This window comes from Podarcis muralis, chromosome 10 (genome assembly GCF_964188315.1).
Source record: "Podarcis muralis chromosome 10, rPodMur119.hap1.1, whole genome shotgun sequence".
NCBI classification, from domain to species: Eukaryota; Metazoa; Chordata; class Lepidosauria; order Squamata; family Lacertidae; genus Podarcis; species Podarcis muralis.
The window spans coordinates 65,293,111-65,414,080 of record NC_135664.1 but is presented as its reverse complement, the minus strand read 5'-3'; the positions used below and the strand labels follow the sequence as shown (position 1 = coordinate 65,414,080).

General features: G+C 46.7%; 2 protein-coding genes and 1 long non-coding RNA gene across 8 annotated transcripts; 1 reads left to right on the top strand and 2 right to left on the bottom strand.

Moving 5' to 3' along the window:
• Window positions 1-57,935: 57,935 nt before the first annotated feature.
• On the top strand, window positions 57,936-114,050 carry KRAS (KRAS proto-oncogene, GTPase). Of its 5 annotated transcripts, XM_028746196.2 has the most exons (7): window positions 57,936-58,059; window positions 70,726-70,847; window positions 92,627-92,805; window positions 98,013-98,172; window positions 107,427-107,542; window position 107,925; window positions 111,254-114,050. In XM_028746196.2, exons 1-7 carry the CDS (start codon window positions 58,008-58,010, stop codon window positions 111,368-111,370), a joined length of 747 nt encoding a protein of 248 aa, XP_028602029.1. In that variant the 5' UTR covers window positions 57,936-58,007; the 3' UTR covers window positions 111,371-114,050. The 5 variants fall into 5 exon arrangements, with proteins under 5 accessions (XP_028602029.1, XP_028602026.1, XP_028602023.1 ...); XM_028746193.2 differs by lacking the exon at window position 107,925 and having other exon boundaries at window positions 57,937-58,059; window positions 107,427-107,512; XM_028746190.2 differs by lacking the exon at window position 107,925 and having other exon boundaries at window positions 57,937-58,059; window positions 107,427-107,550.
• Window positions 74,077-82,335, bottom strand: LOC114605216 (uncharacterized). Of its 2 annotated transcripts, none has more exons than XR_003708530.2 (3): window positions 82,194-82,335; window positions 74,815-74,894; window positions 74,077-74,693 (listed from the first exon to the last, which is right to left on the bottom strand). It is a non-coding gene; the product is annotated as an uncharacterized LOC114605216 (long non-coding RNA). The 2 variants fall into 2 exon arrangements; XR_003708531.2 differs by lacking the exon at window positions 82,194-82,335 and adding an exon at window positions 81,350-81,600.
• On the bottom strand, window positions 114,049-120,125 carry ETFRF1 (electron transfer flavoprotein regulatory factor 1). The gene is made up of 3 exons (XM_028747476.2): window positions 120,036-120,125; window positions 116,531-116,615; window positions 114,049-116,423 (listed from the first exon to the last, which is right to left on the bottom strand). The coding sequence occupies exons 2-3, from the start codon at window positions 116,573-116,575 to the stop codon at window positions 116,208-116,210; spliced, it is 261 nt and encodes an 86-aa protein (XP_028603309.1). The 5' UTR covers window positions 116,576-116,615; window positions 120,036-120,125; the 3' UTR covers window positions 114,049-116,207.
• Window positions 120,126-120,970: the final 845 nt, after the last annotated feature.

Here is a 120,970-nt window from a genome sequence, read left to right as displayed (position 1 = left end):
CTGCTGTATTTAAAATGCATCTCTGGGTTATTTGTGGGGCCTGCCTGGTGTTTTTACATGAGTACAATGTGTGCTTTTATTTAAAATGCATCTCTGGGTTATTTGTGGGGCATAAGAATTTGTTCCTTTCCCTCCTCCCCCCAATATAGTCCCCCCCCACAAGGTCTGAGGGACAGTGGACCAGCCCCCTGCTGAAAAAGTTTGCTGACCCCTGACTTGGAAGCTGCAAAAGGTCCAAGGTCCAGGCTTCCTCTCTCACACTCAGGAGTCGTCAGCCATTTGAACCGCACCATGCTCAGCTTCCCCTGCCCCTTCTACAGCAAATATTGAGGGGGGCAAAGACTCGTCCGCCCCGTGGCGTGCAGCGATTTTTTTCATAGGGGAACAATGTTAGGGTAAGAGGCATTTGGGGGCATAGCTGTCAACGTTTCCCTTTTTTTAAGGGAAATTCCCTTATTCCGAATAGGATTCCTCGCAAGAAAAGGGAAAAGTTGACAGCTATGTTTAGGGGGGTGCACGCATGGGCATTGTGCTTCCCTCCCAAAGCCAGGCAGAAGCTTCCCCCTGCCAGGGGAACATTTAGGGGACTAGTCTAGTCCTCCTAGTCCACTGGGCACAAGCCACTGCCTCTGTCCCTAGAAGCTGGCACACCCATGTAGCAATAGGTAGTCAAACTATTGGTGCACTGAGCTGTGTAATGCCTGTTGCTGCTGGTAATAATAATAATAATAATAATAATAATAATAATAATAATAATAATTTTATTTATACCCCGCCCGTCTGGCAGGGCTTCCCCAGCCACTCTGGGCGGCTTTCAACAAAATATTAAAATACAGTAATGCATCAAACATTAAAAGCTTCCCTAAACAGGGCTGCCTTCAGATGTCTTCTAAAAGTCTGGTAGTTGTTGTTCTCTTTGACATCTGGTGGGAGGGCGTTCCACAAGGTGGGTGCCACTACCGAGAAGGCCCTCTGCCTGGTTCCCTGCACCTTAGCTTCTCAAAGTGAGGGAACCGCCAGAAGGCCCTCGGCATTGGATCTCAGTGTCCGGGTAAGCTACCCAGACACCACTGCACCCAGAGGAAAGGAGATGGGCACTGTGTCTTTTTTGGCCTTGGCATAAGGTGGCACACCCTGGTGCAACAGCTAGATCCAGCTTTGCCAGGAGCACCACGCTTCACCCACTGTCTAGACAGTAGAAGAGGAAGAAGAAAAATATATAGCTCCCATTGTGGGGTGTTGCATTAAGCTTCGTAGCATTTTAAAGACCTCATTCTTGCGGGAAATTAAGGGCTTGGGTGCCTCTAATCAGCGCTGTTGTTGTCCTACAATAAGCACAACAATGCATATATTATTTTCGTGTGGAGGAAGAAGAGAAGCGAGTCACAGTAATGAGAAAAGCACAAGTTCAATTTGTGACCGGGCAGACAGGGATGCAGACAGAGGCCATTAAGACAGAAACAACAGTGTTCAGTCTTCCCAACATATTAGCGCAACAGCTGTGGTTGCCTGATGACCAGGGCAAAAACCCTGACCTGGACTGCTGTTGTGTCCCCAGCAGCTGCGTGATATGCAGAAATCGGCAGGTGAAACTTGTCAGCGCAGGAGCAATGGTGAGCCGAAAAGCTGGCGACCCTACAGAATTTACTCCAGACACAGAAGTGCCTTATATAGTTGCATAAACCATTTTGAAAAAAAGAGATGAGAAGCATTTTGTGACATCATTTTGTGCTGTTGCGCATGTGCGAGCACCGAAACCCGGAAGTAACCCGTTCCGGTGCAGTGGTACCTCAGGTTACATACGCTTCAGGTTACAGACGCTTCAGGTTACAGACTCCGCTAACCCAGAAATATTACATCGGGTTAAGAACTTTGCTTCAGGACGAGAACAGAAATTGTGCTCCAGCGGTGCGGCAGCAGCGGGAGGCCCCATTAGCTAAAGCGGTGCTTCAGGTTAAGAACAGTTTCAGGTTAAGAATGGACCTCCAAAACAAATTAAGTTCTTAACCCGAGGTACCACTGTACTTCCGGGTTTGGCGCGGTCCGTAACCTGAAAACGTGCATCCCACAGCGTTCGCAACCCGAGGTATGGCTGTATTAAGAACTTTCTGCTGCAGTAACTCACTGCTGCACACAGCCAAACCAGTTCAAGGCCAGTTTCAAGCAAGTTCTTCAAAAAGAGGACAACGAGGAAGAAAGCAAGGAGGAACCATCCCCATTGGCTGCCCTGGGCTCCTTTAGGAGGAAGGGCAGGATATAAAATCAACAAATAAACAAGCAAGAAGGGATGTTTGTCATTGCAGCTGAAAGACCAGCAACATTTGGTGCCACCTTTCCTTGAACTTTCCCATCCCAGCTGATCATTCGAACAACTTGTGGCTAAGAACTTGTAACCTCCTCCCTCCTCATCCATTTTCCTTTTCTGCCATGACTTTTTATAGATGGAGAATTGTAGAGTTGGAAGGACCCTCAAAGGCCATCTAGTTCAGTGTCTTGCAATGTAGGAATCTCAACTAAAGCATCCATGACAGATGGCCGTCCAACCTCTGCTTCTAAACCTCCAGAGATGGAGAGCCCACCACCTTCCAAGGGAGTCCGTTCCACTGTCAAACAGCTCTTGCTGCTTGAAAGTTCTTCCCAGGTCTCAGCTGGAATCTCCTTTCTTCTCTTTTGAATTCAGGGTTCGGGTCCAACCCATAGCAGGAGGAGAAATCAAGGCTCGCTCCATCTCCGACATGACAACCTGTATTTGAAGATGGTTATTCTATCACCTCTCAGTCTGCTCTTCTAGGAACCTCGTACCTACGGGACCGCCTCTCCTGGTATGTCCAACGGTCCGCAAATAATAACATCTTGGAGGTCCCGGGCCTCAGGGAGATTAGATTGGCCTTGACCAGAGCCAAGGCCTTTTTGGCCGTGGCCCCAACCTGGTGGAACGCTCTGTCACAAGAGACCAGGGCCCTGCGGATCGGAGATTTTTCTGCAGGGCCTGCAAAATGGAGCTGTTCTGCCAGGCCTTTGGCCAGGGTCCAGTCTGACTCCCCCTCTCTCCTTATAAGAACTTGCATGAAAGTGGCCGCCCAACTTTTCTCACAGGCTCATATAAGATCAGCACAAACAGTTAGGCTGGTGAGCATTTAAGGTCCCCATCCCTAATTTGCGGGTTGCCATCTGATTGGATTTCACTTTGATTCTGATTTGATTTTAGGATGTATTTTAATTGATTGCCTGATTTTATATTAATTTGTTATATACATTGGTACCTCGGGTTAAGTACATAATTCGTTCTGGAGGTCCGTTCTTAACCTGAAACTGTTCTTAACCTTAGCTACTGGGGCCTCCCGCTGCCGCCGCATGATTTCTGTTCTCATCCTGAAGCAAAGTTCTTAACCCGAGGTACTATTTCTGGGTTACCGGAGTCTGTAACCTGAAGTGTCTGTAACCTGAAGCGTATGTAACCAGAGGTACCACTGTATTTGATGTTAGCCGCTCTGAGCCCGGTTTTGGCCAGGGAGGGCAGGGTATAAATAAAATTTATTTATTTTATTATTATTATTATTATTATTATTATTATTATTATTATCATCATCCAAGCTAAACATACCCAACCCAACTCCCTCAACCGTTCCTCATAAGGCTTGGTTTCCAAACCCTTGATCATCTTGGTCACCCTCCTCTACACACATTCAATATCCTTCTTAAACTGTGGCACCCAGAATTGGACGCAGCACTCCAGGTGTGTTCTGTCCAAGGCAGAATAGAGTGGTACTATTACTTCCCTTGATCTGAACGCTGTACTTCTGTTGATGCAGCCTAGAATTGCATCGTAATGCGGACTCAGTTTTGGATGGTAAACCTGAGGGCAGGGCATGTCTCCTTCCACCTTTTCTTTAAACGATTTGACTGCTGCCCTGAAAGTCTTTTTGGGCTAAAAAGTGGAAATAGTAAAAGTTCACCAAACACATGAATATTCACAGACCTAGAATTCCAGAATTCTGTGCAGGATAAGAGGACTCTGACTGGTTATACAAAAAGCCAACGATAGTAATGTGGACAGTATTCCCAGTGAAAGCAGAGCCCACTCTCTCGAGATTTGTCTTGGGGCTGTTTAACTTATTCAGGAATGATCTGGAGCCAAGGGTGAGGAGCGAGGCAGCTCAGTTTGCAGATGATGCCAGTATTTAGGATGGCAAATCCCCAAAGCCTGCAGGCCAACTTGCACATTACAATAATAAACACACTCCTTTAAAAGAAGTCTGCTCAAATTGGCCTCTTTTTTATATCGAAGAGAAAGTAGCTAGAGGACCCAAATTATAATGTGCACCCAGTGAGCGCCACACCTCTATTTCTTCCCAAATTTCCAGCAAAAAAATGCCACCAAAAGTGCTGTTTGCTGAAAAATGCACCTTTTGGGGGCAAATTAACCAAAATTGCCTCATTTCTGGTTTCCAAACTGCAAAAACAAAGACAGGTTTATATGAGGGTAGTTCTAGCTGCAACTGAAAAGGCCTTGGGGGAAGTGAGTGGGATACACCTGTTGAACTTCTGCCTTCACAACACATTGCCATGGTGAGGAGCACTGTGCCTTCTATGAATTTATCAGGCTGGAATTTATTAGATCTGGATGCAAATTGGATTGTTGCACCTGTGCCAGTGTGGTGTGGTTAAGAGCGGTAGTCTCGTAATCTGGTGAACTGTGTTCGCTTCCCTTCTCCTCCACATGCAGCTGCTGGGTGACCTTGGGCCAGTCACACTTCCCTGAAGTCTCTCAGCCCCACTCACCTCACAGAGTGTTTGTTGTGGGGGACGAAGGGAAAGGAGAATGTTAGCCGCTTTGAGACTCCTTAAAGGGAGTGAAAGGCGGGATATCAAATCCAAACTCTTCTTCTTCTGTTGGGTCTCAGACTGATCCCATCCCTCCACCGCCACCCCTGTCCAATATTCAGCCCAAAGCTCAAGTGAGCTGTAAAGACTTACGCAGTCTTGTATATTGTAGACTTTAGAATTGTAGAGTTGTAAGGGGACCCTGAGGATCATCTAGTTCCACCCCCTGCAATGCAGGAATCTGCAGCTGTCCCTTACAGGGATTGAACCTGCAACCTTGGCGTTGCCAGCACCGCACTAGCCAACTGAGCTAAACGATATAAGCCAGCAAGTGATAGACTATGATTTATTTATCATATTTATATGCCACTTTCCGCTCCAAGATGGAATCTTGACACATATAAAAAACATTGTGAAGGTGCTTTAAAAACACATTGAATTTGCCATAGCTTGGCATCGCCATCTAGTGTCCCATTTGTATAATGCACTTTACAAAACACTCATTTGCAGCTGTAACAGTCAAGGGTACCTTTTTTAGCTGAGTCGCAAGGAGCTCAAGGTGGCGTTGGTGGTTCTCCGCCTCCTCATTTAATCCTCCCAACAACCCTGTGAGGTAGGGTAGGCTGGCCCAAGGTCACCCAGGGAGCTTCATGGCTGAGTGGGGATTCGAACCCTGGTCTCCCAGGTCATAATTCAACACTCTAACCCCTGCACCACACTGGATTATACGTAAATAATAATAAAAGCCCTTCAGTTTAACATGGGTATTCACAATTTTCAAACGTGCTTCAAAAAGAATGGAAATTAATGCCAGACTTATACTGTCTTTTATATTATGCTTAGATTGTATGCATCTAATTTCTAAGCAAGCATAATAGCTGCATGTCCCTGCATTGAAGGGGGTTGGGCTAGATGATCCTCGGGGTCCCTTACAATTCTATAAGTCTATAATATACAAGACTGTGTATACAATTCTGTGATTCAGCTAGCCAGTACTTTATTGGCCCTTTGGCCCTCCAGGGTGACTGGATCCCTCAACACAGGTGACCAAGTCCCCATTTCAAGGAAAGTGCTCCTGACAGCCCACCTGGACGAGACTGGGCTTGGGCCCGGAAAAGCGGAGCAGATGGGATGAATGAAGGGGAAAAGTGGAGTAAGCTGTTAAAGAGATTACTCTGGGATCGCCTGCTCTGTCTGGCTCTCTAATCTCCCGTAATCGCGTTCAGTACACATGTCTCACATCTGCTAGAAAGTTCAGCGACATGCTCTCCGAAAGATTAGAGTAATGAAAAACCCAAGGTAATCAAGCAATCAATGAGACACAAAGTGTCTTGTATTTACTGGAGCAAAGGCTTTGGTGCATGTGTTCGCGTTCTAAGGGCTTTGTTAATATTATCCAGCTCAAAAATGGCAACCGATGCCAATAAAATCAGCACGAAGAGTCGACAGTTGCATCAATGCAGCCGTAGTCAACCTGGAGCCTTCCAGTTGCTGATGGACATGCAGCTCCTATCTCCTTGACCTTCGACCATGCCAGCTGGGGCTGATGGGATTTGTTGTCCAACAATATTCAGGGGACACCCCATTCGCCGCCCCGCATCAACGTAATGCTCGCAATAGCTAGCATTTGTTAATAATAAAATTCAGCATTTGTACAGCGCTTTTTTTAGCCGAAAGGACGCGGATTTGCTGCGGAAGACAAGGGTCACAGTGGCCACCTTCCATCCCTGGTGATGATGAGTGGTCAGAAGGAGAAGGCATTGGAAGCTGAAGAGGCAACAGGGTTTCGTGAGCAGGAAGAGGCTGTGGCAGAGAGCAGTTCAGACTCAGAGATAGAAGCAGATGGGGATCAAGAGGCAGAGTGCAGGCATGTTGTTTGAAGAAGCCTGGGAGTCTCTCCCTCCTGCTGCAACCAGCTCTCCTCTCCCTGGTCTCCCAGAACGCAAAGGGGAACGAAAAGCGGGGAGCAAAGAGAGGCAAGGCAAAGCAGCCTCAGATTGCTGGGGAAGGAGCCAGGAGAGGAGCCTTAGAGAGCCTTGGGAAGGCAGGGACCTTCAGTCCTTGCAACTGCCTCATTGGGGCAAGACCTACTTAGAAGAGTTGCTGGGACCACTAGACCTGTTTTGGTCTCTTTGAATAAAGCGTTAACTTCATTACTGTAATGAAATTCCCTCTATACAAGATTGGATTCGAAAGCTGACAGAATATGCAGAATTAGATGCCTATCAGAAAAAAATAAAGAATAAATCAAAACAGGAATTTGCTTCAAAATGGGAGGTTTTCAAAGAATATTTGAAAAATAAATATAGTAGTTAAAACTCGGTTGCAGCATTCGAGGAACTTCAGTAATAGTTGCAAGGCAGATATAAGAATTAAGATATATTAAGAAAAAAAATAATTATGTGTATTGGCAATAAGTTATATGAAATCGAAATATGGAATAGACGGGAGGTTGGGTCTTTAGTGTTAAGACCAATTTATGTCTTATTGTTTGTTAAGAAAATTCTGTGTCTATTGTTATTCCTGTGTGTAACTTGGTATTTGTGTTTTCTCTTTTCTTGCTGTATCAATAATAATAATAAAAGAATAAAGAGTTAACTTCATTGACACCAGTGACACCTGACTCCAGCTCCTTACAGCTGCCTTCCACTAGTGGAACAAAATGGTTGAATCTGGCCCACAGGGTGGGATCCAGCACTCATCTTGTTAAGTTGTGGGTGAACATATCAGACGACACAGCGATTCTTCAAACAGCTCTTGTTTATTCACAGGCCCAGAACAGAACTGGGCTGAAGGGTTCAGCCAGCCTGCTTATATAGAGCTCAACTACAAAGCAACAGTAACAACTTTCTGTAACTATCCAATCACTGAACGTCACTTTCAATTCCTTATTTGCATATGTGGACCTGAGTGAAAACTATCTACAGCATCCCCCTGCTGGCCCAGGGTAAGAACTTCAGTACATAACGCATCTACTGAGAGTAGACTCGTGGAAGTTACTGGATGTGACTTATGTTCATTAATTTCCATGCTCTGAGTAGTAGAACGCTACCCATAAAGTTTCGAAGAAGGTCAAAGCAGGATAAAGCTGGGCGTTATTCCGCCGGCGAGCTCTTTTTCTTTTTACGAGGCTGCAATGTTCCCTGCCTTTATGTGAAGTGGTACAGGAAAGGTCAGTGCGAAATCCAGACCTTTGGCCTATGTGGTTCTGTGTTCCAAATGTTACTAGTTCGTTTTGTGCTCTTGTCTCTTTGACAAATGGAGTTGTGGGGGGAGAGTTATAACAAACAGAGCGCACCTGGGTATCTGCAGATGCTTCCCTCTTCAAAATGAAGAACTGCAACACTTTGACTTGTGCTCCCTTTTGAATAAACCATTTCAGGGTCTTAGCAGTGACAGTTTGGAAATGTTGTGTCTCTTAGCCCCTGACGCAACTGGCTACCATGCACAGGAGTCAGCTTTCAGCACACAATGGGAAAAGGCACCCATGTTCTCCAAGGCTTTTGGAAAAAGCCAGATAACTATCTCTGCACATGTTAGCTTTCGGAAAGTTTGTCTCTCCAGTTTCCAGATCCTGGTGCAATAGCCTCTATGAACGGGAGCTGGCTTTCAGGATTAACTGGGAAGTACTGGTGAGGACACGGGTGGCGCTGTGGTCTAAACCACAGAGCCTAGGGCTTGCCGATCAGAAGGTCGGCAGTTCGAATCCCCGCAACGGGGTGAGCTCCTGTTGTTCGGTCCCAGCTCCTGCCCACCTAGCAGTTCAAAAGCACGTCAAACTGCAAGTAGATAAATAGGAACCACTCCAGCAGGAAGGTAAATGGCATTTCTGTGTGCTGCTCTGGTTCACCAGAAGCGGCTTAGTCATGCTGGCCACATGACCCGGAAGCCTAATAAAGCGAGATGAGCGCCGCAACCCCAGAGTCATCTGCGACAGGACCTTAAGGTCAGGGGTACCTTTACCTTTTTTACTGGTGGGGTACAGAACCCCAAGATAACTTAGCATCTAATTCCTAGTATTAAATCACTAGTTGATATTATTATTTATTACAATCATACATGCATCCATCAACAGCTTCTCTGGATCGCTGACCAAAAAAAGGATTACAAATACACAATATAGGATAACTGAATTCAACAACAAAAGAGAGAAACTTTTTTATTGCAACAGAGACAAGATTAAAGTGTTTAGATGAAAGAGCAGCAAGTCCACTACCATTTCACAACCTGAATTTCAGACCTTCAAAGTTTCCCCATTTTCCAGGGACAGTCCCAGATTTATAGAAGCCATCTGGATTGATCCTGGAATGTCCCACTTTTCCTTAGGATGTCCCTATTTTAATCAGAGAATGTTGGAGGGTATGGAGTTATGTGACCCTCGAGCCATGGAGGTAAGTAACTATACAACCTTTGGAAGACATCTGAAGGCAGCCCTGTATAGTTTTATTATGTTTTTATGTGTGTTGGAAGCTGCCCAGAGTGGCTGGGGTAACTCAGCTGAATGGGAAGGGTGTAAATAATAAAATTGTTGTTTTTATGAAATAGGACGTCCCTATTTTCACCAGAGAACTGTTGTAGGGTATGCAATTTGCCAATATATTTGAACGGATTCTACCTGCAAGATAGCAAAAGTCTGTAAGTGGCCTAAGCTTTTTGCTTCAAAACTTCTGCTTTTAACCCATATTTTTCTTCATAAAATTTATGTACCACTTGACTGTAAAACCAACCAACCAACCCTCAGAACAGTTTGCAAAAAGAATAAAACAGTGAAAACAATAAAATAATGATTTTTTTTCTGTAAAACCAGTTAAAAACGATTTGAAACATTAAAAAAAAATCTTCGCTAAGCTAAAAACTTGATTAAAACACAACAAAAATGTTTTAGAGCTCAATAGGGAGGGGGTTCCAAAGTGTGGACTCTGCCATCCTGAAAGATCAATTTCTTATCCTTATGCAAATGTATCCAATGAATGAACTGATTAATAAACTCAAAGAGCTACTAAGTTAAAATGCTATATATAATAGGATCTCAGCTCCGTGATGGAGATGATATGACAAGGGTGAACTCAAACATGCGACCGATACTTTGGGGCACATCTGCAGTGGAACATCTGCATTGTTGGCAGCGGGAGCGCCAACCTGAATAAAATATTGGGGGGGGGCAGGTAAACCCTGCCCCATATAATCAGTCACAAGCTGCGGCACACCCACCATTTGAATGGCAATGCCCATCAACTTGGGGGCCCCTCAAACATTTATAGGGGGGCTGAAGGGACCTGGGCTCCCAGAAGTCAACTCCTATGGTTGGCAGACCCTGTGAATTGCAGACTTGGGCCAGCCCCTTCTCAGCCAAAGAGAGAGGATAAAATGAGAGAGCACACACAGAGAGATGTATAGATTTTAAAACTGGAGGGAGACATAACCCTGTTCACTGCCCCTCAGTTCTGTGGAGGAAGAGAGGTGAAAAATGAAATAAACCACTATGAAGCATCCAGACTCTTGAGTGTTTTTATAGCAGCTGTGGGCGAGGAATTCTACTCTCTGCAAAGCTCTCTCTTTGCTGGATTGGCATTGCTCTCCCTAGGACCAGGCCTCCGCCCTTTTCGCTATTTGTCCCTTGTTAATTGGCTAGCAAAGTGTATATTTATATATATAAAACGCGTGTCCCTCAACAAAGCAGTCTTTCATTCAGGTTTTTTTTAAGAGTGAAGCATTCTATGAGAAAATATTTCTTTTTAAAAGATTTTCAGGATCCCTTTTTGGCCAGGAAGTAGGGACTACACCCAAAAGCAAATATTGGGGGGGAAAGTCTTAGAACAAGTTCTGCTTTCTTCTTCAATACATAAAATGCCAGTAACAAATTCATCCTGCCTTCCACATTTCTAAAATTTAGCGTTTTGCACCATTTCCAAGATGCATGACCAAGGGGCCCCAAAACATTCACATGTCTTTATGGGCCGTTAATGATCCCACAGCTCAAAACTCAGACCTCTTGGAGCACATTTCACCAACCTAGTGCCCTACAGATGTTTTAGAATCGGACTGCAACTCCCATCAGCCCCAACAGGAGGCTGATGGGAATTGTAGTCCAAAACATCAAGAGAGCACCATGTTAGCGAAGGCTGTCGTGGAGAGCTCGCTCTGTGAAAGTTAAAAGCTTCTCGAAAGATGAGCAGTCAGTTGCCACATCTGGAATTGTGAGATGTGCACTTCAACATAAACGAGAAAAGGATCTCATTCTTGACAACATACATTTTTAAAGTCTTAGAAAACGGGGTGCAGCAAGCAAATAATTGAGCGTTAGACTGCTGAGCATGGGTCAGGAAGTCCTTTGGCTGCCCTGCAAACAGATGTGCATAGTCTGAGTGTTAAGCCCGCAGTGGGTCTGCTAAATTCACTCCAGCTGTTTCACATTGCTTTCTTCCTTTGAAGTCTCTTTGTTCCAGAATGACCGCCTTAAAAGTCCATTACAGAGCGTCCTGAAATGTTTCCCCACCGGTTTATAGATGTTGCTATTTCTGATGTCAGATATGTGTCTGGTCGGCCACTGTGAGAGGAGGATAGATGCTGGAGAAGATGGACTCTTCTGATGCTCTGATGTGACAACAATATGTATCAGGTAGAGGGGAAGCTTTGAGGGCCAGCAGCCCTCACCCCCTTCTTTCGAATCCGGGGGTGATTTATGGGCACAGCAGGCAAGGGCAACAAGGGAGACTGCATACTCCCATAACAGCCTCTTAATTACCTCGTGTGGGCTGGAGAGATGTTATTGTCGGCCATCTTCCAATGCGCCCCTATTGGCCCCCCCAAGTTGTTGAACTTTTTAAAGGGAGGGACCCCAAAGTTGTTGACCTTTTGAAGGAAAGGCTGCTCCCGCCCTTGCACTGATGCCCCATGCTGTTACCGCGCAGCCGGGCATCGGCTCCCGCTCTAGGATATAAAATTCCTGAATATTTCCCCCCAAAAAACATTGGTGACCCCTAGCTACCCACCTAGCTGGGAGTAAGCCCCATTGGACTCTGGGATGTACTTCTGAGTAGGCAGGCATAGGACTGAGCAGGACTTGAAAGAAAGGAAGGAAAATAATAGCCACGGTCCTTGGTGTGTATGTGTGTGTATTTTGCTAATTGCTGCTTATTGAATTGAAACTAAGAAGGTGCAGATCAGATTATGCTTAATCAAATTGCAGGTGATTAGGTCTGGCTTGGAGAGGGAAACAGTTGGGGGGAGGGTATCGGTTTTGTTTCGATTTGTTTGTATTTTCTTTTGTTTTAGTCCTTTAGAAGCAATGCGGTACAGTCATACCTTGGTTCTCAAATTTAATCCGTTCAGCTCCTGAAAAGGAGTTGCAGGAGCTTCCAACAGCCAATCGGAAGCCATGGGAGCCGTGTCGGACGTTCGGCTTCTAAAAAACGTTCACAAACTGGAACACTCACTTCCGGGTGTGCGGCGTTTGGGAGCTGATTTGTTTGACAACTAAGGCATTCAACTACCAAGGTACCACTGTATATCCATTGTCCCCTACTTTTTTAAAAAAAAGAAGGCAGCAAACAGAACACCTTTCAATCAGGTTATTTATAAATTTTAATGATGATGATGATGATGATGATAATAATAATAATAATAATAATAATAATAATAATAATAATTCTCTGAGGTTTGAGGACATGCATAACAAACTGTGAAGTAAATTAGCAGGTGTTAATTTCCACCAGCCTTCATGGAGCTGGACATATAAGATTTGACTCAAGGCATCCAGTCTCAGATATTGCATGAGAGGCTGAGTGAGAAACTATAGAACGGCACAAGGTCTTGAACACTCGCCACTCTCTACACCCCAGAGATGATGTCTGAGTGCATGGCGATGCCATATGGTTAATAAAGGCATAGCTCCCAGATCATGCGAAACAGGCCTTGTTATGTACTGAGCTTGGATCTCAGAACAATAGGCAGGTAGGATTCTAGAAGGCAGCAACTTGATTGGTCTGCAGGAGCCGCCCAATCCAGCTCCAGGAGGAAGTGAATCAGCAACCTGATTGGCCTGCAGGAGCAGCCCAATCAGGCTCCAGGAGGGGAGTTGAATCAGCCAATCATGCGGGACCCATTGTGTAAATAATGTAAATATAGCCGGAGGTTTTTTGGGGGAAACTCACTCACTGTTGACCATGAGCTGAAATAAAGAGCATGAAATCAACACTCAACTCCGAGTATATTTCAGGCCTGCTGATTGGGGGGCTGGAAAGGTGGAGAAAAGGGCCACATTCACACCATATATTTGAGTTGCTCGCATGCCACCTTAACCGTCATGGCTCCCCAAGCCCGCCAAGGATTCCTGGGAACTATAGTTCACAAAGGTTGCTGAGAGTCGTATCTCTGTGTGGAGTCTCCCAATAACTTTCTACACCCTTAACTCATGGAACTTTGGAGTGTCAGGCATAGCCCTACTGGCTTTAGCCCAAACGTAGCAGAGTTTTCCTGCACAGCGAAGAAGCTAGTTGCGGCAGTAATGACAAGTCAGCTAGACTCAGAATAACTATTTACAGGATTTATTAAAAGGAGAAAATAAAACCAGCAGAGTTTCTGCATACAAATCAAAGCAAAATAAATCCTCTCTTTCTCTCTCTCAAAACCATACACAGCACTTCTACTCCTAACAACACCTCACCTCAAACTGAGCTAGCAATCCCTTGATAACAGAGCAGAGTGCTGGTCGTTAACCAATCAGAGTGAGTAGTTTCTAGGTCAAGCAGACCTGGGCTTTCTGCCAAGAGTAAATTGACACCACCTTGAGTTAATTGTGAGAAGCCAGAATCTGCAAGTTTCCCACGAGAACCAATTAACAGAAACTGAAACTGAAACTGAACACCCCCTCACAGATTCTGCTGAACAATTAACATCAAATACACCTATGTAGGAGATCATTTTTCCAGCAAACCTAAACCCTTGCACATTCGCTTGTTCTTTATCTTTGCCAATGGTTTAGTTAACACATCTGCTACATTTTCTTCACTTGGTACATAAGTACAGGTGATTACATTGTCTTGTACACAGCAACGTACATTTTGGTATTTTACAGAGATATGTTTGGAACGCGATTTGAAACCCTCTGTTTTACTTAAGGTTATACAAGCTTGATTATCAATGTAAACTTGTACTGGTTCTCCACAATTTACATTTAAATCTGCTAACAAATGCTTGAAATAAATCACCTCGTTGCACAATTCACTCAATGCGGCGTACTCTGATTCCGTTGATGACACACTTACAACGTCTTGCTTGCGAGACCGCCAGCTGATTAAAGCTCCACCGACCATTATGACTAGTCCTGTGACAGATTTTCTATCCGGCAAATTTCCCCAGTCACTATCACAGTAGCAACTCAACATTTCATCCTCTGAAGAATTTAATTGTAACATATAGCCAATTGTCTGTTTGAGATACCTCAGAACTTGTTTTACCCCTTTCCAGGCATTTAGCGTGGGTTTTGAGACCAATCTACTTAATATGCCTACTGCATAGCTAATATCAGGTCTGGACCACTGTGCTAGATACAATAAACTTCCAATTACAGAGTGATATACATCAGGATGTTCAAATTCCGGACTCTCATCTATATGAAGTGTTTTTATGAAACCTGGATCCATAGGCACCACTGCCCCTTTGCAATCCTGCATCCTGTATGTAGTCAGTAGTTGTTTAACTTTGTTCTGCTGACTAATTAGGCAGCTGCCATCTTGGGCCCAGCACACTTCCAACCCTAGATATGTCCTAACCGGGCCTAGGTCTTTCACTTTGAACTTACTGGACAATTGCTTGGCAAACCTTTTAGTTTGTTTATCTGTTTTGCAGGCATACAACACATCATCTACATAAATCAGACAAAACTCTTGATCACTGCCTGTACCACGTACATAAACACAATTGTCAGCTGTACTCTGCTTGAAACCAAATGACACTAAGGCCTCATGGAAACATTTGTTCCAAGATCTTGCAGCCTGTTTGAGACCATATAGAGCTTTGTTTAATTTCAACACTCTATTGGAACCTGTCTCATAACCAGGCGGTTCAGCTAGATACAGGTCTTCTGATATTGATGCATGTAAATATGCAGTCTGGATGTCAAAATGGTTTAACAGGAGTTTTCTCTTTGCTCCAAGCGTTAAAATAAGCCTTACACTGTCCCCCTTAGCAGTAGGGGAAAAAGTCTCGTCATAATCTTTTCCAGGCCTCTGAGAGTATCCTTGAGCCACTAAACGAGCTTTGTATTTGTACTCTCCTGTCACCAGAGGTTTAAGTTTGTACACCCACCTGCAGCCTACAATCTTTGCCCCCTCAGGCGCTGCTACTGGTGTAAAAACCTTGTGCTCATTCAGAGAGGACATCTCTTCCTCCATTGCCTGTTTCCAGAGCTCTGCCTCCTCTTTTGGTAAATTTAACACATCCTGAAAACTCTTAGGTTCTGCAATTACACTAAACACATTTGCAGTATCTGGGGAAAAACGCACCGGAGGCACTCCTTTGTTTTGTCTTTTAGATCTTCTGGGAGAAAATTTTTCTTCTGACCCACTTTCCTCCTCAGAACTACGACCTCTCTTTTGTTGCTTAGCAACTGGTCTTTGGCTAACTCCACTTTCTTGAGAGCTCTTATCTGAACTTTCCTCCCCCTCAGACTCTGATTCTCTTTGTTTACCTTCAGAGTCATGAAGCTCCTGGGAAGGTTCAAACCAAACCTCAGTATTGGCATGTAGTCTCTCCCAGCCACTATGTTCACAAAAACTGGCATTCCTGGAGATCACAATGCCATTTGTCCCTTCAGCAAAACGGAAACCTTTTCCCAGCTCCTGGTAACCCACAAACACTAACTGTTTGGTCTTAGGATCTCCCTTCTTCCTCATTTGTTTCGGAATTAATACCCAGGCTTTTGATCCAAACACATGCAAATGGTCAATTTTGGGTTTTTTCTGAAACAATTTAAAGTACGGGGTTGTACCTATTGTTTGATGAAAGAGCCTGTTTTGGAGATAACACGCGGTGAGCATGCTCTCCCCCCAATAAGACATGGGCAAATCAGCATCATCAAGCATGGCAAACATCATGTCTTGTAAAGATCTGTTTTTCCGCTCTGCAACGCCATTCTCCTCTGGGGGAAAAACGTTCGTTTTTCTATGCCCAATGCCACGCTTTTGTAACCAATCTTTAAAGGCATTTGACATAAATTCGCCACCTCTGTCCGTCTGAATCCTTTTGAGTTTAATGGACAGAAATCTTTCCACAGATGCCACCCAGCCTTTAAACTTAGTGAACACATCACCCTTATTTTTCATGGGAAAAACCCAGGAGTAACGCGTGGCGTCATCCACAATTGTTAGTGAAAAGCGTGATCCACCCCTGCTTACAGCAAATGGACCAATTACGTCCATGTGAACCAGCTGTAGCGGTGACTCACTAACTCTGTCACTTCTGGGGTAAGAGACTCTGTGGGTTTTAACCTTTTTACACACATTACAATCAAGGTACTTGCTACAACTCTTTAAATTACCCCCATCAGCCAATTCAGACATTTTTAGTACACTTTTCCAGCAAGCATGCCCCATTTTCCTATGCAATAAGTGCACACAGTTGTCATGTATAGCTTTGTTATTCACTGCAGGCTGAGATTTACTGACTACTGCTGCAACTTGAGATCCTGCTTTAAGCCAAAACAAGCCTCCCTCTGACTTAGCAGTGCCTAAAATCTCACCAGCCTTCTTAATAATGCAACTGTCTCCTTCAAAATACACTTTAAACCCAGCTTTTAGCAAACAATCTACAGACATCAGATTGCTCCTTAATGACGGCACACAAAGTACATTTTGCAGGCATTCACGAAGACAAGGAACAAAAACTGCACCCCCCGAAATCACTTCGGAAGTACTTCCGTCTGCTAGAGCCACCTGGCTGCGCTGTGCTGAGTTCTTGGAAACAAACAATTCATCTGTATTTACGATGTGGCGAGATGCTCCCGAATCGACCACCCAGATCGCTTGTTTCTCATCAGCACTCTTGACCTCGCCGGTCACCAGCTGAGCCGACTGTTTTTGTTTGAAGAAATTCTTTTTACGCTGCTGCTGATCTCGTCTCTGCTCCTGCACCGGCAACTGAGACTTGACCAACTCCGGACATTGTCGTTTTAGATGCGCTGAGGACCCACATCGGAAACAACGCCTAACAGCAAACGCTGACTCCTCACCGGTACGCTGCTCTTGCTTCACCTCTGGCACGGCATGAGAACTCCTTCCAAACCGCCCGCCTGTAGAAGCCTCTGCAGCCAACGACCTTTCTTGCCGCTTCTGCCATTCTTCAATCAAACGCCCAGTAACGTAACTGACTGATAAATCATGCTCCTGCATGCCTTCTAGAGACAAAACTAAATTATCCCAGCTTTCCGGGAGAGAACTCAAAATAATAGCCACCTTCTCCTGCTGGTCTAACGCACAGTCTCTTTCCTGTAGCGCAGTAAACTTTAACTGTAAACTGTGTAGGTGTTCCTGCATTGTAACCCCAGGCTGTAACATTGCCTTGTACAATGCCTTGCGAATGAACAGCTTGGAAACCGCTGTCTCACGCACATGGAGTTCTTTAAGTGCTTGCCACACGCCTCTAGCTGTCTTGATTCCCCTCACATACGGCAACTGGGAATCTTCCAGCCCCAAGACAATTGTGGCCCTTGCTCTTTGGTCTTTATCGAGGTCTTCATCATCAGGCTTCGCAGGAAACTTACTCACCACTTGCCAGAGACGATCCCTCTGCAGCACTGCCTGCATGCGTTCCGACCACAGCAAGTAATTGGAGTCATTCAGACGCTCAAAAGCCATCTGAACTGGTTGTGAGGCCATCTTGAGAGCGATGTCCCTGGAACCCGGAACCAGCTACTCACGACCACCGAGAGAGAAAACAGGAACCACAGCACCCAGCACTCACACGCTGCAGCTGTTGTCCTTGTGTCCACTGCGTCACCAGCTCACCACGGTCAGGAACCAGCCAGAGTCCATCTGCTGCACCAGCAGGAACAACAACTTCTGGAACTACTGGAACCAACGCCGTTGATGCTGACACCACCGCAACTCAGGCTGGCAGCACAATGCCCATAACCTCATGGAACTTTGGAGTGTCAGGCATAGCCCTACTGGCTTTAGCCCAAACGTAGCAGAGTTTTCCTGCACAGCGAAGAAGCTAGTTGCGGCAGTAATGACAAGTCAGCTAGACTCAGAATAACTATTTACAGGATTTATTAAAAGGAGAAAATAAAACCAGCAGAGTTTCTGCATACAAATCAAAGCAAAATAAATCCTCTCTTTCTCTCTCTCAAAACCATACACAGCACTTCTACTCCTAACAACACCTCACCTCAAACTGAGCTAGCAATCCCTTGATAACAGAGCAGAGTGCTGGTCGTTAACCAATCAGAGTGAGTAGTTTCTAGGTCAAGCAGACCTGGGCTTTCTGCCAAGAGTAAATTGACACCACCTTGAGTTAATTGTGAGAAGCCAGAATCTGCAAGTTTCCCACGAGAACCAATTAACAGAAACTGAAACTGAAACTGAACATTAACAAACTACGGTACCCACCCAGGATTCTTTGGGAGGAACCCATGATTGCGAAAGTAGCCTTTTGCTGGCCTATGTAGGACCAGCACGGATAGTTGGCCCCAGTGAATATTTGACGTTTTCTCCCCTTATGAGCTTTGATCTATGGGCTACCACTAAAACGAGGCTGCATTAAAAGCTGCATTTTAAACTGTATTCTAATTTATATTTCAATCAACTGTTTGTTTGGTGTTGTTGCTTGGGGGGGGGGGTTGTTTTTAAAATGTTTTTACTGTATTTATATTCGGGTTAGCCTCCCTGAACCCGGTCTTGGCTGGGGAGGGCGGGGTATAAATAAAAAATTGTTATTATTTAAATATGCGTTGCGGACATGAATTCAGTGGACGCATACACTGCATGTCATTAACCTCTGTAAGAATTGCTGAAGCCTGACTAGAAACTTTTCGGCTTTTTGAAAGGCCTGCGCTTGCATGCTAATCAGCTCGCCTCCTGCCTTCTATCTGTCTTGGAGCAAACCGCTTCCTCGTAGTTTCATGAATTTAGCCTGCGGCTACATTTTAATGATGGCCGCAGCCTGACTTTGCCATTTAGAGGGGCAGCATTACCATAACGTATTACGAGCTAAATCAATCACCATTCAATTACGGAGCCAGGGCTATTGATCGCTGGTGGAACAGTGGCAATCCTTTCTGGTAAATTACAAAGCTCTCCTCTGAAATATGACACGCTCCGCCACTGTGCAACATATATTTACAATGGAAACACAGATAATTTGATTAGTTATTGGACATCAGGCTTTTTGCTCTTTCAAGAGCTTTTGTCTTAAACTTGGATCTATATTAAGGAGGACTGAGAAGAATCTGATCATTGTGTTTCCCCTCCATATCCCAGCGATGTCATATAATCATAGAACTGCAGAGTCGGAAGGGACCCTGAGGGTCATCTAGTCCAACCCGCTGCGATGCAGGAATCTCAGCTACAGCATCCATGACAGATGGACATCCAGCCTCTGCTTAAAAACCTCCAAGGAAGGAGAGTCCATCAGCTGTCGAGGGAGACTGTTCCACTGCCAAACAGCTCTTACTGTAATAATAATAATAATTATAATAATTATAATAATTTATTATTTCTAACCCACCCATCTGCTGGGTTTCCCCAGCCGCTCTGGGCAGCTTCCAACAGAACACCAAAATACAGTAACCTATTAAACATTAAAAGCTTCCCTAAACAGGGCTGCCTTCAGATGTCTTCTAAAAGTCTGGTAGTTGTTTTTCTCTTTGACATCTAGTGGAAGGGCGTTCCACAGGGCGGGTGCCACTACCGAGAAGGCCCTCTGCCTGGTTCCCTGTAACCTCACTTCTCGCAGTGAGGGAACCGCCAGAAGGCCCTCGGAGCTGGACCTCAGTGTCTGGGCAGAACGATGGTGGTGGAGACGCTCCTTCAGGTATACTGGACCGAGGCCGTCCAGTATCCCTGAAGTATACCTGACAATTACTGTCAGAAAGTTTTCCCGAATGTTTAGTCAGAATCTTCTTTCTTGTAACTTGAAGCCATTGGTTTAAGTCCTACCCTCCAGAGCAGGAGAGAACCAGCCTGCTCCATTCTCCACGTGACAGCTCTTCAGATATTTGAAGATGGCTCCTCTTTTCCAGCTCCTTCAACCATTCCTCATAAGGCATGGTTTCCAGACCCTTGATCATCTTAGTTGCCCTCCTCTGCACACATTCCAGCTTGTCAGCATCCTTCTTAAATAGTGACACCCAGAAATGGGCACAGTATTCCAGGTGTGGTCTGACCAAGGCAGAATAAAGCGGTACTATTACTTCCCTTGACCTGGACACTAGACTGTTGGGTTTTTTTGACTACGTGCCATTCTGTGCAGCTTCACACAGAGTCAATTAAGAGTTGGCCAACAGCCAAGGATGACTGAGCAGAGAGGAGTTATCTGCCTGGAGATATGGGACCCTGGATACAGCTTTACCATTGGTTGAAGCCTCACACAGGCATGGTGACTTATGACCTTACTGACTGGGTAGTTTGTTGGTCAGTGTGGTGTTCTGAGAGTCGTTTGGAGTTTGTTAAGAGAGAGCTAGTTAAGATCCGTGTATCTGTTCTTGTATATAGTAACTTGTAGAGTCTGCTGTAAATAATAAACACATCTAAGAAACCAAGTTACTAGTAGCAGTGTTTTCTTCCTGCTTCGTCCATCCTGCCTGCAACTGATTGCTTTCTGGAACTCTGTGTATGCTCTGCTAAGGTCTGGCTAAGGTCCTGCAACAGGTCAAAGTTGCAAAACACCAACACAGACATCTGTTGATGCAGCGTAGGACTTGCATTAGCCCTTTTTGCTGCTACGTCGCACTGTTGGCTCATGTAACGCTTAGCAATCTTAACTATTGTTGTGAGCATTTCCCAGACTGCTGTCTGATTTCCCGGACTGCTGCACTTGGAAGCAAACCCCAAATAACTCGATAGGCCTTGCCTGTCATTAATCGCACTTGTGGAACTGAGTCAGATCTTAGAGCTTTGCAGCCAAAAGACTGGAGAGAAAATAGGTCGTATGGTATCTGCACGGCAGTGTGATGCTGAAAAGATATAGGCAACCCTGGATAATTGCTTGCAATGGTGGAGTGTACGTAAGCCCCTTTTCCCGGCCACTTCCAGGTCACTGCGATGCACGCTGTTGCTGTCGCACATCAATTGGATGCGCATTGTTGCCTGTATCTTTAAAGATGGGGCTGGGGAGCCTGCAGCTGCCCAGATATTGCTGAATTTCAACTCCCATCATCCCTGACCATTGGTCATCCTGGCTGGGGCTGATGGGAGTTGGAGTCCATCAACATCAGGAGGGTCTTGAGTTCAGATGCCTCCCTGCATCTTAAGGTGTAACCACCACACCTTAAGGACCTGCCTGGTTTAACAATTATTCTCTCTCACCAGAGAATCCTGGCCCTTGAGTGTGTTGCATGCAGGGTGGGAGCACCTTTGAATCCGCTAGCTTGGCAGGGTTTTTTTGGCTGTGCTGTCCTATAGCTGTTTTGATTACTGATTGATTTCATAGCATTCTATTGTACCCTTCTGTGTATTTTTGTACATGCCATTCCCTGTTCAGCGGGTGGGCTTTGGTTGGCAAAGCCAACACCCGACATGTGTGCAGCACCTTTTTCTCCTGAGGGCCACATTCGCTTCTGAGCAAATTTCTGGGGGCCACATGCAATGGTAAGATTTATCTTCGTAAAGTGGGAGTTTTGACACATCATCCATCACACATTCATCTCCATCCTCCACCCAGGGAACAAAAAACATTTATCAGAGTTCCTGGACACATTCTAGCCAGGCAGAAACATTCAAGGAAGATGTAAAGCACACTTGTTGAGGAGTGTGGCTTAGGAGGATAATCCGGCCCTGGGGAGGCTCCCGAGGGCCAGATAAAGAGGTACAGGAGTTTATCCTGTCATATTTTGGGTTTGATTTGTGGCACATTGGCTCAGCCTGTTACTTGTTGGCTGCCTCCTCCAGGTAGCAAAGTTGCGCAAAAACCATGGGAAAGAAGTCATTATATGGGATTCTAACGGGCAGGAGGATGGAAATGTGTAGAATGGTGTAGAAAAAGTTACTTTAATTTAATTTACTGGGGTGGGGGATGTAGAGTTCTTGGCGTGGCAAACCCAGCCAGCGGTGACCCCGCCCTCAAAACCTTCCAGAATACACTCTTCATTCAAACACTCTTTAGGTTTCGTTGCTTAATCTGTGAAGGTGCATTAATTCTGAGGTGACTGTGGTTTCTCCATGAGGCCTAACCCTGGAGGCATAGTCCCTAATCGTTTTTTAAAATCTGTTCTTATAGAGCCAGCGCACTTGGTGTACAATAACGTCATTCACAAATGGCCCAGGCTGTGTGCTTACAATCTGCATTTCATTTCGGAACGAGGGCATAGGTCTCTAGGTGTTTCAGAACAGAGCTGAGCTTGGTTTGATTCCTGAGGTGGAGATTCAGTGAAGCTGCTGAGCTCTCTCCCCCAAAACAGGAGATAACCGTTGAGGAGTGGCAAGGGAAGTTTCCCAACCTGCAGCCGCACAGATTCCCTTCCAGGCAGCTTTCCAGGGGCTGAGGGCCAGGAACAAAAATTGGTGGAGGAGCAACTGTGGATGGCTGAACTTGACCATTTTGGCTTCTCGTCTCTCCAGTCTGAACTTCAGTTCTGCAGTTTGAATTCCACCCCCCCCCCCAAAGTCCTCATTGGTGTTTTAGTGAGAATTTCTTCCAACAGACCTTTTCTTCTTATTATTATTATTTGGCCTTGCCAAATATCCACATTTTTGCAGACTGGTTTTCTCTCATACAATTCCTTTTTTCTCCCCCTATGCTGTTTCCACATGTCTGCACTTCTCTACACACTTTTAATGCATTTTTGCAAAATTCAGGGGAAACTGCATTGCAAAATTCAGGGAAGCGCAAGTTTTGAAAGGTGGCCGGGTTTCAGCTTGCATGTTGCTTCCAAAAGTGCAGATTAGGAAGGCTCAACTTTAAATGTGAACTTAATCAAAACTCCCCCCCCCCCAAATCTCTAGCCGAATAATGACACATCCTTCTCTATCCCCCATGCAGGTAAGCCCAAATTGCTGACATTATTTGTAGCCTTATTCCACCCTAGAATTTGTGACTTGCGAACAGAGTGCCTCCTTTGCTCTTAAATCATATTCTTCCTCTCCTACAAGTATCCAGCCAGCCCCTAACAAGGCTGCCCTCCCCTCAAAACCCATGCAATGCAAAACAGCTTGGGGGGGGGCTTCAGGTTGAGTGGAGGGCTGTTGGAAAAGGAGGGGCTTTTAAGTTCCGTAGGAAATTGCCATGTAGAATTGTCTACTCTGACTGACAGCAGCTCTCCAGGTTCCAGGGGTCCAGCATCTCCACGTATGGCTGGGAAAGGCTCCCTCATCCAAAACCCTGGAGAGTTGCTGCCAGCCAGTTTAGACAGTACTGAGCTAGATGGACTAAAATAAAATAAAATAATGCAATTCCTATGCTCCGAATGGGACACAGGTGGTGCTGTGGTCTAAACCACTGAGGCTCTTGGGCTTGCCGATCAGAAGGTCGGTGGTTCGAATCCCCGCAACGGGGTGAGCTCCCATTGCTTTGTTCCAGCTCCTGCCAACCTAGCAGTTCGAAAGCACACCAGTGCAAGTAGATAAATAGGTACTGCTCTGGCAGGAAGGTAAACGGCATTTCCGTGCACTACTCTGGTTTTGCCTGAAGCGGCTTAGTCATGCTGGCCACATGACCCGGAAAAACTGTGTGCGGACAAACGTCAGCTCCCTCGGCCTGTAAAGCGAGATGAGCACCACAACTCCAGAGTCATCTGCGACTGGACTTAACTGCCAGGGGTCCTTTACCTTTACCTTCTTTTTGCTCCGAACAACTAGGAATTTTGTGCCACTCTTCATTAACATAATGGAGGGAAGCAGCGCTGACTCTGAGCCAGCCCCTCCTGAAACGGCACTTCGTTTAGCCGCTTAATTGCTTTTATTGTCCATCTCGTTAAATAATAACCTAATAGTTATTTACATTTTTGAAGCTTGCCTGGAGCCATCCGTCAAGAATCGCTAGTCAGCCGCTAATTATTTACAAGGCTATTAAATGTCTATCTATCGATTAACTTCCACAGGAACAAGGCTTCGATGTGCAGGCCGGTTTGCAAAAGGAGAGGAACAATAATAAAAATGGTCCAGCCCACATCTTTTGCAGCTCAGTACTAGACAGTAGAGGGACGCGGGTGGTGCTGTGGGTTAAACCACAGAGCCTAGGACTTGCAGATCAGAAGGTCAGCCTTCTTTATGGTCCAGCTCTCACTTCCATACATCACTACTGGGAAAACCATAGCTTTAACTATATGGACCTTTGCTGGCAAGGTGATGTCTCTGTTTTTTAAGATGCTGTCTAGGTTTGTCATCGCTTTTCTCCCACGAAGCAAGCATCTTTTAATTTCGTGACTGTTTGTTAAGAGTGCTGGAAATGGCAGCCCTATGAGGAGTAATCTACAGTTCCCTGGATTATTTTGGGGGTGGGGTGGGGTGTGCTTTGTGTACATAGTTTGTGAAAAGAATAATTTTCTTTAACTGGAGATAGAGTGGTAGGTTATGTAATAATAATATTTAGTGTTTCTATGGTTCTTAACACAGTCTTCAAAGCAGTACGTGCATATGATCTTGTCTTAATCCTTACAATAGCCTTGTAAGGGAAGACAATATTGCAGCCAAATCTTGAGGGGTTCATATGAGCACAATCGCCATTGCCCCCCCAGGCTGCTTCCTGGGGGGCAGAGCCTCCCCGAGCTGTCAAAAGGAAGAGGGAAGGGAGGAAGGCTGCTGGCAAAGCGGTGTGGCTGCCTCCTCACCCTGCCCAGGAAGCAGCCTACCGTGGGGGGGCTCACTCCACCCCCCCATGGGTGGCTCGCTTCGCCCCCCCCCCCCGGGCATCTTGTGCCCTGGGATGCTCGCCGCGGGCGGAGCCCCCCTGAGACGCTCACCCTGCTCCCCTGGGACACTCACCCCACCCCCAGGTGCACAGCATGTGTGCCGCTCTGGGTGCCGGAGCAACTAGCTCAGCCTCTGCCTACCCTTACCCTGGCCAGGGCCAGGGCCTTCTCAGTGATGGCTCCGACCTGGTGGAATGCTCTGTCCCATGAGACTAGGGTCCTTCAGGATTTAACCTCCTTCCGTCGGGCCTGTAAGACAGAGCTATTCCTCCTGGCCTTTAATTTGAATTCAGCCTGATCTTTTATTTCCCTTCTCTTCCCTCCCCCTCCCCTTTTATGAAGATCACCCTCTCTGAGACCCCACAGCTAATTCTCCCCTGTCCTCCTCGCTGGCCCAAGTAAGACCAATTCAGCCAGCTAGCCCTGGGGATTATCTAATGCTTATTTCCCCTAAATTGATTTCTGAACTTTGAATTTTATTGTTATTCATGTTTTTATACTGTATTTTATGCTGCTTTTACAATTAAGTGTTTTAAATTTGTTGTTAGCCGCCCTGAGCCTGGCTTTTGAACCGGGAAGGGCAGGGTATAAATAAAAAATTATTATATTATTATTATCTCTCCTTAAACACGAGGTACTCTGCAAACAAGGCCTCTGGGAGAAAGGGGTGAGGGAACACGCACCTTTAGAAGTATTTGATAACTGGCGCTACTGTGATTTCACACACACAAAGGCACCTGAACCCGACAATGCCTGGGGAAAATAAATCCAGAAACAAGGACAAAAGGTGGCCCAGCAGAGCAAAGATATCAAAAGCGTGGCTTTCCAGGCGCAGGAAATTTAACAGAGGGAACAATTGGGGGTGAAACTGGCAAACTCCAGACAGATCCCCTTGCAGATTTCTGTATCAAACACAGAGTACAGCAGCGCCACCTGGTGGGCATTTAAACTCTCGCGGCTACGTTTGATCAGCAGATTAGCATAATAACCACCAGGTGTTTCCTTAATTTAATCTTAAATTTGTTTATTTGTGGCATTTTTTATCTCACCTTTCCTCCGAGGTGCTCAAGTTGGCACAAATGGTTCTCTCCCTCCTCATTGGTGTTGGTGCTGACCTTTAAAGCCCAAAACGGCCTCGGTCCTGTATACCTGAAGGAGCATCTCCACCCCCATCGTTCAGCCCGGACAGTGAGGTCCAGCGCTGAGGGCCTTCTGGCGGTTCCCTCCCTCCTTCTCGGTAGTGGCGCCTGCCCTGTGAAATGTCCTCCCAGCAGTTGTCAAGGCAATAAACAACTATTTTACTTTTAAAAGACAACTGAAGGTGGCCCTGTTTAGGGAAGTTTTTAATTTCTGATGCTGTATTGTTTTTAATATTCAGTGGAAGCCGCCCAGAGTAGCTGGGGAAACCCAGCCAGATGGGTGGGGTATAAATAATAAATTAATATTATTAGAAAGCATCTTAAAAAGCAGAGACATCACCTTGCTGACAAAGGTCCGTTATAGTTAAAGCTATGGTTTTCCCAGTAGTGATGTATGGAAGTGAGAGCTGGACCATAAAGAAGGCTGATTGCCGAAGAATTGATGCTTTTGAATTATGGTGCTGGAGGAGACACTTGAGAGTCCCATGGACTGCGAGAAGATCAAACCTCTCCATTCTGAAGGAAATCAGCCCTGAGTGCTCACTGGAAGGACAGATCCTGAAGCTGAGGCTCCAATACTTTGGCTACCTAATGAGAAGAGAAGACTCCCTGGAAAAGACCCTGATTTTGGGAAAGATGGAGGGCACAAGGGAAAGATGGAGGGGACAACAGAGGACGAGATGGTTGGATAGTGTTCTCGAAGCTGCCAGCATGAGTTTGACCAAACTGCGGGAGGCAGTGGAAGACAGAAGTGCCTGGCGTGCTCTGGTCCATGGGGTCACGAAGAGTCGGACACAACTAAACAACAACAACAACAACAATTATTTAATCGGCACCACACCCCTGCGAGGTAAGCCAGCTGAGAGCCTTTGACTGGGCCACAATGGCACCCAGTGAGCTTTGCGGCCCAGTGGGGATTTGAACCCAGCGCTCTGATCACCACTTTAGGCTGGGTCCTAAAGTGTGATTGACAATGCAGTCAGGCTGTTTCTCCCATGCTGCGTTTCAAGTCCTATTGTTATGGTGCTGCATAAACCAGAGGGGAAGAGAGGTCTCCCCCCCAAGCCCATTTCTTTATTTGCTTACCTGTGCCTCCAATTATACCCCCTTTTCAGAACTCCTAATCCATGAAGCTGTCAACTGCACAGGTGCAACATATGTCACTCCCACTGCCCTGGAAAGCATTTTCTCCTGGCTATAAATTTAACTACCTGCACTACTACTCAAGAGAGCTTCAGCAGCCCAGCGCAGTCTTGCTGTATAGTTCTAATGTATAAAAAAAAATTTTTTTAATTGTCCAGTAGCACCTTAAAGACCAACTAAGTCTGTTCTTGGTATAAGCTTTCATGTGCATGCACACTTCTTCAGGTATAGTCCTAATATTAAGGTCCCACATTGCATACCTAAAAATGCAAATATTTTACTGTGGCTGCTGCCTTTTACTGATTTTATTGTTGCATTCTTTCCATAAACCGCTTTGTTTTCTTTCTTCTTTTTTCAATCGAGCGTTGCAACAATTTGATGAAATAAATAAATTGTGAAATAAAAATGGCTTCCAACACCGGTTTCAAGTTGAAGGCCTGTTATCTAGATCCTTGAAGATTAAATTAGGTTTTGAGAACAATGCCTTGGTCTCACTTTCTCTTTCCTGAGATATCTGCCCAGTGGTTACATCAGCAGAAGATGGGATAATTAGAGTGGCTGGGGAAACCCAGCCAGATGGGCGGGGTATAATTATTATTATTATTATTATTATTATTATTATTATTATTATTATCATTATTATTATTATTATTCTGCAGCTCCTTGGCAGCTGGTTGAATCCAGGTTTACAATCTGAGCACGGAAGTTTGCACCTTTCACATGAGTTTCATAAGGTTCTGCTCAGTGGTTGCAATGAAATGAGTAAGTCCAAGCAACCCTTGCAGAATTGCCTCCTGCTAATGATTAACGGGAGTGATCTCATCTCTTAAACACGCAGCAAGGTCTACCACCTTTTGGAATACAGAGTGAAAGCACTTAGGTAAAGGTAAAGGGGATGTGGGTGGCGCTGTGGTCTAAACGACTGAGCCTCTTGGGCTTGCCAATCAGAAGGTTGTCGGTTCAAATCCCCGCGATGGGGTAAGTTCCCATTGCTCTGTCCCAGCTCCTGCCCACCTAGCAGTTCAAAAGCATGCCAGTGCAAGTAGATAAATAGGTACCACTCCGGCGGGAAGATAAATGGCATTTCCATGTGCTCTGGTTTCCGTCACTGAAATATACTCGGAGTCCTGCAGTGATTTCATGCTCTTTCTTGCAGCTTGTAAAACGGTGATTGAATTGCCCCCCAAACCTCAGGCTTTTATATACATTATTTACACAATGAGTCCCATCTGATTGGCTGATTCTGCTTCCCTCCTGGAGCCTGATTGGTCTTTTCCTGCAGGCCAATCAGTTGTTGCATTCTACGATCCTACCAGCCTAACAGGCTGATTAACTTCTTCCTGGAGCCTGATTGGTCTTCTCCTGCAAGCCAATCAGTTGTTGCATTCTAGGATCCTACTTGCCTATTGTTCTAGGATCCAAGGTTAGTACATAACAGTCACAGTGTCCTGTTGCGCCAGTAGCAGTTTAATCATGCTGGCCACATGACCCGGAAAGCTGTCTGTGGACAAACGCCGCCTCCCTCGGCCTGAAAGCGAGATGAGCGCTGCATCCCAGAGTCGCCTTTGAGTGGACTTAATGGTCCAGGGGTCCTTTACCTTTTTACCTGCAAGCTCTTACTAGGCATGTTCCCGATTCACCACTGAAAAAGTGCAACGGGCAAACATGTGTTCCTATTGTCTCAATTCAGGTCTTGTGTTCCCAATCAGATAGGCAGAATGTTGCAGCAGCAAAAGCCTAGAGGATCAGGGTTCAAATCCCTACTCAGCCGTGAAGCTCTGTGGGTGACCTTGGACTTGTCACAGTATCTCAGCCTGCTCTACCTCGCAGGGTTGTTGGGCGGATGGCATGAGGAGTGAGAGAACCATTTACGCCAATTTGAGGTCCTTGGAGAAAAGGTGGAACATAAATGTAATGATGATAAGGTAAAGGTAAAGGGACCCCTGACCATTAGGTCCAGTCGTGACCGACTCTGGGGTTGCGGCGCTCATCTCGCTTTATTGGCCGAGGGAGCCGACGTACAGCTTCCGGGTCATGTAGCCAGCATGACTAAGCTGCTTCTGGCGAACCAGAGCAGCGCACGGAAACGCCCTTTACCTTCCCACTGGAGTGGTACCTATTTATCTACTTGCACTTTGACGAGCTTTCAAACTGCTAGGTTGGCAGGAGCAGGGACCGAGCAACGGGAGCTCACCCTGTCGTGGGGATTCGAACCACCAACCTTCTGATTGGCAAGTCCTAGGCTCCGTGGTTTAACCCACAGCGCCACCTGCGTCCCAGAGTAATGATGATATTCTCCTCTAAATTTGGGGGGGGGGGCGGCAATGGAGCTTTTGCAGTCAGGTCCTTTTTGCAGGCTTTCCATAGCCATTTGGCTAGTGAAGTTCTTAAGTTTGTAGCGGGAAGTAAGTGAACTCAATGAAATATTATTTCTGAGTACTGTACACACTTGTTCTTTCGTGGGGTTAGGGAAAGGTGGCATTTGGGACTTTATAATTTAGAAAAAAATAAGATGAAATGATAGGTTTAAAAATTGTGAGTGGCAATGGAAAGAGTGAATATATATATATATATTTAATCTCCTGTAATACCTGTGTCACCACAAATAAGAGGATTAATGCCTTCTTTTTTTAAAATGAAAGCTGGATATTCAGGGTGAGGAGGCTGGAAACTTTTGCAGGGAAACTTTTGGAACTTTATGACACATCTGGTCCAGAGTTAAATGCATGCCTAGCAGAACACTTCAAAAGTCATTTTCAGCCAGCAAAAAATAGAGTGAAGGACTCCAAGGAGGTGAGAGGCAAACTCTTTTGACTGTGATGTCAGTGGTGACGTGGTTTTAGGCTCAAGGTTTTATTTGCTGGTCTGTTTGCTGGTTTTACGGGAATTGGTTTTACGCTCAAGGGAATTTGCTGTATTTATTTTTTAAAAATACAAAAAATAAGAATAGCCATTCCAACAACTAAGAAAGAGCAAAGCAAATGCACAGACTGGGGGGTGAGGAAACTGCAAAGTGGGCAGAATATGAGAGCGGAAAATCAAACAGAAAACCATCAGGATGCTTCCCTAAACAGAATCTCTTCAGGGCAGAGTGAATCCCTCATGGGAAAAATCCTGACAAAAAAAGCAGTTTATGTACGTGGAATAAAATACAGCACCTATTATAAAGAAGATAAAAACCAGCACCGAATTATTTTATTCCCCCCCCCCCCGCCCTTTCAAAACACATTACTCTGAAATTCATGTTTGCCATCCCTGTTTGTTTTAGCTGATGTTTCAAATTTGAACCAGTATAGATACTCATAGAAGTTTCCCCAGGAGGGGGCGCTCTCTTACAAAAAATTCAAAACACGGTCTCTAGATACTGTATTAAGAAAGTTCACTTTACTAAATCATCTACTTACAGGTTATGTCTTTTAACATCCGGTTCCAAGGGTTAAACCCATCCTAAATTATAGATTTTTTTTAAAGGTTGTTTTGATAATGCAAAATTTGCTGCTGGTGGCTTGCAGGTCCTATTCAAGGCAGGACAGGAACCGGGTGTTGAGAGTTGTTAGGACGCTATAATTCCCAGAGTTCCCCACAAAGAGGTATTGATTGTTATAATACTCTGGGAATTGTAGGGTCTCTTAACTCCCAGCACTCATTACAAAATACAGCTCCCATAATTATTTGGGGGAAAGCCACGGCTGCATAAGCTGGTATCATAGCATTTTCAATATATAGTATGACTGTGGCCTGAGAAGGGCTGAGGGGAGGGGAGCTTTCGGTTGTTGCCACAGACTTTTAAACCCAGGGAACTTCCTCTACGGATCCGAATCTGGACGCCTTATGCCCGCCAGGGGCACACCCAGTCACAGGGCGATGATTGTGGCTGTTCTGATCTTTGAACTCACAGCTGGTAGCCATCCAGCAAACAAAGGCAGGAGAAAAACTGGTGCCATTTAAGGGAGCAAAGGGTTTGTGAGACATTTGACCTCTGAATATTAACTTTTAAGCAGCCTTGTCCAAGCTGGTACCTTCCAGAAGTTCAGACCCTCCAAGCATCCCTGTTTTCCAAGGACAGTCCTGGGTTTACAGAAGCTGTCCTGGTTTCTGATTTGATCCTGGAATGTCCCACTTTCCCTTAAAGTAAAGGTAAAGGGACCCCTGACCATTAGGTCTAGTCGTGGCTGACTCTGGGGTTGCGGCGCTCATCTCGCTTTATTGGCCGAGGGAGCCGGCGTACAGCTTCCGGGTCATGTGGCCAGCATGACTAAGCCGCTTCTGGCGAACCAGAGCAGCGCACGGAAACACCGTTTCCCTTCCCGCCAGAGTGGTACCTATTGATCTACTTGCACTTTGTTGTGCTTTCGAACTGCTAGGTTGCCATGAGCAGGGACCGAACAACGGGAGCTCACCCCTCCTGTCATAGGGGCCAACTCCCTGACCACAAGAGCCCTCTCCCCTCCTGTCATAGGGACCAACTCCCTGGGGTCGTGGGAGCCTAAGCCCCCACAAAATTCCCCATGAAGGAGCTGGGCACCCATAAATTTTGGTGCCAGCGACATGCACACTGCATGGCACCCAAGGCATTGGGCACCCACAGTCGTGGGGCCACGTTGGCACTCCTGTGGTTTCCATTCCTGCCTCTAACTGTGGAGGCAGAGCACACCCACCATGCCCCATAACCCTCTCCTCCATGAGCCTGTCAAATCCTCTTTTAAAACCCAGCCAAGTCGGCAACAGTTCCTCAGAGCGTGTGCAGAGTGCCTTCCCTTTGCCAGACTAGAAACCCCAAACGGGTCTGGAAAGAAGTGTTTCCGCGATCAGAAACGGTTTCCATCTCAGTCGGTAGAGTACGAAACTCTTAATCTCAGGCTCGTGGGTTCGAGAGACACCTTGGGCAAAAGATCCCTCCATCGTAGGGGGTTGGACTAGATGACCCTCGTGGTCCCTTCCAAGTCTACAATTCTGTGATCTGGGCTCGGGCGATTTACGCACTGCAAGCTAAGCGGAGCTGGTCCCCCTTGGCAACGGCGACTGTGCGCCATTGCGCTTTGGAGAGCTGGCGCCGCCGCCTGGAGCCTCCAGGCGCGAGGGAGGGCAGCGCTCTCTCCCCGCCCCATTGGCTGACGTCCGTATGCAAATGAGCTGCGGAGTAGCGGCCAATTGGGAGCCAGCCTTGCCCGTCGTATTTATAGATCCTATTTAAAGAGCCCTTGGGAGCTTTTCCTCTCTCTCTCTCGCATTGCTTCTCTGGGTGGTGCTTTTCCTCGCGCTTGCAAAACACACGCGCGCACGTGCGCCCCGGGTGCGGGGCGCTCCGAGGGAGCTTCTCTTGCGCCTCTACTTGCAAGGAGACGCCTGAGATTTGCAAATTTAGGGCGTTCATTTAATACGATGTCTTGCAGTCGGCATGCGGGCGGCTTTTGATGGCACAACGTTTTAACACGCGTGTAGGGAAGGCGGAGATATTCCACCCACCCCTCCCCGCTCCAAACGCTTCAGATTATAGCGGCTTCTTCCTCCTCGCACGTCTCGGGGTGGCAAGTCTGAGAAACAATAGCCCGTCGCCGCCTCTAAAACAAGCAAAAGGAATCTATTGTGTAGGGAGCGGGGAGGTAATGCAGCTGTTCCGTTTCTCAACACAGTACCCGCCCCCCCAATACATACGCACATGCAGACACGTGTCAATTGGAGGCTTAGATCGGCAGGCTCGTGCCTGTTTTAAAGTGCCAGGGATTATGATTATGATTTTATATGCCACGCATCTGTGTTATTCCAGCCACTCTCTGCGGCTTCCATCAAATTAAACACATTAAGCACAGTAAAACATCACACATTAAAAACTTCCCGACTCAGGGCTGCCTTCAGATGTCTTCTAAAGGTCAGATGGTTGTTTATTTTCTTCTTATTCGACTTGGTAAGGCGAACTTGAAGAGATGGCTAAGCCGCTATGAATGCCATACGCAGCGCTGCAGATTCTAATGGTACCGAATCCCTTGGTGGAGATGGCTAGATTCCTACCTTGCTTATCTTGTGGCAGGGAGTTCCAAAGTTCAGCAAGCAACAGGCACTGACTCGGGAAGAGTGCTAGAAACATGGGACTCTGCTTTACCTGGACTGCTTTACTCAAAACAGTGAGTTCATCTAGCACAGTGTTGTATACTCTGGCTGGCAGCAGTTCTCCAGGGTTTCAGGCAGGGAGACGTGACGGGGGCTTTCTGCATGCGACACAGATGTGCTGCCCATCGCCTAAGTCTTCCAAGTCTCTGTTTCCTCCTTTGTTCTCTTTCTCTTCTCCCCTCTGGCTTTGAGCACTACAGCTGTACTCTGTAACCATCTCCCGCTCCCAGATGCACCCGTAACACTGCAGATGTGGGGAGCCGCTAAAGCTGGCAAAGTTGGCAGTGGGCCATGGCATCAAGGAGGCACTGGGCACCGTGATGCTGAGATCATAAGAAGGTAAGAAAAACGTGGAGTGGTGGGAACATACAGTCATATGTGGTGGTTATGTCCGTTAGTTAATGAATTTTGGAAACAGATTGGTATAGAAATATTGGGAATTGTGGGAAGGAACATGGAAATAACTAAATTAATAGTTCTTATTACCCTGAGTAGTACCAAGTTAAAAACAAAAGAGGAAAGCAAATGAGTAAAATTGATGGTAATTGCAGCCAGACAGGTTATAGTGAGCACTGTAATTGGAAAAATGCAGAAGAGCTAGGGGTGAACCAATGGAGGAAAAAACTGAATAATATTATAATTTTAGAATACCTAATTGTGAAGATACATAGAATGAAAGGGTTTAAGGTCAGTGAGAAAGAGGAGGATTGGTTTGAGAAGATACTGAATTATTTGAGTAGGTTTGAACAATTTTGGACAATTAAAATGTTAAAAGTTAAATAAACCTTGTGGAGGGAGGAGTGTTAAGGTATATAGAAGTGTACATATGGTTAATTTGAATATGTTCTTATTGAATATTATTGAATATTAATATTACTGAATATGTATATTATTGGATATTGTATACCCAATGTATCAGCTGCCTGGGGGGTTTCACTGTTTGTGTTTTGGTGGTTGGTAAGAAATTTTATATATATATATATATATATATATATATATATATATATATATGAAGGTAAGAAGAGGCAGCTGGATCAGACCAATGGCCCGTCTAATCTGGCATCCCATTCTCACAGAGGCTCACCTGCGGGAAGCTGGCAAGCAGGACCTGAACACAAGAGCCCTCTCCCTTCCTGTTATTTTCAGCAACTGTTATCTAGAAGCACACCTACCAAGTAGGCAGAGCGTAGCCTAAGAATAATAGTAATTTATTTCCATGCTGCCCATCTGATTGGGTTGCCCCAGCCATTCTGGGCGGCTTCCAGCAGATTATAAAAGCACAGTACAGTGGTGCCTTGCAAGACGAAAGTAATTCGTTCCGCGAGTTTTGTCATCTTGCGATTTTTTTCGTTTTGCGAAGCACGGTGTCGGGAAAGTTTTGGAAAAGCTTCAAAAATCACCAAAGTCTTTAAAAACCTCAAAAAAGGCTACCACACCGCGTTCTATGAGTTGCTCCTCGAAGTCAAGTCGCAACTGTATTAACGGTGTTAAGAAAAAGGAAACAAACTTGCAAGACGTTTTCGTCTTGCGAAGCAAGCACATAGGGAAAATCGTCTTGCGAAGCAGCTCAAAAAACAAAAAGCCCTTTCGTCTTGCGAGTTTTTTTGTCTTGCGAGGCATTCGTCTTGCGAGGTACCACTGTAAAACACCAGACATTAAAAAGTTCCCTATTACAGGGCTGCCTTCAGATGCCTTCTAAAAATCCAATCATTGTTGATTTCCTTGACATCTGACAGGAGGGCGTTCCAAAGCACAGCCAAGTCGGTGGCCATCAACTGCCTCTCGTGGGAGTGAGTTTAATGATGCATTGCGTGAACTTTGGGATATGTCTTTTATCCAACCTGAATCTGACAACATTCAGCATCATGGGACGTTCCCCGAGTCCTAGTTTTGTGAGAGACGGGGTGGGGACATCTCTCCAGCGACCTTCCATGCCACCTTTTCTCCAGAGTCCCAAACCTCGCGGCCTTTCCACATCGGGGAGTTGCTCCACCCCCTTGAACATGTTGAACCTTAAAGAAAACAAAAGAGATTATTGTGAACTTTAGGAAATGTAAACTGAATATTCAGCCACTCGTGATTGAGGGGAAGTGCGTGGAACAGGTCTCGGTGTTTCGATTTCTGGGAATGGAGTTGAGAGATGACCTAACCTGGGGAGAAAACAGCACAGACCTGATGAAGAGAGCACAGCAGAGGTTATATTTTCTGAGAATCCTCCGGAAAAATAATCTCTCAAAGGACCTGTTGATGGCATTTTACCATTGTACTGTTGACAGTGTATTAACTTATGGTCTCTGTGTGTGGTTTGGGAGCTGCACAGTCAGGGAAAAAGCAATGGTGTCCAGAGTTGTAAAGACTGCGGAGAGAATAATTGGGTGCACTCTTCCCCCCTTGGATCAAATCTATGCTTCCAGGTGTCATAAGAAAGCTGCAGAGATAGTGCAGGACAGTGCGCACCCCGGAAATGATCTCTTTCAGCTTCTGCCTTCTGGAAGAAGGTACAGGGTTATAAAACTAGGACTAGCTGCCTGAGAAAGAGTTTCTATCCAAATGCGATTTTGGTTTTAAATGCAGTGTAAGGTAGTCTCCATGGGAGTACATTGTATCTAATTATGGGGTATCAGAGTTTTTAGGGGGCCAACCAGGCTGGGATAGCAGGCTTGTTGGTTTTTGAATGTCTGATGTAGATTTTTTCAATTTCGTTGTTCTGTATGGGACAATGACAATAAAGATTATCGTATTGTAACCCTTGCTCAGAAGGCAGGCTGAGAAACACTTCATTGGAGCAATTTCCCCAAGTATATGGGCAGTTCCTGCTCTGTGTAAACCAACTCCTTTGTGACCTGTTCGAAATAAACACTGCAAACACCTTTCACCGTTTCTGTCAATGAAAGCAAACAGCTTACCAAACAGGGCACCGTTTATTTTATCTAAGGACATACAGTTAAAGAAAACCTGTTGGGCACGTCTTAGGAAATGCTTCCACTCAGGGAATTAACATGATAGGTATTGGCAATTTTCTTTTCAAAGCTCAGATCTTTGCTGTCGGTCACAAGGCCGCCAATCGTTCTGAGATTCTTTCAACGATACTGGCTGTTCTTGAGCTATGTTGGCAGAAGCAAACATTTAGCTCTGCCCTGTGTTTACACTCAGTGCTCTACCCTGGGCCCCACCCACCACTGACTTCTGGCCCCCAGAAGGTTGCACAGAAGGGAGGGAATGAGAGCCAGTGTGGTGTAGTGGTTAAGAGCAGTGGACTCGTAATCTGGTGAACCGGGTTCGCTTCCCCGCTCCTCCACATGCAGCTGCTGGGTGACCTTGGGCCAGTCACACTTCTCTGAAGTCTCTCAGCCTCACTCACCTCACAGAGTGTTTGTTGTGGGGGAGGAGGGGAAAGGAGATTGTTAGTCGCTTTGAGACTCCTTCGCGTAGTGATAAAGGGGGATATCAAATCCAAACTCTTCTTCTTCGGCTGAAAAAATGTTCCCTGTGGCCTTTTTATGGCACTGGTAACAGAATGAATATCCTGAAGGTCCAGCCAGGAATGAGTTAACCTGGGAGGTGGGAGCGAAATTAATAAATTTCTGCATATCCGCTCTCATCTTCCCAAGTTGTAGGCTGCAGATGGTATCTGCTTAATGTGCCAAGATGTTGTTCAGCTTAATTAAGCAGTCTCTGCAAAATATTTTGAGCTCCTGGAAAGAAAGACCCCACACACAGAAGCTCGTTGTGGATAATGAGAAGAATATGGGCAGCTGCCTGTTCTTAGGCCCACCTAATAACTAGCATTATTTCTTAATTATGGATTGCCACAAATATTCTGCCTTGCTGCCCACCAAGCGACAAAAGCATAACCCTTAATATTTTGGCCATGCCCCTCGATGCAGTAATTAAGGTTGCAGTCCTGCGACAACTCTGACCGGGACATAAGCTCTGTTTGAGCACTGTAGGTGCTGGGAACTGCAGTTCTGGGAAAGGTATACAGTGGTACCTCGGTTTAAGTACTTAATTCATTCCGGAGGTCCGTTCTTAACCTGAAACTGTTCTTAACCTGAGGTACCACTTTAGCTAATGGGGCCTCCTGCTGCTGCTGCGCCGCCGGAGCACGATTTCTGTTCTCATCCTGAAGCAAAGTTGTTAACCCGAGGTACTATTTCTGGGTTAGCGGAGTCTGTAACCTGAAGCGTATGTAACCTGAGGTACCACTGTACTACAGTTTCTAGGCTTCTTGGGATGGAGGATGTACTTTAAATGTATGCAATGTGAGTAAACCTGCATAGGGCTGTGTTACCAGTAAATGTGCACAACTTTTAATTTCCCAGGAATTTGTACAGGAATTTGCCAGAGAGATAGGCAACGTGTGTGCGATGCCTATGGAATCTGGGTGTTTTTGAATTCCTAGTCTTTCTTTTAAACAAGCAAAGATTCCTTGTTTTATGTGCTGAGTTGAATAGGATCCAAATGCAGCAGTCTGAAAAAGGGATACAAGAACGGGGGGCGTGAGGAAGTCGGGAAAATAAGTTACTTGAAAATGAGAAACTAAGAAAGAGGGAATTTTTGTTTTTTGTTATGTTTTGTATTTTTGTATTGTATTGTTGTTTGTGATTTTGTTTTTTTTTTTTGTCTATGTAAGTCTGTGTATTGTGAAAACTTAATAAAAATTTTTTATAAAAAAAACCAAATGCAGCAGTCTGATTGGTCCTAGAACAATAGAAATCAGAATGCAGCAGTCCGATTGGTCCTAGAACAATAGGACCCAGAATGCAGCAGTCTGATTGGTCCACAGGAGCCACCCAATCCAGCTCCAGGTGGAAGTGAATCCGCAACCTGATTGGCCTACAGGAGAATCCCGGAATTAGCCAATCACGTGGGGCCCATTGTTCTCTCCTCTCGACTCCGAGTGTATTTCACCTTGCCCTATGGTTGCAAATAAAGGGTTGGCAGTTAACGTTTCCTAAAGACCAAAAGGCATTGGGAAGTTTCCTGCATTGCAGAGGCTTCGACTAGACAATCCTCACGGTCCCTTCCAACTCTGCAATTCTATGAAAACAAAGCGAGGTTGACCCACTGACTCCCAGTTGCACTTCGAGTTGTACTGTATGTTGCTGCACACAACATTACCTGATATGTTTCCCCATAGCCTGCAATCCTGTCAAACACCCATGAAGCTGCAATCTGGTTCTCTAGGCCAAAGGAGCCGGCGTTTGTCTACAGACAGCTTCCGGGTCATGTGGCCAGCATGACTAAGCCGCTTCTGGCGAACCAGAGCAGCGCACGGAAACATCGTTTATCTTCCTGCCAGAGTGGTACCTATTTATCTACTTGCACTTTGACGTGCTTTCAAACTGCTAGGTGGGCAGGAGCAGAGACTGAACAACGGGAGCTCACCCCGTCACGGGGATTCGAACCTTCTGATGGGCAAGCCCAAGGCTCAGTGGTTTACACCCCAGCGCCACATTGCATGCATGATGTCACGTGGCATGATACGGCCCCTTCATATGACATCACAATGTGCAATGGGCCCCATTGGACCCCCCAGAGATGGTGCCTATTCAAAGGCCTGATGAAAAAGGAATGAATCTGCAATGTGGTGGTTCCTCAATACAGAACAACAAACCCCTGTGTTGCAAACTTAACACAACAAACAACACAAGCAACATGGGTAACATGGGTTGTGCTGAAGAAGATTCCAGCGAAACAGTCAGATTATCCGGGATCACTTTCCTACGTTGTTATTCACTTACTACTTCGGCACCATGAACGCCTAAAAAGTTTTACTGCTCAGCCCACAGGATAGCATCTATTACTTTGTTTCAACCATAGACTTATTATACTTTTACGGACTTTCAAAGATTGACAGACGTGTGTTCATTTGTTTTCAAATATATTTGAGAATTTACAAGTGTACATATTTTGTTTTTGTTGTACTAAATCATGTATATTACGCAATAAGAACTACAGTGCTATCTAGTATACTGGTCTTCGTGTTGCTTGTGTTGTTTGATGTGGTGGTTCCTCAGCAGGAAATGAGTCAGTGTGGTGTAGTGGTTAAGAGCGGTAGACTCGTAATCTGGTGAACCGGGTTCGTGTCTCCGCTCCTCCACATGCAGCTGCTGGGTGACCTTGGGCCAGTCACACTTCTTTGAAGTCTCTCAGCCCCACTCACCTCACAGAGTGTTTGTTGTGGGGGAGGAAGGGAAAGGAGAATGTTAGCCGCTTTGAGACTCCTTCGGGTAGTGATAAAGCGGGATATCAAATCCAAACTCTTCCTCTTCTTCTTCGATGGAAAGGTTTCCTTGAAGGAAGAAAAGTTGAAGTCTAGGAAATGGGTGGCGCTGTGGTCTAAACCACTGAGCCTCTTGGGCTTGCAGATCAGAAGGTCGGTGGTTCAAATCCCTGCGACGGGGTGAGCTCCCGTTGCTTGGTCTCACCTCCTGCCAACCTAGCAGTTCGAAAGCACGCCAAAAAGTGCAAGTAGATAAATAGGTACCGCTCTGGTGGGAAGGTAAACGGCGTTTCTGTGCGCTGCTCTGGTTCGGCAGAAAGAGGCTTAGTCATGCTGGCCACGTGACCCGGAAAAACTGTCTGCGGACAGTTGATGATGAGCGCCGCAACCCCAGAGTCATCTGTGACTGGACTTAACTGTCAGGGGTCCTATACCTTTTTTTTTTTTAAGATGTACTTAGGCAGGGTCACTCTGCCTGGTTTGCTTTCAGTCTGTAGGATTTGCCATGGTGTCTGCAGTTCAGGTGTAACATGTCTGTGTGGGTAGGAGCAGGGAGACGCCATCAATTTGAAAGTGTTGTAGCAGCAGGAACAGAAATGTCACTACAGACATGAAATCCTCGTCAACATTAGGCTCTCTCGGCAGACCCACAAAAGTAATGCTACATTTGCATTTCAGCATCCAGCAGAGGGAAAGAATAAGATCAATGCAGTAATGACTCAGTCATCACGGAGAGAGTCCTCAGATATTTGGGGAGGGAAGAGGAAGGGCAAATGAGTTTTCCTTCCTCTTCCCATGTTTGCAACGGTTGAAGCTGAGTCAACATATTTGCCCTCTTACTCCAGTGTGGTGGGTGAACCCTAAAGAGGAGGCCTTGGACTGCAACAGCAATATAAGCAGCTTCTGTTTATGTGTGTGTACGTATACTAGCAGCCTCACGCCCAAGGTTGCTTGGGAAGTCAAAAAAGCCAAGAAAACCAGTGCAGTTTTGAAACTGGTGTGATTCCAAAAGGCTGAGTCCGTCACCTTGAGTGAGAACGGCCTCCAAATTTAGCACTCGATCTCAGGACCCATCGGGCAAAATTGGCTCACATCTCGAGGCACCCAAATGCACGGGGAACAAACAACTTTCCGAAACACATAGCAGCTGAACAGCAGCTGAAATGCAACATGAATATAAAATACTAGGTAAGGTGAAATGAAAGCAGTATTAAAACCCTGGCCTGGTTCTCAGGTCGCAAGGAGTTGGGGGCCTTGGTTACATATTATGGTCAAGTAGAGAGTTTAACCGTGATCCCATATTTGAACCCAGGTTAAGCCCAGACGCGGTTTAAGGGTTAAGGGACGCGGGTGGCGCTGTGGGTAAAAGCCTCAGCGCCTAGGGCTTGCCGATCGAAAGGTCGGCAGTTTGAATCCCTGCGGCGGGGTGCGCTCCCATTGTTCGGTCCCAGCGCCTGCCAACCTAGCAGTTCGAAAGCACCCCCGGGTGCAAGTAGATAAATAGGGACCGCTTACTAGCAGGAAGGTAAACGGCGTTTCCGTGTGCGGCTCTGGCTCGCCAGATGCAGCTTTGTCACGCTGGCCACGTGACCCGGAAGTGTCTCCGGACAGCGCTGGCCCCCGGCCTCTTGAGTGAGATGGGCGCACAACCCTAGAGTCTGTCAAGACTGGCCCGTACGGGCAGGGGTACCTTTACCTTTTTAAGCCCAGACAGAGAGCCTCGGAGGGCCTCATTCAGCCCTCGGTCCTGAGCTTCTCTGCCTTTGTTATATATTCTGACTCCAACAGAAATGCAGACATAGTCGGAGGCTGCAGAGGCACCAGCCAGAGAGGCAGATCAGGTCCAGGGCTCTGGGGGAAGCTGCTGGAGATCATAGGACCACCACAACTGATGCTGTTGGATGGGAACCCTGAGAAGAACCCACTGGACCCCAAGGCCTCTAGGGCCAGAGCCCAGGTGCTTCACAGTCCCCCTTCCCCTGAGGAACCAGATGTCTGTTATGTGGGGTTTGGTTCCAAGGGCTTCATGTTTATGCAAAAAAGTATACTCAAACCGCCCCCATGGAACTGCCCCTGTTCTAGCATCCTTATTCTTCTGGAGCCTGCACACTGCGCAGGCCTTGCCCGGTAAGGAAGGCAGAGAGCTTAAAAGTATGCTTGGGTTCATAACATCTGGAGCATTGCTCTGTCAGAACGCCTCATATACCACCGGCGACTAATCAAAGGCATCTCCAAAAAAGGTACCTTTGACATGATCTGGTTTCCCCTTTTCTTTATTGAAGAAGAACAGGGGTTTGGATTTGATATCCCGCTTTATCACTACCCTAAGGAGTCTCAAAGCGGCTCACAATCTCCTTTCCCTTCCTCCCCCACAACAAACACTCTGTGAGGTGAGTGAGTCCAAGAGACTTCAGAAAAGTATGAGTCACCCAAGGTCACCCAGCAGCTGCATGTGGAGGAGCGGGGAAGCGAACCCAGTTCACCAGATTACGAGTACACCGCTCTTAACCACTACATCATGCTGGCTCCCAGGTATTTTAATGCCACCATCATCACAGAGGTGTCTGTGGAAGGGTTACATTGATTGAAAACGTATTGTGTTGTAACTGTATTGTATTGTAACTTTGAATAAATGTTTTGTTTTGTTTTTAATGCTTTTTCGCCCGGAAAACGTTGTGTGCATTTAATGCGTGTGAGTTAAAACCATCTGGCCTTCAACCGTGCAAGGTTGAAATCTCACAAGTTAAGTGTGCACAAGATGCAATCATAATATAGCTTCTGGCCAGCCTTGGTGTGGCTTCCCTGTGGTGTCACTGGGTCAAGACACAGCAATGTTGTCCTTTTATTAAAATAAAAAAAACTGCCTAGATTGCATCAGGAGAGAGAGAAACAGCATAGTAGTGCAGCAAATAAATAAAAGATTGGTCCAGACGTTTCCAGTCAACAAGCCTCTGACATTTTTTGTCCCTTTTAATCAAATGTTCGTAAAGACTCTGTAACCTTCCAACAGGTTGACTTCACCCCCAAAGGCACATTCTTCCATTGTCTCCCGGAGACAGATGGATGCCAACAATAACATGTATATCGATGGAATGGTTTTTCTGAAAAGAAATTTGAAGAGTTAAACTTTTTTTTAAAAAAGTCTCCCTACTTTTGTGTGGGAAGTGAGACTTCCAATACGGCAGGGAAGCGTGTAGGCAGAGTAGCATTTGATCAGATAAATTGATGGGGGGGGGGGGTTTTCCTCCAGAAGAACCCTTTGATCATCTTCCCATTTACAACTTAATTTTAATTGTTAGAAGCCCACAGGATTCCCACCATCAGAAAGAACAACATATGGGAGAAATGTGGTGCTGATTACAAGATCGGAAGAGAATTAATTAGTTCTTCCACCCCCACCTCTAACCCGCTGTATGCAGCACATCTGCAGGTGTGTGGGGGCTTCATAGGGGATCATCTGTTATGTACTGAGCTTGGATCCTAGAACAATAGGCAGGGAGGATCCTAGAAGGCAGCAACCTGGTTGGTCTGCAGGAGCCGCCCAATCCGGCTCCAGGAGGAAGTGAACCAGCAACCTGATTGGCCTGCAGGAACAGTCCAATCAGGCTCCAGGAGGGGAGTTGAATCAGCCAATCATACGGGACCCATTGTGTAAATAATGTATATACAGTGGTACCTGAGGTTAAAGACGCTTCAGGTTACATACGCTTCAGGTTACAGACTCTACTAACCCAGAAATAGTACCTTGGGTTAAGAACTTTGCTTCAGGATGAGAACAGAAATCGTGCGGTGGCAGTGGCAGCAGGAGGCCCCGTTAGCTAAAGTGGTACCTCAGGTTAAGAACAGTTTCAGGTTAAGAATGGACCTCCAGAATGAATTAAGTTTTTAACCTGAGGTACCACTGTATAGCCAGAGGTTTTGGGGGAAAGCACTCACGCACTGTTTACCATGAGCTGAAATAAAGAGCATGGAATCAACACTCAACTCCGAGTATATTTCATCATCATAGAATCACAGAATTGCAGGGTTGGAAGGGATACTGAGGGTCATCTGGTCCAACCCCCTGCAATGCAGCAATCTCAACTAAAGCGTCCATGACAGATGGCCATCCAACCTCTGCTTAAAGACCTCCACGGAAGGAGAGTCCATCACCTCCCAAGGGAGTCCGTTCCACTATTGAACAGCTCTTGCTGTCAGAAAGTTCCTCCTGATGCTTAGTTGGACCTCCTTTCTTATAACTTGAATCCCCTGGAAAAGAGGACCCTGAGAGGAGGTAGGACAGCCATCTGCAGATATCTCAAGGGCTGTCCCATGGAAGATGGAGCAAGCTTGTTTTCTGCTGCTCCGGATTGTAAGTTCACAGGTAGGTAAAGTCTTGCTTTTATTGCATGTGACTTCCTCCACCACCCGGCAACTGGTAACCAGAGACGTAACACTTCTGAAAGTGGAGGTAGAACATAGCCTAGTGCTGTGTCCAGGGCAGCTGTCTACCAGCTCCACCTGAGACCCTACCTGTCCGCAGACTGTCTCGCCAGAGTGGTGCATACTCTATCTCCCGCTTGGACTACTGCAATGTGCTCTTCGTAGGGCTACCTTTGAAGGTGACCCAGAAACTACAACTAATCCAGAATGCAGCAGCCAGACTGGTGACTGGGAGTGGCCACCGGGACCATATAACACCGGTCCTAAAGGATCCCAGTGAGTTTCCAAGCAGAATTCAAAGTGTTGGTGCTAAAGCCCTAAATGGCCTCGGCCCAGTATACTTCAGCCCCATTGTTCAGTCCGGACACTGAGTGTTGGCTATTTGCAGTATGGTAGCGCTGCAGAGAGCTTGCTGGGGAGACCATGCATTAAAAAGGGACTCAAAAATAACTTACACAAAGTTTTAATTACAAAAACAAAAACTCCTTATACACTAAATACATCAACAACAAACCAGACCCAACCACCAACCCATCCCCCAGGGTAATGGGAGAGCTAGGTGCTGCTCCTTATATACTACACCCAATTGCTGACACAGCTTGATTAACACAACTCAGCAGCACCTGCTATGTTTCACAGCTGTAAAGCTGGGTCGCATTATTTTGCTCTGGCCCTTGCTCTGGCCCCTTAAAGACATACACATCAGGTGGAACAATGATGAACCTTTACATTTAAAGAAACCATTCAACACTGAGGTCCAGCTCCGAGAGCCTTCTGGCATTCCCCTCTCTGCGAGAAGTGAAGCTACAGGGAACCAGGCAGAGGGCCTTCTCGGTAGTGGCCCATAGGCGCCGACTCCATGGGGCCTGAGGGGGCCTGAGCCCCCTCAAAAATTTTATTGGGGGGCTCCGCCCCCCCAATAATTTAAGAAAATTATTGGGCGCGCGCAGCGGAAACGTCCTCCGCCGGTGACGTCACCCGGGCCTTGCGGGAAAGGCGCTGCGGGAGTCGCCGCCGCCGCTGCGGGGCCGCTGCAGAAGGATGAGTGGCGAGGGCGGGACGGGGCCGCGCGCTCCTTTCCTCGGCTGCCCTCGTCACGCGCCTTGGCTCCCGCGGCCGGCGAGGGGAGCCCGGGCCGCACGCGGCTGCTGCTGCCGCCGCCGCCTCTCCTGGGGGCGCCGCCTCCCCGGGCGGGAACGCTGCGGGTGCACGAGGGAGGAGGGCGGCCCCCGGGGGCTGGGAGAGCCGGGCTGCCGTGGCCGAGAGGGCTGCTCTGCCGGGCGCCGCTGACATTGGAACTTAGAAAACGTCCCGGGGCAGGACCCCGGTATGGGCCCCCCCAATATTTTTTATAAGTCGGCGCCCCTGAGTGGCACCCACCCTGTGGAACGCCCTCCCTTCAGATGTCAAGGAGATAAAGAACTACACAACTGAAGGCAGCCCTGTACAGTGGTACCTCGGGTTTAGAACTTTATTTGTTCTGGAGGTCTGTTCTTAACCTGAAACTGTTCTTAACCTGAAGCACCACTTTAGCTAATGGGGCCTCCTGCTGCTGCTGTGCCGCCCTCGCACGATTTCTGTTCTCATCCTGAAGCAAAGTTCTTAACCCGAGGTACTATTTCTGGGTTAGTGGAGTCTGTAACCTGAAGTGTCTGTAACCTAAAGCGTATGTAACCCAAGGTACCACTGTATTGGGACGTTTTAAATGTTTGATGTTTTATTATGTTTTTATATTTGTTGGGAGCTGCCCAGAGCGGCGGGGCAAGCCAGCCAGATGGTCAGGATATAACAACAACAACAACAACAACAACAACAGTGTGAATTTGATCTGAGTTTTCCAACAAGTTCTAGCATTATATGTGAGAGGGGAGGAGAGTGTGGGGGACTTTTCCTTATCCATTTTTTTCCAATATGGAGAGGAGAGGAGGCTGTGTTTTGCAGGTGGAAAGCGAAAAACACACACAACTGCCCAAGGTTCAAAAGTGTTGCTCTGGAGGAAGCGGGCAGATCCAGTTTTAGGGGTACAAAGACGTAAGCAAGCAGCTTACTCACGGCAGGCTTAGCGGCGGAGATGAGCGATGTGGAGGATTTGCCCTTAACCGAGGAGAGATTTATTGACAGTTCTCAGCTAAAGTGCTTTTCAAAGGAAGGGAAGAGGAAATGAATCATTTCACAGAGAGGAAAACCTTCCATTTGGTATTTATTAAAGGAGGTGCAGGAGAGTAAAGAAAACCGCCATAACATCTCTGGATAAATATGTATGTGTGTGTGTATTCATTTTTTTAAAACTTGATTTCATTTACAAAGAGCTTTCCATAACATATCTCAAAGCAATTCCGCAGTAAAAACACCAGCACGAAAAACGATTAAAAACAATTCCATAGACAAAAGAAAAAAGAACAATTCAAATCCAAGGTTGAACATTTCTCTTTTTTCATTAAACCAGCCTTGTACATTTCAACCCTTTGCTTCTTTCCATTTTCTGGCTTTCAATATTCTTGCAGCCATTAGTAAGTAATCAGGTAAATGTTTATATAATAACCCTTTGTTGTCTCTGCTGAATAGAACTAAGAATGCTATTTCAGGTGCTTTTTTCCCTTTTCCCTTTCACAGGTTTTCCCAGTGTTTATGTTACTTCTGAAAATATCTCATCCCAGAACTGGACAACTTTGGTGCAGAGTCCCCACATATGTGTGAAGGAACCGCGAACTGTGCCATTTTTGTATTATTTTCAGATAATTTTTTCTTGGTCTAGCTGAAGCGGATAGGCCGGCATCAGATGATAAGAGCTGTTTGAAAGTGAAACGGGCTGCCTGTGAAGGTGCTGGACTCTCCTTAATTCAAGGATTTTAGGCAAAGAATAGATGGGCACATATGACGGATGCTGTAGCGGAAGTTTTCCTGTACAGTGGTACCTTGGGTTAAGTATTTAATTCGTTCCGGAGGTCCGTTCTTAACCTGAAACTGTTCTTAACCTGAAGCACCACTTTAGCTAATGGGGCCTTCTGCTGCTGCCGTGCCGCTGGAGCATGATTTCTGTTCTCATCCTGAAGCAACGTTCTTAACCCAAGGTACTATTTCTGGGTTAGCGGAGTTTGTAACCTGAAGCGTATGTAACCCGAGGTATCACTGTATTGGCAAGGATCAGCCTAGAGGATCTCTGTGATCTTAACTGCAAGAGCAGACTGTCTCATATGGTAGCCTAGCAGAGACATCACCTTGCCAACAAAGGTCCGTATAGTTAAAGCCATGGTTTTCCCAGTAGTGATGTATGGAAGTGAGAGCTGGACCACAAAGAAGGCTGATCACTGAAGAATGGATGCTTTTGAATTATGGTGCTGGAGGAGACTCTTGAGAGTCCCATGGACTGCAAGAAGATCAAACCTCTCCATTCTGAAGGAAATCAGCTCTGAGTGCTCACTGGAAGGACAGATCCTGAAGCTGAGGCTCCAATACTTTGGCCACCTCATGAGAAGAGAAGACTCCCTGGAAAAGACCCTGATGTTGGGAAAGATGGAGGGCACAAGGAGAAGGGAACGACAGAGGACGAGATGGTCGGACAGTGTTCTCGAAGCTACTAACATGAGTTTGACCAAAGTGCGGGAAGCAGTGGAAGACAGGAGTGCCTGGCGTGCTCTGGTCCATGGGGTCATGAACAGCCGGACACGACTAAATGACTAAACAACAACAACACAAGTCCCGAGGTGCTTCCAGGTGAAAATTCACCATGGGATCGATGTTCCTTGTGTATGCAGGTTTTTTTTTGCAGCGTCCACACAATATTGCTGGCACCAAAGTGTCGGCCTATATTCCCACCCCCATTAAAATCTGGATTCATGCTTTCCCGTTAAAAATACTTATTCCCAATGAGCTGCTTGTTATATCTTAGTGATCTGTTTGTCATATTAAGTCCCCATCTGGAAGCACTGTAAATCATGTTAAGCCCTAAAATCAGCAGCTTACACTGATCCCAGAAACAGATAGGCGACCAGTGCAGATGTTGAAGGATCAGAGTAATATGTTTTTTATTCTTTGGGCCCCGGATAACAATCTGGCCACCATATTTCGGATCAACTGAAATACCCTGACCTTTTTTAAACAGCCCCATGTATGGAAGAGCAATGTGGAAACACAAAGCAATATTTCTGCACAGCATAAAGTAAATTTTGTTTTTAATCAAAATAACAAAACTGACAACTAGTCAACCCTCCAAATTAGTTTTGGGTTTTTTTGCGGCAGCTTTGCTTTGGGATGAAATATTGCAGTAAGCAAGACAAGGACGTGTCAAAAGATCGTGTGTTTGTGGAACAAAAAAAAGGGGGAAAAGCATTCCTGAAATGTCATGCAAAATAATACAAGCCATTCATGAGAACAAGCCCTTGATCTCTGCTCAAAGGAAGAACCGTTCTTTCCCAGCCGGACACAACAAAAACTCTGCTCTCCTAAGCTAATCCTTGCACTCATGTGGTCTGAAGCAAGGGGTGATCTACGCATTTCGAAAAATCATGTGGCACAGCTCTTTAGGGACTGTACCACCACCTCCAAATATAGACAGTGGGTGGGAACTCTGGAGTGGAAAGGGACCCCCCTGCACTTAATCGTACAGTGGTGCCTCGCAAGACGAAAATAATCCGTTCCATGAGTCTCTTCGTCTAGCGGTTTTTTCGTCTTGCGAAGCAACCCTATTAGCGGCTTAGCGGATTAGCACTATTAGCGGTTTAGCGGCTATTAAAGGCTTAGCGGCTTAGCGGCTAAAAGGCTATTAGCGGCTTAGAGGCTTAGAAAAAGAGGGGGGAGCGAAAAAAATCGCAAGACTCGCAAGATGTTTTCGTCTTGCGAAGCAAGCCCATAGGGAAAATCGTCTTGCGAAGCAACTCAAAAACGGAAAACCCTTTCGTCTAGCGGGTTTTTCGTCCTGTGAGGCATTCGTCTTGCGGGGCACCACTGTATAAGCAGATGGTTCACAAGAGATCTATGTACTGTATTTTTCGCTCTATAAGACACACCAGACCACAAGACGCACCTAGTTTTTGGAGGAGGAAAATAAGAAAAAATATATTCTGAATCTCAGAAGCCAGAACAGCAAGAGGGATCGCTGCGCAGTGAAAGCAGCAATCCCTCTTGCTGTTCTGGCTTCTGGGATAGCTGCGCAGCCTGCATTCGCTCCATAAGACGCACACACATTTCCCCTTACTTTTTAGGAGGGAAAAAGTGAGTCTTATAGAGCAAAAAATACGGTACCTAAACTTTTTAAAAAGTTAAAAATAGCCCGTGGAGAGGGGAATTGTTGAACGGGATTGGTGGTGGTGCGCTAGGGTTGGGGCCAAGATTAACCCTTCCTGCCGAATCATTTCCCTGATTGTCCTGATCATTCCCCCCCCCCCCAGCCTAAGGGTGCAATCCTATCTTCATGTTCCACTAGCGGAGAGGCTATAGATATCGGTGGAAGTCCTGACATGTTGGTGGAACTTGATGCACACCTTTAAATATCGCCTCTAAGTACAGTTCTTAATCTACATGCATCAGAAACTATGCTTCTCTCCCTATTGGGCAAAAGTAGCAGCAGGAACCATCAAGACAGGGGTTCTCAAACTTTCAAAACATTTTATTGGTAAGAAATATATCGGAAAAGGAAAATAAAACAACTTGCAGCAGTGCTTCATTTATAACATAGAACACAGCTACTTTATGATATGACCATGGGACATCGAGAAAGTATAAAACAATGCAGCTACATAAGAACACAAACCATTCCCCAAACATATTATTGATTGTCCTTGAATCTTCCCGCCAAACTTGCCATCCTTTCCTGCCCCACCCTTTGAGAACTGCTACATTAAGAGGTCAGTTTTCACTAGTCTCCAATTTATGAGAATTTATAGAAGCCAATTGAGGCTTCGTCCTTTGTTTTGCCTCCGTTAAAGAAAGAAGAGCACTTATGCCAACTGGAATAATTGAGCGCCAGCCCTGCTCAGATGCCAAGTAGTGGCTGTTAGAATTCCTGCTCCATGATTGCAGTCATGGGATTGTTGTCTGTCACATGACGGTGTATGTTTTGACTCCACAGAGTGGGAAGTGACAGAGACAGGAAGTTTGCGTTACTGTGTTCCGTGAAGTGGGACTATTGTCCTTTGTTCTTTTTCTCTTTGCTGTCTGATGCTAGAGAGAGAGGGAGCCATGTTGCAGTGCTCCGTGTGTGTTTATATGTAAATAAAGTAGATTAGCCAAAATGCTGAGTTGCTGAGGTCTGTTACGCAAACTGCACAGACTCTGCGGATCCCTAAGTGTGCCGGTGTCTGTTGGCATCAGTCGCTGTGATGTGATGTTTGGGCAGAAGAAAGCTTTTGAAGCTCCCGAACGAAAGACCAGGAGGGAGAGAACATGCCAGTTGGGCATGTGTCTCTGCCAGGGTCCTACTCGAGTGTAGGATGAGCTCCTGACAGTGGTATCACTGAAACTTGCCTGGGGCAGCTGTGCACAGGTAATTAGCCGGGGAAAATGATGACCAGCACCCAGCATATATTTATCTTAAGTATAGCAGCTAACCCAGTGACCTAGAAAACCCAAGTTATAAGCAATGAATGACTGTCAATATGGATGGGGCCAAGGCAAGGGACTGACATGGGAGAAGTGGGCCTGCAACAAAAAACTGCAGTGTGTGTTCTTTCCATTTTTACTTTTCCCTCTCAGCAAACACCCAGTGTTATTTGACCACTGAGCACACCCAGTCTGTACTGAGCTATTATGGTGGGTGTCCGCTCCCTTACACTTCCCTACCCAGAAATATTTTGTTCTTCTGCAGATCTTGGGGCTGGAGTCTCCAGGAAGGACCAGGGCAGACCTCAGTCTCAAACCCTGTCCGCTACTGCTGGTTGCTGTAGACAATACAGTGGTACCTCGGGTTAAGAACTTAATTCTTTCTGGAGGTCCCTTCTTAACCTGAAACTGTTCTTAACCTGAGGTACCACTTTAGCTAATGGGGCCTCCTACTGCAACTGTTCTCATCTTGAAGCAAAGTTCTTAACCCGAGGTACTACAGTGGTACCTCAGGTTACATATGCTTCAGGTTACAGACTCCGCTAACCCAGAAATATTACCTCGAGTTAAGAACTTTGCTTCAGGATGAGAACAGAAATTGTGCAGTGGCAGTACTGAGGCAGTGGGAGACCCCATTAGCTAAAGTGGTGCTTCAGGTTAAGAAGAGTTTCAGGTTAAGAACAGACCTCTGGAATGAATTAAGTACTTAACCCGAGGTACCACTGTATTTCTTGGTTAGCGGAGTCTGTAACCTGAAGCGTCCGTAACCTGAGGTTCCACTGTACTGACCTAGATAGACCAATAGGCTATCTCAGTGTAAGGTTGCTTTCAGACCCTCCAAGTGCCCCTATTTTCCAGGGACAGTCTTGGATTTGCAGAAGCCGTCCAGTTTCTGGTTTGATCCCTGACTGTCCTGCTTTTCCTTAAAGGTAAAGGTAAAGGTACCCCTGCCCATACGCGCCAGTCTTGACAGACTCTAGGGTTGTGCGCTCATTTCACTCTAGAGGCCGGGAGCCAGCGCTGTCCGCAGACACTTCCAGGTCACGTGGCCAGCGTGACAAAGCTGCTCCGGCGAACCGGCACCAGAGCAGCACACGGAAACGCCGTTTACCTTCCCGCTGTAAAGCGGTACCTATTTATCTACTTGCACTTAAGGGTGCTTTCGAACTGCTAGGTGGGCAGGAGCTGGGACCGAACGGCGTGAGCTCACCCCGCTGCGGGGATTCGAACCGCCCACCATGCGATCGGCAAGTCCTAGGTGCTGAGGTTTTACCCACAGCGCCACCCGCATCCCACTGCTTTCCCTTAGGATGTTCCTATCTTCATCCGAGAAATGTTGGAGGGTATGGACTTATCCGACCTCCTGAGCCATCTGAAGGCAGCCTGTATAGGGAAGTCTTTTAATGTTTAATGTTTTCTTAGATTTTTATATATCTTGGAAGCCATCCAGAGTCAGATGGGCAGGGAATAAATGATGATGATGATGATAATAATAATAATAATAATAATAATAGTAGTAGTAGTAGTAGTAGTAGTAGTAGGGTAAAGGTAAAGGGACCCCTGACCATTAGGTCCAGTTGTGGACGACTCTGGGGTTGAGGCACTCATCTCGCTTTATTGGCCGAGGGAGCCGGTGTACAGCTTCCGGGGCATGTGGTCAGCATGACTAAGCCGCTTCTGGCGAACCAGAGCAGTGCACAGAAACGCCGTTTACCTTCCCGCCGGAGCGGTACCTATTTATCTACTTGCACTTTGATGTGCTTTTGAACTGCTACGTTGGCAGGAGCTGGGACCGAGCAACGGGAGCTCACCCTGTCGCAGGGATTCAAACCGCCGACCTTCTGATCAGCAAGTCCTAGGCTCTGTGGTTTAACCCACAGCGCCACCCGCGTCCCAATAATAGAATAGGACGTCCCTATTTTCATCGGAGAAATGTTGGAGGGAACGAGCTTCCTACATTTCTATATCTGCTAATCAGAGAGTAGGAATGTGTATCCAAACACATTTGGATACTGGAATCTCACAGCTAATGCATTCCCAAGAGGTGACTGTCTTGCCTCTGCTAGAGTGTCACCTTTAGTTTGGCTCCAGGTGTGTAGCAAGCAGAGCCTTATCTTGCTCCTGCAACTATGGGAAAGAGGCCAAAGGCCAAAGGCGTCATCATGTGGAATCCTGTGCCTTCCTCCCTCATCTTTTCTTCCAATGAGGTGGGGATTCTGTAAAGCGTTCTGTAAAGGCCTGAGCGTCTTTCCATCGCTTATTAAGACCAGGCTTATGTGAGTTCTGCTTTGCCCTAAGTAACATTGACATTTTCTGATTATGCAGCGTTCGCTAGATACAGCTTTCAGTATAAGGCGACTTTCTGTGTTCCTAGGTTCCCTATTCCTGTTTTATATCCTAAACTGAGGAGCATCCATATTTAGGATTTTGTTGTGTTTACTGAGACATTTTATTTACATGCATACAAACATTAATTAGACACAGTCTTTAAGTGCCTGTGCACGTTCCCATGTTTGGGGGGTGGTAATAAGGAAGGAAGGAAGGAAGGAAGGAAGGAAGGAAGGAAGGAAGGAAAGAAAGAAAGAAAGAAAGAGAGAGAGAGAAAGAGAGAAAGAAGCAAAGAAGGAAGGAAGGAAGGAAGGAAGGAAGGAAGGAAGGAAGGAAGGAAGGAAGGAAAGAAAGAAAGAAAGAAAGAAAGAAAGAAAGAAAGAAAGAAAGGAAGGAAGGAAGGAAGGAAGGGATAAGGTGAGGGAAAATTTCAGAATACAAAGCAAAACGAAACTGTATGTAACTTGTAGTCTACAGGAGTAGTTCTGTTAGTCTGTTGCAGTAAAAACCGGGATCTTAAAGATGAGGATTTTTCATCAATAGTCACAGGGTAAGAACAGCTGCAGATCAAAGGAAATCTTGCCAGTCCAAAGTTTCAACATTTAAGTGTGCGAAATCACAGAGTGAGTGTTCCCTCGATTCGTTTTTATACCCTAGGAGCCCCCAGGTTCCCAAATCTCAAGCAAAGCCCTGGGTGTAGGGGATATTTTTGGGGGCAGAGGGGCCACATTACCCTTGTGGAAAGCTGACAGGGGCCGCATTCCAAAAGTGGCCAGGGCCAGTTCAGTTGTATACCCTTAACAGACACACATAATCGCGCACACAATCTCTCTCTCACGCACCCACAAACTGTATGCCAGTAGTATGGTGTAATATTGGGCTGAGCCCAGGAGATGCTGGTCCAAATAGCCTGCGGGCTGCTGGTTCCCTGCCCTGGTTTATAACTTCAAAGCTTGCTCAAGATCCGACACGAGTTCAGGAGGCATGGATACAACATGGGCTAAAGCTCTAAAAGGCCCTGTTATGTGTTTATATTTACCATTGAACTCGGTTGGGAAAGTTGCAGAGTTAAGTGCTCAGTATGAGAAATTTTTTCCTCTGACTTTAATGACCAACTTAAGGTGAGGAGGCCAGGATCAGACCGGGAATCCCTAAAGAAAAGGCTTTCTGAAAGTCTAAAGATAGAAGTAATCTACATTAGACACAACTTAGAAAGAGTAAAAATTTCGAGGTCTTAGAACAAAGGAAGGAAGTCAATATGTGCATAGGTATGTAATGACTAGGGATGTGGGTGGCACTGTGGGTTAAACCACAGAGCATAGGACTTGCCGATCAGAAGGTCGGCTGTTCGAATCCCCGTGATGGGGTGAGCTCCCATTGCTCGGTCCCTGCTCCTGCCAACCTAGCAGTTCGAAAGCACGTCAACGTGCAAGTAGAAAAATAGGTACCGCTTCAGCGGGAAGGTAAACGGTGTTTCCGTGTGCTGCTCTGGTTCGCCAGAAGCGGCTTAGTCATGCTGGCCACATGGCCCGGAAGCTGTACGCCAATAAAGCGAGATGAGCGCCGCAACCCCAGAGTTGTCCACGACTGGACCTAATGATCAGGGGTCCCTTTACCCTTTACCTTTATGTAATGACTAGATTAGAATGAAGATATGGTTTCTTTTCTTTTCTTTTGTTTTGTGGTTTTTTTCTTGTTTGTATAGTTTTATTTTGGATTCAATGTTTGTAATTTTTGTTGTAATTTTGCATTGAAAATAAAAAATTATATAAAAAAGAAAAGAAAAGAAAAGGCTTTCTGCTCTTCCCAATTCAGGACTACCCTACAGAGGTAATTTACTATGGGGGGAAAAGACAAAATCAAAACGGTCTGCCCCGATTCTCCTGGCTTCTTTGACGTCAGGGAGTTTTTGACATTGTGCTGTGGTATGTTGGTTTGCTAGCCACCCATGAAAAAAGAAGACTTGCGTGCGCACCGACCTTCGCAATAGTTCCACTGAGCATTTGTGACATATGGGCAAATTGCCATCGCAAGGCCTGCCACCCTGTGAACACTCCCTGAAGAATTGAGCTTTGGGAAGTTACAAGCATCTCGTTGCCAAAGAAGAGCATGGAGGACGTTAGTGGTAATATGGAAAATAGTAGAATCAAGGGAATACAAGTGGGCTCTTTCCTGCATTTGCAGGGGTTGGACTAGATGGCCACAGGGACCACAGGGCCCCTTCCAATGCTACAAGTCTCTGGTTCTATGATTCACCTCCTAACAAGAGTGCTCCTTTCCAGTGTGCCAGCTGCACCTTCTTCCAGGACACAACAGGCCAGACTTTTTGTCACACTGGCAAAAAGGGGCTGGTGGGAGTTATAATAATAATAATAATAATAATTTATTATTTATACCCCGCCCATCTGGCTGAGTTTCCCCAGCCACTCTGGGCGGCTCCCAATCAGTGTTAAAAACAGTACAGCGTTACATATTAAAAACTTCCCTGAACAGGGCTGCCTTAAGATGTCTTCTGAATATCAGGTAATTATTTATCTCTTTGACATCTAATGGGAGGGCGTTCCACAGGGCGGGCGCCACTACCGAGAAGGCCCTCTGTCTGGTTCCCTGTAGCCTCACTTCTCGCAATGAGGGAACCGCCAGAAGGCCCTCGGCGCTGGATCTCAGTGTCCGGGCTGAATGATGGGGGTGGAGACGCTCCTTCAGGTATACAGGAGTTGTAGTTCAAAACAGGAGTTGTAGTTCAAAACATCTGTAAAGCACCAGCCTGGCAAAAAGGCTGCGATAAAAGGCTGTAAGGGGCTGTAGCTGGCCAATTTACTCCCTGCACCCTTTCCTAAGTTTTCCATTTTATTTTTCCAGTTGGCACTTAACATCCCATGCTTCAATCTTTGTTTGGGAATTGTAGCTCTGCGAGGGGTCTCCTAACAACACTTGGCACTCTTAAACTACAGTTCCCAGGATTCTTTGATTGTTCAAAGTGTTACTAGAGTGCTTTAAATGTTTGGTGTGGATGCGATTTTAGGCTGGTTTCTCTCTCTCTCCTTTTCTGGAGGAGAAAGAGGCCCACATTTTTTCCCATTTTTAAAGTTTTTCAGGTTGGTTGGTTGGTTATTTAATTTCTGTACCGCTTAATATATTAACAATATCTGTAAGCAGCGTATAAAAAACCCGAAAGCAACAGCAGTTTAAACAAAACATTACAAAAACACACCATTACATATAAAAATGTTGCATTAATACAAAGTTACAGGTATATATATATATATATATATATATACACACACACACCGTATTTTCCGCTCTATAAGACGCACCAGATCACAAGACGTACCTAGTTTTTGGAGGAGGAAAACAAGAAAAAAAATATTCTGAATCTCAGAAGCCAGAACAACAAGAGGGATCGCTATGCAGTGAAAGCAGCAATCCCTCTTGCTGTTCTGGCTTCTGGGAGAGTTACGCAGCCTGCATTCGCTCCATAAGATGTACACACATTTCCCCTTACTTTTTAGAAGGGAAAAAGTGAGTCTTATAGAGCAAAAAATACGGTATGTATGTATATCTATATCTATCTATCAATATCAGTTCATTTTCCTCCTGAAACATTCTTTCTCTCAGCTTCCAGGGTTTTACCTAGGGTCCCTAAACCCTCTCAGCTCACCCACAGGAGTCCCACAATGAGAAGAACTCCTGGAAATGGCAGACATCACACTAGTCTCTCATTCTAGACTTGATATTTTATGGGCAGGGCCCAAGGTATATGGCAGGCTTCCTCAAACTCGGCCCTCCAGATGTTTTGAGACTACACTTCCCACCATCCCTGACCACTGGTCCTGCTAGCTAGGGATCATCGGAGTTGTAGGCCAAAAACATCTGGAGGGCCGAGTTTGAGGAAGCCTGGTATATGGTACTTCCTCGGGCTGCTCACAGCTGCTACCCATTCAGCTGCCCATTCCTCACCCAGTTCTAGGTACAGCAGGTTTGCGGAGTTTCCCAGGGGGTTAGGATGGGGAAAGTCTCCCCCCCCCCCAACTCACAGCTGTTTCTGCAACCTCTCTTCCTCCTCCAACTATGTAAATACCTCCCTCTTGATTCTCAGTGACCCCATTTTGGCAGCAACCCTGCCAGCACTCGCAGCAGTCCGCGTTTGCTATTACAGGGAATTACGCATTTAAATTAAACGCTGCTCCACAGAGCAGCATCAAAAAGATAGGTCCCTGCCCCGAGGCACTTGCAATCCCGCAATCCCAAGAGGGAGGACAGAGGGATGGAGGACAGAGGGATGGAGAAAGTTGAAGGGAGGGAGAGAATGCACATTGTGTTCAGTACATAGAATTGTAGAGTTGGAAGGGGCACCCCAAACACCATCTAGACTAACCCGCTGCAATGCAGGAATCACTGCTAATATTTGCAACTTATTTATTAAATTCATTAGCCACTTTTCTGTTCAGGTGGGTGATCTATTTACAATAAAAACGGTGATTCATCTTTAATTTACAAACGTCATTTCGTTGTGCTTTTTACATTTTGCAAGTTACTCTGGGAACGACATTGAAGAGCCGGGATTGTGGGTGTAATTATGGGAGAATTCTCAAGAAATCACCACCGGCTCAGTTCCATTTCCTCCCCCCACAAACCCTAAATTGCTGAAACAGGAAAGAAAAAAAAAACAGATCTTGAGAGGCACAATTGCTAGATTGCAATGCTGGAAATCCCTCTCTCTGTACCCTTCAGGCAATCTTACGCATCCCTACTTTGAAGTAAACCAAACCCAAGGGGGCTTACTTCCAAGTCATTTTGATTAGAGCGAGGGGCTGCCGTTCCAATCGGGGCTCTCCACCCCAAACCCATTTGCTGCTTCAAAAAAGAAAATAAAGAGAGCATTAGGATGCACCATTTGTTATGAACACCAAGACAAATCAGTAAGGCTTGGCAGGTAAAGCCCTGGGATTTGGTGCAATTTTCCAAGGCATGCCAAGCGACTTGCTGCAGGCAGCCAGCTAGCTAAATAGGTAGGCTGCACTTACGAAACACCTTTGCAACCCATTACAGCCTAATACACAAACACACACACACACACAACACAGCTGACTGCACCGCATACATAGGTACACACAGATAAAGATTTTGTAACACGCCCTTCTTCCTCCTCACCAGCCAATAACAGAGTAGGTGCCTGTTATTTTGGAACCTGCCTTGGGCAGAGAAGTTGAATTGTATGTACGTCCTGGAAACAGCAAAAGCATCAAGGGCTGGAGACAGAGAGAGGGGTAAGAGGGTTGTGTTTGTGTGTGTATGGGGAGGGGGGGACCTTGTACAAAGGGGGGAGGATATTTGGGGGCAGAGGATGGGGTCTCCACTGTATAATTATCCTGCCTCCCCCCAGTGTTTTCTGAAAGGCCTGATGCTACATTAATGATTACTGGCTGTTAAAACCAAGGGGTGGTGGTAGTTATTCCAGAAGTATTAATTCAGAGTATTTTTTTTAAGAAGTGGCATTATGCTTCATCATTTATGTAACGCATAAAACACTGACGTTGTAATTCATTCGCCTATTTGTAAATCCAGTTCCGGATCGCCTTATTGGTTTTATGGTATATATTCTGTTTGATCAGCATCCCTTTGGCTCATCGGATTTTGTAGGATAATTATCGGAGTTCTGTGCAGCGGTCCGAAATGCTTTACAGGGTGATGTAAATGGATCTCGCATACGATCAGTTTCAATTCTGCATGGCTGTCACATTTCTCGGCAAAAGGGAAGAGGGGAAAACCACACACGCACCATCCTTACCTCGTGTCACTTGTTCCTGGTACGTTTTCGCGTCATTTACAGTTTCCACAGCATTTAAAGGTAACTGTTTGTTATTTACATCATCTTGACAGATCGCCACTTTATTCACCAACACGGCACGCTCCTCCCATAGACAAACGTACTTTACAGTCTTTTTAAAAATCCCAATAACCTGCTTCCCGGGTGATTTTGGGTGCCTTCAGGCCGTCGTTCATCCGCTGTGATTTATTTTGCCACCCTCTTTTATTAATAATGACAGGTCGGGATTCTTTTCATTTTGATAACCCACCGTTAAAAAACAAAACAAAAACCACCACCACCATCGCCTGCCCAGTTCAAAGCAGCTGCTTTATTATTATTATTTTTTAAAAAAAACGCATTTTAGAAGTGCCAACTCGACCGTGTTTACTTGGAAGCAAGCCACCCCCTCCGCCCCGCCCCGGCGCTCAGCGGGTATTGGGAGGGTAGCGCGGAACCTGCTGCAGCATGCCTATCAATTACTGTAAAAAAATAAAAATATTAAATATATATATCTCAGTCCCTCCTTGCTGCAAGCCCGTTTTGCAACGCGCGCTTCCTCGGATGCAAAACCCCCGTGCGTGCAATGGAGGTTTGCTTTGCTCCCAAGGAAGCGTGCAAGCGGTTGGCAGAGCTCCGCCGTTTTATATAACCGGGGCTGGTGCATCTACACGGCGCGCGGCTGCTGCTGCTGCTGCGCGAGGGAGAAGCGAATCTTGCAGCAAGAATCCCGGGCTGCGGCTCCTCTCCAGCCCCGCCCACCCCTCCTCCTCGCCCCGCCCACTCCTCCCTCCTCCTCTTCTGCCTGTTCAGGTCAGAGAATCGAGCCGCCGAGGGCATCGATGGCTCCCTCTCTCTCACACTCTCTCTTTTAAAGCGCACCCCTCCATCCTCCTCTCGGCGCTCCGCAGCGCCAGCCCCGGCTCCGGCCATTTCGCGCAGCGGCGGCGGCGCCTCCGGAGGGACCCGGGAAGAGGAGGAAGAGGAGGTAGGTGCTCCCCAAGGGGCTAGGGGGGTGCCTTCTCCAGAGGACGCCCCGGGACCTATTTGCACCCCGCGGGAAAGTGACCCGGGGTTCAGGGGCGCCTCCCACTTCTCCTCCCCCCCGCCCCAGCCGCCTCTGCCCCGGGACTTAGTAGGGAGCCCCTGCCCTGCCCCGGGACTTAGTGACAGCCGCGCCTTGAGAAGCCTCGCCTTTCCCTGCCCCGGGACCTAGTGGCATCCCGGCATGCCCCCCCCCCCAGGTCTACTGGCACTGATTCGGGGTTTTAGCCGCCTCCCGCCCAGCTGGCTCTGCCCCAGGACTTAGTGGGCAGCCCCTGCCCGCCCCTGCTCCGGGACTTAGTGGGCAGTCCCTGCCCGCCCCTGCCCCGGGACTTAGTGGGAGCCCCTGCCTGCCCCGGGACTTAGTGGGAGTCCCTGCCTGCCCCGGGACTTAGTGGGAGCCCCTGCCCGCCCCTGCCCCGGGACTTAGTGGGAGCCCCAGCCAGCCCCTGCCCCGGGACTTAGTGGGCAGCCCCTGCCCGCCCCTGCCCCGGGACTTAGTGGGCAGCCCCTGCCTGCCCTGCCCCGGGACTTAGTGGGCAGCCCCTGCCAGCCCCTGCCCCGGGACTTAGTGGGCAGCCCCTGCCCGCCCCTGCCCCGGGACTTAGTGGGCAGTCCCTGCCCGCCCCTGCCCCGGGACTTAGTGGGGAGCCCCTGCCTGCCCCGGGACTTAGTGGGCAGCCCCTGCCAGCCCCTGCCCCGGGACTTAGTGGGCAGCCCCTGCCTGCCCCTGCCCCGGGACTTAGTGGGAGCTCCTGCCTGCCCCTGCCCCGGGACTTAGTGGGCAGCCCCTGCCTGCCCCTGCCCCGGGACTTTGTGGGGAGCCCCTGCCCGGGGACTTAGTGGAAGCCCTCCCCCTTCGGCCGCCTCTGCCCCGGGACTTAGTGGCAGCCGCGCCTTCAGAAGCCTCTCGCCTTTCCCCGCCCCGGGACCTAGTGGCATCCCGGCATGAGCTCCCCACCCCCCAGGTCTGATTCGGGGGTTTAGCCGCCTCCCGCCCAGCTGGCTCTGCCCCGGGACTTAGTGGTATGAAGAAGCCCCCCACCCCATTCGCCTCTGCCCCGGGACTTAGTAGCCGCCGCTTGAGAAGCAGCCGCGCCCTCTCCCGGCGTCGGGACTTGGTGGGCTCCCCGTGCGAAGAAGCCCCCGAAGCCAGCCGCTTCTTCTGCCCCCGGACCTAGTGGCATGCTGCTGCCGCCCGCGCCCTTTCACTTGGGTCTTTCCCCTCCCTGCTCTGCTTGTCCTTCATTGCGGGGCTTCTCCCCCCACCCCCCTTCCGTCTTCGAAGGAAATAAACGCGGGGGGGGGGGGGAAAGAGAAAATGAATGAAAATGGGGGGGGGGGGGGGACACACACGCGCGCGAGATCGTGACTCTTCCTTGTTTCAAAATGGAAACATTTAAAAAGTTAGACATCTTTTCCTTCTCTCCTCCTTCCTCCTCCTCCTCCTTCCCACGGGAAAGTCTTTCCTGGTGGTTCAACTTTCCTGAGAGTCATTCCGGCTCCCATATAGGGCAGCGGGGATACTTTTTGGGTGTGTTTTTGGTGGGGGGGGGGTCAGCCTTCCTTCCCCGCCACCCCTTGAAGGAAGTAAGGAAGGGGACCTTCCTGCCCCTTCCATCCTGGATGCGCCCCACTTCCTCCTCATCCCTCCCTGACATTGTTCCTCTCCTGCGTGGCGTCCCCCTTCCTGGAAAACCTGCCCTCCATTTCCCCCCTTGGGGGGCAGTATTTTGCAAATATTCCTTTTGTGCTTCTGCCTGCTCTAATCTGTGGGAACCTTCATGCTTGCTATGTACATCCAATGAGATTTTATGTAGCCTCTTGGGTGCATCGGGAAAGGAGACAGACTCTCCTTATACCCCAGGGATAGGGGGTCTTTTTGAGTTTAAGGCATGAGACTCTTAATCTCAGGGCCATGGGTTCGAGTGGCTGCGGAAACCCAGCCAGATGAGCGGGGTATAATAAAGTTGTTGATGAGCGGCGTATAAATAATAAAGTTGTTGTTGATGAGCGGGGTATAAATAATAAAGTTGTTGTTGATGAGTGGGATATAAATAATAAAGTTGTTGATGAGCGGGGTATAAATAATAAAGTTGTTGTTGATGAGTGGGATATAAATAATAAAGTTGTTGTTGATGAGTGGGATATAAATAATAGAGTTGTTGATGATGAGCAGGATATAAATAATAAAGTTGTTGTTGATGAGCGGGATATAAATAATAAAATTGTTGTTGTTGTTGTTACTATTATTTGAGCCCCACGTTGGGCAAAAGGTTTTGCAGGGGGTTGGACCAGATGACCCCCAGGGTCCCTTCCAACTCTGATTCCATTGTGGGTGGAGTGACAGACAAAAAGTGGGTGGGGCCAGAGGCAAAAGTGGGCGGAGTTGCCTTATACTCCACAGGCCCATCTGGCTGAGTGTCCTCTGCACTGACCGGCAGCCATTCCCCAGCACATCAGTCAAGGGTCTCTCTTAGCCGCTACCTGGAGATGCCTGGGATTGAGCCCAGATCTTCTACCTGCAAAACCACTGAGAGAAGAATATGAGCAAATATTGGGGATGAGAAGTTTAAACTTTAAACCAAATGAAACTTTTGTTTTCTATACAGTGGTGCCTTGGTTCTCAAACGCCTTGGTACTCAAACAACTTGGAACCCAAACACTGCAAACCCAGAAGTAAGTGTTCTGGTTTGCGAACATTTTGAGTGTTACGCTTCCGTTTTGAGTGTTACGCTGAGGTCTGTCTGTTTTTGCTCTTTATTTTGCGTTTTTGCGGCTCTTTTTCGTTTTGTTTTTCTGACTGTGTGGAATCCAGTTCAACTACGGATTGATTGATTGTGTGACTGCAGTACATTGTTTATTACTTCTATTTTATTGCTCAATGGTCTCGTTAGATAGTAAAATTCATGTTACGTTGTTGTTTTAGGCGTTGTTTTTAAAAGTCTGGAACGGACTAATCCATTTTGCATTACTTTCTATGGGAAAGCGCACCTTGGTTTTGGAACGCTTTGGTTTTGGAACGGACATCCGGAACAGTTTAAGTTTGAGAACCAAGGTACCACTGTATTGGGCAAATCTAGATGCCAAGCAGTACTGAAGACCTTGTGGATGTGATGATGATGATGATAATATCTTTATTGTCAATGTACAACCTGTGTACAATGAAATGTGCCATTTCCCTGTTCTTGTGGTGAGTGGCCTGCCTGCCACTTGCTGTAACCAGAGCATGCAGGGCTGTAAAGGTTTTTGCAGAGTCCCTGTGGTTCAAATTGGAGAGGTCCTGAGTGCTGGATATGCAGAAATGGCCATATTGCCAGTGGGGGAATTCCTGGGAGGTTAAAGCTTCCCACACCCTGTCCGTAGATGGCTTCTGCAATGTTTATTAACGTTTTGTAATTATTATTTCCTATTTCTTAAATGTGGCAAGCTTGGCTAGGATAAAGTATAATCCGGCAAAGGCTTTGTTTGTTCTTTCTCCAAGCAGCTCAGCTTGGTGGAGAATGTCTGTGTAGCTCTAAAGCTCACCTGCAGTATTTTAAAAGTCTGGCTCGCGCAAGACAAGGCACTGTCTCATTGCACAGGCATCGTGTGAACCAGGTTTGGATGTGTTTGTTGTGGCAGCTCCATTCCTTGCACCTTCCAAAGACTGCTGGATGTGGTTGTGGAACCTTTGTGGCATGTGGAACCCATAGAATCATAGAATTGTAGAGTTGGAAGGAACCCTGACGGTCACCCATCCCAACCCCTTGTAATGCCGGAACCTCAGCTAACACATTCTAGAGTTGCAGGGATGGAGGGAACTTATGACCCTCTTAGATGCCCATTGGACTCTAGCTCCCATCATCCCTGGCGACTTTTTTTAAAAAAAGATATTTATTAGAATTTTACAAAATGAAAAAAGAAAAATACAAAATCAAAATAGATAAAAAACAATTCCATCTTTCCATCACTTTCTTTCATTTGCTTATTTCCCGGACCTCCTCACACCTCCCTTTTTGTATTCCAGTTCAATTTGTTAGTTCAGCAAATCCTTCCCCTCTTTGTTTATCCTAATCTTTAATCTTAAAGTAATGTAACATTAAATTTTTGTCTATTAATAGTCCATTTTTTTTCATACTCCTTATAGCGTTATAGCTAAAAACCACATAACTTTTCATCCAACATCATTCTAACATTCATTAATTTTACAATATTTCTGTAGGTAGTCTTTAAATTTCTTCCAATCTTCTTCCACCGACTCTTCTCCCTGGTCTCGGATTCTGCCGGTCATTTCTGCCAGTTCCATGTAGTCCATCACCTTCATCTGCCATTCTTCCAGGGTGGGTAGATCTTGTGTCTTCCAATACTTTGCGATAAGTATTCTTGCTGCTGTCGTGGCATACATAAAGAAAGTTCTATCCTTCTTTAGCACTAATTGGCCAACAATGCCCAGGAGAAAGGCCTCTGGTTTCTTCAGAAAGGTATATTTAAATACCTTTTTCATTTCATTATATATCATCTCCCAGAAAGCCTTAATCCTTGGGCACGTCCACCAAAGGTGAAATAATGTACCTTCAGTTTCTTTACATTTCCAACACTTATTATCGGGCAAATGATAGATTTTTGCAAGCTTGACTGGTGTCATGTACCACCTGTATATCATTTTCATAATATTCTCTCTTAAGGCATTACATGCCGTAAACTTCATACCTGTGGTCCATAACTGTTCCCAGTCAGCCATCATAATGTTATGTCCAACATCTTGTGCCCATTTAATCATAGCAGATTTCACCGTTTCATCCTGAGTATTCCATTTCAACAGCACGTTCATCCCTGGCGACTTTAGCCAAGATGAACTTTAGCCAAAAAGAACTGGAGAGTGTCGTATTAAGCTTCCATTGTTCCAGGCATCTTAAAGGTGTTTTCCAGCAATACTAACATTTTCTTCCAACTCTTACGGTGTCTTCCTGAGGTTTTGGACCACAACTCTCATCCCAGCTGCCATGCCCAATAGTCAGCCGTAATCACACATGTTGAAACGTTTTTGGATGTGGATTTTTATATGGATGCAGATGAATGTGGAACGGTCACGAAGAGATCAGTTATGATGGGCAACTTCCCCTGAAAAATCTTTGCCCGCTGGTACCTATTTTCTCTTTCTTCGTACAGATTCAAAGGAATACAGTGGTACCTCGGGTTAAGTACTTAATTTGTTCCGGAGGTCCGTACGTAACCTGAAACTGTTCTTAACCTGAAGCACCACTTTAGCTAATGGGGCCTCCTGCTGCCGCCGTGCACCAGAGCACGATTTCTGTTCTCATCCTGAAGCAAAGTTCTTAACCTGAAGCACTATTTCTGGCTTAGTGGAGTGTGTAACCTGAAGCGTATGTAACCTGAAGTGTATGTAACCCGAGGTACCACTGTATAGGGTTGTATTGGGGCCATGTTGTCCATGCACAGAGGTCAAGCTGAGGCTCAGCAGGTCTGCTTAGTGCACAGGTGAGCTGGCTGCACACCTTGCAACATGCGCCTGAATTCTCTGCAACTTGCAGAGATTCCATCAAGAGTTTTATCTGGCAGGCAAGTCCAAAGCAGAAACGGTTCCTTGAAGGCTGAAAAACTGAAAAGCACTTGGCTGGTATCTTCAGGTTTGGAAGTGAGAAACATTGACTCTAATCCCAGTTTATCCCAAATTGGCTTTGGGGAAGCGGCAGCCGCAATGTGTTTCCGCCTAACCTACGTCACGTAATCTGTTATGAATTTATTAAAAGTTCTTTGCTGAGTAAGTTTTATCAGTCTGATGAAGAAAGAAAATAGGATGTTTTTCTCTGTTAGATTAGCGTCTAAACCAAGTAATATGGAACTTGTGAGTTTCATTTAATTTCAGCAGGCGCTGCATTATGATAATGATGTGTTTCTCAAGTTCAAAGTACAAGAAAAGTCCCTCTTTGGTATATATTGGCTCATAAATTACCTAACTAGATAAAAACGGACTTTAATAGGAGAGAACATGACAGCCAACAGCAGCCCTACAATAATATTGTTTGAAGTTGTAAATTTAAAAATAGGTTTTGCCGTGCCATCAGAGTAAATGCATTTTTTACTGATAAGACATTTGACATTCAAGTGTTCATGATAAAAAAGTCAAGTAACTTGATAGCAGTTGTGTGTGTGTGTGTGTGTGTGTGTGTCGGTGATAATTTTTGAAAATTGTGCTTTAATTGTGTTGTTGGTGGTGGTCTGATTTACTATAAATTGCTGTGGAATCTTTTTGAGTGTAAAGTGATATACAGCATTATTTTGTTGTTGTTTAGTCATTTAGTTGTGTCCAACTCTTCGTGACCCCATGGACCCTCCTTTTTTTTTGTTCCACAAACACACGATCTTTTGACACGTCCTTGTCTTGCTTACTGCAATATTTTATCCCAAAGCAAAGCTGCAGCAATAAAACCCAAAACTAATTTGGAGGGTTGACTAGTTGTCAGTTTTGTTATTTTGATTAAAAACAAAATTTCCTTTATGCTGTGCAGAAATATTGCTTTGTGTTTACACATTGCTCTTCCATACATGGGGCTGTTTAAAAAAGGTCAGGGTATTTCAGTTGATCCGAAATATGGTGGCCAGATTGTTATCCGCAGCCCAAAGAATAAAAAAAATATTACTCTGATCCTACAACATCTGCATTGGTCGCCTATCTGTTTCTGGGATCAGTGTAAGCTGCTGATTTTAGGGCTTAACATGATTTACAGTGCTTCCAGATGGGGACTTAATATGACAAACAGATCACTAAGATATAACAAGCAGCTCATTGGGAATAAGTATTTTTAACGGGAAAGCATAAATCCAGATTTTAATGGGGGTGGGAATATAGGCCGACACTTTGGTGCCAGCAATATTGTGTGGACGCTGCAAAAGAAAACCTGCATACACAAGGAACATTGATCCCATGGTGAATTTTCACCTGAAAGCACCTCGGGACTTGTGTTGTTGTTGTTTAGTCATTTAGTCGTGTCCTGCTGTTCATGACCCCATGGACCAGAGCACGCCAGGCACTCCTGTCTTCCACTGCCTCCCGCAGTTTGGTCAAACTCATGCTGGTAGCTTCAAGAACACTGTCCAACCATCTCGTCGCTCTGTCGTCCCCTTCTCCTTGGGCCCTCAATCTTTCCCAACATCAGGGTCCTTTCCAGGGAGTCTTCTCTTCTCATGAGGTGGCCAAAGTATTGGAGCCTCAGCTTCAGGATCTGTCCTTCCAGTGAGCACTCAGGGCTGATTTCCTTCAGAATGGATCGGTTTGATCTTCTTGCAGTCCATGGGACTCTCAAGAGTCTCCTCTAGCACCATAATTCAAAAGCATCAATTCTTTGGCGATCAGCCTTTTTTATGGTCCAGCTTTCACTTCCATACATCACTACTGGGAAAACCATGGCTTTAACTATACGGACCTTTGTTGGCAAGGTGATGTCTCTGCTTTTTAAGATGCTGTCTAGGTTTGTCATTGCTTTTCTCCCAAGAAGCAGGCGTCTTTAAATTTCATGACTGCTGTCACCAACAGCAGTGATCATGGAGCCCAAGAAAGTAAAATCTTTCACTGCCTCCATTTCTTCCCCTTCTATTTGCCAGGAGGTGATGGGCCCAGTAGCCATGATTTTTGTTTTTTTGATGTTGAGCTTCAAACCATATTTTGCGCTCTCCTCTTTCACCCTCATTAAAAGGTTCTTTAATTCCTCCTCAGAGCATTATTAGGTATGTAAATAGCTCTAAAGTGATTCCTGAACCTGATTCGGTGCGTACACTGGCCTTGGAATCAGGAAACCATGGTTCAGATCCCTCTTACTCACATAGGCCATGGTGGAGCTGTCTTTAGTTAATTTCTGTCGCTTTCGAGGCATGTTGCCAGGGGCTGTGCTTCTGGCCAATGCTCTCAGTATGGCAAGCCCACAACTTATGAACATTTAACCTGTGTGCATTCAGCTTTACGCGCATAGCAATTTTTTTTAAAAAAGGGTATTGGAAAACCGGGCAGGGATCCAGGAAAATTGACTTTGGCAACCCCACCTGCCATTGAACCCATTGTGTTTTGATAATAAGCGATTTTGGCTTAAGGTGTGATCCCTGGAATACAGCCCCTGCGTAAGCTGCAGGCTTGTTGTTGTTGTTGTTGTTGTTTAGTCGTTTAGTTGTATCCGACTCTTTGTGACCCCATGGACCAGAGCACGCTAGGCACTCCTGTCTTCCACTGCCTCCCGCAGTTTGGTCAAACTCATGTTCGTAGCTTCAAGAACACTGTCCAACCATCTTGTCCTCTCTCGTCCCCTTCTCCTTGTGCCCTCCATCTTTCCCAACATCAGGGTCTTTTCCAGGGAGTCTTCTCTTCTCATGAGGTGGCCAAAGTATTGGAGCCTCAGCTTCAAGATCTGTCCTTCCAATGAGCACTCAGGGCTGATTTTCTTAAGAATGGAAAGGTTTGATCTTCTTGCAGTCCATGGGACTCTCAAGAGTCTCCTCCAGAACCAGAATTCAAAAGCATCCATTCTTTGGCGATCAGCCTTCTTTATGGTCCAGCTCTCACTTCCATACATCACTACTGGGAAAACCATAGCTTTAACTATACGGACCTTTGTTGGCAAGGTGATGTCTCTGCTTTTTAAGATCCTGTCTAGGTTTGTCATTGCTTTTCTCCCAAGCTGCAGGCTTACTGTACAACAAATGCCTCTGCTTCTGGCACCTGATGACATAGAATAATAGAATTGTAGAGTTGGAAGGGACTCCAAGGGTCATCTAGTCCAACCCCCTGCAATGCAGGAATCTCAACAAAAGCATCCCTGACAGATGGTCACCCAACCGCTGCTTAAAAACCTCCAAGGAAGGAGAGAACACCACCTTCCAAGAGAGTCCGTTCCACTGTCAAACAGCTCTTACTGTCAGAAAGTTCTTCCTGATGTTTATTAAGAATCTCCTTTCTTGTAACTTTAAGCCAGGCATAGGCAAACTCGGCCCTCCAGATGTTTTGGGACTACAACTCCCATCATCCCTAGTTAACAGGACCAGTAGTCAGGGATGATGGGGGTTGTAGTCCCAAAACATCTGGAGGGCCGAGTTTGCCCATGCCTGCTTTAAGCCATTCCAAAATAAAATAAAATAAAATGTCAATGGGACTTGGGGTTGGGGAGACAGAAGGTTGCTCGCTGTCTCCCTCCCTTAAATCTTCTGATTCAAAAAGTCCTTGACTTTATCTCCTGAGGAAGGGGAATCTGACGCCAGGGTACATTCATGGCAGCCACTTGGCATCTCCCCCCAAAAAAGGGATGTGAGTGCACATAATCATGTAATATTTGAATGTGCCGATTTATATGTACAGGTTTGGATTTAGGCATCATTTAAATGCCATGCAGTACACCTTGCCATAGTATGTAAGGCTGTGTGGCAAACATGCTTTTGAACGCTGCTGGTCATACAGTGGTACCTCGGGTTAAGTACTAAATTCGTTCCGGAGGTCCATTCTTAATCTGAAACTGTTCTTAACCTGAAGCACCACTTTAGCTAATGGGGCCTCCTGCCACCACCACACCGCCAGAGCACGATTTCTGTTTTCATCCTGAAGCAAAGTTCTTAACCTGAGGTACTATTTCTGGGTTAGCAGAGTCTGTAACCTGAAGCGTATGTAACCTGAAGCGTATGTAAACCAAGGTGCCACTGTATGTACAGAACGTGCCATGTATGTGCATGCTCTGAATATTCTAATTTTGCATTGTGAATTTCATGCTTTACTGGCTGAGCTAAATGAATGATAGTTGAGTTTAGTGAGCCCTTTGGTCTGGAATTCTGTTCCGTATTTATTTACTCTAATTACGTGAGAAATACCTTAGCCGTTTATAGTAAAAAGAATAGCAAAGAGCTTCGTGGCTCCCTGAAGACTAACAAATATGGGACAGCTGCATATTCCTGCATTGCTGAAGGGTTGGACTAGAGGATCCTCAGGGTCCCTTCAAACTCTATCATTTTATGATTCTATTAAATGCGACCCAATCTTTCTTGGACTGCAGGGAAGAGCAGGTTGCCCCATGTGGTGGAAACCACCAGTCGCCTCCTGCTGGGGCATGGCTGCGGTTTGGCAGGACTGAGGGAGCGGCAGAGTCAGGCCTTTGCAGCTGCATTGGTGCGAGTGCCAGACACGTTTTCACGGTGTGCTGGCGTAACCCGGACCTTGCTGCCGCTTCGACCCTCCTGGCAGGTGCAGGAGGCCATTGCTGTGGCTTCACCCCACTAGGTGAACCACTCTTGCGTTCAGATACATGAGACTGGGAGCAGGATGGCGTGTGTGAGGGTATCGGAAATACCTGAAATGCAAAAAGTCCAGTCAGTGATCAGCTTAGCTGTACAATACGGATGGACGATATGTCGATAAATCGTCCAAAACTGGTTTCAAGTCCATATTGTAATATCAGTTTCATAATTTTTGACCTGGCAATATATCGTGAATCATGGTGTGTGTGTTTGTGTGCTTTGCAAAAATCACGATGCAGGTAAAACCGTGAAGCTGGCCAATGCCTTATTTCAGACTTGGTGATATATCAGTATATCGCAATGTTTAGTTGGTGATATATTGTGATGTTGAAAACCAGATATTGCCCATCCCTACTGTACAACCCTAAAAGCGAAATAATTGCAATGGGCAATTAAACAAGGTGACGAAAGAAACATCCCAGCATCGGTGGTGTAAGGAGTGCACTCAAAAATCCACAGTCTCGATTCAAGACCCAGCTGACATAATTCATAACTGCCTGATGAATTGCAGTTCAGTCCCCTGGTGTTTCCTTTTGAAGTTATTTTGTTCTAGGGTGGTTAAATCCAAGGTTGGTTGGAGAGTGTCCTGGTGTACCGAGATGCCCTCCTGGTTTCTGGAATATTGCCATTTCCGACGTTGGATTTGGAAAACGAAGCCATGCAAACCTTTGCTTATTTGACGGCAGCGTCCATTTCTTGTGGTTTCTGTGTCTTTGGACCTGCGAATAAAGGCAACGAGAAGAGTTACCTGTAGCCAAAAGGGCCTCCAGTGTTCCATTGAATAAAACTGATATTTCTGCTTCATCTTCAACAGGCCTACAGAAGATGACGGAATACAAGCTGGTCGTTGTTGGAGCTGGTGGCGTGGGCAAGAGTGCGCTGACGATACAGCTGATTCAGAACCATTTCGTAGATGAATACGACCCTACAATAGAGGTAAATGATTTCCTAATAAGTGAATAAGAGTCCGCAAGGCAATGCAGGGATCTTGTTTCTCCTTTTCCAACTTGGCTAGGCTCTCCTAGGTTGCATTTAGCTCTTGGGTTTTGCATATGTTTATAACGATAACAGAGATAAAGGATTAGCCTTTTTTAAAAACCTTTAAAGGTTAAACCTTCAAAGGGACTCCTGACCATTAGGTCCAGTCGTGACCGACTCTGGGGTTGTGGCGCTCATCTCGCTTTATTGGCCGAGGGAGCCGGCGTACAGCTTCCGGGTCATGTGGCCAGCATGACTAAGCCGCTTCTGGTGAACCAGAGCAGCGCACGGAAACGCTGTTTACCTTCCCGCCGGAGTGGGAAGTAGTATTTATCTACTTGCACTTTGACGTACTTTCGAACTGCTAGGTTGGCAGGAGCAGGGACCGAGCAACGGGAGCTCACCTCGTCACGGGGATTCAAACCACGACCTTCTGATCGGCAAGTCCTAGGCTCTATGGCGTCTATTAATTCTTCACGACTCTCTGTCAAAGGTGGATTGTCAATGTTCCTCTAGGCGTGGAGCTGTGCTGTGTTCGTGCTATTCACAGACTTGGGCCCATTCATTTCAATGGATCTGCTCTCGGTATAACTTAGTTCCCTAACCACCCATGGACTGTGGGAGTGATCTGGCAAAAGCCACTAGAGGAGATGGCTTTTCTCACCGGCTGACTCGCAGGGGACAAAAATGGTTTAACCCAGCAGCCTTCTTCCTTGAGTTGCGGAATTTCCCAAAACAGCTCCTGTGAGCAATGGAGGACTCCCAGCATGCAAACATAGGGTGGAAGATTAAGGGACCGGTCCCCAAATGCATGTTAAAAGCGTGTTCCTGCATCTGGAACGCATGGTCTTCGGCAGGTGGGTGGGGACCCAGTGGGGCATGTGGGGTCTAGTGTGCTGCAATGGGTCAGCGCATCTGGCTGTTAACCAGAAGGTTGGCAGTTTGAGCTCCACCCCCAGAGACTGCCGTGTGCAGGATTCCTGAATTGAGAGGGGTTGGGTTCCCTTATAGAGTTGGCTCTATAATTCTATGAGTCTATTGCTTGTTGGTTGGTTTGTAAGTTGCATTGGGCTCCCCCGGGCGAGATAAAGCGACTGACAAATTGAATAAACAAATAACATACTGTATATACTCGAGTACAAGCTGACTTTTTTCAGCACATTTTTTTATGCTGAAAAAGCCCCCCTCGGCTTATACTTGAGTGAGGCGGGTGGGGGCGGCAGAGGGATGAGCGGCCCGAAAGGAGCCCCCTTTCTTGCCGCTAGTCCCACCGCTGCCCGCCTCTCGCAAGGGCAGGCACAGGTTGGGAGAGGCGCTGCACTGTGCCTCTCCCAACTACGGCTCCTATGCCTGCTCTTGTGAGTGGCAGAGGTGGCGGCGGAGGGACAAGCAGCCCGAAGAAGAAGAAGAAGAAGAAGAAGAAGAAGAAGAAGAGTTTGGATTTGATATCCCGCCTTTCACTCCCCTTCAGGAGTCTCAAAGCGGCTAACATTCTCCTTTCCCTTCCTCCTCCACAACAAACACTCTGTGAGGTGAGTGGGGCTGAGAGACTTCAAAGAAGTGTGACTGGCCCAAGGTCACCCAGCAGCTGCATACGGAGGAGCGGAGACGCAAACCCGGTTCCCCAGATTACGAGACTACCGCTCTTAACCACTACACCACACTGGCTCTACACCACACCGACCGAAAGGCTTATATTCCAGTCGGCTTATACTTGAGTATATACGGTAATTGAAACGGCCTGGCCAAATATGGTAAAAAAAAAAATGTTAAGAAAGGCATCTCCAAATGCATGATTGAGTTAGAGGTGGGTCCCAGGTTTGAAACGGTTGAAGACTATGGATTTAGAAGATGTAGCACCATAGTGGCTAGGTGGTGCCGTGCCCTGAAATCTGGCCTGTTTACGTAATTGCTACACCAGGGGAACACCCGGCCACTGATCCGTGTGGCAGATTTGCACCTGCTCATTTATATGCATAGATGCCCTTGGGCAAAGTAAGAGGGTGGTTGGCTGGGGTCTCGCAACCTGCTTGTGACCGTCTTGGAAGCTCCTGGCCGGCCAAGAACAACAACAGCTTGCTGGACTAGGTAGACCTTAGTTCTGATCCAGCAAGGGGTGATCTTTGACTTCTAGTTCTTAAGGCCCCATTAACAGGGTTGAAAATGTGTTAGCAACACCTGCTGAAACCCCAGAAAGCGGGGTGCATGTGGGTATGAGCAGGAATCCCGTAAGTCAGGGGATGGGGCGTTGGGCAAGGGAGTTTCTCATCGCCACCTGGAGATGTGTAGAACTGAAACTGGGACCTCCTTCTGCATGCAAAGCAGATGTTCTGCCGTTGCATCTCTGCCCTTGCCCAAAGTTTTCTTAATGCAGGGCTGCCATACCTCTGGGTTTTCCCCGATGCATCTGGGCATCGGGCTGCAAAATGGCATCCGGGCATTGTTGTTTTTTCCCCTGAATTGGCAAAATGTCTGGGGAAACCCGGACATACGGCAAGTAGGGTGATTTTTTAAAAAATACAGTGGTGCCTCGCAAGACGAAATTAATCTGTTCCGCGAGTCTCTTCGTCTTGCGGTTTTTTTGTCTTGCGAAGCACGGCTATTAGCGGCTTAGCGGCTATTAACGGCTTAGTGGCTTAGCGGCTATTATCGGCTTAGCGGCTTTAAGAAAAAGGAAACAAACTCGGAAGAACTCGCAAGACGTTTCATCTTGCGAAGCAAGCCCATAGGGAAATTCGTCTTGCGGAACGACTCAAAAAATGGAAAACCCTTTCGTCTAGCGAGTTTTTCGTCTTGCGGGGCACCACTGTATAAATGCTTTAAAAATTCCCCCAAAGCCTAAAAACGTAAATTAAAATTTAAAAAAAACAACACAACCTAGTTAATGGGAGTTGCTAGCAATGTCAGTAGTTCAATCTTTGAGCAGGGAATGGAGACATCTTGCCTCTATTGCACAAGAGTATTAAGGCACTGTAGGGCGAGAACCTCATATAATCAGAGAATTGTAGAGTTGGAAGGGACCTCAGGGGCCAATGCTAACAATGCCCTGTCATTTTGCCTCTTGCAGCCACGCTGCTGGCAGAGTTGTTCGCCTTTGTTTAATTCCCATCCAGCCTCCTTTCAGAATAAGATTATTTCCAAGGCATCCTACAACACAGGCAATAAAAACAAATTCAAAAGACTTGGCATGAAAGAATTTCAAAACAGAGCAGCTGGCAGAGAGGCAAATAAGACTTAATTGTTTCTTTAAAAAAAGTCTGGCAGAACAAACAAAAAAAGGTTTTAATAGCATGTCTGAAGACGGCATTTCACAATCTTTTGAATTGTGAAAATACATTGTCAGGCGATTATGTATTTTAGCGTGTTATTAACTGAAAGAACAGGCATTGCCTGCGCTTTTAAATTAGCAGAAGGCAGACGGTGGAAGAATAAGTGAATATGGCAAGAACTTTCAAGTAAAGATGTAAAAGAGGTGATCCTTGGTTATGAGCGCTGGGGTTTGGCAAGGTCATCTGTCCTTATCTATGAAGTGCTGCTGCTTTCTGGTCCTCCTGTAGCCTTCAAACTGTCCAGGGAAGTCGGATAAGTTTCCAGGTTCCAAAGTCCTTCCAGATCTTTTGGGCTACAACTCCCATCAGCTCCAGCCAGCACTGCCCAAAAGATATGCATCTGGGAAAGGCTATGGCATTGTAATGTGGTAACCAAGGGATCGAGCGATGAACCAGGAAGTCCCGAGTTCAAGTCCTGCTGCTGATCAAAACTTGCTTGACGGCCCTTGGCAGGACAGTCTCTTCTAGGCTTGTCCTAGAAACGCGGGAGGATGAAATGGTAGAAATAACTAGTAGAAATAATGGTAGTTATTTCTTGTTGTGGACCATTTTGCAACGACTGTTTGCAGAGCTGGCAGATGAGCTGAAGAGCTTACCTTCTTGGCAGGTGAAGACTGAGCAGGCAAGCTATTTTGCTCCTTGTATAGAAATCCAACACTGCTTTATAAGCAGCCATCTAGATAGAGAATGCAAAGGTTAATTATTATTATTATTATTATTATTATTATTATTATTATTATTATTATTATTTATACCTCGCCCATCTGGCTGGGTTTCCCCAGCCACTCTGGGTGGCTTCCAACAAAGTATTAAAATACAGTAGCCTGTTAAACATTAAAAGCTTCCCTAAAGAGGGCTGCCTTCAGATGTCTTCTAAAAGTCTGGTAGTAGTTTTTCTCTTTGACATCTGAAGGGAGGGCGTTCCACAGGGCGGGTGCCACTACCAAGAAGGTCATGGAACTTTGAAGTGTCAGGCATAGCCCTATTGGCTTTAGCCCAAACGTAGCAGAGTTTTCCTGCACAGCGAGGAAGCTAGTTGCGGCAGTAATGACTAGTCAGCTAGACTCAGAATAACTATTTACAGGATTTATTAAAAAGGAGAAAATAAAACCAGCAGAGTTTCTGCATACAAGTAAAAGTAAAATAAACCCTCTCTTTCTCTCTCTCAAAACCATACACAGCACTTCTACTCCTAACAACACCTCACTTCAAACTGAGCTAGCAAACCCTTGATAACAGAGTAGAGTGCTGGTCGTTAACCAATCAGAGTAGTTTCTAGGTCAGGCAGACCTGGGCTTTCTGCCAAGAGTAAATTGACACCAGCTTGAGTTAATTGTGAGAAGCCAGAATCTGTAAGTTTCCCACGAGAACCAATTAACAGAAACTGAACACCCCCTCACAGATTCTGCTGAACAATTAACACCAAATACACCTATGTAGGAGATCATTTTTCCAGCAAACCTAAACCCTTGCACATTCGCTTGTTCTTTATCTTTGCCAATGGTTTAGTTAATACATCTGCTACATTTTCTTCACTTGATACATAAGTACAGGTGATTATATTGTCTTGTACACAGCAACGTACATTTTGGTATTTTACAGAGATATGTTTGGAACGCGATTTGAAACCCTCTGTTTTACTTAAGGTTATACAAGCTTGATTATCAATGTAAACTTGTACTGGTTCTCCACAATTTACATTTAAATCTGCTAACAAATGCTTGAAATAAATCACCTCGTTGCACAATTCACTCAATGCGGCGTACTCTGATTCCGTTGATGACACACTTACAACGTCTTGCTTGCGTGACCGCCAGCTGATTAAAGCTCCACCGACCATTATGACTAGTCCTGTGACAGATTTTCTATCCGGCAAATTTCCCCAGTCACTATCACAGTAGCAACTCAACATTTCATCCTCTGAAGAATTTAATTGTAACATATAGCCAATTGTCTGTTTGAGATACCTCAGAACTTGTTTTACCCCTTTCCAGGCATTTAGTGTGGGTTTTGAGACCAATCTACTTAATATGCCTACTGCATAGCTAATATCAGGTCTGGACCACTGTGCTAGATACAATAAACTTCCAATTACAGAATGATATACATCAGGATGTTCAAATTCAGGACTCTCATCTATATGAAGTGTTTTTATGAAACCTGGATCCATAGGCACCACTGCCCCTTTGCAATCCTGCATCCTGTATGTAGTCAGTAGTTGTTTAACTTTGCTCTGCTGACTAATTAGGCAGCTGCCATCTTGGGCCCAGCACACTTCCAACCCTAGATATGTCCTAACCGGGCCTAAGTCTTTCACTTTGAACTTACTGGACAATTGCTTGGCAAACCTTTTAGTTTGTTTATCTGTTTTGCAAGCATACAAAACATCATCTACATAAATCAGACAAAACTCTTGATCACTGCCTGTACCACGTACATAAACACAATTGTCAGCTGTACTCTGCTTGAAACCAAATGACACTAAGGCCTCGTGGAAACATTTGTTCCAAGATCTTGCAGCCTGTTTGAGACCGTATAGAGCTTTGTTTAATTTTAACACTCTATTGGAACCTGTCTCATAACCAGGCGGTTCGGCTAGATACAGGTCTTCTGATATTGACGCATGTAAATATGCAGTCTGAATGTCAAAATGGTTTAACAGGAGTTTTCTCTTTGCTCCAAGCATTAAAATCAGCCTTACACTGTCTCCCTTAGCAGTAGGGGAAAAAGTCTCGTCATAATCTTTTCCAGGCCTCTGAGAGTATCCTTGAGCCACTAAACGAGCTTTGTATTTGTACTCTCCTGTCACCAGAGGTTTAAGTTTGTACACCCACCTGCAGCCTACAATCTTTGCCCCCTCAGGCGCTGCTACTGGTGTAAAAACCTTGTGCTCATTCAGAGAGGACATCTCTTCCTCCATTGCCTGTTTCCAGCGCTCTGCCTCCTCTTTTGGTAACTTTAACACCTCCTGAAAACTCTTGGGTTCTGCAATTACACTAAACACATTTGCAGTATCTGGAGAAAAACGCACCGGAGGCACTCCTTTGTTTTGTCTTTTAGATCTTCTGGGAGAAAATTTTTCTTCTGACCCACTTTCCTCCTCAGAACTACGACCTCTCTTTTGTTGCTTAGCAACTGGTCTTTGGCTAACTCCACTTTCTTGAGAGCTCTTATCTGAACTTCCCTCCCCCTCAGACTCTGATTCTCTGTGTCTACCTTCAGAGTCATGAAGCTCCTGGGAAGGTTCAAACCAAACCTCAGTATTGGCATGTAGTCTCTCCCAGCCACTATGTTCACAAAAACTGGCATTCCTGGAGATCACAATGCCATTTGTCCCTTCAGCAAAACGGAAACCTTTTCCCAGCTCCTGGTAACCCACAAACACTAACTGTTTGGTCTTAGGATCTCCCTTCCTCATTTGTTTCGGAATTAATACCCAGGCTTTTGATCCAAACACATGCAAATGGTCAATTTTGGGTTTTTTCTGAAACAATTTAAAGTACGGGGTTGTACCTATTGTTTGATGAAAGAGCCTATTTTGGAGATAACACGCGGTGAGCATGCTCTCCCCCCAATAAGACATGGGCAAATCAGCATCATCAAGCATGGCAAACATCATATCTTGTAAAGATCTGTTTTTTCGCTCTGCAACGCCATTCTCCTCTGGGGAAAAAACGTTCGTTTTTCTATGCCCAATGCCACGCTTTTGTAACCAATCTTTAAAGGCATTTGACATAAATTCGCCACCTCTGTCCGTCTGAATCCTTTTAAGTTTAATGGACAGAAATCTTTCCACAGATGCCACCCAGCCTTTAAACTTAGTGAACACGTCACCCTTATTCTTCATGGGAAAAACCCAGGAATAACGTGTGGCGTCATCCACAATTGTTAGTGAAAAGCGCGATCCACCCCTGCTTACAGCAAATGGACCAATTACGTCCATGTGAACCAGCTGTAGCGGTGACTCACTAACTCTGTCACTTCTGGGGTAAGAGACTCTGTGGGTTTTAACCTTTTTACAAACATTACAATCAAGGTACTTGTTACAACTCTTTAAATTACCCCCATCAGCCAATTCAGACATTTTTAGTACACTTTTCCAGCAAGCATGCCCCATTTTCCTATGCAATAAGTGCACACAGTTGTCATGTATAGCTTTGTTATTCACTGCAGGCTGAGATTTACTGACTACTGCTGCAACTTGAGATCCTGCTTTAAGCCAAAACAAGCCTCCCTCCGACTTAGCAGTGCCTAAAATCTCACCAGCCTTCTTAATAATGCAACTGTCTCCTTCAAAATGCACTTTAAACCCAGCTTTTAGCAAACAATCTACAGACATCAGATTGCTCCTTAATGAAGGCACACAAAGTACATTTTGCAGGCATTCACGAAGACAAGGAACAAAAACTGCACCCCCCGAAATCACTTCGGAAGTACTTCCGTCTGCTAGAGCCACCTGGCTGCGCTGTGCTGAGTTCTTGGAAACAAACAATTCATCTGAATTCACGATGTGGCGAGATGCTCCCGAATCAACCACCCAGACCGCTTGTTTCTCATCAGCAATCTTGACCTCGCCGGTCACCAGCTGAGCCGACTGTTTTCGTTTGAAGAATTTCTTTTTACGCTGCTGCTGCTGCTGATCTCGTCTCTGCTCCTGCACCGGCAACTGAGACTTGACCAACTCCGGACATTGTCGTTTTAGATGCGCTGAAGACCCACATCGGAAACAACGCCTAACAGCAAACGCTGACTCCTCACCGGTACGCTGCTTTTGCGTCACCTCTGGCACGGCATGAGAACTCCTTCCAAACCGCCCACCTGTAGAAGCCTCTGCAGCAAACGACCTTTCTTGCCTCTTCTGCCATTCTTCAATCAAACGCCCAGTAACGTAGCTGACTGATAAATCATGCTCCTGTATGCCTTCTAGAGACAAAACTAAATTATCCCAGCTTTCTGGGAGAGAACTCAAAATAATAGCCACCTTCTCCTGCTGGTCTAACGCACAGTCTCTTTCCTGTAGCGCTGCAAACTTTAACTGTAAACTGTGTAGGTGTTCCTGCATTGTAACCCCAGGCTGTAACATTGCCTTGTACAATGCCTTGCGAATAAACAGCTTGGAAACCGCTGTCTCACGCACATGGAGTTCTTTAAGTGCTTGCCACACACCTCTAGCTGTCTTGATTCCCCTCACATACGGCAACTGGGAATCTTCCAGCCCCAAGACAATTGTGGCCCTTGCTCTTTGGTCTTTATCGAGGTCTTCATCATCAGGCTTCTCAGGAAACTTACTCACCACTTGCCAGAGATGATCCCTCTGCAGCACTGCCTGCATGCGTTCCGACCACAGCAAGTAATTGGAGTCGTTCAGACGCTCAAAAGCCATCTGAACTGGTTGTGAGGCCATCTTGAGAGCGATGTCCCTGGAACCCGGAACCAGCTACTCACGACCACCGAGAGAGAGAACAGGAACCACAGCACCCAGCACTCACACGCTGCAGCTGTTGTCCTTGTGTCCGCTGCGTCACCAGCTCACCACGGTCAGGAACCAGCCAGAGTCCATCTGCTGCACCAGCAGGAACAACAACTTCTGGAACTACTGGAACCAACGCCGTTGATGCTGACACCACCGCAACTCAGGCTGGCAGCACAATGCCCATAACCTCATGGAACTTTGAAGTGTCAGGCATAGCCCTATTGGCTTTAGCCCAAACGTAGCAGAGTTTTCCTGCACAGCGAGGAAGCTAGTTGCGGCAGTAATGACTAGTCAGCTAGACTCAGAATAACTATTTACAGGATTTATTAAAAAGGAGAAAATAAAACCAGCAGAGTTTCTGCATACAAGTAAAAGTAAAATAAACCCTCTCTTTCTCTCTCTCAAAACCATACACAGCACTTCTACTCCTAACAACACCTCACTTCAAACTGAGCTAGCAAACCCTTGATAACAGAGTAGAGTGCTGGTCGTTAACCAATCAGAGTAGTTTCTAGGTCAGGCAGACCTGGGCTTTCTGCCAAGAGTAAATTGACACCAGCTTGAGTTAATTGTGAGAAGCCAGAATCTGTAAGTTTCCCACGAGAACCAATTAACAGAAACTGAACAGAAGGCCCTCTGCCTGGTTCTCTGTAACTTGGCTTCTTGCAGTGAGGGAACCAACAGAAGGCCATTGGTGCTGGATCTCAGTGTCTGGGCAGTACGATGGAGGTGGAGACGCTCCTTCAGGTATACTGGACCTGTGTTGCTAGGCCAGGCTAGCCGCCTGCTATCCCACAGTAGCCACATGGACGAACGGAGAAAGTTGCCTTACACTGATTCAGACCATTGGGCTACCTAGCCCAATAATATCATAATAATAACTTTATTATTTGTACCCCCTTCATCTGACTGGGTTGCCCCAGCCACTCTGGGCGGCTTCCAGCAAATATAAAAGCATCATAAAACATCAAAGTTCCCTATACAGGGTTGCCTACAGATGTCTCCTACAAGTCATGTTGGACATCTGATGGAAGGGCATTCGTTCCACAGAGAGGGTGCCACTACTGAGAAGGCCCTCTGCCCGGTTCCCTGTAGCTTCACATCTTGCTGTGAGGGAACCTCCAGAAGGCCCCCGGAGCTGGACCTCAGTGTCCAGGCTGAACAGCAGGGGGGGAGACGCTCCTTCAGGTCATTTAGGGCTTTAAAGGTCCTCACCAACGCTTTAGGGCAGTATCATTTCTTTAAGCCACATCCGCTACTTGCCTTCACAGTGTAGCCCCCACTGAGGGCACTGATCAGGGCACTGATCCTGTGCCGTTACAAGGCCTCCTAATCAAATGCAAGCAAGTTTGCATCGAGATAAACAAAGGACAAAGATGGGAACAAACGCCATCGGATAACTGGAGGTTTTTATCACCTTCCAAGCAGCCTTGAGCTGGAGGATTCCACACAATGGGCTCTTGATAGTTGAATGAGTCAATGACTTTTAAGTCATCCTCCTACCTCATTCGTCTTTGTCCCTTCAAGACTCGCTTAGGGGAGGGCTGGTCTGCGTTCCTTCAGCAAAGTAAGTGGATTAAGGACCTGAGGTTTGAATTCATATTGACACCTGACTTTCTCACAAAGGCGATGATGCCAATTATCCTCCCGTTTCTTACATTATAATCCCGCCTGAGAAGCTCAAGGTGACTTGTGTGGAATTGGTCCCATTTCATCGCCATGACAACCGTGCGAGGCAGACTCTTTCTGGCCCCCGAGTCACCCACTTAACCCTGGGCCCCGTCTAACGCTTTGTTGCACTCCCTCTTGAAGATCAGTTCCTGAGTGATCTTATATGCATGCTTAAATAGATAACCACAAGCGGTTAAAAAAACATATCCCTGGAATGGTGTTTCCTCTTCCGGAAAGGGCATCTAGAGGAAAAATTAAAGGAGTTACAAGTCAATCTGAGGCCCAATACAGTGGTACCTCGAGTTACATACGCTTCAGGTTACATACGCTTCAGGTTACAGACTCCGCTAACCCAGAAATAGTACCTCGGGTTAAGAACTTTGCTTCAGGACAGAAATTGTGCTCCGGCAGCGCAGCAGCAGCAGGAGGCCCCATTAGCTAAAGTGGTGCTTCAGGTTAAGAACAGTTTCAGGTTAAGAACGGACCTCCGGAACAAATTAAGTACTTAACCCGAGGTACCACTGTAACAGGATTATTACTGGTGATACACTGATAGGGATAATGAGTCAGAGAGTTGCTTTCTTACAGAAGATTGGGTTCAAGCCCAGTGTGGGGCACAAGATTCGCGCATTGCAGAGGGTTGGACTAGATGATGATGATGATGATGATGATAAATAAATAAATAAATAAATAAATAAATAATTTATTATTTATACCCCGCTCATCTGGCTGGGTCTCCCCGGCCACTCTGGGCGGCTTCCAACAAAGTACCGTATTAAAATACTTTGACCCTAGGGATCCCTTCCAACTATATGACAAAAGCCTCCTGACCTGCGTGAGACGTTCTGCTGTGATTTTTCACATGCAGTCAATTCCCTTTTAGTGTAGATTCATAACAGGGTGAGAGAGGATAGAAGAAAAGCGAATGCCGAATTCTTTCTTCAGTGAGCTGACGGGCGTAAAAAAAGAAAGAAACAAAGTGAAAGCTCGTGGAGACAGATATCTCTTTATGTACCATATTTTTCGCTCTATAGGACACACTTTCCCCCCTCTAAAAATTAAGGGGAAATGTGTGTGCGTCCTATGGAGTGAATGCAGGCTCCTTGGCATCAGCGATAGCAACGCGAAGCCTCCGAAGCGCAGAGGGAGTGCTCCCTCCGCGCTCCGGAGGCTTCAGGGATGGCCGACCGAAGCCTCTGGAGCGCAGCGCGAGTTCCCGCTGCGCTCCACAGGCTTCGGGTTCCTTTTGCTGAAGCCGGGAGAGCAAGACTCTCCTGGCTTCAGCAGAGAGGGAGAGCTGTGCAGCACCCCTTTAGCCAAGTGGGAGGAGAAATGGAAGGGGCTCTGTTTCTCCTGCCGCTTTGCTGACGGGGCGCAGAGCAGAGAGGGGGAGATTTCTTTTTTTCTTGTTCTCCCCCTCTGAAACAAGGTGTGTCCTATGGTCGGGTGCGTCCTATAGAGCGAAAAATGTGGTACCACTGACCCTTTCACATAAGATGTGAGTGTGGCATGGGCCTAGTAATTTTTTAAAATACATATATTTATAACGACAGCTATACAGGAACAATAGCAGCAAGCACCAAAACCGGCAGGACGTGAAATCTGCATCCTAGCACGACAGCATCCCTTAGCTGAAATGAAAAGCAGCCGCCCAAGTTCACAGAGTGCCCTCTGCTGGTCAAATGGCTATCTTGCTTGACCCAAAGAGAAGTCCGCGGTTTTTCTCAAGCCTCTGGATGTGACTCACCCCCTCGGCTGGTGAACCTAACAGAAGTTTTTTCCTTGGTTATCTGCAGGTTCCGCCTTTCTTATTAAACAGACCAACCCCAATGAGGGCGCAGAGTAGTAGGAATTTATGCTACGCAAGTATCGTGAAATTGAGCGATAACGGCTCACGCAAGAGTGTGACCGAAAGTGCTGTGTGGGGGTGCAGAGTGCCACTTCCTTTGTTTGTGTGACCAGTGTGTGTTTGTGTGTGTGTGTGTGTTGCCTCCCCACACCCAGCTTTTGGGAGCCTCCCCAGTGTTGCTGATGCTAGGCCCCTTACCTGGCGTCTCACCTGGGTGGCCTGGGGGAGGTGTTGGGTTTCCCACCATCCTGGCTGGAACTGAGGTGGACTTGCGGGGCTAAAGGAAGCGAAGGAGTGGGGGAGATGTTGGGAAGGGCTGAGGTGGACCCATTTATCTTTGTGCTTTTTTTGAACTTGCATTACAGTGGTACCTCAGGTTACAGACGCTTCAGGTTACAGACTTCGCTAACCCAGAAATAGTGCTTCAGGTTAAGAACTTTGCTTCAGGATAAGAACAGAAATCGGGCTCCGGTGGCGCGGCAGCAGCAGGAGGCCCCATTAGCTAAAGTGGTGCTTCAGGTTAAGAACAGTTTCAGGTTAAGTACGGACCTCCGGAACAAATTAAGTACTTAACCTGAGGTACCACTGTACTTTTTTAAATAAATCAAACGCTGCCTTGAGATGTAAAAGCCATCTTTTTTATTTATATATATATATATATATATATATATATATATATATATATATGTAAAGTTTTTATTATATTTTCTGTTTTACAGTTTAAAATACTCATTTTACATCCTTAAGGTATCAATGACTTCCCGTCTTCTCTTTCCATGGCTCATTTTTCATATCATAAATCCCTGCATATTTTACAAAACTATACCATTCAGTATTCCATTATTGCATCCATCAAAACTTGTTTACACTGTTGAATTTATCTTAATGCTGCAAGCGTTTTCAGCTGTATGCAATTATTTCCCATATATTCAATAAACGTTTTCCAATCTTCTTTAAACGTATGTTCTTCTTGTTCTCTTATTCTATATGTTAAGTCTGTGAGTTGTGCATATTCTGTCAACAGGAGTAGCCATTCTTCTTTGGTTGGGACTTCGCTCTTTTTCCATTTTTGGGCTAATAATAATAATAATAATAAATTTTATTTATATCCCGCCCTCCCCAGCCGAAGCCGGGCTTAGGGCGGCTAACAACACTAAAACAGTACAACATTATAAATACATTCTAAAAATTAATTAAAATACAAATTGATGGCAACCATAGACTAAAGCTTTGTAGAGATTGCCAAAGGAGGGAGTCAGGCTGCGCCCTGACCAAAGGCCTGGTGGAACAGCTCTGTCTTACAGGCCCTGCGAAAAGATGTCAAGTCCTGCAGGGCCCTTGTCTCTTGCGACAGGGCGTTCCACCAGGTTGGAGCCGCAGCCGAAAAAGCTCTGGCTCTAGTTGAGGCCAGCCTAACCTCTCTGTGGCCTGGGACCTTCAAGATGTTTTTATTTGAGGACCGTAAGTTCCTCTGTGGGGCATACCAGGAGAGGCGGTCCCGTAGGTACGAGGGTCCTAGGCCGTATAGGGCTTTGAAGGTTAAAACCAGCACCTTAAACCTGATCCTGTACTCCACCGGGAGCCAGTGCAGCTGGTATAGCACCGGATGAATGTGATCTCGCAGCGAAGACCCCGTAAGGAGTCTCGCTGCGGCATTCTGCACCCGCTGGAGTTTCTGGGTCAGTCTCAAGGGCAGCCCCACGTAGAGCGAGTTACAATAATCCAGTCTGGAGGTGACCGTCGCGTGGATCACAGTGGCTAGGTCAGGGCGAGAGAGGTAAGGGGCCAACTGCTTAGCCTGGCGGAGATGAAAAAATGCCGCCTTTGTTATAGCTGCAATCTGCGCCTCCATGGAGAGGGAGGTATCGAAGATTACACCCAAACTCTTAACGGACGGTGCTGGCATTAATTGCACCCCCGCAAGAGAAGGGAGTTGCCCCCTCAATCTCATATCGTCCCGTCCCAGCCAGAGGACCTCTGTCTTCGAAGGATTTAACTTCAACCGGCTCCCACGTAACCATCCAGCCACAGCTTCCAAGCATCTGATCAGTGTGTCTGGGGCCGAGTCAGGATGGCCATCCATCAACAGATAGAGTTGGGTGTCATCAGCATACTGATGGCAGCCCAGCCCAAAACTCCGGACAAGCTGGGCAAGGGGGCGCATAAAGATGTTAAAAAGCATCGGGGAGAGAATCGCACCCTGAGGCACTCCACACACCAAGGAGTGGCGGGATGACAATTCCCCCCCAAGCGCCACCCTCTGTCCCCGACCAGAGAGAAACGAGCGCAGCCATTGAAGGGCAGTGCCCTGGATCCCCACGTCGGCAAGGCGGTGGTCCAGGAGTTCGTGATCGACCATGTCGAAGGCTGCTGACAGGTCTAGAAGAATCAGCAGCCCCGACCCGCCTCGATCCAGCTGCCTACGGAGATCATCTGTTAAGGCGACCAGAGCCGTCTCGGTCCCATGACCAGCGCGGAAGCCGGACTGGAATGGATCCAGAGCCAGTGTTTCATCCAGAAACCTACCAAGCTGTTCCGCAACCGCTCTCTCAATCACGTTACCCAGGAATGGAAGATTCGAAACCGGGCGGTAATTGGATAGATCTAAGGGATCTAATGATGTTTTCTTTAAAAGCGGGCGCACCACTGCCTCCTTCAGTTCCCCTGGGAATGTCCCGGTGCCAAGGGAAAAATTGATGATATCCCCCAGGGGGGCCCGCACCTCGTCTGGACACGCTCTAATCAGCCAGGACGGGCACGGGTCGAGAGGACAAGTGGTGGGCTTTCCAGCTTGGAGGAGTCTGTCCACATCGGCTGGGGATATCCGGTCAAAGTGGTCCAATACTGGACCCGAGGACAGTCGAGGGGCCTCCAGTTCCTTTATTGTATCGAAATTGGCGGGGAGGTCATGGCGGAGCAACAGGACCTTCTCCGCAAAAAAGCTCGCAAATGCCTCACAGCTGTGTGTCAAATTGTGTGTTAAATTTGGCTGTCCTTCGAGGGACGTTAAAGACCGAATTATACTAAATAATTGCGCCGGGCGAGAGCTGGCGGATGCAATGGAGGCTGAGAAGTAGGACTTCTTAGCGGCCTTCACTTCATTTTCATAAAAACCCTATAAGATGTTCTTGAAGCTCCGTCACGGGCACCCCGCCATACTCGCTCTAGCCGTCTGAGGTCCCGCTTCATTTTCCGGAGCTCCTCGGTAAACCAGGGAGCCCGGTTTCTGCGGGGTCGCAGAGGGCGCTTAGGTGCGATCTCATTGATGGCTGCCAGGAGCTGGGTATTCCAGCCCTCAACAAGCTCAGTCAATGAGTCGCCAGGGGGAGCAAGGTCCCGCAAGGCTTGACGGAATCTATCAGGGTCCATCAGCCTCCGCGGGCGAGCCCAAATCGGCTTGCCACCTAAGCAGGGTGGGGGTGGAACGTCAATCCTGGCTTTCAGAGCGTAGTGATCAGACCATGGCACCTTCATCGAAGGAAACATGATCACATCTATACCGACGCCAAAGATCAAATCCAGCGTGTGGCCTGCTTGATGTGTGGGGCCCGAAACAAACTGGGAGAGCCCTAGTGAGACACCAGGTCCAGAGCTTGTGAGGAGGGAGTGGCATCAGCATGGATGTTGAAGTCCCCCAATACCAATAGGTTAGGGAACTCCAAGGCCCAGCCGGCCACCGCCTCCAGCAGGCCTGACAGGGTGGCTGCTGGTGCGCATACATAACAAAAATGTATGCAGTTGCATACATAAATAACTTTTTTTTTGGACACCTGGGGAGATGTAAAAGCCATATTAATGGAACCTGAGTTACCCGAGGGTAATGTAAGTCGAGGTGCTACTGTAATTCATTTGTACAGTGGTACCTCTGGTTGTGAATGGGATCTGTTCTGGAGGCCCGTTCGCAACATGAAAAGCCTGCATCCTGAAGCGCTGTATCTGCGCAGGTGCGTGGCGCGATTTGGTGTTCGTGCACATGCACAAAGCGCGAGCAGCGAAACCCGGAATTAACCCTTTCCGGTACTTCCGGGTCGCCACGGGACGCAACCTGAAAAAACGTGACATGAAGCAAACGTAACATGAGGTATGACTGTAATTATAAGATGCACCTGATTACAATTGCAGCATCGAAACAACACTGCACGTTTCAAAATAAGCACGTCAGTAATAGCTAAAGCCATAGCTGTAAAATGTAAAACCAGCATCTGTTGGAGGCAGACTTGAGACATCTTGGTCGGGGTGGGCAACTGGGAGCCGAATGTGACCTTCAGGCAATGCCCATCCCTGACCCCCACGTCTCTCTGGCCTGGCATAGCCCCACATTGAGTTCTTATGTGGGGCTACGCCAGGCCGAAGAGACGTGTGGGTCGGGGAGGGGCTTGTGTCTTTGAACTGGGATCATTCTTACAGACTCTCTCAGGTTTTTAGGATCAGCTGAGGGGGCTTCTTGGTAGTTCTCCCACCCCCGGAAGTGTGGGGAACCATAGCGCAGCAGAGGGTTTTCTCAGTGGCAGCCCCTGAACTGCGCAACTCCCTCCCTAAGGAGATGCATCTAGGGTGGCTCAGTTGGTTAGAGCATGGTGCTGAGAATGCCAAGGTTGCAGGTTCAATCCCCATATGGGACGGCTGCGTAGCCTCATGGTCCCAGCTCCACGATTCTCTGATTTTCGCTGTATGGCATTTGCCATCTGCTATAAAAATATACCTCTTTACCATGGTGTTCCACAGCGAAAGTATTTTGTTTCATAGGGCCCGCCTCTGGCCGACTGGCTTTACCTGTTTTTATCGTTGCAACCGTTCTGTCTGTGCTGTTTGCACGTTGTTTCTTGTATTGTGCAATTGGCCCTGGGACCTTTATGGTAAGAAATCTCATAAATAAGGCCTTTGGTTTTCCTGGACGGAGAGAGGTGTATGTAGAAATCCGTGAGGTTGTAGTGCGTGCTAGTCCTACTCCGACCCGCTGATGTCAATGGGCGCTACTTACTCAGGGCCATTAATTTCAGTGGGTCTACTCTGAGTACTGAACACAGTGCCATTCCGCCTGGGGCTGATAGGAGTCGCAATCTAAAATACCTGGAAGGCAACATATTGCCATGCTATGGTTATCTCCCGCTTGGACTACTGCAATGGCGCTCTATGAAGGTGACTTGGAAACTAATCCAGAATGTGGCAGCTAGATTGGTGACTGGGAGCAGTCACCAGGACCATATAATACCCGTCCGAAAGGATCTAGATTGGCTCCAAGTACAATTCAAAGTGTTGGTGCTGACTTTTAAAGCCCTAAAGGGAAGCTTTTAATGTTTAATAGACTATGGTATTTTAATATTTTGTTGGAAGCGGCCCAGAGTGGCTGGGGAAGCCCAGCTGGATGGGCGGGGTATAAATAATAAATTATTATAAATTATTATTATACCTGGAGGAGAGTCTCCACCCCCCCCCCCATCATTCAGCCTGGACACATACCGTATTTTTCGCCCTATAGGACGCACCGTCCCATAAGGCTCACCTAGTTTTTTGGGGGGGAAATAAAGGGGGGAAATTATTTCCCCCCCAGGTGCGGGGCTGTGGCGGCGGAAGCCCGAGCTTCCCCGGACCCCAGCCCCCAAACAGGCAGCTCTCTGCAAGCCGTGGGAGCCCAGCGCTGGCTCCCGCTGCTTGCCGAGAGGTCCGCGAAGCCTGGACGCGCTGAGCTCGGCACGCGCAGGCTTCAGCATGCAGGCAACTCTCCGCAAGCAGCGGGAACGCTCCTGAGTCTACCAGCTCCACCTGGTACGCAGGCTGAGACCCTCCCTGCCCTTGGACTGTCTCACCAGAGTGGTGCATGCTCTGGTTATCTCCCGCTTGGACTACTGCAATGTGCTCTATGTGGGGCTACCTTTGAAGATGAAGGAAACTACAACTAATCCAGAATGCGGCAGCTAGACTGTTGACTGGAGGCGGCCGCCAAGACCACATAACACTGGTCCTGAGAGATCTGCATTGGTTCCCAGTACGTTTCCAGGCGCAATTCAAAGTGTTGGTACTGACCTTTAAAGCCCTAAACGGCCTCAGTCCAGTATACCTGAAGGAGCGTCTCCACCCCCATATTTCTGCCCAGACACTGAGATCCAGCGCCGAGGGCCTTCTGGCGGTTCCCTCATTGTGAGAAGTGAGGTTACAGGGAACCAGACAGAGGGCCTTCTTGGTGGTGGCACCCTCCCTGTGGAACACCCTCCCTTCAGATGTGAAGGAAATATGCAACTATCTTATCTTTCAAAGACATCTGAAGGCAGCCCTGTTTAGGGAAGTTTTTAATATTTAGTGCTGTATTGTTTTTAACACTCGATTGGGAGCTGCCCAGAGTGTCTGGGGAAACTCAGCCAGATGGGCGGGGTATAAATAAATTTATTATTATTATTATTATTATTATTATTATTATTATTATTATTATTATTATTAAATTGTACCTGCCTTGCAGCTGCTGGAAACGGAATGCTAAAACTAGATGGGTCTTTGGTCTGATCCAGCCATGCTCTTTCTTGGCGCTTATGCTCCTTCAGCTCAGAATGAGGCCAGCTGTGTGTTTTTATTTCCTTGAGACGTCCTCCCAGGAGCTCTCGCCCCGGCACTGTTTCCCTTTCTCCGCTCCTTCTGCCTGCAGTGGAAACGCTCTGAAAAAAACGAGACCGGTCACGTCATACCCGTGAAATGCGCAAGGAATTCTTGTAGGTGTGCCATGGGTGAAAGGACTCTGAGATCTTGGCACCCGCCGCTCTGATCCGTTTTGCTCCGTAACTTTTATATAATTGCCCCTCTGTTCTGGTTACGTAATCAAGATTGCATTCAGCACGGAGAAAGCAAGATAAAATAAAAACAAAACCTGCTTCTCACCCAAGCTCTTGTTGCAACCGTGGGAAGAGAGGTGGCTGGAATGTCAGGACGCTACTTCGTCCAAACACATTTTTTTCTGGAAAATTAAAGCATGCGGAGGAAGGTCGTGTGCCTTGCTGATGGGATCAGCGCTGCTGCAGAGAGACAAGGACTTTTTGTGTGTGTGTTTATTATTATTTTTTAAAGATACAGATTCGCAAAAGAAATAACACGGCATAGCTGGGAGTGAGTTTGCTGGCTAGCCAGCTCTGCAAAAGTACTAGGAGAGGTTAGATAAGGTGCAGGCAAATGCAGAACGGAATGGTGGGAAACGTAATCTGGAATATCTAAAAGTAGTAAGGGGTTAAAAGGTAAAGGGACCCCTGACCATTAGGACCAGTCGTGACCGACTCTGGGGTTGCGGCACTCATCTCGCTTTATTGGCCAAGGGAGCCGGCGTACAGCTTCCGGGTCATGTGGCCAGCATGACTAAGCCGCTTCTGGTGAACCAGAGCAGTGCACGGAAACGCCGTTTACCTTCCTGCCATTTATCTACTTGCACTTTGACATGCTTTAGAACTACTAGGTTGGCAGGAGCAGGGACCGAGCAACGGGAGCTCACCCTGTTACAAGGATTCAAACCGCTGACCTTCTGATCGGCAAGTCCTGGGCTCTGTGGTTTAACCTACAGCGCCGCCCGCGTCCCTAGCAAGGGGTTAGGGTCGCTTAAAATACGGATCCGTAACTGAGGCCAAATTAGCTATTTGTGCAGCACGGATTCCCCCTGCCCCAATTGTGAGAAAAGCATTGGTCTGGTTTGCACGCCCCAGTAAACCAAACCATGGTTTACCAGGACTTGCAGGCTCCTGGAAGAGAATTAGCTGTTGTTTTGCTTCTCCTTTTTAACTCCTACGCTGCCCTTAGCATGCGGTCCGAACTTGGGCTTGTGGTTCAGCTGTCTCCTCACCAGTCACGAGCTGTGCCCAAGTTTGCACAGCATGCTAAACCTTGGTTTATCTCCACAAAGTGTGGCAGTCAAAAAGTATTGGTTAGGAGCAAGCAGCTTGTGATATCCTCTCCAGAAGCTATATGTGTTTGCATGATCCTGTTAAGCCCAAGGATCAGGTCCCTCGAGGCTCTGGAGCTGAATGCGGGACTCATCCTTCCCATAGCCCCATCTCACACTAGTCCTCTTTCATGCCCTTCTTTAATAATAAATAATAATATTATTTTTTTATTTATACCCCGCCCTTCCCGGTTCAGAAACCGGGCTCGGGGCGGCTAACAACAAATTTTAAACACTTAATTGATGCAACAAAAAACAGCATAAAATACAGTATAAAACGTGAATAACAATAAATTCGGAATTCAAAAAATGCCTTTGCCTAGCTGGAATCTGCCTTTGAACTCCAACTGCATCTTTTTCTTGCCTCGACCGATCACAGAGAGGGGTGTGTATAAGTGCAGAATGGTTTGCATAAGTGCAAGATGGTTTGAGCATAATTACACCGATCTTGGACCGACTGCACTGGCTGCCAATTAGTTTCTGGGTCCAATTCAAAGTTCTGGTTTTGGCCCATAAAGCCTTAAACGGCCCACGAGCGCAATACCTCCAGGACTGCCTTTCCCTATACAAACCTACCTGGACCTGAAATCAACCTCTGAGGTCCTTCTTTGTGTGCCTCCTCCACGTGAGGTCCAGAGGTTGGCAACATCAGAACAGGCCTTTTCTGTGGTGGCCCCCCGTTTGTGGAGTGCTCTCCCCAGGGAGACTCACCTGGCACCTTCACTGTATGTCATTTAGGTGGCAGGCAAACACTTTCCTCTTCAACCCAGGCCTTAGGTTGATTGACACCCAATGCCCTTTTTAATGTGTTGCGGGAGACCTGCGAGTATAGGGTGGTATTAAAATTTAATAAATGATAAATAATGATGTTTTTGTCTTTGTTCTTATTTTTATAACGCATTTTGTTGTTTTTTGTGTTGCAATACTATGCTGTGAGCCACCTTGAGATCTACGAAGGAAGGGCGGTATACATAAAAATATAAGTGTCTGTAGAAGCCAGCCTACTATACAAAGCTAAAACTCAAGTTTATTGCTCTACTCACTATTTAATTTAATTTATAATTTTCAGGTTTATACATTTCAATGATTTTGCAGCCATTTTAACATTTCAAAACTTGACTTCCTTCCCCCACCTTCCTCCATTGCTGCGCATCCCCTGAAGGTTGCTCAGAAGGGAATATAGGTGGTAAAAGGTTTCCCATCCCTGCCTTTAGCCACATTTTGGCTTATGGTGATGTGCAAACCAGGCTGATGTGCAGCGGGACACGGCGGGGGAAAACCTTTAGGCTCATCACATCAACCTGATTCTGGCCAGACCGGAAGCTGCAGTACCACCCCCAACCACACTAAGCGCTGCTCGTTTTCTGCTTGCCCTCCAGGCTCGATGTCTCGGGTGCGAAGGATGCTTCCAGCTCTGTAGCATTGGTGCCGCCTAAGTTAGGTGTACGTGAATAATCAAAAAAACGTTTTCTGCCTCCCTTCTTTTCTTCCTGCCTCTCTCAGGATTCGTACAGGAAGCAAGTAGTCATAGATGGCGAAACCTGCCTCCTGGACATTCTAGACACAGCCGGCCAAGAGGAGTACAGTGCCATGAGGGACCAGTACATGAGGACGGGCGAAGGCTTTTTATGCGTATTTGCTATAAATAACACAAAGTCTTTCGAAGATATTCATCATTATAGGTAAGCTTCGATCGGGTTGCAGTTCCCAGCATCCCATTGATGGGCTTTAGAGATGGTTGTTTGCAAGGCCACCTAACTCAGGTTCCCCTAGACCCAGGGGTCAGCAAACTTTTTCAGCAGGGGGCTGGTCCACTGTCCCCCAGTCCTTGTGGGGTGGGGCGGACTATATTTTGGAAAAAAAAATAATGAACGAATTCCTATGCCCCACAAATAACCCAGAGATGCATTTTAAATACAAGGACACATTCTACTCATGTAATCCTGGTTTAGGTCAAATCTGCTTTTAGGGCTTCAGCGGTTGAATTGTGCCCAGAAGCAAAATGGAAGCAAAATTCCAGCAAGCATTTTAAGTTATTTTCTCTTTCATTTCATGGCTGAGCTGGTTTTTTATCTCTGTCATATCTTCCCCCTGCCTTATTGTGCACTGTTTAGAGCTGTGGTGTTAAGCCCTCTATACGTTGCTGCAATAAATAAAAGTGTAAGACGCTCACAACACCGTGTTTTCATTGCTCCTTGCCAGGGGTCAGCAAACTTTTTCAGCAGGGGGCCGGTCCACTGTCCCTCAGACCTTGCAGGGGGCCGGACTATATTTTGAAAAAATAAATAAATGAATTCCTTTGCCCCACAAATAACCCAGAGGTGCATTTTAAATAAAAGGACACATTCTACTCATGTAAAAACACGCTCATTCCCGCACCTTCCGCGGGCCGGATTGAGAAGGCGATTGGGCTGGATCTGGCCCCCCGTGCCTTAGTTTGCCTACCCATGCCCTAGATCTGAATTCAGGACACTCTCCTGGGTTGTGGGGATCCGCACACCCTCTGCTCACGTTGCAGAAGGTATCACCCTGAGCAGGTAGGGCAGATTATCTTGCTTCGGGCTGTAGCTGGGAGAAATGCCCCCCCCCACACTTTAAAACAAACAAACCGAAACCTCCCTGCAAGTAAAATCTAGAGTGCTGGACCAGGAGCCTGGGAGAGCTGGGTTCAAATCCTCCCTCAGCCTTGAAGCTCGGTGGGTGACCTTGGGCCAGTCGCTGCCTCTCAGCCTAGCCTACCTCACAGGGTTGTAGCGAGCATAAAATGGAGGGGAGGGGATGGGACAACCACGTCCACCACCTTGAGCATCTTGGGGAAAAAGAGATGGGGGACATAAATGAAATAAACAAACGTGGGTTTGACATCTGTTCCGATTTAAAATACGTAGAAGCAGTGCTCGTTCTGCTTGTTTTACACTCCAGAGTCCCTCAACTTTCCAAGCCTTTCTTGCGCATTACGCAGAGTGAGGTGAGGCGTTCTCAAAGTAAAGGAAGGATTGGACTCTGATTAATAAGAATACACACAGAGGCTTGAACCAGCAAGACTCTGGGAAGGGTTCGTATAATAATCTCTGCGTGCCTCCAGCCCTCGGCCCAGGTCGTTTTATTCACAAAAGAACTTTTACAGAGTGTTCGTAAGAACCAATCAGATTTCTTCTGAGCATTTCAACAAACCCCACGTGGGGACAAAGTTAAACTATCAGAACTAATTAAGCACACATATTTCTGGGGTAAACAAAACAGAACTACAAAGGAGTGCATTTGGCAACCCCTGAGGTCATACACAAGCAATACACGTGATAAGAAGGATGGCCAGGAAGACAGCGATCATTATCACCTTCAGGTGAGATCTGTTTCCTGGCCCTAAGATTAACACCCTAAGATTAACATATCAGAAAAGCTACATCAAAGAAACTTGCCCATTATCTTTATGGCCCAGGATGCCTGCCTGGCAAAGCAACTGGGCTGTGTACGTCAGTGTTTCCCAACCGGTGTTCCGCGGCACACTAGTGTGCCGCGAGACGTTGCCTGGTGTGCCGTGGGAGGGAGGCGGGCGAGTCGGGCGGCGAGGGGCGGCGGCGGCGAGGATCCGCGTCGAGCCGGGGGCGGCTCCGCGGTGGTGGTGCCGAGGTTTCTCTCTCCATTCTCCCCTCACACACACACACAGGAAATAACACAGGATCAGCTGACAGGACCCGGCCAATGGGGCGGCGGCGGGGCAGCGCGCGCAAAAGGGAGGAGCGCGAGACAGCGGACGAGGAGGAGGCCGGCATGTCCGGGCAGCAGCAGCAACAACAGCAGCAGCAACTCCCGGCGACGGCTCCTCAAGCCCCGGGCAACCCTACTCCCTCACCGGCCTCGGCCGCCCTCCTGCTCCACCCGCCGCCGCCTCCTCGGCCCCGCCGCCGCCCCCTCCTCCGCCCGCTATCGCCGCCACCACCACAACAGCCGCCGCCGCCTCAGCTGGGCCCATGCCTGCTGGGAGCGGCGGCAGCAGCAGCAGCGCCCCGGCGCCCTTCCCTCCCGGTGTGACGCTGCGCGCTGACGTCACGGGGCTGTAATGGTGGTGTGCCTCAAGATTTTTTTCATCAAACAAGTGTGCCTTTGCCCAAAAAAGGTTGGGAAACACTGGTGTACGTGACTTGTCAAGCAAGAGAAATGGGCAGTAGAGGAAATGGCCAGAGATGCAGAGGGTTGTGAGATTTGGTCAGAAATGATTGTCAGTGTATCAAACCCAGTCAACACAATGCATTCATCGTGGACACAATGGCTTGATGCATATTTTATAATTCCTCATAGTAATCCCACCTGACCCCATACTCTGGAGATTTGCCCTCCTACAGTGAGGTGAGCGTGTGAGAGCATGACACCCTCTACCTGAAATGTTCCAGTGCTGAATCTCTGCAGGGTCTCCCACATAAGGATTTCCCCACAAGTAGTAAACAAGCGCACTGGCGACAGAGCGATGCATACTGGTGCAGTAGCTTTGTGCATGCAGGAAAAACCCGGAGAGCCGCTGCCAGTCAGTGCAAACAGTACTGAACTGGATGGACCCAAAGGTCTGGCTCCGGGTAAGGCAGTGTGTGTGTGTGTGTTTTTGTGTTTGTGTTGCTTTTGATTCCCCCCCCCCCCCTTGTTCTGCATAATATGTACATTGGCTCTAAGCAAATGCTCTCCGGTCCACCCCCCCCTTCAGCTGCCTTAAATGCATGCTAATTAGGCGGGTGTTGACTAGAAATGAGACTCTGTTGCGATTTGCGTCAAACGAAAGCCCATAAAGACTTGCCATGTGATTGCAGCAAACGCCCTCTTTAAAACTGCTCAGTTTGAAAGCAGCCCTTTTTTGAGTTATTTTTAATCCTGGCTCCAGAACCCACTGATTTCAGGATCTGTGTGGCGCTGTGAGAAGCCACACGGAGCGATCGTGAGAAGGCAGCTGTGGTTGTGTAACTTGTCCCCTCCCCCAGGTCATCATTCAGGTCCTCAGTTCTCCCCTGGGTCAGTCACAGTCTCTCGGCGGAGCCCGCACCACAGGGTCGCCGTGAGAACGAAACGGGGAGGGGGAGAGCCATGCGCGCTTGCCTTGGACACTTTGCAAGAAGGGCGGCCTGTAAACGTGACGATAGATGAATAAATACATTGTCAACAACCGCCTAGAGATTTTATTACGATCAAGCGTTGCAAAATGAAAGCTTGGGCCACAAGTCCACATGCGTCGGGCTTGTGACGTGGCTTCCCCACAGGAACAAGAGAGAGCCCTTCCCAATTTGTGTGCTTTGCTCTCTACACATGTTGTAAGACTGGCATTGCTCCCTGAAAGCAGGAAACCATGTTCTCCACCACCGAGGCGCATCGCACCACTGCATGCCTTCTCTTCTTGCTCTTAGTAAAGGTAAAGGGACCCCTGACCATTAGGTCCAGTCGCGGACGACTCTGGGGTTGCGGCGCTCATCTCGCTTTATTGGCCAAGGGAGCCGGCGTACAGCTTCCGGGTCATGTGGCCAGCAGGAATAAGCCACTTCTGGCGAACCAGAGCAGTGCACGGAAACGCCGTTTACCTTCCCGCCGGAGCGGTACCTATTTATCTACTTGCACTTTGACGTGCTTTTGAACTGCTAGGTTGGCAGGAGCTGGGGCCGAGCAACAGGAGCTCACCCTGTCGCAGGGATTTGAACCGCTGACCTTCTGATCAGCAAGCCCTAAGCTCTGTGGTTTAACCCACAGTGCCACCTGCGTCCCATTCTTGCTCTTAGGCCCTTTTAAAATGTGAGGTGTTTGTGTGGGGGGCGGGGGTGTTTATTGGGTGGTGGTGGTTGTTCTTATTTTGATTATGTACGTTGTGGTTTTATATTTTTATTTTATTGTGTGAACCGTCCAGTATAGTCGGTATAGAAATTCAATAAATTTGCCTCTCAACCACCTCCAGTCCAGTTAACATCCTGAGCTTCTACACACAACTCTGAACTGAGCTTGTGTCTGCCTCAATCAGTCTACCTAGTCCCTTTCTTTGTGCCTTCACTGTATGACTGTTGAAACACCTGAAACTTCTAAACACATCGTAAATAATAGGCTCTAAGGCAGCGGTTCTCAACCTGTGGGTCCCCAGATGTTGTTGGACTACAACTCCCATCATCCCTGAGCTCTGGCCTTGCTAGCTAGGGGTGATGGGAGTTGTAGTCCAACAACATCTGGGGACCCACAGGTTGAAAATGGCTGCTCTAAGGACACTTAAAGACTTTTATCTTTATTTGAAGTATAGAAATTCAATAAATAAATAATAATCACACTAAATGACCCTCGGGGTCCCTTCCAGCTCTACAATACTACAATCTCTGCTCAGTCACCAAGTTCTGTTGGGCGAATGCTGTTTACTGTCCCCTGTGTAAATAAGGCTCCTTGGTAGCTATGAGAAATACAGCATTTAGTGTGGACAGTCCAGCAACGTGGAACGTCCTGCCGATGGAAACCCACCAAGCATCCTTTTATATTTTTTGGCATTTTTTGAAGCCTTTCTTCAGGCAACGGGCCTTTGCCCTTGGATGAATGTTGTGACCGGGCACTTACTTATGACATTTTCTGCACTTGATATATTTTCTCATGTAAACTTGACATTTTATATTTGCTGTATGTAACCCTTTGTAGATGATTTTGTATGTGAGTTAGCAGTGTAAAAATAAAATGAAATAAATCAGTGAGCCCTGGAGATGGGCTGAATGCAGATGAAAAAACCTTGGTAGTAAACAAAACAGATGGATTTAAACAACTTGCTTCTTTTTCTTTTAAAAATCTCTCCCTTCAAAGAAGTAACCGTGCCAACACCTCAAATATTACTTTGCTCTAAAGTGGTCTCTCGCTCTTCTCTTATTCCCCCCCCCCCGCCCCTCCACAGGGAACAAATAAAAAGAGTGAAAGATTCTGAAGATGTCCCCATGGTGCTAGTAGGAAACAAATGTGACTTGCCTTCGAGAACCGTAGACACAAAACAAGCTCAGGACTTAGCTAGAAGTTACGGAATTCCTTTCATCGAAACCTCTGCGAAAACGAGACAGGTAACATTGTGTGTGTGTGTGTGTGTGTGTGTGTGTGTGTGTGTGTTTTGTGTGTAAGAACAACCGTCCCCGGTTGAGGTTGAGAACAGAGTTTTCTGTTCGAATAAAGAGTAGGATTCCTAGTACCTGCAGGTCCATGTTCCTGGGAGATCCTGCATCTCTCTCTCTCTCTGAATATGGTTTCTCCCCAGGATAGCCGAGATTCAAGAAAGCCGGCAGAGTCACGTTCCATTTTATTTGACTCTCAAGAGCCAGTTTGTACATCTGAGGTCCCACCTGCAGCCTACGCCTAAAGCAGTATCGCACCACTTTAGCCAGTCGTGGATTCCCCCAGAGAATCCTGGGAAACTAGTTTGTTTCTGGTGCAAGGAACTGTAGCTCTGCCAGGTGAAAACTACAGTGTTCAAGAGTCTCTGGGGGAATCCATGATTGGCTAAAGTGGTGTGCTGCTGCTTTAAAATTAAAACTTCAAAATCTGTGTGTGTGTTCTATGTAGCTTCCCCTTTTTTAAAAAAAATAAAGAAAAAAACCACCCTGGAGGTTACACTGGATGGTGGTGGTGAACTTTCCACAAATTCCTTATGGGAAATAGACGTGATGATGCCTCTGTGTCTGGATTTTACCACCTCAGACTCACATCACCCGAATGCCAAGGCCAAGAACAGAATCCAGGACAAGAACCCATATACAAGCATGCAGTTTGACTTCTCCAAGCATATATCCTTCTTTTATTGCGCTAAATAAGTCCCAGAGCAGCACTTCCCTGGTAGCCTGGTCTTCAAATTCGGAAAGGCATTGGGTTCAGAGGTCTGACTCTGCAACCCTTGCGATCCCTTTAAGATGCTGAAATAATTTGTCTGGCGTGAATTCGTAGGAACATCTGGTACATTCTAAGTGGCAGGATGTTGCAGCTGAAGCCTTCTCTGAGTTATTTTTAGTCGTTTTCATAACGGCAAGAGTTATCTGAACGTTTCTCTCCAGCTGCGCAGGCCGTGGATTGTCGGGGGACAGTAAGTGCCCCGATTAACAGTTTCCCTGAACACGCATAAGCACATGCTGAGTAATACTGGAATTGCAAACTGCCTGTGTGGGATCTCTTAATGTTCATAAGGTATCGAAGCTAAAAATCGAAATAAGGACTAGAGAATAGTAGCAAGCGCTGCTTTGCATCCATTTTTAAATGGTTTTCACATCCTCTCACCTCAGTAATTGCCTGACCTTAATGCAGAAATCCCTTTCCCCCTGTATTCCTTTTCACCGAAAATAAATGTTCAGAAATCCACTGTATGTTTGGAATGTGTCCAAGGCTGTGAGTACACACTGCACAAAATGCAAAATTCGCCCTGCAAGAACTGGAAGCGCGAGAACAGGCAGCATCTAGGCCTCATGGTTTTTTAGGAAACGGTTTGAAAAGGAAACCCCCGGGCGGTGTTTTTACTGAACGGAACAGGGGCTTCTATGATTCACGCAGCTGCATGCTCATGATCCAGAGAAGAACCTGGCTGGATTTCTTCACATAGCAAGTCCCTCCTTCCCTCTGCATCCACCTGGTTCCAGCTTGGCATGCAGTGTGTCACTTTAGATGCTGCTGCTTGCGAGAGAAAACGCCTGTAAAAAGCAGGGGAGGGAGGAGAGAAGGATAGCAGTATCTGCTCTGACTTCTGCCAGATGTGTGCAGACAATTCTCCTGCCTCCCAAGTGTTATCCTCCTTCCTTTAGTGGGGAAAGATGAAGGATGTTGCCGTGGGATGGTTGAGGGCATCATCCCTTTGCCCAGGAGCCCCACTTGCACAGGAGAACGCAGGAGGCTCCAGCTCAGGAAGCCCCTTCTTTACTTCTTGCCTTCTCCTCTTAGCATCAAATACCGTATTTTTTGCTCTATAAGACTCACTTTTCCCCTCCTAAAAAGCAAGGGGAAATGTGTGTGCGTCTTATGGGGCGAATGCAGGCTGCGCAGCTATCCCAGAAGCCAGAACAGCAAGAGGGATCACTGCTTTCACTGTGCAGCGATCCCTCTTGCTGTTCTGGCTTCTGAGATTCAGAATATCTTTTTTCTTGTTTTCCTCCTCCAAAAACTAGGTGCGTCTTGTGGTCTGGTGCATCTTATAGAGCGAAAAATACGGTAATTGCAGAATCGGAAGAGACCCCAAGGGACATCTTTGGGTTGCCTTCTTTCCCCTGGGCTTTGGTAAATAAAACTCATACTTGAGTATACTTTGAAAGCAAATTATAGTGCTATGGATGTGCACATGACTGTCTTCAGAAAACGAGAGCACAGGTCACTGCCTCAAGGAGCTTACAATCTAAAATTTGACCTGTGTGCTTCCTTCCTTTGCGCGCATAGCTTTTGAGTCCTGTTTGCAGTGCAGAATACAGCCCTGGATATATTTCATATGGCTATGGTTACCTAGCCTGTGTGCATCATTTGTGGTTTTTTTGTTTTCCAATCGTTGCGAAGTTGCTGGGCTTAAATCTCTGCTTGCTTAAAAAAACAACAACAACGTTGACTTTGCTCTGCATTACAATCGACTTGCTCTGCTCTTCTAAGAGCCTGTGATTTCCACTTCACCCTTGATTCATTTCCTTCAGGCCTTTTTAAAGAGCTGCATCAATGTATTATACCCCAAATCACAGTTGGTTGACTCGGTTCTAAATAGGCGAAGTTGCTTTTGCTGTTTGGGACTAAACATATTTACCTGGCATCCTTGGACACCTGCCATGGCCCTGATGGGCACTCGCCAACACTGAAGCCTGTCTTGTGCCCACCCCCTCCTTCTGTGGTTGGCAGGGGGCAACTACGAGCCGCCACAAAGTTTTCTGCAGTGGTCCTAAGATCACACCCCCACTGTCCATTTCAAGCGCACTGTGTTCCACAAAGAATCCTGGGAACTGTGGTTTGTTAAGTGTGCAGGGGATTGTAACCCTGTGACTACAGTTCGCCAGATGCTTTGGAGCAAGCCACGACTGCTAAAATGGTATAAAATTCCTTTAAATGTGTGGCGTGAATGATTCTGTTCACATGGCTTAGGACCTATGCCATAAACTAGTTTCTGTACCCATTGAAAGGTATTTTATCCCATCCCAAACGTGTGGCACACTTAGTGGTAAGGGGCAGGCTAATTACTATAAAAAGGTAAAGGGACCCCTGACCGTTAGGTCCAGTCGTGGACGACTCTGGGGTTGTGGCACTCATCTTGCTTTGTTGGCCGAGGGAGCCGGGTCATTTGGCCAGCATGATGAAGCCGCTTCCGGCGAACCAGAGCAGCGCACGGAAATGCCGTTTACCTTCCCGCTGGAGCGGTACCTACCGTATTTTTCGCACGATTGGACGCACCGGACCATAGGACGCACCTAGTTTTTTTGGGGGGAAATAAAGGGGGAAAAAATTCCCTTTATTTCCCCCCAAAAAGCAGGTCAGGGAAACCAAACCAGGTCGAGGAACAGCGGGATAGTGGCGCTGCGCCTCCCTGCTGTCCCCAGAGCTTGTGGGGCTGGCTGATGTCTGCCTAGCGGGCGGGGCGCTCTGCTTCAGGGCGCCCCACCCGCCGGGCGGCAGGCTGCTATCCGCAGCTTGGGGAGCCTTGCGGGGAACTGCTGCAGGGCTCCCCACGCTGCGGATGTATGCCTGGCGCGAGGGGCGCTCTGCTTCAGGGCGCCCCACCCGCCGGGCGGCAGGCTGCTATCCGCAGCTTGGGGAGCCTTGCGGGGAACTGCTGCAGGGCTCCCCACACTGCGGATGTATGCCTGCCGCGAGGGGCGCTCTGCTTCAGGGCACCCCACCCGCCGGGCGGCAGGCTGCTATCCGCAGCGTGGGGAGCCTTGCGGGGAACTCCTGCAAGGCTCTCCACGCTGCGGATGTGTTCCCGAAGCGCCGGGCGCTCTGCTTTCAGGGCGCCCGACGCTCCGGGAAGCAGGCTGCTATCCGCAGCGTGGGGAGCCCTGTGGGGAACTGCTGCAGGGCTCCGCACGCTGCGGATGTCTGCCCGGTGCGAGGGGCGCTCTGCTTCAGGGCGCCCCTCGCGCTGGGCGGCAGGCTGCTATCTGCAGCGTGGGGAGCCTTGCGGGGAACTCCTGCAAGGGTCCCCACGCTGCGGATGTCTACCCGAAGCGCCGGGCGCTCTGCTTTCAGGGTGCCCGACGCTCCGGGAAGCAGGCTGCTATCCGCAGCCTAGACACGCTAGTGGAGCGCTGCATTAATCCCGAAGCTTGGGGCGTGCGGAGCTCAGCGCGCCCCAAGCTTCTGGGTGCCGGCAAGCTCTCCGCTAGCCCCAAGCTTCGGGATTAATGCAGCGCTCCGCTAGCCTTGGGAGAGCTGGGTCTCCCATGGCTAGCGGATAGCTTCCTGAAGCCTGGAGAGCGAGAGGGGTCGGTGCGCACCGACCCCTCTCACTCTCCAGGCTTCAGCGAAAGCCTGCATTCGCTTCATAGGACGCACACACATTTTCCCTTGCTTTTTAGGAGGGAAAAAGTGCGTCCTATGGTGCGAAAAATACGGTATTTATCTACTTGCACTTTGATGTGCTTTCGAACTGCTAAGTTGGCAGGAGCAGGGACCGAGCAATAGGAGCTCACCCCGTCACGGGGATTTGAACTGCCGACCTTCTGATCGGCAAGTCCTAGGCTCTGTGGTTTAACCCACAGCGCCACCCACATCCCTGCTAATAACTATGGGTTGGAGTAAAAACCCAAGGAACCTAGTATCCCCATCTCTACTGGTGTTTTCCAAGAACTCAGGATCTAGCCATTTACCCATCATCTCTCCCACTTTCTAGCATTTAGAAATACCTGTACTCTTAAGAGGACGTATCATATGCTGGGAATGCTGCCATAAGCACACAGATAACACCATTCCTGATTTTTTCCAATCTCTTCTAAAAAAAAACAAACCAGCCATCTCAGTTACACAGCTGGCTATAACAAATGTCTCTTCTTCTTTGGCGATCCCTCGTAGCCGAGTAAGATTGTCTTCCATAAACACGGTTTTAAGAATGAGTCCGCAGGTGACTGTGGAGGCCAATTCTGGATCTACACATCCTTCCACAGTGGGGACAGGGTTTGCCAAGCGTGCCTTCTTCCTCTTAGCACATTTCTCCCTTTCGTCCTGAGTTCAAAGGTCTTCAAAGTCCATAACACCTTTGGTAAAGGCTGTTCTCCAACTGGAGCGCTTGCAGGCCAGTGTTTCCCAGTTGTCAGTGTTTCTACCACAATTTTTTAGGTTTGCCTTGAGAGAGTCTTTAAACCTCTTTTGTTGACCACCAGCATTACACTTTCCATTTTTAAGTTTGGAATAGAGTAGCTGCTTTGGATAATCAGGCATCCGCACATGACTAGTCAAACGGCTATAACTATAACAAACATCTAATGTGCTCTGACACACATAACAGACTCCCCCTGTCAGCTTTTCTGTAGCTAAGCAATAAAGTGCAGGCCGTGAGGTTCTGCACCCCCTCTAGCCCCATACTTTTGGGGCATAAATCCCCCAACTTTTAACTGCATCTGGCGGTTCCATTAGAAACAGTAATTCGCTGGGAGTTGTGGGACTGTGAGAGGCAGTTCCCAGAATTCTTTGGGTGAAACAGTTTGCTTTAAATACCGTATTTTTCGCTCTATAAGACGCACCAGACCACAAGACGCACCTAGTTTTTGGAGGAGGAAAACAAGAAAAAAAATATTCTGAATCTCAGAAGCCAGAACAGCAAGAGGGATCGCTGCGCAGTGAAAGCAACAATCCCTCTTGCTGTTCTGGCTTCTGGGATAGCTGCGCAGCCTGCATTCGCTCCATAAGACGTACACACATTTCCCCTTACTTTTTAGGAGGGAAAAAGTGAGTCTTATAGAGCAAAAAATACGGTATATGGTTATGTATGCAGCTTGGATTATCTTTACTGTGTAGTTCCCCCTCGTGTGGAGAGAATGGGAAATTACGGTGACAATTTCTTTTTTCCTTCCTTTGAAAACTAGTGTTCGTTTTGAGGGATCTGGTAGATTTTTTGTTTGTGGGGTGGGCGGGAATATAGTTTTCCAGTAGAGCAGAGATGGGTATCATCACCCTGAGCTATGGCTCCTCCTATATTTATTTTCCCTTTCTTCAGTAGCATGGTTGCTTTTTTAAAAAAATTGCAGCTTACTGCTCTTTGTGTGTGCTGAGGAGGGATTTGATGTAAGAGAGAAAGGCATGGGAAAGGTGGTTTTTTTTTGGGGGGGGGGACAATTCCACACAGATGGGGGGTAGCAAGAGAGAAAGGTGGTTACTCAAGGGAGCAGGAGAGTTTTGGGTGGCTGAGGGTGATGGAGCTGGAGGAGTAAAAAGCCACAAACAGAGTGATATCTGGATGTGGGAGCAGATCGAGAAGGGAAAAACATGGCTGCAGAATGGGGCCATAGGAAGCTGGGAAGAGGAGTTTGTGCTGGATCTGGGACTGCAGGGACATGGCTTTAGGAAAGATGGAGGAGCAATACAGCTCAGTGCAGGAGAATCTGTTCGAGCATGCAGACGGTCCCAGGCAGTGTTAGATATATATCTAGGCACTAAATGGCTCCTTAAATCGAGGTTGCAGTTGCCAAAATGGAATGTCTAGTTGCCATTTTTGGACAAGACGGCTCTAAAATCTTATTTTTCATACAATGGACTGACTGTGTTAAACATCTGGCTAGTTCAGATGACATCCTTCAGCTCGCTTAAGAACTCTGAGCACTTACTCTTTTTCTTAATGGTGACACACCGACCATTCATAACGTAAGAATATTCTTCACAGCTGTGAGCAGAACACAGTGGGGTGGGGTAAGTGAAGACAAGCTACAGCAAAGCGTTTTGGTTCCTGAAATCCATCCCGATTGTGCAGATAAAATATAACGGATAGAATTCTACAGGATGGGGTATTAGTGTGTGAAAACAGCCCAGATCCAACGATCCCCCGGCATGAACCTCCAGGTGGAGGAGATGTCAGGTGCCAAGGCATCTTCACTTGGTCGCAAGTGGCCGGTAGCCAGGTGCAAAATGCGCCTGGCGCCTGGCTAATTTCGATCACTGGTCCCAGGTTCAATCCCCAGCATCTCCAGGTAGGACTGGGAGAGACCTCTGTCTGAAACCCTGGAGAGCAGCTGCCAGTCAGTGCAGACAACACTGAGAGCTCAATAGACCTGACTCAGCATGAAGCGTTTTCCTCTGTTCCAGTGGCAAATGTTGCAGCCTTTTTCTTTGGACTCAAGCTCTGATCAGCTCCTACCAGCACAGCCAGTCCTGTCAATGGCGACGGGAGTTGCAGAGCAGCAGCAGCAGCAGCAGCATCCTGGGGGCCACCGATGAGCAAACCCTGTTCTAGAGGAAGCCCCTTCCTCTTGTGCTCCCTTTCTAGTCTCCATAAAATTGTCGGGAAGCACATGCATGCCTTTGTGTATGTGTTTCCGTGTGAAAAACCTCTCCTATGTTGCAATGCTCGCCTGTAGCAAAACTGCCACTTCCGTGTTTCCTGTGGGAGACAAGCAAAGTTTCAACAACTTACTCAAATGCTTCCCCTGTGTGGCTGGCTCTTTAAAAACCTTTTCCCCCAAGCTCTGCTTCTTCTTCTTGTGGTGAACTGCTTTGCCTCAAACGGGCTTCTCTCTAGTCAATCTTTCGCCTTCTTTGGTGTTGATCTCTTTCTCCATCTTGTCTGCATTGCTGAAACAAAATCACAACTCCTGCTTTCGGTGATCGGGATGGAGGCAGTGGGCCCAATTGCCTTGAAATGGTTCCTGAGGGACCTCCTTTGAAATGAGCTGGGGGGGGGTGGATACACAGTCAATGAAAATTGTTGTCCACCCTCCCCGCATTCTCCCTCCCCAGGGGTTTTGGGGAGGAGACCTTCCCAGGTATTGGGCCCTTTCGGGAAGTGAATGAACTAGCATCTCGAATAATCGTGGCAATCAAAACAGTTGGATCGGATGGGTGCGCTTCTGCTTATGGAAAATTTCCTGTGCTTTTCTTCTTCTTTCTCTTATTGCAAGATGGGGATGTGACTGTTTAGCTCAGAACCTCACAGATGGCTTTCTGGGGAGCCTCAGAATTTCCTCGCTGTTTGGTGCAGCAGACGAACATTCTTGATACTGATCTTTCCCTCTGCCATGCGCGGCCATAGGGCAGTGCTGAATTCATTCCTGGGTGCATACACTGCATTCAAAACAGCGCCAGGGTGAGGCCTAACAAGCCTGGCCAGTGTCTTGCACTAACTGTTTGTGACTGCCCTTATTTGACTTAATTTGGCCCACCAACCCCTTCCATCCAAACGACTCGCGACTGCAGCTTAAGCAAACTTCCAGTCATGCGATGTCACTTGTCATAGGTTCATCTTTAAAGGCAGTATGTATTTCCCTTACATTTTATGCACCTCAATCTCCCTACAAGGGAATCGAATGGAAAAACAGCAATACAAACTGTGGAAAATGTATGTGGAAAATATGTAGTATCCCCCCCCCCCCTTTTCGGCCTCGCCTGTCACCAGGTTTTTTGTCTCCAGAAGGCTGGTGAAGTTTGAATCTAGCCGCCGGGCTCAAAGTGGTTCTTCAAATCCCTGCCCAGAATCTTTGGCAAAGGACTCGGGTTCCTTGGCAGATGACGTCACATTGAAAGGGTTTCCTGAAGGGAAGAAATTTTAAAAATCCAGCTCCTAATGTATTTTTGAGAATAGAGGCTCTGTTGCCATTTGCCCCAAATGCTGGACACAAGCAAAGCTCTAAATCTTAGGAAATCGAGTGTGTTATCATCTAAACAGGTGTGAACGTGACGAATAAAGGGTCTGACTAACCTGTGATATTGTTGGGACTCCCATCATCCTTGACCATTGGCCAGATTTGCTGAGGTTGCTGAGAGTTGAAGTCCATCAACATCTGGAAGGCCACAGGTTAGCCACCCTTAGTCTAGATCAGGGTTTCCCAAACTTGGGTCTGCAGCTGTTTTTGGACTACAACTCCCATCATCCCTAGCTAGTCAGGGATGATGGGAGCTGTAGTCCAAAAACAGCTGCAGACCCAAGTTTGGGAAACCCTGATCTAGATCCTTAAGGACTGGTATATTTTGATATCAGAAATAATGAATATGGGATTGTACCTAAAGCATTTTCCCCACATGTAGCTAGGTATCTTGCCCCCAGCTCCCACGCTGCTTTTCTTAGGAGTTTAGCTGCTAATTTCCAGTTTTCCTCTGACGCCTGGGCCCCCACCCTCTTCATCCCGGTTAACCAAAGCTGGCTTTAAAGGAGTTGTGTTTTACAATGCAGAGAGTGGAGGATGCATTTTATACATTGGTGCGAGAGATCCGCCAGTACAGATTGAGAAAAATCAGCACAGAAGAAAAGACTCCTGGGTGCGTGAAAATTAAAAAATGCCTTTTAATGTGACAGGGTAAGTTTTGTTCTTGTTTAAGAAGAAAAGAAAAAAAGTTCAGCGGGGGGGAAAAATCTGATCACCAATACGAATCAAATCTAACTTGCAAACTTCTCTTTGGTGATTCCAGTAATTTCAAATTGATTGTAAGTATCAGCCAATCTGTTTTACTGTCACCACCCTCCTTTAAGAATATAAAGGTTTTTCTCTGTGGTTTCAGCTGTGGATGAACTTGTACGGTGCATTGAGAATGCGCCTTTCTCTTTTGGAAACCCCTTTCTGGTGGGCCAGGAAATTTAGAAACAGACTTTGTTTGGAGCCAGTTCACAGAAGGCTGCAAACTCCTTGGCCCTTGAATGTTCAACACTTGATTTTGCTCTCAGCCATATCAGGGTGAGCGGCCTCCATGCCTTCTATTTCTGTGTGCCCCCAAAGGCCCTTCTCTCGTTCTCTTCCCTTAGCAGAATGGAACAAGCTGAGTCGTGCACAGTTGCCCCGGTTAAAGGCTGCTTTCTTTAGAATTGTGGGCCGAAGCCCACGTGTCTGCCGTGATTCTGGCAAAGGTCAACTTATACGATCCAGGGTTCAAAGAACAAACCACTCAACTTTTGACGTCTGCCCCTCGAAAACAGATAACACATGCTTACCCGCTCAGACTTAGGAATATTCGCTGATTAGTTCTGCTAACGAATCCAGCGCAGTGTTCTCCCGGGAGATTGTGCCCCTCTCTTGAACGCAGCAGAAGGGCATTTCTCGATTTCAGCTAGCCTTGCTTCACACCTTGAGTGGTTTTGCCTGGTGGGATGCATCCTTAAACTCCGATTATGAGCTCTTGTTTGCCAGGAGAGGTGTGTGTAGAAACTAGTGTAAGGAAAAGGTAAAGGGACCCCTGGCCATTAGGCCCAGTCGTGGCCGACTCTGGGGTTGCGGCGCTCATCTTGCTTTGTTGGCTGAGGGAGCCGGCGTACAGCTGGAGCCGGTCATGTGGCCATTATGACTAAGCCGCTTCTGGCGAACCAGAGCAGCGCATGGAAATGCCGTTTACCTTCCCGCTGGAGCGGTACCTATTTATCTACTTGCACTTTGATGTGCTTTCGAACTGCTAGGTTGGCAGGAGCAGGGACCGAGCAACGGGAGCTCACTCCGTCGCGGGGATTCGAACCGCCGACCTTCTGATCGGCAAGTCCTAGGCTCTGTGGTTTAACCTGCGTCCCAATAAACTAGTGTACAAAGGGGAAATTGACATTTCTTGCTGTGCCCACTTCTGCCTATGGTCTCTCCCGCCACGGGTGTGTGCCCCCGCCCCCAAATGTTGCTCAGAAGGTAAACTTTCATAGGGTCTCGCTCCATGAACTGCTAATAAGATGCAAGGAAGACAGGCGTTGTCTTCGTGATAAATTGGATGGGGGATTATTACCTGGAAAGGTGAGCTCTTATTATTATTACAGTGGTACCTCAGGTTACATACGCTTCAGGTTACAGACTCCGCTAACCCAGATATAGTGCTTCAGGTTAAGAACTTTGCTTCAGGATGAGAACAGAAATCGTGCTCCGGCGGCACGGCGGCAGCAGGAGGCCTCATTAGCTAAAGTGGTGCTTCAGGTTAAGAACAGTTTCAGCTTAAGAACGGACCTCCGGAACGAATTAAGTACTTAACCTGAGGTACCACTGTATTTGGCGATCACTCATAGCTGAGTAAGATAGTCTTCCATAAACACGGTTTTAACAATGAGTCCGTAAGCAACTGTGGAGGCCAATTCTGGATCCACACATCCTTCCACAGTTGGGACATTGGAAAAGTGAGCATTGCCAACCTCACTCATGAAGGCAACGGGACCCCGCTTTGCGTTCTCGACCGCTGGTCAACCATGAACATAGCTGTCAACTTTTCCCTTTTCTTGCGAGGAATCCTCTTCAGAATAAGGGAATTTCCCTTTAAAAAAGGAAACGTTGACAGCTATGACCATGAAAAGGAAACTGAAGGCTGTGACAAACGAGGACTTTGGGGACGGTCCAATATAACAGAGCTGCCATCAGATGGTATAACTAGGTTGGCTCAAGTTAGCCAATCTCCTGAGATGAGATGGTTAATATAGAACTGTTTATGAGGAAGAAGATGTATACGAAACCAAACTTGATGTAAGCATGTTCCCGTTCTCTGATGCAAACAGAGCGGGATACTTCATTGGGTGATGGTTTCTGGTTGGCTAGCCTGAGAGCAGATTTGATGTGACAGTGAAAAAGTGTTTTCTACCCTCCAATGATGCCCCGTTGAAGCATCAGAAATGTAACATCCGAGGAACAGGATGAGCTTCCTTACATGAGATGGTTTCATGGGAGTGATAGAGAGGTCTTGCTGGCATAATCAGTTTGACATGTCAGCAGAATGAATGGACTGATGAGACTTAAATTGAGGTATGTTTCCCTTTTAAAAGAAAAACTTTAGTCTTCCTTTGTGTGCTTGCTTCTTTCATTGGTGTTATTTTTAACACGCTCTCTGTCTTGCAGACGTGTTCTTGGTCTTGTTTGCTTTGTACTTATGACTTTTGGATGAATAGAATAATAATATAATGTGGGTGCAATGGGACTAGTAGGATTTTTCTGGGTATAAAAGACCCCATTTCACTGTCATTTCCAGCTGTACAACTTTCTTTCTTTTTAGTTCAAATACAGACCTCCTGTAATGTTTCCAACAGCAGTAAATTGCTGCTTTGATTACGGTATTTGTTTCAATATTTTTTTTAAAAAAAGTGATTTTTGCCTATAAAAGACCTGAGACCAGTGTTTCACCAGTGATTTTTGCCTTGTGGATATTTGAACTGCCTGCAGTATGATCTCTGCACACACCAGTAACTACATTTATGGACACAATGGTCTCCCACCATCTTGGATTAAACAATCGAGGACGGTGGCACCCATCTTTGATAGTACGATAATATACACCCAGTGGTAATATTTTGCCTCAGAAATATTACTTCAGTTGAGAGCATCAGGTACCTAGGATAAGAGAGGGGAAACCTGATGTAAAATACACAGACAAGACAAAACTCTTGAGATGAAACTGTTTTGTTTTCTTTCTATTTATTTTATTTACAAAAATATTTTTAGGCTTTCAATTCATATCAACTATCTAGGTGGTGTACAACAATATATACAAATAGCAGGACACATAAAATACTATAAGAACAATACAAAATAATGATTTTATCGTTAGAACTGGGAAAACAATACTATTAAATGCATTTTATGCACATTTTGTCCCAGCTACATAGCAGTTTGTGTGAGTGATGTTCTCACTCATTATTTAGATACATCATAGAACTCTTTTAATTATTTTGTCCCAAATGAGGTAGAAAATATGGACAGCAAGAGACACAGATCCTTAAAAGTTGCAAATATGGGAAACCATGCTTCAAACCTCTTAGTCCTGAGTGTGAAGAGATATATTGGCTAATTGAATCCTCAAAGAGGAGCAAGTCCCTTGAGCAAGAATCACACCTAGGCCACTATCTGTAAAAAATAAAATAAATCCTCTCTCAGCTCTTCAGAAAACATGATAAAAGTGCACAAGTACCAACGATTGTTCAGTTTCTCATGACTATTAAAAAGATGACTGCCTTATTGAAATTGCTCATAGCATTTTCATTAACTAAATGAAACCCCGGCCAATTCAAGTGAAAAGGCGTCATTTGGTATTAAAAGGTCTGACATTTCTTTGCAGGGCGTTGACGATGCCTTCTACACATTAGTCCGGGAAATCCGAAAACACAAAGAGAAGATGAGCAAAGACGGCAAAAAGAAGAAAAAGAAGTCGAAGACAAAGTGTATAATTATGTAAATGCAATTTAACCCTTCGTCCTTAAGGTGTACGTCGGTAAAACGTGATTCATTTTTGTACCATTACACTAAATTATTAGCACACACGTTTCTAGCATTACTTTAAAACAGACACCTTCCCTCTCTCCCTGCTTTGTGAACCCATCGGATGCCTTTTCTGGATGCTTGCGTTTAAGTGACAGTGGAAAGCATTCCTAAAGTGCCAGTATTCCTGGAGTTTCGGTTCTTGAACCTAGCGATGCCTGTGATTAATTAAGAACACCCGAGAACATTTTATCCGGTGGTATTTGGGTGCATGCGAAACTTGCTAATGTCTTCTGATTCCCCCACCTACTCCTCCTTTCTTTTCTTAGGAAGTTGTGACTGGCTGCTGCTGCTGCTGTTTTTGCAGGAACTGCCTTACTAGTAGGATTGCCTCTGCTTGGGGTAATTGTTTCCCGGGGTTGGGGTGGGAGTCCCTTCATCCAAGAGCAGGAGGGGTGAACGAGAAGACGGGATGCTTCTGGTGGCACTCCCTTCCCTGTTACATCCCATGGATTTCCTCCTTGGACATAGGTTGGAGGAGAAGGAGGAACAGGTATCTCATTTGAATTACCGTATTTTTAGCTCTATAAGACGCACCTAGTTTTTGGAGGAGGAAAACAAGAAAAAAAATATTCTGAATCCCAGAAGCCAGAACAGCAAGAGGGATCGCTGCGCAGTGAAAGCAGCAATCCCTCTTGCTGTTCTGGCTTCTGGGATAGCTGCGCAGCCTTCATTCGCTCCATAAGACGCACACACATTTCCCCTTACTTTTTAGGAGGGAAAAAGTGAGTCTTATAGAGCAAAAATATGGTATCTAGGGCATGGTGAGGGCTGAGAGGGCCAATAGCAGCGGTTGAGCCACAGAGGCCCTGTGTAAAGTTTTGAGTTCCTGTTGAAATGCAGCACTTTAGACCCTGGTGATTTCCAGGAACAGGGCGTTCCTGAGCAGGCGAGGACCATGACATGGTGGGATCGGGGGCTCTGCACTATACAGAGAGTTGAGCAGAAGCAATCTGGTTTTTATGACCACGGGAGGCCTGCTGCAGGCGAGGAAAATGGACCTCAAGTTGTCACAAGAGGGGAGATGGGAAACCTTCCACCTATGCATGGACCAATGTACTGTATTAGGGGTGCAAGGATCAAGAGCTCCTCAGGACTCAACATTTAGGGAGAGATGGTTCTTGTGGGAAAAGTGGTAGGAGAAGAAGCCCCTTTCAGATGTGGGATGCTAGAGCTGGCTGAGTTGGCAACAGCCCCAGGAGTAGCCAACATTGTACCCTTCAGCTGTTGGACTCCGAAACCCATCATCCCTGACCAGTTCCAGCCAGCATGATGGGAGTTGTAGTCCAGCATCATCTGACTCTTGCGGTTGCCGGGGTAAAGGTGATGGGCATCAAGCCTAGGACAGCACCTTGCCTGAAGCTGTTCCTGGGTCTTTGTTAGAAAACCAAGGTGGTTAACCTGCAGCCTCCCAGGTGTTGCTGGACTCAAATGCCCATCAGTCCCGGCGAAAATGGCCAGTGGTCAAGGATGATGGGAGTTGTTGGGAATACAATGTCTGGATGGCGACAGCTTCCCTGTCCCTGTGGTATATAAGGCAACCAGGGCGGGGAGATCTCCAACTTATTTTCCGCTGTGTTTGTGATAAAAGGACTGATCGGCGCAAGTGATCCTGGTTTTCCAACACACTTTTCCCCCAAAAGGTTTTGGTTCTGCTGACTGCAATATTGATAACACCTCCTTAGCCTTCCTTATGTATAATTTCTGCTTTGGGCCACTGTTGTAGCGTTTCCAATCAACTTGAATGAATGTAAGGATTGCGGGCTTTTCACAGAAGCAAGTTTCTTTCCCCCACCCCTCCCAACCTCACTTACCCAAGGCAGTTTGCCGTGGGTCACGCTTAAAAATCTAACTATTTTTTTCTATTAAAAGTGAAAATGTAAAAAAAAAGAGGAGGAAAATTCAAATTGGATTGATTTGTTGAAATGAGCCATCTCTGCCTTTTGGCTAAGATCAAGTGTGTGCATATAGAATATACACGGGGGGAATTTCACAAAAGCGTTGAGGTGCCAAGAGTAGCGTTTTGTTTTGTCTTTTGGAAGATGATGTCAGAATCAATGAACAGCAGTAACTTGGTGGGCTGTGCCCTTTAGGCTGTACAGTTTTCCCAAACCTGCCTAACAATTTAATTTAATTCCACTGTCATGTTTTTATGTTGAAAATAAGCCTCCTTCCCACCCTTCGTCTCTCTCTCGAGTGCCAAATCTCCTACTAGGAACTATTTCTTAAAATGCAATGTGTTTACCTAAAATGTATTTTAACTATTTTTGTATAGATAAACTAAAAAAAAATAAGAAAAATACATGTTTTGTACATTGTGCTTTTTGTTTTCATTTGAGGCAAAATATATGCAATGTGACCCAGGTGATGGACATTTTTTAGGGGGCGGGGAGAACCGCCCCCCAGTGTTTATTTCAATCCTGTGACCTCGAAACATTAAGTCACACCTGAAGAATGACCACTGTTCATTTAAACCCTTGCAGATGTTTTTATCAGCAGCATGTGCTGTGAAGCGATATGAAATCTGTCAAGTTTGTCACAAAACAACACTGCTCCTGTTGTAATTAATAAATAAAAAAGTCTGTGTTTCTACAGTTTGTTTTTTCCTCTCAAAAGCAGAATTTATTCATGTCCTGATTCTCTTCCATCATAGAACGGAAGGCATGTGGCTTACACACCCGGACACTTCCCAAACCCAGACTTGCTTCGCTTCAGCGGGGGGTGACCTCATGTGCCATTATTATTTATTAAATTTCTTTGATCACCTTCTGTCCAAAGTCCTCAGGGCGGTTCACAGCAAAACCACAAAGTGAAAAACAAGACCAAAAGCAAAACAACACAAGAACCCCCCACTCCTGCAAACATTTAAAAGGATGTAAGACTGTTAATCAGCTCATGGCCTGGTTAAAAAGGAACATTTTCGCCTGGCACCTAAAGGTGAATATTGAAGGCACCAGGCGAGCCTCCCTGGGGAGAGCATTCCACAGACGGGGAGCCACTGCAGAGAAGGCCCCGTTCTCGTGTTGCCACCCTCCAGACCTCTTGAGGAGGAGGCACACGACAAAGGGCCTCAGATGATGATCTCAGGGTCCGGATAGGTTCATATGGAAAGAGGCGGCCCTTTAGATCATACCCTATAGTAGCTGTTTACAGAAGTGGTGGACAACCTGTTGCCTGACTCCAGCCTCCATCAGCCACAGCCAACCTGGGCTGTGTTCAGGGCTGATGGGAATTGTGGTTCACCTGGAAGGGTGTAGGTTCTGCACCTTTGGCATTTAAAAGGCCGTACTTCCTCTTTGTGAGCTTAAAAGTTGAAAACACAGGCAAACTAGGTGTAAAATCCAGCTTTGCTTTGCCCAGGATATGGGATTCTCTTTAACATAACACACAGTCAGCCGTACCTGTTCCCACCCTCTTCCCAAGCTCCTTATGCATACCTGATTTCAACTGTACTGGCTTCTGAGTAGGCGTGCACAAGACTGTGTTGGGTAACTAAATCCCAGCCACTCCTGCTCTCCCCACAGATCAGGCTAATCTCTCATTCTTGCCCACCTTCCCAAGATGGTAGCAGACCTTTTCAGTTCTTTGGGGGGAGAGGAGAGGCGCAAGGGTCCATCAGCATAGCTGTATGTCCAGCTGAACATGCAAGAGCAGTGGTTGTAGAAATTAGAATCGTAGAACTGTAGCGTTGGAAGGGACCTTCAGGGTCATCTAGTCCAACCCCCTGAAATTCAGGAATCTTTTTGCCCAACGTTGGGTTCGAACCCACGGCTCTGAGATTAAGCGTCTCGTGTTCTACTAACTCTGCTATTCCAGGTGAAATGAAGTGTCACTAACATAGAGGGAAAGTCTCCCCACCTCCCTTTTTAAATGCATAACTCTAGGAAAAAGGCTTAAACGATGGACATGTGTAGTTATGTACAGCAAAGCTCTTTTTGGGTGCTCTTTGGCCGCATCCTCAACACGGGAGCAAAGGCACACCAAACAGCCCCCCGCCTCTGATTCCACTTGCTTGCCCCCTGACATCTGAACACACAGCAGAAACATCTGTGTGGAGCTGGGGGGATGCATGTGCGAAGACTTCCCTGAAAATAATAATAATTATTATTATTTATACCCCGCCCATCTGGCTGGGTTTCCCCAGCCACTCTGGGCGGCTTCCAATAAAACACTAAAATACAATAACCTATTAAACATTAAATGCTTCCCTAAACAGGGCTGTCTTCAGATGTCTTCTAAAAGTCTGGTAGTAATTTTTCTCTTTGACATCTGGTGGGAGGGCGTTCCACAGGGCAGGTGCCACTACTGAGAAGGCCCTCTGCCTGGTTCCCTGTAACTTGGCTTCTTGCAGTGAGAGAACCGCCAGAAGGCCCTCAGCACTGGACCTCAGTGTCCAGGCAGAACGATGGGGTGGAGATGCTCCTTCAGGTATACTGGGCCGAGGCCATTTAGGGCTTTAAAGGTCAACACCAACACTTTGAATTGTGCTCGGAAACGTACTGGGAGCCAGTGTAGGTCTTTCAAGACCAGTGTTATATGGTCTCGGCGGCCGCAAATGTGGAATTGCATTCCTCCCCCACAGCCGGCTGCGAAAAGAGAACCACAGCAAGCATTGCTGAACTTCAGCTTAAAACAAAAAAACACATTACCTTCATTCAATAGGCAATCTATACTTTTTTTTAATTGTAGATCGGTTAACCCCCCCCCCCACTTTAACCTATGGCCTGGGCAATCGTTTCAAACCGCAATGCACATCATTTGCCATCCTCTTCGTAGTAACGCTGTTTCAGTGCTCGGTATTTCCTGAGGAAGTATAACGCCTCCAGCTCTTTCATGACAAACTCCCCTCGGGCAAGGAGTTCTTTGATTTTCTCAGGCTCCTTCACGTCCTTGTTTTTCAAGAACGCCGCCTTCAGCCGGGTCCGAAAGTAGTCCGCCCCTTTGGGGTATTCCTTTCCGAGGTACAGCAGCTTCAAAGCACACAACGCAAAAAAACAAAAAAGTTGAGAGTCACACAGGGCGCAGAACACGGGCAAAGCGTTTTGTTTGCACCTAGCTTCCGCTCCTCAGGACTTACATTTTTGTAAAGGTTCAGCACTTCGTATCTTAGCGGATTGGTCATGTTCAGTTCACGCACTTAACTCATGCGCGCTGGCATCAACCTGAAGAACAATCATTCGGAGATTAGCTGCATAATGAAGCCTGACTTAGGAACAGTGACTGGTGCTTTGGATGCTGGCAAACTGCTTGACACGACTCCTTGAGGATTTGATTGATTTCCTTCAGTTTTAGGGGCCATCTAGCCAAATGCAGAGGGATGCGGGTGGCGCTGTGGGTTAAACCGCAGAGCCTAGGGCTTGCCGATCAGAAGGTCGGCAGTTCGAATCCCCGTGACGGGGTGAGCTCCCGTTGCTTGGTCCCAGCTCCTGCCCACCTAGCAGTTCGAAAGCACGTCAAAGTGCAAGTAGATAAATAGGTACCGCTCCAGCGGGAAGGTAAACGGTGTTTCTGTGTGCTGCTCTGGTTCACCAGAAGTGGCTTAGTCATGCTGGCCACATGACCTGGAAGCTGTACGCCGGCTCCCTCGGCCAATAAAGGGAGATGAGCGCCGCAACCCCAGAGTCGGCCACGGCTGGACCTGACGGTCAGGGGTCCCTTTACCTAGCCAACTGCAGAAACCCATTCACTCCACAGCCCTTCCACTTCCGCAAGCCCCTAGTACAGCACAGCAGCCAGATGCAATGGGTGTCTTCCTTGCGCTTGCAAAATACCAGTATATTGTGCAGGCCCTAATGCAGCCACCATTATTATACTCTGAAACAGTTTTTCTTTTCTTTATTTTTTTACCAACAAGCAAAACCCAAACAGTGAAACCCCCCCAGACGGCTGATACATTGTGTATACATAATCATTAATAACATATTCAGATCGGCCATATGTACAATTCTATATACATTAACACTCCTTGCTGCACAAGGTTTATTTAACTTTTAACATTTTAACTGCCCCAAATTGTTCAAACCTACCCAAATAATTCAATATCTTCTCTAACCAATCCTTCTCTTTCTCACTGACCTTAAACCCTTTCATTCTGTGTATCTTCACAGTTAGATATTCTAAAATTATAATATTATTCAATTATTCAATTTTCCCCCTCCATTGGTTCACCCCTAGCTCTTCTGCATTTTTCCAATTACTCACTATATAACCTGTCTTGGTTGGTTGTGCTGGGTGGTACTGATGGGATTTACTTTGGCCACCCTCATGAGAAGAGAAGACTCCCTGGAAAAGATCCTGATGCTGGGAAAGATGGGGGGCACAAGGAGAAGGGGACGACAGAGGATGAGATGGTTGGACAGTGTTCTCGAAGCTACCAGCATGAGTTTGACCAAAGTGCGGGAGGCAGTGGAAGACAGGAGTGCCTGGCGAAGAGTCGGACACGACTAAACGATTAAACAACAACAAACATCTGCGCAGCTGCAGAGACTCTCCATCCCTGTTTCCAGGCTGTGGCTGCTGTCGAATGCTGACAACTTTTTGGAGCCACAGGTGAGAGCTGAGTGCAGGATGAGGACCAAAGGTGGATAAACTAACCCAGAAGGAGCATGATGTGTCCCTCCAACTGAGGTACTACCCTCTCCCCTAACACCTTATACACCCCATTTTCTACCTGCCTACTTATTTGATGACACCTAATGCACTAATTGAAAAGCAGGGGCTTTACAGTCCACTCACTTACAATCCTATAAATGTCTATTTCGTCATAATTTCCATTGGGCTCCATGGAGTTAACAATCTGCTCCCACTTAACCTAAAACAGCTGGTGGCAACCTAGCTCACTCCCCGTGCCCAGAGACTCAGCCCAAGCCCTAAAATGGATCATTTCACTGAAGCATTGCAAAACTACTTAAGAAACAAACCTGCCCTTGCTTTTTACGACTAAGGTGAGGCACCGAGTAGCTTTGATACTGCATTTTGCTGTTTTAACTGGTGTTATATTTACAGAATTGTCAAATGTTGGTTGAATGGTTCTTTCTCCCAAGCTCCTAACTAGAACAAAGCTTGAAATAAACTATCTAAAGATGAAGGTCACCTTCCACCCCACCCCAGAACCTTTCCAGAGCAAATAGTTCTTGTCTATTTTAGTACGAGAGAACAAGAGAGTGGAAGTTATTCTGGAGTAGTTAAATCAGTAAGAAAAGGGTATATAAACCTGCAATTTAAATGATTAAAACTGCATTTTTTATTTTGGTAACGTTAGGATTTATTTTGTTTAATTGGACCACTTTTTCTTTTAAGTAGTAGAGCAGAGTGTTCTGTATTGCAGGATATATTATTATCAACAACGTGATATATTAAGGAACACCTGTAGCCAGTGCTTTTTTTCTGGGAGGACGCAGGGGTACGCACACCCCTAAACATTTTGTAAATCTAAGTTTGGCCTCATTGAGGGGCAGTATTTCAATATGAGTAGGAAAATGAGAGTACCCCTAAACATTTTTTAAGGGGGAAAAAAGCACTGCCTGTAGCTCATCTGAAGCAAAACACCAAATTGTCCTACAATATAAATACACAGAGTTTCCAACTGGTTGGTTGGGGACAACACAGCATAAATCCGCTCCTCTGCCTTTCTCAAAGAGTTTTGATCTGCAGAAGTCAACACCTGAAGGGTTTTCCTGGCATGGGAACTAATAACTATTGTTGTGCAATGTTCAGGGTGTTGAACTAAGCCCCGGAAGAACCAGCTTCGCTTCCCTGCTCTGCCGTGAAGCACTCTGGGTGACCTTGGGCCGGCTGCCAGCGCCACCCACCTACCTCAAAGGGTTGTTATGAGGATCAAATGGGCCTGAATGAAAAATAAAATAAAAATCCTATACTGCCTTGAGATAACTTGGCCTGGGGGGAAAGAAAGCAAACAGCCACCTGCTCATTGCTTCTGTGAAAGGAGCAGTTTCATGAAGAGCAGTCCCTCAAGTTTGCAACCCTATGGGCATAGCTGTCAACTTTTCCCTTTTCTTGCGAGGAATCCTAAAAAAGGGAAACGTTGACAGCTATGCCTATGGGGCAGGAGCAGTCAAAAGAGGTTTAAAATGGGAGAATTTTTGCAAGTGCAGCTTTTCTCATTTTTGCAAGGAAAGCTACTCCCCCCACCCAAGAATATCTTAAAGGTACAAAATAGAGTTAAAGGGGGAGAATTTTTGCAAGGGCAGCTTTTCTCATTCTTGCAAGACAAGCAGTCCACCTCCCACTCCAATAATAAATAATAATAATATTTATACCCCACCCTCCCCAGCCAAGACCGGGCTCAGGGCGGCTAACACCAAATATAAAATTGATTGAAATACAGCTTAAAAAACAAGATTAAAATACAACATTAAAACATTAAAATGCAGCCTCATTTCAGTCTTAAAAACTCTTAAAGGTACAGGAACCTCTTTTTTTGCACTTGGTCAAGGTAGAAACTTCCCCACTTTCTTCTCTCCCCACAACTTTTACAAAGCAGGCAGCCCAAATCCCGACCCCCATCCCCCACCCAATACAGAAGCTTTGGGTGGGATAATAATTATGTACACTCTATTTACCTTCACAGCCCATGGCTTGCTAGCCTGCCCAGCTGTTGGAGAGGCGGGGCGTAGCAAAAGACCACTGCGCCTGCGCGGGAGTTTCAAGAGGCGGCGGGGTCGGTTGTGGGCTCGGAGCCTCCTAGTGCGGCTGCGCGGGATTGCAGGAAAGGTACTGGGCAGCGTAGAGATATGAAAGGTGTAGAGTAGCACACGCTGATTTCTGCAGTGTCACTTCTATTCTCCCCACGGAAGCAGGTTCCGCTCAGTTCAGTGTGTTTAAATGTTCTAACATGGGAATCCAGCTTCTTATAGCAATGCCTCCTTTCTCATACACTGGGGGGGGGGGGGACTCCAGCTTTGAGAATTATTAAATTCCTTAACCAGCATTTTCAACTTTGCTGTTTCATAATGGGGAAAAAATGAATCACAAAACAAATGTGTATCAAATATCCAAATGTTTGCCCCCCTAGTGGGTAGTATTTCTCAATATCATTTATGAATATTATCATTAGTCGTCTGATATGTAAAAAAAAAAGTCTACGCAACTTACAAAGATTTAAAAACATAGAATAATAGAATTATTGGGAGGTGATGATTATTTAGCAGATTAATTGCGCTGCGGAAAGCGTGCTGGGGAGACCACACGTTCAGGAAACAATGAAGAAACGCAAAAATAACTTTTGCTTGGCTTTAATTACAAAACCAAAACCCCCTCTTACGTTAAATTACATTGCATCTATAAGTATGACCCATTAACCAGGGTACTGAGAGAGGTACATGCTGCTGTTTACATACTATACCCAATTGTTGACACAGCTTAAATTAACACAACTTAACAGGAACTGCTATACTGCTTCACAGCTGTAAAACTAGGTCATGATATTTACTCTGCTCCTTAAAGAGATACACATCTTGTGAAACAATAACGGACCTTAATATTCAAAGAAACCATT

Bases quoted from the DNA above. Each gene is read 5' to 3' on its own strand.
- KRAS (XM_028746196.2), top strand. From the start codon at position 58,008: ATGTACGTCCTGGAAACAGCAAAAGCATCAAGGGCTGGAGACAGAGAG. The intron at 92,806-98,012 runs GTAAGCTTCGAT...GCCCCTCCACAG, and splicing joins GAAGATATTCATCATTATAG to GGAACAAATAAAAAGAGTGA. The intron at 98,173-107,426 runs GTAACATTGTGT...TTTACAATGCAG, and splicing joins CCTCTGCGAAAACGAGACAG to AGAGTGGAGGATGCATTTTA.
- ETFRF1 (XM_028747476.2), bottom strand. From the start codon at position 116,575: ATGACCAATCCGCTAAGATACGAAGTGCTGAACCTTTACAAAAAT. The intron at 116,424-116,530 runs GTAAGTCCTGAG...TGTGCTTTGAAG, and splicing joins TGCTGAACCTTTACAAAAAT to CTGCTGTACCTCGGAAAGGA.